General features: G+C 44.1%; 4 protein-coding genes across 4 annotated transcripts; 2 read left to right on the top strand and 2 right to left on the bottom strand.

Annotated features, from left to right (window-relative positions):
- Positions 1-12,654: 12,654 nt before the first annotated feature.
- PANX1 (pannexin 1) lies at positions 12,655-32,679 on the bottom strand (the record flags this gene model as incomplete). The annotated part of the gene is made up of 5 exons (XM_079539832.1): positions 12,655-12,740; positions 14,607-15,277; positions 16,188-16,411; positions 24,246-24,385; positions 32,499-32,679. The coding sequence occupies 5 exons, from the start codon at positions 32,677-32,679 to the stop codon at positions 12,655-12,657; spliced, it is 1,302 nt and encodes a 433-aa protein (XP_079395958.1).
- A 4,541-nt stretch (positions 32,680-37,220) lies between these two features.
- HEPHL1 (hephaestin like 1) lies at positions 37,221-66,369 on the bottom strand (the record flags this gene model as incomplete). The annotated part of the gene is made up of 20 exons (XM_079539821.1): positions 37,221-37,423; positions 37,501-37,581; positions 38,605-38,764; positions 39,347-39,486; positions 40,159-40,381; positions 40,801-40,907; positions 43,209-43,349; positions 44,184-44,323; positions 45,496-45,709; positions 46,867-47,079; positions 48,156-48,306; positions 48,754-48,965; positions 51,035-51,166; positions 51,339-51,478; positions 52,167-52,335; positions 53,144-53,398; positions 54,624-54,803; positions 56,475-56,687; positions 57,603-57,847; positions 66,200-66,369. The coding sequence occupies 20 exons, from the start codon at positions 66,367-66,369 to the stop codon at positions 37,221-37,223; spliced, it is 3,489 nt and encodes a 1,162-aa protein (XP_079395947.1).
- Positions 66,370-84,547: 18,178 nt separating this feature from the next.
- Positions 84,548-95,631, top strand: LOC306956331 (transmembrane 4 L6 family member 1-like; the record flags this gene model as incomplete). The annotated part of the gene is made up of 4 exons (XM_079547677.1): positions 84,548-84,718; positions 88,635-88,700; positions 94,513-94,658; positions 95,430-95,631. The coding sequence occupies 4 exons, from the start codon at positions 84,548-84,550 to the stop codon at positions 95,629-95,631; spliced, it is 585 nt and encodes a 194-aa protein (XP_079403803.1).
- Positions 95,632-100,320: 4,689 nt separating this feature from the next.
- On the top strand, positions 100,321-108,154 carry LOC306956261 (high affinity choline transporter 1-like; the record flags this gene model as incomplete). The annotated part of the gene is made up of 8 exons (XM_079547623.1): positions 100,321-100,498; positions 101,519-101,632; positions 103,288-103,443; positions 103,913-104,061; positions 104,526-104,669; positions 105,683-105,836; positions 106,697-106,914; positions 107,633-108,154. 8 exons carry the CDS (start codon positions 100,321-100,323, stop codon positions 108,152-108,154), a joined length of 1,635 nt encoding a protein of 544 aa, XP_079403749.1.
- Positions 108,155-108,509: the final 355 nt, after the last annotated feature.

Raw genomic sequence — 108,509 nt, 5'->3', positions numbered from 1 at the left:
TTTTAGTCTCTCAGTAGCAGCACACAGACAAGTAGATATACAGAGACAGAGGTTGCTGGTTTGAATTTTTTTCTCCCATTTGTGAAAATATCTTCAGAGAGGTGGAGAGATTATAAACAGCCATTGGAAATTAGAGCTGTCTTTTACATCACAAGCACTCTTCCTAAGGTAGTGTTGAAGAAAATGTGATGGCTATTTGTGTAAACAGATTGGCAACCAGCAACCTGTTAGCTCTGCGTCAGTTGCCAGCACTAAATCACACAGAACTGTACCTTCGTGAAACAGGCATGAATATTCATAAAGCTTTAATTCAAATAGAGACCTAAAGCCTGAAAACTTTAAACATATTGTCCATGACTGGAGCACTGATGGTTAATTTGAGTTGGGATTGGGACCTGTTAATCAGAGAATCATAGAATGGTTTGTGTTGGAAGGAACCTTGAAAGGCCATTGAGTCCAACTCCTCTGCAGTGAGGAGAAACACCTACAGCTTCATCTGGTGCTCAGAGTCCCATCCAGCCTGGATGAGGTGCTTTTGTTCAGAGCATCTCTATGTTGTTACCAGGTGGTGACTGAAGAATCCTGCAGTGTGACTTCTTACCTTATTAGTGTTGCTCTCTTCCCCTGTAAAGCACCTGGGAATTTCTCAGATCAGACATGTGGGATATTTCATCCCAGCTAAGATGTTCCCAGTGATGATCCCAACTGAGCTCACTGGAACCAGTTCATAAATAAACTTCTGTAATGATATCTGTGATAGCAAGTAACAAAAGAGGAAGATTTTTGCAAGATATCCTCTTGTGAATGAGCAATTTTAGTGCATTTAAAGATTGGTGAGATGTGTCTTTCATGAACAGCCATTAAGAAATTGATATGACTGCAGCTCTCTGGTGTAGATTGCGGAACTTAATGTTCTTAGCAAAAAAATATTAGAATCTGAACAAGACAAACAAAAGAGCATTCAAAAAAACGTTGCCTTGTATTGCACAGGGAAACAGTCACTTTTCCTGTGCTGCAGCAATTAGCCCTTGATGTCACATGGCAGTGCCTGTTCCAAGTTCAGCTTGTGATGGCCAGCAGAGAAGTGAGAAAAAGCTTTGTTATTAATGACTAAAAGTGGAAAGAAAAAAAAAAGGAGAGAGAAAAAATATTTATTCCCCAATGTTCTCTAATAAACTTACTCTGAAATCATTTTAAGTCTTGTGTGGGTTTTTCACACCCAAGTGCTTCAGGGGCTGTTGCCATTCTTTATCATAGAATCCTTAATGTTGGAAAAGACCTCTAAGATCACCATGTCCAACCACCAGCCCATCCCACTGTGGCTACACACCACATCCCTCAGTGCCACGTCTCCATGTTTCTTGAGCTCCTCCAGGGGCAGTAAATCCCCACCTCCCTGGGCAGCCTGTTCCAGTGCCTCACCACACTTTCTGAGAAGAAATTTTTCCCATTCACTTCATTAGTGCTCGTAACAAAAGGTCCCCAACGTGCAGAGCCCTTCAGCCACCCTTCACATCCTGTGGCAGCAGATTCAGATAAATAAACCTTTGGGTATCACTAAGTCTGGTGTTTGGCAGGGACAGGGGGACGTGTTAGTGGGCATGGTGGGGAAGGGTTGGCAGTTGGACTAGATGATCTTAAAGGTCTTTTCCATCATTAATGATTCTATGACCCTTCGTCCTCTGGACTTGCTGAAGGTCCAGAGCTCCATCTGAGGGAGCTTCTGCTGTGAGAGGAATTGCAGGTTTAGTCTTGATCAGAGCTGATGAGCAGTGATGAGTGGACAAGCAGTAGAGCGATGCAAGTGATGCTCTGCCACCCATGTGCTTAAATACAGCTTTGCCAAGCTGGAACTGTTTGGGCTGAGCTGTGTTTTATGTCAGAAGTCTCTTCTTCCCATTCACAAAGTATAATGGAGTTGTTTTCACTCACATCCAAATGCTACAACAGATTTTGCAGCTACATCCTTGTTCCTTAGCTTTGTTTGGGACAAGAGTCTGAACTCAGGAAGATGGTCTTTCTGAAGGTGAAGGTAACCTTTGGCCATTTTAAGACTCACCTTCCGTAGATGCAGTTTGCTTCCTTAAACAATTGCATACAGAAATTTGTCATAACACAAAACAGAAACTTGCCAGCAAACAAACGCTCAGATGCCCATGGCAGTGTTAGCTCCTTCCCTGACAGGGACTCTGGTGGGTCTGAGCAGGGCTCCCACAGCTACAGGGTTCTGTGTGGAAAACCCTTCTTCAGGCTCTGTCTATGCCCTTCTGGGTCCAGGCGCAGAGAGGCTGTAAGAAGCACCGGAGCTGATTTCATTACAAAGTCTTGGAGGGATGGACCTGGCAAAAAGAAAAGTGGGTTGGGCAGATGATGGCCAGTGAACCTAAACAGCCTGATCTGGGCCTGAGCTGGTGCACAGGTCCAGCAATTTTGGAGAGAGAGAACCTAAGCAGACAAGGAAGGAGCAAGCTCACAGGTGAAGCTCTAGAAACTATGCCCTTCTAAACTGTACATATTACACTGAGCTACAAAGTCCTTTATGTGCTACAGGGCAATTTCTGATCAGCATTGTCTTCATTTTCCTTATATCTGATTTGGGATTCTAGATGAACATCTTGCATTCATTGCTGCTGCTGAAATCAGCAGGGGTTGTGCTCTGAGCACATGAAGTACGGTAGAATGCAAAGTATTCCAGAAACATTGTGTCCTGGGCAATTTGAATCAGGCTTCTAGGCTTCATGAGGAATAATGTTGCAGATCAGAAGGTTCTTTTAAAATGTAAATGAAGTCATGAATAAAGTCGTTACACAGCATTCATGTGCTCCCTGGATGAGTGTGGAGAGACAGTCTGAGTTATGAGAAAACAAGATAAATGTGCAATGTGGAGATTATCTTTCATTTTTTCCTTTGTGCACTTTTGCCTGCTGCAGCCATGCTTTGTGCTGTATGTTGGTTTTATTAATGGGCAATGCTTTGGAATAACCATAGAATCACAGAATGGCCTGGGTTGAAAAGGACCTCAAAGTTTCAAGCCCCCTGCCCTGGGCACAGTTGCCAACCACTAGACCAGGCTGCCCAGAGCCACATCCAGCATGGAACCATCAGAGAGATGGTTTGGTAGCTGGCTTTTGATGGGCAGATTATCAAGAGGAAGCCTGACAGGGACTCTGGTGTGAGAAGAGGTGGTTGCTCTGGGCACCATGAGGATGCTCTTGGAAGGCTCTTCTTTTCCATTGGTAATGTAAAGCATCATAGTCCATTGTGGGGCATTATGGAAGGTCTTGTGGCTTTATCTGACTTTCTAAGCAAGCTGATTTTTCCCAGTTCCACATACATTCCCAAGTGCTATGTTCAGGTGACCTGGCCAGGCTCTCTCCTGTGGCACATTGCTCCAGAGATGCTGCCTACAGGCTCCTTGCTATACTTCTTGGGTGCCTTTTGGTTGACAAGAACTAGATTTCCTAACTCATGCAAAGCCACACCTGCTTTCTTCCCTTGTTTTCAGTATTTTTCTAGTTACCAAATGTCCTCCTGTTGGGGTGAAGGAGGAGAAATGCTACATGTGACATGCTATGACCCTATGGCCATTCTGCTGTGGTCCTGTGGCCATCTGAACACTGGTCTTCCCTGGCAGCTACCCTGTGCTGGAGCCATGTCTCTGCTCCAAGGTAAGAGCTCTGACTGTTGTCAGTCATGTCTTTGGTTATCCGTAGAGATCTTTCTTTAAAGTCTGGCTCTATTTCCTTTGGAGCTTTCAAACATGTTCATTCCTACATCATCCCATATCCATCTCCATATTTGCACTATAAGTCTCTACAGACTCATTTTTAAAGCTGTTTTAATCCACACTTGTGCAGTGTCAGTTTGCGGTCCACCACATCCACCAAGCCTTGGAGAAGTCTATAAGAAAACCCCTCTGCTTCTTACAAGATCAATCACAGCCAAGGGGCAAGACCAGGCTGGAAAGGGCCATGGACATAGCAGGGGGTTGGAATTGGATGACTCAAACCATTCTGTTATTGTATGATTATAGGACCTAGAGAATGCATCTGTAAAATGAATCAATTAAGGTCACACAGGTAAAGTTAGTGCTGGCATCTCTGGGTGGTAGGAAGGGCAACTGATATCATCTACCTGGACTTGTGAAATGGTCTTGTACCACATCTTATCTCTAAATTGGAGAGATATGGATTTGAAGGCTGGACAATTTGCTGGATAAATAATTGGTTGGATGGTCACAGCCAGAGGGGTGTCGTCAATGGCTATATGGCTGTATGTCCGGGTGGGGGGTGGCCATGAGTGGTGCTCGTCAGTGTAGAATCAAAGAATCATACAATCCTTAGAGTTGGATCTTTATCAATGACATACACAGTGGGAGGGAGGGAGTGCTCCCTCAGCAAGTTTGCTGATGACACCAACCTGAGTGGTGCAGTTGATACAATAGAAGGAGGGGACGACGTCCAGAGGGACCTGGGCAGACTCAAAAGGTGAGAACATGAGAACCTCATAAGATTCAGCAAGGCTTTGAGGAAGGTATTGTGGTTGTGTTGGGCAATCCCAGATATATGAGAGAAGAACTCCCTGAGAGAAGCCCTACAGAGAAAGAATTGGGGATTCTAGTGGACAAAAAACTGGACATGAACCAGCAGCGTGCGCTTGCAGCCCAGAAGGTCAACTGTGTTCTGGGCTGCGTCAACAGAGGGGTGGCAGCAGGGGGAGACAGAAGGATTGTTCCCATCTACTCAGCTCTTGAGAGGCCCCGTCTGCAGTACTGTGCCAGGCCTGGTGCCCCAGTACAGGAAATATGTGCAGCAGTTGGAGCGCATCCAGAGGAGGGCCACAAAGATGATCAAAAGCCTGGAGCACCTCTCCTATGGAGACAGGGCTTGTGCAGCTTGGAAAAGAGAAGGCTGCGAGGAGACTTCATTGCAGCCTTCCAGTACTTGAAAGGAGCTTACAAGCAGGAGGGACTGACTTTTTACACAGTGTAATGGTGATAGAGACGAGGGGAATGGCTTTTGACTAAGAGAGGAGATTTGGATTAGATGTTAGGAAGGAATTCTTTACTCAGAGGGCAGTGAGGCCCTGGCACAGCTGCCCTGAGAGCTGTGGTTCCGCATCCCTGGAGGTGCTCAAGGCCAGGCTGGGAGCCTGAGCTGGTGGGGAACACCAGCCCATGGCAGGGGTTGGGGCTGGGTGGGCTTTGTGTTCCAACCCAAACCATTCTGTGATTTTAAGATTATGTGACTCTATGATCTCCAAAACTTTGAGTGGTTGCCTCTGCAATTTTCATGATTTCTGAAGATTGCTATTTGTATTCAAAAGCAAAATCATTCCTACTGGCAATACTTTTTCTGTCTTCTTGTAACTCCTGAAAAATATTCCAGGACAGTTGGCCTATGAAAATTATCTTAAGATCTGTGAATTCATAAGTACTAATTCACTATTTCTAACAGTATTTTATTAATTTCCTTCACATAGAATTAGGCAGAGACCTTGAAAGGGACCAAAGATGATGCCAGCCTGGTGTCTGGCAGCTTGTGTTATTCTGAACAGTTCTCTGGGGAGAATAAAGCCTTTCTTGCACTTGATGTCATGTGAGGTTTTCCCGTTCCAGCTTTCATTCTTACTTCTGTCCCTCTCCTCTCTGTCCTTAAGGCAATCAAGGGAAATGTCTGCTGAATGGGGACTTCAGGGCAGCACTTTATTGTCACAATCCCAAGTGATACAAGAATTACTCAAGATTCTGTGCCACTGCTGGACCTTCTCATTTTCCTCCTGCTCCAACTGCAGCAGGACATGGTGCTGCTCAGCATTGGTGCTCTGAGGGCAGAACATTCCCCACCTTCCTAAGCATTTAAGCTGAACTGATGCAAGTGAATGTGATTATGACTTTTTCAAAGCTGACAGCACAGCATATTCACAAAGCCTCTTTCTGTGATAGGTATAAGGAAGCCAAGACTCTTAATCACAGAATCACAGAATTGTAGGAGTTGGAAGAACCTCTGGAGATCATGGAGTCCATCCTTCTCACTACATTAGGTTCCCTACAGCAGGTTGCCCTGGAAAGTTTGACCCCAGAACATGACTAGGGAAAACGTTACAGATTTCCCCTGTATGAAATGAATTTCAGCTTCTTTTGACATTCTGTCTGAGTGCAGGGCAGCCCTTCCTGGTGCAGGAAGTGCGTGTGTTCTCCTCTCTATTGGTGAAGAGCAGAAGAGGACTGCTAAAAACAGCAATTGGAGCCTGAGGAACATTAATGCTATTATCTCAGAGAGGCATCAAGTGCTATCTTCAAACTGTCTTTACTTCCACTTCTCTTACAGAAAAAATACCACAAGTTTCCAGAGACTTGAAAATCTCGTGTTTCTGTGATTAGAAACCACCTCCTAATATCTTTAATGAATGCCTCTAGCTAGCTACTACTAGCTAACACAGATGTGACTTTTATCTCAGGATCTCAAAGCACTTCCCAAAGGTTGATCCCCTTGTCCACATTTCTGTGCCACACCATCCTTCACTTACTGAGGACCTTAAGCATTTGCACTGAGCCATACCAGATAAGCTTCAATGCTGTTTTCTGCGCTCATTTGGGTACTGCAAGCACAGCCATCACTCTGGCCACACAATCCACTGGCAGGTATTCCTGCTGAAGTTAGTCTGTAATGGACTTAGAAGAAGCAGTAAGTATCTACTTTAAGCACCTGGCTAGTAGAAATATGTCATAAGAGTCTCAGGAATATCTGATCCCTCAAAACACACTGACCTGTCTCTGACACACAGATAAAGCCCCAGAAAAGCAGATACTACTGTTCTCCAGGAGACTGACTCTGTTACTCAGAGCTGCTTTTTTCGTCAACCTTTTGAGGGCAGGTGGCTAAGCACAGCAGCCCCTTCTTCTGACAGTTTGGTAGCCTGCAGCTTAGCCACTAGCTGGGATGGTTGTGCCAATGGAGGCATGAATCACTAAAACAGCTCTCAGAGGCCTGTCTGCAAGAACTTGTCCGAGCCTTGGAAGCTGTCACCTCCCCAAAGCCCCCCCGTGCATTGCGACTTACAGTCAGAACGGCTGAGGTCGGATGGACCTCTGTGTCCATCTTGTCCAACCTCAGCTCCAGCAGGGACACCCAGAGCAGGGTGCCCAGTGCCATGTCCAACAGGCTTTGGAAGATCTTCAGGAAGGGAGACTTTCAAAATCCCTCTGGGTATGGTTCTGGACAACTCATAACTTGCTCTTGTCATTTGCTCTCTTATTTACCCATCTTCTTTGTTATACTCATGGGAATGAAGCCAAGACTCTTACACGTGTTCCCCTACAGCCCTGCTGTTGAAGCCTAGCAGAAGGGCAGCTCATGCTCCTGCCAGGGGCACAACAGGGTGGGTAGATGGAGGTGAGGTGGCAGGGGGAGTTAATACTTTGTCTTTGCTGCTCCAGATGCCCAATCTTATGTCATAGAGTCATAGAATTACCAAATTGGAAAAGACCTCCAAGATTAACTAGTCCAACCATCCACCTACCACCAATATTGCCTCACCAATACTGCCACACTACCCACCTTCCTTAGTACCACATATAGATGGTCCTTTTCAACCCAGGCCATTCTGTGATTCTATGATTCTATGAAGTACTGCGTTGCTGCTATGAGAGGAGAAGGACTTTTCAGGCAGATGCAAGAAGAATGAAGCAAGTTCTGCTGATCTGAAACGAAACAGCAGTTGTGGGAAGCATTTCCTACAGCTGTTTTTGGCATTAGGCACCACACATATTTCCCTGCCCTCCACTGACAGACTTTACTAGGTTGTTTTCTGAAGACTTACTTTAGTCCTCTGCCTGTGGTTGCTGCATATTAATGAAACAGTGTTTGTCAAGGCTGACAAGTCATACAATTCTTCTGCCTCTCTCTTCTCTCAAGTGTGCAGAGGTTGTTGTTACCTACATCTGTCCCCTTCAAAAATTCAGCAGCAAATCAGGCCTGCACTAGCAAACAGTAAATTGACCACAGAATACTACTAAAGGATTAGAAAAAAGCATTTGGATTTAGCCAGGCTGTGGTTTGGGTACTGATACTGTGGGACCACCTCATGCCTCAACCTTACAAATACTCTCACTGCCATCAAACCTCATCACTCTTGGACAGAAGTTCCTATGTCCAAAGTGCCAAAATCCCATCACTAGGTAACTTGTATTTTCTGTAACAGCAAGCAATCAAACAAACAAAGCTCTACAAATACTAAGCATTCAGTGCTTTTGCATGTCTAAATTCTAAATTTCCTTTAGTTTGCATTCAGTTCTGGACGTGTTTGATTGTGCTCTTTGGCAGCTGGTGTGTCTAAGCACATTGTGCACTGAGCTGCCCTGCGGAGTTCATAAAAGAGAACAAAACAGGCACTGAAACAGAGTCTTTCTCCAGACAGCAGTGAAACCCACTTTGTCTGTTTTAAGAGAAGGCTGGAATTACAGTGAGAGCATTCACTGGACCTCGGTCTGAAAGGCTGCTGAAAGACTACAGTTCTGTGCTTCTGTGACGCTGTGGTTCTGTGCACCTCCTGCTGCTTGGCCCATGCCTACTGTTGTCCTGTTGGTAGCCACTGTTGATCACTGTGACAGAAAGAATACCAGGATAGACTGTTCATCGTGACTGTCCATACAATGCTCTCCGTAAGGCCTGGCTGCTGAGACATGGGCTGCAAGAACTGTGGTTGGTAATAGTGCTCTTGGTCTAGAACCAATTCAGTTCAGGACATTTTTCTTCCTCATACCATGCTAAATCCATAGGGAAAAAAAGGCTTATTGCTCTCTTTGTTTCACTTAGATGAATAACTCATCATCCCCTGAGCTGGCCATCGATTGAACAATAAGCTCATACATACAATAGAAAAGATTAAATAATCCAGGAGATGATTAGGTGTGAGGAAAACACTCGTGTAGTGATGACAACAATTCACTGAAGGGAATGCACTCTAAATTCATTAAAAGTGGAATTACGAACTTTCTTAAGTTGGCCCTATGGCACAGCCTTTTCAAATCAGACTCCAGGCCTGGACATATGCGTGGCATCAAAACTCCTGAAGGAAGTCCTGCTGAAAAACCACTCACCATTCTCAGTAAGAGAAACAAATCATGTACCTAAAATCCATCCTTTGTTCTGGAAGTGACTGATAAGAAGTTTTAAAACACCCCAGGAAGCTAAGAGCTACTGAGTGGTTTCAGAAGGCACAAAGAGGAGCTGGTGAGCAACTCTCCCACTTCAGGAGAATTATTTGATGTCAAAATGATGTAGAGAGAACACTCAAAGGATGGCAGAAAGCAAACTTAAATTTCAACTTCTAACTTCCTAATGTATTTTTAAAAAGACAGATGGACGTAAATGTTTCTAGAAAGAATGTAGTGATGAACACACTAAAGATGGGCCCTTTCCTTAATATCTAAATAGGAATGTTGCTCATCGTTCCAAGAAAGAAAAATACAGTGGGAGCGGTGCTACTAAATTGAAGTAGGACTGAACAGGCAGTTGCTGCAATGCATCTTACAACAACCAGATACATCTGAAGAGGGACATGTTCTGTGGACATGGCCAGTGGGCAAGGAGGTCATGGGTGGATGGTTGGACTAGATGATCTTAGAGGTCTCTTCCAACCTTGATGATCCTATGATTCTAAGAGCTCAAGCGTGCTGAGAAAGCGGCCAATTTTTAGACAGTAAATTGCTACATAGAGTAGCTATCTTGGGCCGATGCTTCATTGATAGGTTTTTACAGTTAAATAAATTTTGAACCAAAATTATCAGCAAAATTTACTACGAGAACAAAACGAAATGAACACTTTAACTGCCATGCAAAGAGTTTGCGCAGGTTGTGGCATCAGGCTGCTCATACTGCACTGAGGTTGGTCAGATGTTCTTTAAGTTCTTTACTATCAGAGTGGTGAGGTGCTGGAACAGCTGCCCAGAGAGGTTGTGGATGCCCCGTCCCTGGAGGTGTTCAAGACCAGGTTGGATGGGGCCCTGGGCAGCCTGGTCTGGTATTAAATGCGGAGGTTGGTGGCCCTGCATGTGGCCGGGGGTTGCAGCTTGATGATCCTTGAGGTCCCTTCCAACCCAAGCCGTTCTATGCTTCTGATTCTGATTCTATGAGACGCTGACGTAGAATCCTCAGCCATTTACACTGCTGTAGTTCACAAATTAATTTTATTTAAATAACCAAGAATGGATACATGCTTTGTTGAAAACCTTGGAAGACAACAAGAGACTCACTGCAGTAAGTCATATTATTAAACACAAAAAGAGTTAGTACAAGGTACCGTTCATAAACATGAAACACATTACCTTCAGGAGCTTCATGTTCTAAAGACTAAGAGCTCATTACTTATACTAAACAGTTCAAACACACCCTCATCACTAAACCTTAGTATTGCACTACTGCTTCTCTGAAAACATCCAAAGCATAAGGGGTAGACAACCAAAGGAGTTTCTCTGAATGACGGCAGCACAGGGATCTGCACTGGGATCAGCAAAGCGGTCAGTAGCTCATGGCCATCTGTGAGCTCATCTTAGTCCTTCAGCAGTATTTGCACGCTTTTCTCTCTGAAATGCAGACTTGGCAGAGGCGGTGACATCAGGGAACCTTATGGAAGGCATCCATGAGATTGCCCCTGAGAATACAATTGATGTGGATGGACCTGGTTGTGCCAATCCACGTTAGGTTGCGCATCCAACCAACACACCACACTGCTGCAGATGGTGCATCTGCAGTATCCATACACAACAGGCATCAGCACAGCCAGGGACAGTTCAGAAAAGGCCAGAGTGGTTGTGGGTTTGCTGGGAGAAGAAAGCAGCAGCTCAGGCCGTACCCAACATACACCCATTTCTTGCCAGTAATGCTGTACACATTAGGACTGCAGCTGTGCTACAATCCTATATAAAGAGTTAGCACAATATTATGACTTCAAGACTTCCTTTCAAATAAAGTTCCTCTTAGCTGGAAATCATATCATAACCAATCTGTTCTTATAAAACCAACACAATGTGTCTTATAGCAGCACTTGGGATCCACTTGTCTAGCAAGAGCAGCCAATTCAAGCAGGTGCATTATCTCTTTGAAATCTGCTGCAGCACATCAGCAGTTCAGTGCAAAGGCTGTAACACTGATTCTTCTTTTATTCCTCATTCTCAGCACAGAGAATGCTAGCAGGCAAGAACAATAGACATCGATGAACTGGAAAATGGAAGGCTTACCTAGCAATAAGAGGCGTTAAAAGGACAACCAAAGGAGGTGACAGACAAGAGACTTCAATTACAACAACACAGACAATGCACAGAACAAGTGCACTCATTGCATCTGTGAAAGATATGCACTGTTGCCATGACCATCACACCCCCACCCGCCTAACCCTGTGCCCAAAATTCAAGACAGAGTTCACATTTATGTTAACAGAAGGTAAAGGACCTGAGCAGAGCAGGATGACAACGCTAGATTCCCCAAACCATACAGTAACAAGCAGGGACACTTTTCCAATTAACAAACACTCCTCTTTCCTTTGTCCAAACCACTTCGGCTTCTTATCTTTAATTACAATTCAGTCATGGGACATGAGGAGGAAGCAACCTTTCTTTGTGTGCACATCCCTGTCAGTTGCCTATGGGGAGCTTAGTTCTGCTGAGGCACGCAGGTGCCACTCCAGTACAATAAGAATGTCTTCTCAGGTGGGTTTTGGAAAACAGCACAGACAGTTTTGCATCTGATACCACAAACACATTGAAACCCATCCCAAATATACAAACACAAAAAAGATTTTCTAGATATCATTACAAAATGGAGCCAACTTCTCTGATCTTCAGTCTAAACTCCCAGAAGGATATGTTAGTCCCAGAAGGAAACAACTGACAACAGAAATGAGCCCAACATTTAGCTTATGTATCATTACAGTTTGTATAAAAAATGTTAAGACATTATTTTATGAATGCATTGAAAAATCAAAATCCCTAAAATCTGCAGTACCCTCTTACACTATGACTGCAGATCCTTTTTCCATCAGTGCCTAGTGAATAATCCCACACTTCACTGCTGAGATGACTCAAGACATCTTGGGCTGAACACAGCAACCCCTATTTTTCCACAGCAAAGACCAGTGGCCAGCCACCACCTGGTACATGCTTAACCAGATTCAACAAACAAACAAACAAACAACCCCTTCAATAGGGGAGAAAGCCCTCACATGCCTCATTGAGATGGCCAAGCCCAGAGGAGCAGCATGTCACAACACAGCACAGCCATCTCTTTTTGAGGGCTGTTTCCCACCTCTCTACAGAATAGTGCTCTTTTCCAATGCTGGCTTCATGTGCATTCAGTGCATTTCACTTGTACTCACAATGGGGGTTTCTTTTTTTGTACTTCTTGGTTCTTGTGGCTTTTTTTTTCTTTTTTTTCGTTAAAGAAATAATGAAAGTCTACAGCATGGTTTTTCAGGTATGTGACGACGCCTGTTATTCAACAAGCAGTCTGTAAAATGGTCTGTCCTCTGAGGAGCTGCCAGGCTCCAAGGATAGTTGCACTTGAAGAGCAGAGCAGCACCTTGTGTTCAGCACAGTGAAGGCAGAGGAAAGCCCTCTTGCAGCAGCACAAAGCTCCTGCATGCGGTGGCTGGAAGGCATCAGCATGAAGAGTCAATAAGTCTTTGGCGAAGCTTTTTATCTTCTTTCTGGCCCAAGTGGTCACTTGCATCACGGTCTGGCAAAACTAAGCAGAAAGTTAACTTTTAGAAGCGACAAGCCATCAAATCACTCAACATTCTTGTTTGCAGAACTGCAGCAATGCAAAGATGGGGCAAAAAGAACAGAGGCAAGCTCTAATCAGTGTTGCCCAGTGCCAGGACAAGAGGCAATGGGCACAAACTACAACACAGGATGTTTGTTCACTCTGAACAGGAAAATTTCTCTGCTGTGCAGGTGATGGAGCAGTGGCATAGGCTGCCCAGAGGCTGTGGGATCTCCTCCTTGGAGATCTCCAAAAGCCACCTGGACACGGCTCTGGGGACCCTGCTCTGGGTGCCCCTGCTGGAGCAGGGGTTGGGCCCACGGATCCTCTTCTAACATCAGCCATTCTGTGATTCTATGATGCCCCATCCTCTTATCCCAGACCCTGGCCAGCATCTCCTCCTGTGCATTTCAAAGTCAACATCTACCACAACTTTGTTAACATTAATCAATTAAATTAAAGCTAATTAAAACAAGACATCACTAGCTAGAGATGAAAAGATGGGGAGAAATGGGAGAATCTTTGCTGGTGGACAGTGAAATCCATCAGTCAGAACAAAAGGGCCCTGCCAACCAGAGTGGGTCACCACGTGGCAGCCTCTCTCTGTAACATGTTTTAATATATCTTCAAGCATCAGTTTGTTCCGCTCTAAACACAAGGAAACTTGAAGCCTCTGAAGTGTTTTTGAGAAATGAAAAGAGTTTCAAATGTTCTGCTTTTCAATAAAAGTGAGTCAGATTTTCCTTAGCTTCTTCAGGTCATTACGCAGACACCTCAACCTTGGGCTCCTAAACCCTGGTAGCAAAACGACCCACCTGTATCTTCAAGAAGGGTCACATTTAAAAGGAAAACTACGTTCTACCAGAAGTACTCCAACTTTCTCCTCTAGAACTAAGTATTCCTTGTACAGGTTGAAATAATCTTCACTGTTCCTTCTTATTTCCCCTGTTGTATAAATCCACTTCTCCAAACCTCAGCCCAAGAAGTGCTTGACCAAAGCACAGAGGAACAGTTACCCTGTGGATGCTGCTGCTTCTTTTTCGGTATTAAATGCAGGGGCAAGGTAAACTGAAAAGAAAGTGGATTTCAGGTTTTTGTGCTGCTGAATGTTTCAAAGAATCTTCACTTCTACAAGTGAAGGACTTTGTGAGGAGGCAGACCATGGGTCTGAACTGTTTCACTAGGAGGTAGGTGCTGGTGTCCTGCTGCTTCTGCAGGGACATCTGTGACAGTGGCCATGTTTACATTAAATGGGAAGAAGGACTTGCCACCCTTTTTGCCTCTCTCTGGATATCTGGCTTCTCTTCAATAACTTGGCACTGGATTAGAATCACATTTAAAATACACTACACTAAAAAAACAAACAAACAAAAAAACCCTTTTATTTTAGCACAGAATATAACCCCACATCTTGTGTAACAATTGCTCAGAGCCAGTCATGACTAGAAGATGATGGGACTATTCAGAGCACAAGTGCACCAATCCAGATCCTGACTCACCATTTTGGCAAAAACCACTTTGCAGATGATCTGCCTTTCTCTCTGCTTAATGAACAAAACACACTCGCTGGCCTCACTTCCTTCTTTTGTCAGTTTCTATTCCTCTGCCAGCAGCTTTTCTGAATATTTTTTTACATTAATCTAAATCTTTTGCTATACTGCACTCATCACATGTAAATGAAGTCATAGCAGTTATACTGCAGACGACACAGAAAAGTGTAAGCAGGTCCATTTTCTTGCAGAACATATTAAAGTGTTTTTGATAGAATACACACCTAGATGTGACTGGCTTTGTTTGGTTTGGGCTTTTTTCCTTGTTCTCTTTTAAAGAAAGCTTAGGCCAGCTTACCTTGTAGCTCTGTTGCATCTTTTTCCAACTCCTCTACAGCTGTTTCCTCCGGCTTCCCCGGCACAGCCGTCCTTGGCTTCCCATCAACAGTATCTGTCTTAATTGTGCCAAGGTTTATCAAAAGTTGCATGACATCAAACTTCTCGGAAACCGCAATGTTCTCCAGCACTTTGAGGCATTTATATGATTTCAGTTCGCTCACGTTTTCCTCAAGAAAGAGGATGTAAAGGCTTAAGTCATCTAAGCTCTTGGACTTCAGCTTCAGAACGTCGAAAGTCGGCAGGATTTCGTACACTTTGAGAATGCCCGAATTCCAGCGGAAGGGAACAAACATTGCGTACACCACCAGCGGCATCACGAGGAGATAGACGATCAGGTTAATGTAGCTGAGCACCTTGAAGACACCAACAGCAATCAGCTTGCACTGAACCACTTCTGGAACAGTTGTGTCGTTCTTTAAGATCCCTGTTTTGATGGTGCAGAGAAACTCGTCGCTCAAAGAGGAGAGGCTGATGTAGTAGCCCAGGTAGAGGCAGGCAATGAAAATAATCACGAGAGTGAGCAAACGGCAGAAAATGTATTTGATGATTAAGCATTTGGAATTCTTCTTTGTCTTCAAGTACTGCTCCACAATCGGGTATTTAAAGTGGCTTTCGGAGATTTCCCACAAGCTGCAAGAGAGAGAAGAAAAAACCGAAGTCACACAGACTGGATGACACACCTATCTTAAATTTCTGATCAGCCTTATCCTTGAAAGCAGACACGAGGTTGGGTTTTCTCCTATTGGGGTGAGCCAGCAGTAGATCTATTACAGCCAGTGAAAAGCTACCAGCGGTTACATGAAGAATAATGACAATCTTACACAGAAAAGCCACTTAAGAGCTCAGACATTGGAAAATAGAAAAAGGGTATTTCCCTTACAGCAAAAAAAACTTTCTTGTTCCTTGCAATATGAAACAGGCATAGTGTGTACATCCACAAGGCAAAACACACTCTCAGGAACTCACTCAGTTTACAGTGCACTCCTTTGCCTTTCCCTTGCCAAGGCAGCGCACCGCTTTGCTCAGAAGGTTTGCTTTTTTGCTTATGTTGTTTGATTTTCTTTCTTTCTTTGGTGGGGGCTGTGGTGTAGGTTTTGTTTATTGGTTTTGCTATTGTGTTTGTTTTTTAATTTGCTTTACCCAGAAACTCTGCAGATCTAAAAGGGCAGGAGACAAGGAACAGGCTCTGCCTCGCATTGACAAGTGAGGACTGCAGCTCCTCCTGTTTTCTTATCTCAGTGGGTAAAACTAATTAACGCCTGTTACAATGAGAAAAAGAAAAACAGGACATCTCAGATAATTAATAATTGGAAGAGCTAATCAAACGTTTTCTTTGTTCAAAAAAAAAAAAATACAAAATTGCAAGTTCCAGCTCCAAGTTCTCACTGTAATGATTTCCAATGTCTTTTTATTTAATCAATTTAAAAAGGTGTTGAGCCACTACTGAATCTTTCACAACAAATATCTCTGTGAGGGCAGGTGCCACATCTGCTCAGAGCTTAAGGAGAACAGCAAAGAAAGCCAAGCTGCAGCGTCCTACCTCTGTGTTAAGTTTTCATTAGCAGCTGGAATGAAGTCAGCGGGGTCTCTGGGGTCTCCGCTACGGACACTATTTGCAGCTTTGATTGCTCTGTTATAGGCTTTGTCAAGTTCTTCCATGATAAATTTCAGGTCTGAAGAGAGGTGAGGTGCTGCTGTGAAGCGCCAGAACAGACATGGTAGGTACAGCAGGATGGCCACGAGCAGAAGGATGTACGGGAAGAACTGAAGGGAGAAGAAAAGTTCAGATTAGGCCCCACCTGAGTATAAAATAAGCCAGCCATCATCCCCCATAAGCATTCCACATAAGCCCATTACATTCCCAAGAACCTTCTTTAAATGTTTCTACTAAACTGACTTTTCGTTACCAGGGACACACAGGGCAGTCAATTCCCTCTTCATTCAGCTCCAGTAACCTCAGTGCTGCTTAGAGCTTTAAAACAAACAACACCACACACCACCATGAAAAAGCAAAATAAAGTTACCATAATCCTGACAATAGTCCCCATTGCTTAGGGAAAGGACTGAAGAAAGCATAAAGCACAACAGCCTCAATCTTTCCTTCTTCTATTCATCACCAAGTAGGAGCTTTTCCACCATAAAATGAAATCTCCAACTCCCTCCAGCTTCTGGAGAGAACCTATTATCTATCTGCTGTGACTTCCTATTCAAGGTTTATATTCATACGTAACAGTACACTTACAGAGCCATGATGTACTGTCTAGTTGGACAAGCCATTACTATAGGATTCTGAGCAATCTGACTGCCCTTTAATTCATTATATTAAACTGTTGATAGTTTCACTGAACTCAAATCGAGCTTTAGTTCCTATGGAATTTTAAATTAGTTGTGATGAAGAAATTTGGATTTGGCTTAAGCTATCTTCAGTGGTATAGCTGCACACATGCACGTCCAGTGGAAAAGCTGAAGGGGAATTGTAGAGACAAGTTGGGCTGGAATCATTAGTCATCAAGTGGGACAGTCCTGCTTACATCAATGGATCAACAGATACTTACAAGATGAGAATCTGGACCTAATATTAGCTTGTGTTTGCATTAAGCAGGAGAGATTAACGTTTCGTATGCACAAAATAATTAATCTGATGTTGCTGAGCATCTATCCAGGAATGCTGCTTCTAATATCATTCACCAATGAATCACCACCATTAATGCTAGGGTTGTATATGACACGTTAGCAGGGAAATGAAAACTGACTACTTAAAGGAACTTCATTCAGCATTTGGAGACCATAAAGTGAACTAGATTTTGGGATGTGCACGCTGTCTGCATAGCAGTCACACTGGAAATATGTGACACTATGAAATACGTGACTGTAAGATACAGCCATGAAAAGTATTAAATAGCCACAGAAAGCAAAGAATGAATGAAATTATGAATGAAGGTGCAGCCCCAAAGTTGCATTGTCCCAGTCCCTGGGTCTTTCTTTACCTGGACAAAGGCTCTGGTGGCACATTCTGCACTTACGCAGCACGTAACAGTTGTGATGCTCTGCCCCAGACCTCCTCCAAGCCCACCCACCTCCCTGCCCTCCTACAACCTTCTCTCCTTGCATTTTCTCCTTCCCTGACTGCTTTACCACTTTTTATTCACCTACAGCCATCATATTACTGGGATGCATACAAAGGCACGTCGCTAAATTCCCTTCACAAGGTTCTTAAAACTCCCAAAGCTGCAGCAGACGGAAGCATGAAGAAACTCCATGAAACTCTTTTCCAAATGGTCACAAAACCAGAGCAGGAGCACAGCCATTAGCCCAGCTCTTTTGGTTTGGAAAGAAAGCCTGTGTTTGTCAGTCCTTCCATAGCACTTGATGCTTCACTCCATCCTTCATTGATTCTGGCTCCTTTTAAAAAGGAAGGACATTTGTTCCATTTGTTAACAGCAGGCTTACATAACTAGCCAATTGTTCTGAATCATTACATTTTGGGGTCCTGAACCAACAGGCAGAAGCGAAAATGCAAAGTCATTCAGCACGAGTCCTAGGTTTTAGAACAACAGACTTGGATTACCCAGCTCATCTGACTGCGTTTAGAGTCACGCACAAAGACTTCTCATTTTACGAAATGGACACTGTGGCATTCGCACATGGATGTGCATGTGCAATATGCCCCTTTTTATATATTTACTTCAAAGGCAATGAAAAAAGGGGAACTGCTGCTCCAGTCCTGTAGTAATCAGACAAAACAGGAAGTAGCACTGACCTTGAGAGCTCTACAGACAGAGAAAGTTACTTCCCTAAAAGTAAAACTCAGTTTTACTTTGCTGTTTATCAAGTTCCTTTCCAAAGGCAAGTTCACAATGTTGGATTTAAAGTAGTAAATGACATGGCACAACACAGAAAGTGGAACATACACATTAGATCAGGTAAAATATCCTATGGTGTGACATGGTCTTTTCTGAACTTCATTAGTGAACTGCAGTAAGGGCTATAACACCTGGAGGCCCTTAGCTTCCATCTCCACCCAGTGCAAGAGGAAAACAAAAAGAAAGGCAAAGGCCCAACAAGTCTGGCACTCAAAACCAGAGTAAAGGAGCTTCAGCTACATTGCTCCAAGTTTGGGAGGTGCTCAGCATAGGAAATGTTTGATTATTTGCCAGGATTTGGACTTGATCATCCTTATGGGTCCTTTCCAACTCAGGATGTTCTGTGTTTCTATGATTATTATACTGTGTGATTATGATTCTGCACAAGAGTAATGCATGCACCAGAGACTCACAACTAGATCTTCCTACACGTTTCCTGCCATGCACATTTGAGCTCCAATGGATGTACCTTCCCTTGTTGGTCACCTAGTCTGATAGTAGCCTTTGTCAAACCATGTGCTCCCAAGGAAGCCCAGCACTACAAAGCCAAGCACTCAATTCCCTCATCCTGTACTGCTGCAGCTCATTTTACTCCACTAATCTTGAGTACTGCGTGCTTTACAGGCTGTACCCTAACTCCTCCTCAAAGCCAAGAGCACCTCAAACTTGAGCAGGATGTACAGAAGAGTCAGGATGTAGAGCCACGATCCCCCATTTCAGCACAGAATGTGGTTCATGTGGTTTTCAGTCTTTACTTGCAAGAGCAGCCATGAGGGTTAGCTCTAAACATATCAGCTATGCACACCAAAATGCTTACACTCATAGACGTGTGCTGTTTTCTTACATCCCCAGTGAGAACTAGCTTGAGCAGTTTTAAATCAACACTGTGAATGGAGAAGACAAATAACCCTCATGTATGGAGTAGGAACTCTGGAAATCTATTCAGAAAATGCGAAGTCATGACTATTTATTCAAGTGTCTGCAACTGATTCTCCCATGAAATTTACCTGCACAAATTGAGTGCATGTTTTCCAAAACGTCTTACTGGGAGTTGTGAGCACTTTGGTTCAGATGAATTTTCAGAATGGCATAAACCATCCTCACTACATTTCAGTTCCCAGTGCGCATACACAGTCTACAGTGACTGATCTAGTGCTGCAAATATCACAATGAATTCCAAATACTCTCTTGACATGGTTTTTGCCATCTTTTATTGAAAGGTCCTCCACAAAACATATCCACCTGAACAACTGGAAGCTACTGCTTAGCAACATGCTATGGCCACAGCTCCAAATAACAGCAATTAGCCAAGTAGCTGCCCAACATCTAGCACACACTGTCACAGCTGTCTACAGGAGTCTTCCCAGGCTTTAAAGAAGCTGGAAAGTAGAAGATCCCAGGCTATTTCTAAGGTCTCTGTTCTCTGCCCTGCTAAACACCCTTCTGAGTTTCTTGAGGTTGACTTGCCTTCTTGAAGACATATGGTTCAGTCCCTTTGAACTAATCACTGAGAACTCAGCTAATTCAGCAATCAAAATGCATACATGAGACACAAGAAGTGTCTGAGTAATGATTTTGTATATACAGATAAGATGATTGAACCAAAGGACTGTCTTTTAAAAATGCATCACCTTCACACTCTCCTGAAAATAAGGGAAAAATCAGACTAAAACCTAAAAGAGCCTGTTATATACACCCAGAGAAGTGGATGCTCCATTGTTGGAGGACATTCAGGATCACACTGGTCAGGGCTCCAAGCACCTGGTCTAGCTGTAGCTGTCTCTGTTCGTGGCAGATGAGTTGAACTAGATAGCCTTAAAAGGTCCCTTCCAAGTCAAACAATTCTATGGTTCTATGATATAGCATCCTCAGCTTCAACCATACTAAGACACTGTAAGTACAGCTGTGACAGGCAAGCTGAAAGGGCTTCTTAATGACTTCTTCATATACTCAAATACTATCTTGAGATTCAAAGAAAAAACAGCTGCCAACAGTGCAGTGATCTATTTGATAGGACTTGAGACGTGGATAAAGGCAGTGAGCGGAAGGTGAGAACCACCTCTGTGAAATTACAGGAAAAAACATTTTCTCATTTTGCAGCATCTTCAGTCCTTATTTATTTTGGGCAAACACTACTGAAATGGTTGCAAGCATTCAGACTTGTACTATGGTTAATAGTGGCAAAACACTAAGTCAATCACAGAACCATAGGATGGTTTGGGTTGGAAGGGACCTTAAAGCCCACCCAGCCCCAACCCCTGCCATGGGCTGGTTGCCCCCCACCAGCTCAGGCTGCCCAGGGCCCATCCAGCCTGGCCTTGAGCACCTCCAGGGATGGGGCACCACAGCTCTCTGGGCAGCTGCACCTCATCACCTCTGATCACCTCATCACAGTAATAACACTCTCTGAACAATAACACAAAGCTGTTAAACTGCCCGGGTCTGAAAGACAGCCTTGAGAAAATTGACAGGAATACGGTAATACTAAACAAAGAAGGAAGCACTGAAGCACTTCTACTGATTTAGGATCAAAATATTTTTCATTAAACAATAAGATAACAATGAAGTACCAGCTTCTTCAGCCCCAAATTCCTACATGCCAACAGGAAGAGTTCAAGCAAACTAAGCATGCCCCAAACTGGCTGACAGCAACAAATTCTTCCAGAACCAAAGCTATTAAGCTCCCTCTGGATACAACCCCGTTCCTATTGCATGAGATGTTTCACCAGCTTTCAGAGCAGAAGCATGAGCTGTAAATGACTCATCATTCTAAAGGTTGCCACGTGGATGAGAGACTGTCCTGCCTCCAGAACCGAAAGTGAATTTCAAACCATGCATGACCTTTTTTATTCCTCCTGTTATGTGCTCTCTGCTACAGTACAGCTTAAAAGGTGTTTTTCCAGATTCAAATAGTGAGGATAATGAGACTAAACTAGCTATAACACCACACAAAGAATGGTTCGGAAATGTATCTGTATCCTATTTTCCTTGCACTCTAATCGCTCTGGGTGGGGCTTTATAGGTGAAAGATGAGGAATCCTCAGTCAGCTGGGAAGCTGTTACCAACCTGGTAACAACTGTGATGGTAATCCTATCAACAACTCACTAAAGGACCTCAGGAGGGTTTGTATATCTACAGACAAGCAATTCAGAAGGCAACCCACGGGTCCACAGTACATCTCAGTTCTATTACTTTCCCCACACCTTGCTCAGTTGCTATGTTTGGTGCCTACCAAGAGCCACTAAGATAATGCTCATTGGTCTCCCGTTTGCACCTGCATAAACCTCTCTGTGTACGATGCATTAAAAGGCTTCACAGAACAGTCTTCTCCTTGACTCATAGAGGCCAAAAGCTTGTTTCCATTCCAGTTCAAAACAAAGTTATGTTTTATCAAAACAGACCATCATCTTTAGAGATGAGAAGCAAACTGTACAAAGGGAGCAAATATGAGGGCTGCCTCTTACTTTATTATGTTGGCCCATGACCACAGAGACAAGTCTTGGTGGGATGGCAGTAGAGGCTGAACCTTTCCATCAGTATCCCATTACATTTTGGTACTGTGTGACAGATGGCAGCAGAGGGGCAGTCTGACAAAATAGTGCCTGACATGGTAGTGTGGATGAAGCAAAGGTGCGTCACTGAATTCCTCCATGCAGAAAGAATTGTTCCCACTGACATTTATTGATGCTGAAACTTTTTGGAGACAAAACAGTGGATGCGAGCACAGTGAGGCAGTTGGTGGTGAGTTTCAGCAGTGGCAACAGCAGGTCACCTCTTGATGTGATAACGCCCTCAATAATATGCTTTAGCTTTTGCAAACTCTGAAGTTGTCAGGCAACTGGACTTAATGGTCTCTGTAGGTCCTTCCAACTAACCATTCCCTTCCATCCCATCCCATCCCACTGGCTGCCCTCCAAGCAGCATGTGCAGTTTTGACAGCTGCTCCACTGGCAGGGCTGGGGGCCAAGCATGAGCGCAGAGGTTAGGCCCAGGCACCCTGGCCCAGATACAAGCTGTGACTCAGCTGTTTGGAGGCGCTGCTCACTGCCAGCCTGCAGGGTTTCAAAAGGAAACATCACACACCACCTGCCATAGAGGAACTGTGGCAGTAAGAGCCTTGCAGAGATTCCTGAGACAGCACCAGTCAGCAGATTAACATGTGTCTGTTGGGCTGTGTCATGTCAGTATGACACAAAGGCTTATTTGCCATAGCTGGCAAACTAAAAGATTTGCAGCTGCAATTGCCAGCTATCAGCTGTAGCATAAAGTTCAATTAAGAGACAGGTAACAAGAAGTCATTTCCTTGATAGAGGGAGGGAGCAAGGCATCCAGCTCTGCAGGCCGAGGCCCCTCCTGCCCAAGCAGACTGATGTCCCATCAGCTTCAGTCTCCGCAGGCCTGGCTGAAGTGAGCTAGGGCACTCACTGAGCAACTATGAGTTCAGGTTGGAAGCCAACAACTCTGGCTTTAATATTCATGAAATGAAGGACCTCTAGGTCCAGGTTATGAGTGGAGCTCACTGAGGAAGGCAGTAGGAAACCTTTACGGCCAGGGCTCTGGGGCAAGAAATGAATCAGAGGTAGCCCTGAACTGTCTGTCCAAGGAGATCCAACCAGCTGACTGGACAATAAAAGCTGAGGCATCGGTTGTGCCAGTGGAGCCCAGAAAAACAGGCACTGCAGGTCCCAGAGCCAAGCTGCCTCTAACACCAGGTCCTCATCCCATGGCCACTGGGGTGATTTGCTGGGACACAAAACTGTGGCTTGAATGTGGTAATAAGGTAATAAAACAGCAGCACACAACAAAATCCACACATCCACAGAGCTCCTGCTGTATTTCTGACTTCACCATCAGCACTGCCCAAGCATTTAAGTCAGAATCTGCAACTCATGTCAAAACTCAGCCAACCCCTTTGATGCATCTCAGGTATCTCAGAACCCACTGCACTTTGCAGCCACAGAATAGGCCCCTCCCTGGGAACTCCTAATGATGCTGCTTTGCTTGCAGCAGTGAAAGGCTTAATGGGAACAACCTGAGAAGCTCAGAAAAGCTTCTCAGAAAAGCACACTGAAACATGTTGGTGCCTATTATATATTTCACCTCTCCCAAAATCCATATCTGCCCTGCATCCAACTTTCTCCAACTGGCCAAGTATAATACAATAAAAATATCAAATATTTTTACTATCTTGCTTTCAGAAATTAAGGTTTTGATACAGCATTAAGTCAGCTGCTGTGTCTTGTATCCTGAAGTTAAAGCAGTTCTTTAAAGACATGTTGGGCACCCAGCTCCAGGGCAACACATCAACATTACTCTTTTGTCAGCTAACTGGTGACATTTGTTATCCTATAAAAACAGATCCTTTACTTATAAGCAGAAAATGTCTCTTCCAGCTCTACCCCTTTGGAAGTAAGAAAAAGAAAACACTCTGTCTAAAAACAGAAAGTCAAGTCAAAGCCAGGGATAACACCAGAGAAGAATCATAGAATCACAGCATCCACAGAATGGTTTGGGCTGGAAGGGACATTATAGATCATCCAGCTCTGAACCCTGCCGGGACAGGGACACCTTCTAATAGATCACTTTGCCCAGAGTCCTATCCAATCTGGCCTTGAGCATCTCCAGGGATGGGGCATCCACAACTTCTTTGGGCAAAAGAGGAGGAATGAGAAAGGGAATGTAAAGGCAGGCTTCTACATGTGGCCACTGTTTCCATGAGGAGACCTGTACGTACTTTATGGAGCCAGAGGGGAATGTTCTCCAGGTTGTTGTAGGCTGGCTGCTTTTGCTGCACTGCTGCCCAGCAATAGGAGTCCACGTAGGCAGCCTGGCGCCAGGAGAAGGAGCTGGGGGCAAAGCAGCTTATCTGGGCTCCTGGAAAACAGAGCAGAAGGGATCATGCACTCAAAAGATGAAAGAAAATAAATCAAACTTAGGAAAAAAAGAAAAAAAAGAAAAAAAAAAAAGCTCATTCTTGTGATTTTGCTGCATCCAAAGCTATTACATTGAGAGTAGGAAGTATAGCAGCACTGAGAATCACTGAATTCCCACAGAACTGCATCCAGAACTCCCACTGGGACACTCTAATGTCTCCTAAACGTTGAAACAGATGCTAGAAACATCTATCTTTTAGGACTACTTCCACAGTTCTAGGGGAAGGACTGTTACCTCTCAGACCCCTCTTCCTCACATTGGCCAAAGGAGAGCCAACAGATGAAAAGTGTGACCACATGAGGCTAGTTTCCCAAGGAAGCAGCTACCACAGCACACTATCTTAATCCCAAGTGCTCACCCCTCACATGTATTGAAAGAAGACCTCAAATATCATTCCCCCAGCCCTGCAGTCCATGCAGTAATGCAAAGGCAGGTGTGTCCCACACTTATTCTGCCTCTGAGCATGAGTTTTGACTTCGGGTTCATGTTAGCCCTGCTGTAACTCCTAGCAGAGCAGGAGTGGTCCCCAGGCTCTTCCAAGGGTCTCGAGGTTCATTCTCCCCAGCACAGGGCCAGGCACACCACAGCCATCTCTGCTCACTCCCAGCACTTCTCCAGCCTCTGGCACTTAAATGTAAGATTGAGGCACTAAGTGGCAGCCAGAACAGCCTCAGCCCTGGAGTCAAATTCTGCTCTGACCAGATTACAGGCAGCAGTTAAGTCTTCCTGAAATGTGTATCAAAGAGGAAAAGTGGTTATTTGATGTGGAGCATCAGTAGCCCCCTTAGGTGAGAGACAGTAACACAGGACAAGGGGTTTTGCTTTTCCTTCAGAAGCTGTGACAGCCACAGCAAAATGTAAAGTTTTCAGTGGACTTTCCTAGATGCTGAAACACAACAGCTGTTTCACCAAATGTTTACACAAAGTGGAGGTCACCCTTCCTTGAGGACCTCTATGCCAAGAACAGCCTCCGACGCCTCCTCCAGCACAACACAAATGTCAAAAGAGCAAAAAAGAGAAACACTGCTACTTTTTTCTTTCCTTTTCTCAAAGTTATTGGTAGATGGCATCACTTTATGCTTTATGAGAGTATGTTTCTGTTTCTGAGCCTCTTTGCTAGTTTAGCCTCTAGAGAACAAGAACTGCTTCTGTAACAGAAGATGACTGCACTAGCCTTGTAACTTGTACAGCCTTTTCACAATGTAGCACAGTTAAGGGGCATTATAAATGAAAGCTTTTCCCTATGACTCACTATCACAATTATTTCTGAGGCTGTAGTATCATAACGATGGGGTCTGATCTGTCACAAGCTTCCCTTATGGAAAACAAGTTGCTGTTTATCAGCCCAGAGCTCACGTGACTTAGCTAACTTGGCACAACACGAGCTCTTGCACTCTCCCAAAGCTTCAGAAGTTTCTGCTTTGCAGAGAAATTCCCGTTACCTGTGGAATAAATAACCTGCAGAGAAGAAAAAAAAAAAAAAAGGAGAAAAGAAGGATGCAATTGGAGTGCCTCTGTCCTTGATGGGCACCATTTATGATCTGCTTTCCCTAACAAACCCCTGCTGCTGGCTGAGTGCAGCAGGAAACAAGTGGCCCTTTCACGGGTTGAGCAACAGAAGTGTTCAGCAAGATGCTTTGTCCTGTCTGTGTCTGGCATCTGCAAAAAGAACAACATGCAGGGTGTTCATTCTCATGAATGGGTGCAAAATCACTGAAAGTTAGAGAGCCCTTAAATCAGTGATGCACAAGGCAGCCTCCAAAGTAGTGCAGACACAACTTCCTACCAGAACAGGCACAGCAATCCCAGGGCAGCAAGCTCAGCTCTTCCGATCCCCACACTTCAGTCCAGACTTAGGAGACCTTCAGACCTTCAGCCAGGAGTCCAGCAGGTCAGAAACAGACAGCAGCAGGAGATGGGGACTCTCCAGTTACCACCCCGCTGTTTAATTAACTTAATGCAGTTCTGCTTGTAAATTCTTGTTAATATAAGTACATCTTTGCACTAATCATGGTGCAAACAGATTACATCTTTGCGCAGTATCTTCACCAAACACAGATTACTCAACGCATCTGAAAGTCAACATGATTTTACACCCTTTTTTCCCCTCCTTTTTCCCTCCAAAGGGGCACACAGGCACGCCTGTGTGACCTCAGCTGAAGAGCAGCAACTTGAGCTGTCACCTTGCCCAGCTCCACATAGCTTCATGTTCACCTTGCCAACAGCACCCAGCGTCTCCTCTGTGCCTGGGACTGGAAAACCCATTCTTTTTTTGCAGCTGGTGACTCTCCAACTCCTCTCCAGCACAGGACAGCCCACAGGTGGAGGTCCTGCCCTGGTGACATCGTTTCATCTCCCAAAGAAAATCCCTGATTGAAAGGACAGAGTCCCAGTTCAGCAGGTGACTGCCTTGCTGGCAAGCAAAGTGACACCCCAGGCTGTGCCTCATCCCTCACCAAGGCAGGTACCAGCAGGAAGCACTGGTTTTGTCCCCAGCAGCCCAACACCTCTCTTCCCACCAAGGCATCTAATTAAGAAACTAAAAGACATTGCTTCCAAGAATCAACATTAACCACACACTGAAGTGCTTTTCCTGAACTGAGGTCAGGTGGTTTGTAGCTAAATAGATTAAACCTTCAGCGAGTAATTACTGCTTCCTACTGCACCGCAATCATTGGGAAGAGATTTGCATAGGCTCAGATGAAAACTCAGCCATTAATTACTACCATAATGTCGAACTGGGCAAAATGAACCAGCCATGATATTCAAATACCTGATTTTATCCAGCAAGAATTAGTGACACCGGCAGCCACAAACAGGAAAATCAAGCAACATGTACACAATGTACAGACTGCCAGGCACCATCCAACACACTCTTCTCACCAATATTAAAAGACAACAAACAATCTCACACTTAAAAATATAAAAAAAAAAGATGTCCCAATGCATGCCAAAGGAGAAGAAACTGGATGTGTGGGTTTGCATGCATGCATTAAGAGCAGACCAGAAAGAATGTGTTTATTAGATTTATAGATGCCTCTTACGGACCAAAGTGACACACCAGGTGAAGGATACTCACTGTGTTCAAGAAGGAATTGTGGAGGGAGCTACAGCAGGAAAAGAACAACTGTTTGCCAAGGCTGACTTTAGCAATGGGGAAGCAGAACATAAAGCCCAGGTGATGCCATATTCAAACAGAGGAGCCACCAGGTGTCTGTCCCACTCCATGGGGCTGGGAGCTGTTCCTCAGGGAACTCTCAAAACCAGGCAGGGGGAAAAGAGCTAGGTGTTGACCAGGAAGGCCATCAGAGTGACAGGTCTGTTTAGTAACTGGGGGAAAAAAAACCCTTCTCAATGAAATTCCCACCAATGACATACAAAAAACATAAGAAGTTTCTCTTCACCCAAAGGAGAAACATCTCAGAGCTGATGCAATGAACCTTTGGCTCCACTGCTACTTCGCTGTTACTGCAATCCTCTGGCAATGTCAGAGGGCCACAGCGCTTTAAAACAAGTTTTGGTCCCCAAAACAGCTTTCCATCATTTCTGTAGGAAATGAAAGCCTGGCTCTGTAGAAGTTGAGCAGAAAAGATTCTCCTCATTGATAGATGAAGATGTTCACCCAAAGGCAATTTGGACTTGCCAGTGAAGCAACATTGCTGCAGGTTTGGGTTGGAAGCTCTTGGCACAGGCTTGTCCCTGACAGCAGGTACTTCTGATCTTCACTGAGGGCTCTTCATGTGCCAAAGAGTAGCACGGCATGTGCTGCCATGGAAAAACAATAATCAGCAAATTGCTGGAACATCCAGGGTGACATGAGCCAGCAGTGTGCACTTACGGCCTGGAAGACCCACTGTATCCTGGGCTGCATCAACAGAGGCCAGCAGGGCAATGGAGGTGATCGTCCCTCTCTACTCTGCCTTTCTGGGACCCCATCTGGAGTACTCCGTTGGTCCCCAGCACAAGAAGGATGTGGAGCTCTTGGAGCAGGTCCAGAAGAGGCCACAAAGATGCTCAGAGGGCTGGAGCACCTTCCCTATGAAGAAAGGATTGGAGAGTGGGTGCTTGTTCAGCCTGGAGAAGAGAAGGCTCCAGGGAGACCTCACTGCAGCCTTCTGGTACCTGAAGGGAGCCTACAAACAGGAGGGAGACCAACTTTTTGCGCAGTCTGATAGTGATGGAACAAGGGTGAATGACTTTAATCTAAAAGAGGCGAAACTTAGGTTAGCTGTTAAGGAGAAATTCTTCAGTCTGAAGGTGATTAAGTGGAAAGAGTTTGGGGAGGGTGAGAAGCACTGCTCCACAGTCAGTCCTCTCATGAACTCTCCCAGTTTCAACAAATAAAAGCACAAGGCACAGCCCGCATCCCAGCACGCAGCCTGCTTCAGCAGCCCTGGGGAATGTCCTCTGAGCTCCCAGCCAGCAGCTGCCACAGTCACAGTCTTTGGCCTAATGACACCCAATCTAACCTAGCTATCACAGAAGTCACAAGGTCAGATTGTTTCCCAAAACCCAACCCCATGACTTGTGAACATGAAAGCAGACACACCAGCAGGAAGGGCCAGCAAGGGCCTAGCAGCAGAGGCAAGGAGTCCAGTCCAAAAGATAAAGCTAATCCCCTTCATACCCCCTGTTCTGCTGTCCAAGGCATCCCAAAGTCTACATACAGCCTCCTGGCAGAGATGAGAACTAAAACAAACAAGGAAAAAAATATCCTTCCCAGAAACTAGGTGGGATATGAGCAGCACACAGAAGTTTGTTACCAGTGGGAAAACCCAAGGCAATCACCGGGAGCATTAATCCCACGGTATGCATGGCACAGGGTAGGGCCTCCCCACCTATGGGCACCTCCAGCACAGCAAGGTGGGGACAACCTGAGATCATTAGGGACAATAATACTCATTCAGTGCTACAAATTCTCATTTTGACAGACACATACCACTGCTGTGGGCTGGTCTATGGTCAGGCACTTCCCAACCTGTCACAACTGATAAGCTCACAGTGCTACCCAAACCTTCATGTTGGTTATACCCAAGTTTAAGTGTCTTTACTTAGCACATGGTGGTTTCCCGGTCCTGGGAAGCTTTCCCAGGGGTCTGTTATGTCATATAATAAGCATAGATGTTATAAGGAGGATAAAGTCATGCTAGCAATACATGAGCCATACACAGAATCATAAAATCATTTGAGTTGGAAAGGACCTTTATTAAAGGCCATCGAGTCCAACCCCCCTGCAGTGGACAGGGACACCTACAGTTGAATCAGGTACTCAGAGTCCTGTCCAGCTTGACCCTAAATGTCTTCAAGGATGGGGCATCCACCATCTCTCTGGGCAACTTGTGCCAGTGCCTCATCACACTTAGCATGAAAAACTTTTTTCTTATATTCAGTGTAAATCTCCCTCTTTTAGTTTGAAACCATTTCCCCTTGTCCTATCACAACAGACCCTGCTGAAGAGTCTATCCCCTCCTTTCTTACAGCCCCTCTTTAGATAATAAGAGGCTGCCCTCCAGTCTCCCCAGAGCTTGCTTTTCTCCAGGCTGAACAGCTCCAGCTCTCTCTGCCTGTTTCAATTTCCTCTCTACCCAACATGCTTGGGGATTGTCTTGTTGTCCTGGAAAGGTCTGGATGTGCCACTTTCCTCCATGCAGTTCCACAAAGCCCTCTGTGCTCCGAGATGCAGCAGCTATCACAGCACTTGCTGTGAGGCAGAGGGCTCTGGAGACTTCTCTTTGCCCTTCTCCATACAGTGAGGCTGACAAAGCCCTAAGAAGTGGCACTGAAAGAGATTTCAACTGCCCATGTCTCAGTGACAGAGTAGTACCTGACCACCCGTAGCGTATTCACCTTAAAAACTGCTGAATGCCATAGGAAACAATGTAAAGTAGTCACGTAACACATGCACACAACGCTGCTCAAATCCTCACAACCCTACGATTATTTCCCAATTCCCAGTAGAAAACAATATCAAACACATACAGAGTATAACTAAAAACAAACTCAGGCAAGTTTTCCCCTTCCCAGCAGGATGCAGACAAACAGAGCAGGGGCCACGCGCCTACCGACCCACAGGGCTCCCTGACGGAGCACAGTGGATGTAACCGTGCCTCCTGCATAGAAATCCTTTGCAATACACAAACTGAATCTCATCTGCTATCTGAAATTTCTATCAAAACAAGAAGTTACTTGATAGCATCAGAAAACCTTTGTAAAGGTATTAATCATTTCTCATAACCAACAGCAAACACAGGTGGGATTAAAATTGCAGTTATAGGCCCCTGTGCTGCAACTGGGCACCAAACAGCTGGAAGGCAACATCTGAAGCTGCCAGGGTACTTTAGGTGGGAGGAATGTAATTATCACAATAGAAATAGGATCTGAGCACTTATTTTTGCAAAGTGCATGCAACTTTTGTATGCAGAGGAAGAGATATTTCCATGTTGTGACTCACACATTGCTTTCACAACCACTCCAGATTTGGGGTTGCCCTTTCTCAGACTCAAAACAGACCTACCATTTTCTCTCAGTTTAGCAGCCCTGAGCTAAAAAGCACAACTACATCAGGAAGCATTTGAAACAAATACTTACTTTGCATTTCAACACTGGCTCCACACCAGTGCCCAGGGAAGTGCCAAGACCCAATGCATCCCTCAAAACACCTTAAAAAGAAAAGCTCCTGCCCGGCAGTCAGCGCAGCATGCGGCACAGGCAGCACGCGGAGCAACTATCACTTTCTGCATGGAAACCACGTGGGTAGTTTTGTTCACACTGGGGCCTGCCAGCACACGGTTGGTCTTTTTCTTTTTGAAACACAGGAGCTGGCTTTCAAGCTTCAGGTTTTCTTCTGACATGTTCTCAAGATCACAAGTAAAAAAAATAGAGATACATGGTGTATCCCTGGTGTGCAAAACACAGCGCATACTTTAATTTGTGCTTTGTGAATCTGCTGTAGTCACAGAATCAATTTGAATCATTTTCATATTGAAAGGTACTGTATGCTGCATATGCTATGCACCAGGGCCCAAACATTCGGTTAGTGAAAATGAGACCTTTGCTCATCCAAAAGAAAGGAAACTTTCACCAAACTTAGCAATTCAGCTGCAGGTTGGAGCTTCGCATAGAGGAGGAAAGTAACTTTAAACTAAAAGAGGGGAGATTTAGGTTAGATGTTATGTGTAAAGAATTTCTTCCTAGAATGGTGAGGCCCTGGCACAGCTGCCCAGAGAGCTGTGGTGCCCCATCCCTGGAGGTGCTCAAGGCCAGGTTGGATGAGCCCTGGGCATCCTGAGCTGATGGAGGCAACCAGCCCATGGCAGGGGTTGGGTGGGCTTTATGTTCCCTTCCAACCCAAACCATTCTGTGTTTAATGATTCTCTGAAAAATGAAAGAAATACCACTGCAGGGCTCGGCAGAGACCTTGGTGTGCAGGCGTTGCTTCCAACTGAGCTGGGCAAAGCGCTTTCAGAGAGGAAAATGGAGGAAGAACAGATCCACGCATGAGCTACTTTGTGCACCTGCACAGCCCCTAAATTGAAAGCCTTCTTTCTCGTTGCTTCAAGAAGACAAGTGCACTTGTTGTAGCTGATGTGAAATGGAAAGGTTCGCTTATAGAAATGCTTCCGCACCCTTTCAGTCTCTGACTGACCAAAGTACCACAGGACATGGTTGTCCTCAGCACTTCTGCTTGGTTGTTTCCAAGTTCTGGGTCAAAGCCACATCCACTGAAACAGCCATGGCATTAGATGGTGGGGGCACCTTACCTATTATGCAGTTTGAGATCTGATTAGTGCCATACACGATGTTTTTCATAGAATCACGGAATCATTAAGGTTGGAAAAGACCACTAAGCTCACCACGTCCAACCCCAGCCCACTGCCCACGTCCCTCAGCGCCGCATCCCCACGGCTCTCGATCACCTCCAAGCACGCTCCGCCCCGACCCCGAGCGGACCCCCGGTGCCGAGCCCCTCCCCAAACCCCGGCGCTCGCAGCGCTGCCCCCGCCCCGCCCAAGCCTTTGTGTGCCGCGGGGAGGGGGCGGCGGGGGGCGGTTACCGATGGAGACCTCCTGGGCGAAGGCAAGGGAGATGAGCAGCAGCGGCAGCCCCACGGCGATGCAGGTGACGATCTTGTCCAGCGCCAGCTCCAGCCGCAGCCCTTTGTAACGCGTCTCGGGCGGCTCCTTCAGCAAGAAGTCCGAGAAGACGTACTCGGTGGCGATGTGTGCGATAGCCATGGCGGGCTCGGCTCGGCACGGCACGGCACGGCACGGCACGGCGCGCTCGGCACTGCTCGGCACGGTGCGGCTCCGCCCGGCTCGCCGCAACTCCGCCCAGCAGCGCCCACAGCGCCCGGCCCTGCGCCGCCCCCTCGTGGCTGCTGCCCGCTGTGCGCCCGGCCGTGCTGCTGGCGTGGGCTCGTTCAGTTACGGGCCGAGCCCTGCAGAGCTTGTCGTATCGCTGGGCACCGCTGGAGCCTGACTTCTAATTCGTACAGCCCGGTCAGGCGTTTGTACGCACTGATATCGAGCACTGTATGACACAACTTAAGGAGGACGTAAAACCATGAAAGGGTGTCCAAAGGACGGCTGCAAGGATGGGGAAGGGTCTGAGGGGGAGACCCATGAGGGGCGGCTGAGCTCAGCCCAGAGCAGAGCAGGCTGAGGGGAGGCCTGATGGCAGCTGCAGCTCCTCACAGGGAGCAGAGGCAGCGCTGAGCTCTGCTCTGTGTGACAGCGACAGGGAACGGCATGGAGCTGTGACAGGGGAGGACAGCTGGGGGTGAGAGAAGGTCTGCACCACAGGGTGGTGGGCATGGAATAGCCTGCCCAGGGCTGTGGGCATGGCCCCGAGCTGCTGGAGCTCAGGAGGCGTTTGGACAGTGCTCTCAGACATTCGTTTGGGTTTTGGGTAGTGCTGTGTGGAGTCAGAAGTTGGACTAACGATCCTCGTGGGTCCCTTCCAACTTAGGCTATTCTGTGATTCCATGATAAGATCCCCCACAGTTGCTTCCCTTCTCCAGCTATCAGCTTCTCCTTGGCCAAGAGATGCTCCAAGCCATGCACAGTAGTGTTTCCTCCAGCCAAAGTGTTTCATCTCCACTGCCACATCTCAAGTTGTTTTTGCAGGACTCATTTCCAATAACCTTTAGCTGGCTTTGCCCCCTCCTTTAGATTTTTTTCCTTTTTTATTTCTGTTAGCCCGATTTCCCACAGCCCTCAGTCCAGGGGTTACAGAGGTGATCATCCACCTCCTCAGCTATGGCTTTGTGTACTGCTTCTGCCCAAAGGCACAGCCCGTTCCCTTCCCCTCTCAGCTCTCTCTTTGCAAAACCTGTGCTATCTGCTTTCAATTGTCCTTTCTATTTTTTCCAAGCCCTGATCCAACAAAATCATTCCTCACACAGAAATCTGCAGTTGCAGAAGTTCTGCAACTCCAATTCCCTTTCTTGTTCTTTCTGGGTCGTTGTTTGATGGCATCCTTCCCTGGATGGGGCCGGTGCTGTGACTCATGCTGTATTCAGGATGCAGGTGCCCCAGACGTATGTGTCACAGTGCCATGATGCTTTCTGGCTTGTTCTGTCCTTAATTCCTAACAGTCTCTGATATCCACTTGCCTTTCTGCCCAGCTAACTTTGTCTTTGAACTATCATAGCTAAGGTTCCATTTTTGAGATGTATAGACAGTGTGGTGCTTATAGAGCTGGGACTGCTTTTTTTCAGCTACCATTAGCTTATGAGAAGGTTTTTATCACTCAGAATCACTATGTACTTTTGCAGGTTTTTACACTCAGCATCATTTTTCTTGCTGCATGCACTTGTATCTGTCACTTAACTCAGGCACCCTTTTTCTTTGCCCAGAAAGCTGTGGTGCCCCATCCCTGGAGGTGCTCAAGGCCAGGTTGGATGTGTCCTGGGCAGCCTGAGCTGATGGAGGCAATCAGCCCATGGCAGGGGTTGGAACTGGCTTTACGGTCTTTTTCAACCCAAACCATTCTGTGATTCTATGATTTTTTTCACACGACTTGCAGAAAGCAGTGAAGCGCGGAGATCCTTGTATCCCATGGGTGATTTCCACCTTGCTGTCTGTCCACTTATCCCTGTCTTTTAACCAGTTAGTCGTCAAGGGCCTTTCCTCTCACCCTACAGTGACTTTGTTTCTTTGAGAAACTTTAGTTAACTTTGACTTCCCAGATGTTTTATGGAGATGTAAGCAGGCTATCGTTCAAAACCATCAATAAGGCACAATTTCCTTCGAGGGGAAAAAAAAAAGAAAATGAAGGTTTATTCTGCCATCATCTGTTTGGCTCTTTTGATCACTTTTTCCATGGCTTTGGAATAGTAACTGCCAGCTTCAGTGTGGGTCTCAGGGCTGCTCACAAAGCCTGGTCCACACTGACCTTGAATGTATGCAGGGTTGGGGCATCTACCACCTCTGCAATTTGTGCCAGTGCTACACATCGCTTAATGTAAAAAATGCTTTCCTTACAACCAGTCTGAATCTCCCCTCTTTCAGTTGGAAAACGTTTCCCCTTGTCCTGTCACAACAGACCTGCTGAAGAGCCTGTGCCCTTCTTTCTTACAGCCCCTTTAGATACTGACAGGCCACTCTCAGGTTTCCCCGCAGCCTTCTCTTCTCAAAGCTGAACAGCCACAGCTCTCTCAGCCTGTCTTTGTAGAAAAGATGTTCCATCCCTTGGACCCTCCTCTGGACACGCTCCAACAGCTCCACGTCTCTGCTATATTGAGGACTCCACATCTGGACTCAGTGCTCCAGGTGAGGCCTCACAGCACAGAGCAGAGGGGCAGGATCACCTCCCTCACCCTGCTGGCTGTGCTGTGCTGGCTGCAGCCCAGGATACGGTTGGCTCTCTGGGCTGCGAAGGCACATTGCTGAGGTTGTTGTGACCCACTTGCAGATGGTGCACTTGGCTCTGCCGAACCTCATAAGGTTCAATGCGGCCACCGTTCAAGCCTGTCTAGGTCTCTCTGGATGGCATCCTGTCCATTGGGCACGTTGACTGCACCGCATTTGCTTGATTTGCTCTGCATTCCTGCTGGTGCTTAAGCCCATCACAGATGCTCCCCTTCATTGAAGATACTTTCCACAACTCCTCAATGCAGGGTATGCCTCTTCCTGCATGAGGCAGGCAGGTAAGGCTAAATGCTGTGCTTTATGCTCTCTGTGATGCCTTCTGGTCTCTGTGACAGCCTCTGTCACCCGGGCAAACTGTGATGATGTCCGAAGGCCTTGAGAGCCTCTGGAGGCTTCATTCTTGATTCCCAGCCACCATTCAGCTGAGAAGTGTGCCAAGTGAAACAAGCTGTGCCAGAAGGTTTGTACAAATAACCAGATCTTTATTAGCCTTGTCATCATTTTGGCTGGCTACTATGGAAAAAAATATATTTATGATTCTTTTTCTAAAATGTCAGACCTGTTAGCTACTCTGAAAGGAAAAGTATCAAATAATTTCCTTTATTAACTGTGAATGTTTAAGTGGAAGGCTTTAATTTTTGTATGTAGATAGAGAGCAAATGTTCTGTGCAGTGCTTTTGGACAGAAATATCTCAATCAATGTTTACAAAATAGAAAGATAACAGGGTATGGGGGTATCTATTTTTATCAGCTCAAGGGATTTAGAAAATGAGTGTGGAAGTGTTTATTGCTATAGCATAGCTCCTGTGTGGGCTCACAGGAGCAGTTCTACTTCACGTGCATGCTCTTAAATAACTGGAGAAAACAAGGAATCAAGAATCAACTGATAAGCACCCAGGAAAAACTTCTTCATCTCAAATACCAGTGCATCGACCCAGGACATCACTAGGCTGCAGTAGGAGGGATGGGCAGCAAAATTCCCTGCATTTGAATGAACTTCAAAATACAGAACGGGGGAAAAAAAATAGAAAAGAACAGCAAAGTGGATTTACATTCAAAATCAGCTTTGGATCAACAGTTTCACAGATGTGTTTGTTCTGAAGTTCCTCTGCAAGAGCTGTAGCTGACGTGAGCAGCTGGCTGGCAAGAGTGAGTGCTATGTAATTAGACATCAGCTATAAACATTCAAGTAGTATTAAACACGGCCTGATTCTGCCTGTCTTTTCTGCAAAGCACAGATATCAACATCCCAATTAAAGTTTGGGAATGAAGCACTGCTGGATGCAGAGAAGAGTTACAGAATCAGGACCACAATGAGCAGCAATCACAAAGTATAACTTCATTGGGGCTGCTCAGGGCTAGATTTTTAAAGGGATTAACAAATCTGTTGCAGATGCTGAGCTTCATCAGGTGCTAAAGTATATTGGTAGGTACTTAAATGCCTTTAAAAATCTGTCCCAGTGCACAGCTTCCTCATTTAACAGGACAAAGGGAACAAAAAAAAAAGGGAAAATCAGTTAAATGCTGATGAATTCATTGATGCAGACTCTGGTGTAAGACTGGCTTCCCTTTGGGAAACCTCAGGGACTTGCAAACTTACACCTGTGTCTTCAGGAGCTGGATGCTAAAGCAGTGTGCGCCCCGTGGTTCTGCACAGAGCACATGGGTGCAATGCTGCCTGCTCCATCCTCCCATGGGAACGTTGGCCAAGAGGTGTGGTGCCTCGGGCACAGCTGGGTGGCGGTGGGGGTGGGGATGGCAATGGGTGATACGTGGCCCTTTCCTGCAGTTCTCAGGAGTGCTGGCAATGGGATGGGACTTCCAGAGTGTGTCTTGTTCTAGTTGTAGCAGCAGCATTTTGTGAAACCTGGCATGGCTCTGTGGATGGTGCTGAAAGTGGGGATTTACAGGGAATCTGCTAGAAGTGCACTTTTGTCATTCAGAGCCTGATATTGGATCCTGCTTCCTTGGTGGGTGATGAGGGAGAGGAAGGCCAATGTGGTCAACAGCAGAATGAGTCCAACGGAAACAAAGGCTGCCAGCATCAGGCTGGCTTCCCCAGGAGTCAGAGTTTTGCCAAACATGTTGTCCCCTTGGCTGTCAGGATCTGTGCAAAGAGAAGTGCTTTGTGAGGAATCCACATGAACATGGAAAGTTTGAAATGATGTTGGAAAAAATCCATACCCTTTGTGGTGGTCCTATTTTGTGCAGTAGTTGTACCATAAGCTGCGGTCGTCAGTCCTTCTTCTGAAGGGGCTTCCAGCTCTGTGCAGAGAGAGAAAAAATGCAGTGGAGTTGAAAGCCTTGAAAAACAGTGGAAAAGTAGCACTGGTTTTCCCAGGTTCCTTCTACCTTCGTAATCGAACAGAAATCCTGATTGCATCAGCACAATGATAAATACATTGCTCCAGGCAGCTCTGTGGACTAAGTCCACTTTGTCTGCAAGGATCTGTTGCTTCACTTCTGCATTTGCTTATTCATTTGAAATTTCAAAGCCAGAAGGGATAAAATGCATAAAATAAATTCACCTTGTCCGAGGAAGGAGGATTGGGGCTACATATGGCATTACATTTCTCATTCTGCCCTGCCAGGGTTACAGGTACAAGGTGTGCCTGCTGAGGCTGTGCAGTCCCTGCACAGGGATGTGGGAAACATCGACTGTGCTGCCTGAGGCAGGAGATGCTGGACCTGGGTGTTTTGTGAAATTTTGTGACATGGAGGTGCTCACAAAGCGCTTTTGACTTCGCTTACAAGTGGTGGAAGGGATCAGCGGCTCTTAGAAAGTTTGCCAACTTAATCAAAGGAACACCTCTTTCTTGGGCTGCATGAACAACCAAGAAAATGGAGCATCTTATAGCCCAGCTGATCTCTGCCTGTGCAAGAAGGAACGAGAGCATTCCTGTGAGCCAAAGTTGACTGCAGGAAGGAACCAGCCCCGTGCCTGTCTTACAGCAGGACTAAAAGACAGCTTTGCAGTTGCCTTCTGTACCACCTGTGGATGACTCATGGCCTGCAGGCTGTCAGTGCCTCCAGGGAGGCTCTGTTGAAGCACCAACTGCTTTCACATTGCAGAATGCAGCATAGCTATCTGTTCCTTGCCACATCATTCAGGCACCCCCATATGATGCTCATATGATGGGCAGTTGCCCAGGGCAGCATGCTGTGATTTCCAGGTGCTTCCCTGGAATGTGTGCAGTGCTGACAACTGTGTCGCCTTACTTCCCTGCCTTTCACCCACATCACTGTGATACCACTTCAGAGCCCTAGGACGTATTTCTGCCACTGCACCTGATTTATTGATGGTGTAGGTCGTTTCCATGCCAGCGTGTATGTGGTCAGCTACGTGGCAGTGCAGAAGCCACGTTCCGGGGTTTTCTGCTACAAGTTCAACGGTTTGGAAAGTCCCAGGAAAAAGGTCATATACATCTCCTCTGTGGCTTTTGTCTGTCTGTGGCAAGGCAAAAGCAGCATTGTAAGTGTCCTGCCTTACTGCATCCAAATACCCCCCAGGCACTGAAATACTCCAATTGGACTTTTCACTCTTTGAGGCAGATAAAAGGCTTCTTGTCAGCCTTATAGCTGGGAGCTGAAGCTCCCAGGAAAATACCTACACTGTATCAATTAATTAATTAGCAAAAGGGGTGTCCTCCTAGAGACTTCAGGTGGTGATTGAGCTCAGGTACTGCCCTCTGAAAAACATATTTTTCTGATAGTCCTCCCAGTGCCAAGCTGTCACAACATCAAACTGTTCTGTGAACTGCTCTCCTCCCTCCGTCTTCCCTTACAGCTGTGGGTAAGCATGCATCTCAACCCACGTGACCATTTCCTCTAATAGTGACATCTAATAGGTTCAGACATGTAGAAGCATTGCAAGGAACCCTTTGATTCTGTGTCTCCTTTACAGGCATATCTCCCACTGCTCTCAGTATCAGCAGGGCTATGTGCTCACATTGCAAAAATAGCCCAGAACTTGGACTTTATTTTTCAGGAATTTCCCATTACACTGTTAAATGTGATTTATTTTACCAACCTTGAAGATGAAGGTTTGTGCATGGAAGTGGACTGTATGTACATCTACTTCATTACCCATTCCTATCAAATACCAGTTTGTCGTATCACCTTCATTCATGGTTAGACCCAGGAGACTGTTATAAATCTTCCCATTGATTGCTGGAAGAATGACAAAATAAGAGTGATTAATAACTGGCTATGAAATGGGTGATGATAACCATCAGGCACCATCTGTACTTTCTCTCCAAGGAGAATGGGTGCCCAGCACATGTGTCAGGTCAAGGGCTCTCTGTAGTGACTGCAGGGAGACCGTCATGTTTTTGTTTCACCTAAGGGCATAGCAGCAACCATTTAGTTGTCTCGAGAAGCACCAGGTAGTGTTTTCACCTGTTGAGATCGATCTCCTGAACAAACTGGGGTTTTGCTGATAAGCCTCATGGAAGAAGAGGGAACAGTAATCGCCTAAAATGGGTAGAATCTGTAGAAGCAGAAGTTTGCTTTGCCAGGGCTGTTCCTGCACCCATGTGTTCTGTTCTGTCTGGCTCCTGGGCTGATTGCTTCTACAGACACAAATTTAAAACGTCATCCTTGCATTCCTACAAGTCAACAAGGAAGGCAGCTCCCAAATGACAAGGGAATTTTGGCAGGGCAGCCTCTCCCCACAAGGATAAGACTGAACTAGCTTGCCTTGGCTGGGCCTCATGAAATCTTTTTGTTTCCAGTGCTGCAATTTATGAAGGTGTCACATGGTTGGATAGTTGCAAACTAAGCCAACATCTTCCTAAAAGTAAACCTCTATCATCTTGGCTGCTGCCACCGAGTCCTACATACCATGCTTGTTGTTGCCTTCCACAAAGTCCTTAGTGGAATTAAAATCATCAGGACTCTTGTGAAGGTATGTTTCAATATTCTCTTTTAAATACCAGGATTTGTTTTCGTCGAACACCATAAACAGAAGAGTAAATTCACGATCAATGTCTTTTCTCAGGCCATTTTCATCTAGAATTCCTTTTCTGCAAACTACAAGAGGGCCAATCAGACCACTGTATGTGTCCTGAAATGACATAAAAATGTGTTACAGATTTTCTAGTTTATTCAGTAATGAAATAAACACAAATAGGCAACACATTAGATAAAGATAGAATATCTGAGGAAAAAAGTGAGAAAAAAATCATGACTTCATCTGCTTAAGCATGTCTTTCTTGTTACATTTGAGTCCCAAGTTTTGAAGTGCCTTCACCCCAAATGCCTTCAACTATTCTTTAAGGAGGGAATCACATTACCAGAGTGTATCCCTGAGGATTTCAGTAGATTAAAATAACCAAGACACATGCAAGTGTTAGCAAAGATGACAAAGCATCCAGCTCAGTAAACCTCTTCTCCAACTTGTGCTCCTTGTGGAAACATCTTGCAAGATGGGATACTCTATCTAAAACAACCAACTGTAATAATAATAACAACCTTCTTGGTTACCTTTACAAAATTTGCTGTTGAATAGTAAACCCAAGTGATACAGTTGGGATCTGTTTTCCCAGGGCCAGATCGCTCTGGGACATTCCATCTGTAGGTGTTTATTTCCCCTGAAACAAAGAAAAATTTTAGCAAGAAGAGCTGCATGTCAGAAGCTTTGAGTAGCGTGTAACTGATAGCTGTTGCCCCCCCATCAAAAAATGATCTGCATCAAAGCTTCCCGCGAAAGCATGCAGGAATGGCATGTGCTCATGTTTCTGCATTCTAGAAGGTTGGTTCCAGTGGTGTAAAAAAAGGCAGTATCACCTCCAAAAGGAGATCTGCAGATGGTGCTGGAGCAGTAACATCTCATAGAGGGAATCTGTTCAGAGATTCAGTTTCTCAGCCTTCACCCTGGGCAAATTGGTAGATAAATGGTACTGGAGGTCAGTGCTTTAGGTCTGTTGAAATTGCAGGGAGCCAGGCTCCAGAAAATATTTCCTGGACTTTCTCAGTTGAAAGGGGCACCACAACACAGCCCCTGCCATCAGGTCTTTGGAGATGGTGCAGCACTATATTGGCTCAGTTCTATTTCTGATTAAATATCAGAACTGCTGCTGACTGGGAATGCCAGGAAGGGCCCTTCCCTCTTCCCACTAAGCCACTGTTCCTCCGCAGTTGCTGAAGAGCCCCCGTTCCTTCCCCAGATCCATCACCTCTCTCACATCCTTCCTGAGGGTGAGCAGAGATTCACTGATCTCTGATTCTTAAAAACAATCTGATGAGGAAATGACTTGTTTGGATGAGGCTCAGTTCTCTGCATTGAACACAAACGTCTGTATTCAGATGAACTGACTATGCTATGTGCTCCCATTTGCTGGGAATTTATTTTTTTTCTGGTGCTCCAGCAAGTAAAGGTCAGGAGGACAAGAAGTGATCAACACCTTGTCCTTCTAAGTGCCAGACAAATGCCGAACAACTTATTTCCTAGAAGTTTCCAGGGCGACAAAACCTGAGAAAAAACTGGTAACACAGAATCATAGAATCACCATGTTGGCAAAGACCTCCAAGATCATCCAGTCCAACCATCCACCTATCATCAGTAGTTCTCACTAAACCACGTCCTTCAACATGCCGCAAGCCAGGGTAAAACAAAGAAATCCTGGAACTGTTGACCATTGCCTCGGTACAGCCACAGCCCAATAGCTGCCAAGGCTGTGGGCACTGGAGCAAAAGAGAGTTTTCAACCTTAAATGGTCATGAATTGACTGAACTAGCTTTGTGTCACAGAGCCACTGCACTGTTTTGGTGGGTGGTTCAGGGACATGGTTTAGCAGAGGGCTGTCAGGGTGGTACAACTGGTTGCAGTTGGACTTGTTGATCTTTAGGGTCTTTTCCAAAGTGAGCAATTCTATGATTCTGTGATTATGATTCATGCAATAGTGGCCACTACTGTATGACAATAACTAAAGACACAAATAGCACTATATATAGGATAGGCCTATATAGGATGGGTCTCCAGATGTAAATTAAGCAATATCATTTATTCTTACAGCAAAAGAACCTTTTGTGCATTACAGCACAGGCTTATTGACATAGCGGAGAACAAAAAGGCTTTCAAGGTGTACCACTACACTAACAGAACAGAAAACTAGCAAGAAACTCATCAGCCTCAGAGTCATTCAGCCATTCTTGCCATGGGGACATACACCACTTCTATTAGTCCCAGTGATGACTTGTTTGGCTTAAATAGGACTGGATGGGCTCCGGGTAGCTCAGGGTGAGCAGCCAGCCAGGACCTGTAGGTGCAGGTGGGGGTGCTGAACAACCTAGGAATTATTCGGGCTTTGAAAGATTTGTTCTCCTTGTTAACAGCTGCTTGCAAAAGCTTGAGCAAAAGCCTGCCCTGCAGTCTGGCTGACAGTACTCCTTTTACAGACACCTTCCCTAAGCCATCCCAAGCCTGCTCCCATGTGGATACGGGAGATATTACAGCAATGCGAACAGCACAACGCCTCCACTGAACAAACCCTGTGAGCAGAAGCAGGCAGAGCTAAATACTGCCAACTGTAACTCTACCCCCGACTTTCTCCATTTCTGGAACATTTTTAGAGCATCGCCCTGGCGCTAAACACTTTTAGGCTTCCCTGACCATGACTATGAGCTTTCTAATGCATTTTGGAACTTGCCCAGGGAAACTACGTTCCTGTTTCTACCCTGATAGGAACAAAGGCTCCTTTTGTGCCTGAACGTGCTCACCTGATCAAGAACCTACACACGCAACAGCACAGAGAACTGCATCTGAATAAACGCTAAGCATAGTTTGCCTGGAAGAACACATAAGTGTGAATAAGCTTGAAGAAGGGAATATCATTCATATGTCAACAAAATTTTTATATATGGCTTTGTAGCTGAAAGAAAAATAGCCTTACCTGGGAGGGTGATTGGTGCCTCAGTTTGTTCCTCACAACCCACTTCTTCTACTCCATGTGCACTTACTGAATAAGGCCTGCTGGCTTTGTTCTTAAACACAATCAGCACAGAGTCACCCACCTCGGCATGAAGCAATGGCCCTAAATGGAAACAGAAGAAGCCAGTGATTAATGTCTCTTTTCTGAACTGCAATCATCTTCCAATAGCTCGGCCTTGGAAAGGAGTCTTGGTCTTTCCTGGAGCCCTCAGGCTCTTCTGTTCTTCCAGTGAAGCCATCAAAACTGGTCTGCTATCTCTGCCACTGAAAAACTCCATATATAGACATGATTTCTTTTTTCTTTTTAGACAGTAAGAGAGATAATTCACTCTGGAAACAGGTCTCTGAGCAGTTTGTTTTTCAGGAAAACTTATATAGTGGATAGTTTTCAGCAGCTTTTGGCAGGTGTTTATCTAATATCAAACTATTTCTTCAGTTTTGATCTTCAAAAATAAAAAGGAGATGTCAAATATATTCCTATACAGAAGTAGCATTTATATGGAGTTGACTATTTTACGATTGGTTGTTGCCCACTTCTCATCTCATAGAAAACATGAGCTGATGGTTATTTTATGACATACACAAATCTTGCCCAATTCCAGATACAAATCTATCCCCTTGTTGAATTATCTATCTACAATGCTTTCCCCGTATTACATGCTCTGATGTTAAGGTGCATCCTGTAAGGTCCATTTTTGCATCTTCCCTGTTAGGATTCTTTCAGAAACTCTGTACTTCATATCTGAGAATAAATCATCCAACTTTAAGTGTAAGAAAGCATTCTTACACTCAGCACTTATACAAGCTTGATTTAAATCATCAATAGCTTGGAATCAGTGCTGTCTCTTTTCCATATTAACAAAGCTGGAAAAACTCTTTGTTTTTAAGCTACCCTCTCACTCATCATGTCAGTCTATGAGGCACGAGAGCTACTTGCCCAGGATTTCCAAGTGTTCCTCTTCTTCTGTCCTCTCTTTGCGCTGCGTAAAGTTGCCATTTGTATACTCCCTGTAAACCACTTTCTTGTATTTTGTACCAATTAGATCTTCCCCTTGGCTGAGAAAAATGTGCCCGTAGCTGCAAAATAAAAAGGGAAAAATTTAAAGCACAAAGCTCACCTGTCTAAATGCTCATTATAGTGCTCATTATAGTGTTATACATAATAGATGTGACAGGAACGTATGGCTTGGTCCAACATGACGATTTACGCAAAGCCCTGTGTGCTGTAGGAGCTTTTAAACAGCAAGTAATAACAGTGATAATCCTCCCTAAATGCACACTGTCTTCAAAGCCAAGGACATACTGCACTCACCACAAACATCTGGGAACACAAATCCTTCAGCACAGCCAACAGAACAGCTTCAAGCTATGAGTGGCTTTGGTCACTCACCCCAGTGCATCCGTACCCCAACAAAAGGCACTGTCTTTCCCTGCACACCTGAATCACGGCTTGGGTTGGAAGGGACCCCAAGGATCACTAAATTCCAGCTCCCTGCCACAGGCAGGGTTGCCAACTGCTAGATCAAGTACTAGATCAGATTGCCCTGGGCCCCATCCAGCCTGGCCATGAACACCTCCAGGGACGGGGCATCCACCACTGGGCAACCTGTTCAGCACTTCACCACTCTTAGTAAAAACTTCCCCCTGACATCTCACGTAATTCTTCCCTCCTTTAGTTTAAATCTGTGCCCCCTTGTCCTGTCACTATGTACCTAGGAAGAAGTTGACTTCCCTCATGTTTAGAAGCTCCCTTTAAATACTGGAAGGCATGTTATCACAATGCCTGCTTTCACTATTTTTGATATGGGTGAGATCAGGGAATGTTAGGAAGATAACCACAGCCTAACCTATCACCACAGGTAAGAGAAGGTTGCTTTACCCTGGAGAGATTTCCTTTCCCCTCCTGCACCTGCTGGAGGATGCTCTTTGAACCTCCCGCACCTGTTGCTGAGGCGGGTTCTAGCACTGCCTGGCCGCCAGGGGGCACTGGCGAGCTGTCCTGATCATGGCTGCTCCTCCCCGAGCTCCCCCTGCCGCCGAGCTCCCAGTGCACTGAGTACGAGCTGAAAATGCCCAGCAGCGTGCAGCACCCTTTTGGCAGTAGTGGATTTAATATGCTCTTCATCACTCATAAGATTGTGCGGTATAAGCCTTAGAAGCCTTCTGCACGAAGCAGAATGGGCAGTCCCTTACCTCGGCTGGCTAGCAGTGCTGCGCCCCACACCCACCAAACTTCTTGTTTTGTGTACCTTTCCTCGTTGCTGCTGATGTTGTAAATCTTTGGTGCTGAGCTCTTATTTGAGGCATAGTCCCACTCCACCTCCTCCGCAGCGATGTAGTAGAGCCTGACGGCACTGCGCTGCTGCTGGGCTCGGCTGGCATTGCGGCAGCTGCTGACCTCGTAGAGGTGTTTCATCCCCCCGACAAAGTGATCGAAAGTCCTGCAAACCACTTTGAATGTGCCTAGGAAGGAAAGTTCTTGAGATGGAGGTGACTGTGAAAGCAAGCAACCTGGCAAATTGACTCCCCTGCTTTGTTCATCTCTGGTCTGTCCTCCAAAAAAGTGAACCCCTAATCTGGGATGCTGTATAAAAAGCCAGGTGAGGGGTAGTTTATATCACTTTTGCAAAACTAAGATGGCTGAAGCAGAAACTAGTTGGTAATGTGGGCAAGCATCAGTCATCTCCTTTAGTCATCATATAGACTGTGGCCATGAGATATCTCAGAGTGGGCACCCAGGAGTCCTACGTGTACCTCACCAACCCCAGTTAAGGTATGGATGAGCAGAGTGTGTGTTTCAGTTATGCATGCTCAGCTCAGTGGGCCAAGATTAGAGGCATAATCCTGTCGAGTCTGGATCTCAGTCCACTCATTCTAATTCTAGGGTAGGAGTGGGGGAAAAGGTAAAGTAACATGCTGTGAAGAAAAATCACAGGTGGTGGTGACTGTAAAGATCTGATCATTCACTTCTGTCTGCTTGTGGCCAGTAGAGGGTTAGCTGTCAAAGAATAATGGGCTCCCAGACTCTGTTATTCAACATAATTCCTAGAGTGCAGTTTTCTGATGGACAGTGGAATGTATAGAATACACACAAGGAAGGAACCTGCTGCCTTATAGAGCTCTACTCTTTGGTGTACATATATATTTCATTTTCAGCACCTTGCCAAAAAAGCAGTCCTGCCTGAATTCTCAGCTGCACTAAGTCCCCAAAGTCCAGATAGAATCACAGAATGGCTGAGGTGGGAAGAGACCTCTGGTCCATCTGCCCCAACCCCTGCTTCAGCAGGGACACCCAGAGCAGGATGCCCAGGGCCGTGTCCAGGTGGCTTTGGAAGGTCTCCAAGGAGGAAACCACAGCTTCTGGGCAGCCTGTGCTGGCTGCTCTATCATCCGTGCAGCACAGAATCACTCTCTGGTGTTCAGAGAGAACCAACTGTTATCCAGTTTGTGCCCATTGCCTCTTGTCCTGGCACTGAGCACAACTGACAAGAGCCTGGCCCCATCTTCACTGTCTATCCCCACTCTTTCTCTCTCCCTCACACTTCCCATCTCTCTGGTTGTTCTTTAGGCTGCCTGATTTCTGTGAGTGCCAGAACACCAAGATAAGCACAGGGACATACCCACACGGTCTGGCTGCATCAGTGCTGTCCCTGATAAATGAGGAAACAAGGCCAGGCCATCCCTCGTTGTCCCTCTTAGGTCGATGTTGTTTCCTTGAAATTGAACTCCGTGCATGTCATAGTGACTTCCCAGTCCGATGAGGTGCCAGGAGACCTTGTCATCCTTGCACATGGCCAAGCCTGGCAGGTTACCAAACAAGTAACCATTGACAGCTAGAGGAGAAGAAAAGAGCCTGGTTAGTGGCTCAGCACAGAGCTTCCCATCACCTCTGTGGCAAGAAGTTTGCAACTGAGCAAGTCATAACATTAATTAAAGGGGCATTCTGTGAAGCAAAAGTAGCAGCAGGTGACACCACATTAATGTTTAAATGCTGTTCTTACAAGCTCTTAGCTCCTACATTTCTCTTAGCCTATAAAATCTTGTAATAATCCTTTGCAGGGATTTAGAGATTCTCCTCCAAACTTTCCAGAGTGCTTCACAGTTGCTGGTTAAGTATATAAATCAGGTGCCTCCTTTTCAGTCTGGAGAAAGTATAAGCAAATAATCAAGGACATGGAGTGGGACATAGTTCTGATGCAGCTTTCCGATGTGATACTGACTTCTGATTTCCACCTTTACTCCCAAAATCTCTCTCTTTTAAATTTCATCATCAGATGCCACCTCATCTCATAGTTGGAAACATTGTACCTGCAGTGCCTGCACACATTTCGCTCAGTAGTTCACTGTTCACTATCAGTACATATTCTTGATGCTCTCAGTACAACCAAATCACATGTTATGTGAGTTGCTCAAGTCTGTCATGTCAGGAATAATGTTGAGGATATCTGTGCTGAAGTCAGACATTTACGTACAGAAGAGATGTTTTAACCCATGACTGGACATTTCCTTAGTCTTCACCCCTCCTTTGCTGGAGTGGTTGCTGCCCAAGTGAAGCTGGCAGAGCAGAGAGGATGACTTCATTGCTGGAGTCAGTGCCAAGCCCTGTAGCTACACTGGAATCACCAGTAAACATCAGCTTCTTCTGCAGCTGATATGTGACTCTGGCATTATACCTTCTTACACACCCAAGGCTACACTCCATTCCCTTTCTCCAGCTGTAGTTGATAAGCGGTTGCAGTCCTTGTTAATGTGTCAAGGATTCAACAACCAAAGGACATCAGGAACCAGACATATACTGACTGACAACTTTCCACCTCACCCTCCAAGGCATTGCAGTCAGCTATGAATGAGGACGAATTTTGCCACTGATGACTGAAGAAAAGATATCATTAACAGATACATTTCATACCATGCATTTTGTTGGATTCCTTGAAATCTGCGTCATTTTCATCTACTTTTGAAGGGTCTCCAGTAAAAGCTTCAATATTCTTGTTCAGATACCAGCTGTCATTTTCATCGAAGATTGAAAAGAGGAGGTAGAATTCTCTGTCTATTCCCTTCTGTAGCCAAGGAGAAAGCCAACACACTAAAATGAGTCTGCAAAGAATTATCCTAGTGAAAAATTATCTTTCTTTTATAACAAAAGTATATATATATATATATATATATATATACAAAAAGCTGCAACTGCTTTCTTACTACGTCCTTTTAGAGGATTTGTATTTGTACTCTTCCATGAGCCAGAAGAAAAAAAAAATCCAGTGGGGTTGGAAAGATGCAGTCATTGCTAATGAATGCATGGAAAAGATGGAAATAAGGGATAAGGGATAAGTCTGAGTGCTGGGGAATACCAGTTTCACCTTCCTATCCACCCCATAGGTCAGCTTTTACCCTGAGGAATGACATTTCTTCAAACTCTTAAATTTGAGCTGGGAACAGTGCAAATCCATTCTCCCCACAGCCCACCACCCTGCTGTTTCGGAGAAGCCATTCTCCACTTTGGGCACCTGCATTCCTTCCTCATTCAGTGAGTTCTTCCGACAGACCAGCAAAGGCCCCACCAGGCCAGAGTTGGTGTCCTTGACAGCATCAGTGGCTGAGTAGTACAGGTAGGTGAGGCATGGTGGGTCACTCTCACTCGGACCTCCATTTTCAGGCACTCTCCATTTGTACGTGAAGGTTTCACCTGGCTTAACATGGGCTCCTGGCTTCATATATCCTGTAGAGAGAAAGTAGAGAAAAACAAACGTTATGGGAAGGTTATGTCCTCCAGAATACAACTGTTGGGTGGGAGTCAGACATAGCCTCTGGTTTCTGCAGACAGGTTCAAGCACCATCCTATAGATAGGTGATTTCTACCACAGGGACATCTCCCAGAGCCCCGTGCCACAGAAACACATGGAGCCATTCCTCGCCGAACAAGTTTGACACAGACACTGACATAAAGCTATTTGAATTATCTGGATTTGATCAGACTAAACATGCAGAGCTCATCTTTTCTTTTAATTGGCTTCCTCTAATGTCTGTAGCTTACCTGCCCTATCGTGAGATTCATCTGAGGTGCAACCGCAGACTCTGAGTTCCCATTAAGCACCAACAAAGCAATTACATCAGCAAGTGGAGCTAAAGCTGTGACTGCTTAGAAATTCAAAGCAAATCCTGTAATTGCTTCTTCTTGATTTTGCAGCAACACACAGGAAGCTCTGTTAGAGCCTCCAAAGAGAGGTTGGTGTTACTTTTTTCAGAAATTAATTTTGGCGATTGTCTGCTGTCCTATATCCTATCCACCTGCACAGGGTGGATGGAGCATCACTCATGCAGTGTAGCCACATTAAGAGAGTGCTGGTATCCACACAGAGAGCACCGTTATGAAGAAATAAATCTGGCATAAAATCTTCCTCTCCAAAGACCCAGAGGTGAACCAGTCACGCTTCTGCTTAATGGTCAGATTTGGTTTCATTCTGCTCCACACCAAAGGGTGCAATGTGAAGGGACACTGTTAACACAGGGTTTAAACAGAAGCACAACAGAACTACAAGGAGAGAGAAAAAGCTGCCTTTCCATTAGGGAACTATATCTGGTGTGGATGGCATTAGAATACAAGGCTGAAAATCAAGGCTGAAATCAACCTAGATATTTTAGCATACAGCAGAGCCTGCTAGAAAGTGGGCTGTGTTGCACAGTCAACAACTGGAGACAAAACAATTAGATTCAAGCCTTTTGTGTGATTTTATGACTTTGTGCGTTGACCTAATTCTCTTGGCACAGTTCTCCAAGGAAGGATTATATCATGGGAGTTTCTTTTGGATGTGTTGCGGTGGAAGTAAAACAATTTGGACAACAAGAAGACTAACTTTCTCTTCAATGCTGCAAATGCAGCAAACACATTTCCACGGTATTATCTCTATACGTGCTATGGTTGGGATTCAACTCATCTAACACAAGCTCTCTAAATCTTGGATATGTGTTCTGACCCTAATCTAGTCTCCTTTTGTAGTCAGCAGAGACTGAGACATCTCCAGAGGTGACCTACTGTCTCCTGAAATAAGTGTTCAAAGTAAATGAACCTTTGCACCTTCTGAAGGGGCTGTTTCTTGCCTCTGACTGCAGGAGTCTCCTACCAATTAAACATGACACAGTACATTTAATGGTTAAATTTTGATTATAAAGATCCTATCTTTGCACAAAATGAGAGGAAGCCCTTGATAAATGTTTGCTCCAGTATTTATGTATTTAAGAGGATCAGTAATGATCAGAGGATCATTACTGCTTCACATTCTGGGTCAATCAGATAAAAGATGCCTGGATGTTGACTGTCCTGGGAATGAAGGAAGTAATATACCTGACCTGGGTTAGAAGATCAGATGTGAAGCAGTTGAGACCTGTGGATAGCTATATGCAAAAACTCAGCAAGATCATCATGGCATCATCATGCCAGATCCTATGCAACAGTATTTTGGAACATGCCCAGAGTTCAGCCACTAGCTGAGGATGTATACTGTTAGATAAGAAATAATGTGAATTGGATTGGGCTTCTGGCTTGTACTCAGCATTAACGGATGGACCTCAGCTAATTTCAGCCACCTTGCTGGGCACATGTCCAAGGGAAAGAATCAGTACAGAGGCAGACTAGGGGGTTCCTCGTGGCATTTAGGGAAGACATAAAGTAACCAAATCATCCCTTCTATGCCTTACTATCCACAAAAAGGGCAAAGCTACAGAGCAACAGAAGATCTATAGATCTATGCATTTTGAATGTGACAATGCCACGCTGCAGTAAAAACTTACCATCTAAGTAGGGTGCACCTTCTGACAGTTTGCTGAAGCTTACACCATGGGCCATAATGCTATAGCTCCTTCTGGCTTTGTTGGCGAAAGTAACTAGCACTGTATCTCCCACTTCAGCTTTTATAACGGGACCTTAAAGAGAGAAGGCAAGGGAAGGTATTAGAAGACCTGCCAATAGATGTATTTCCATCTAAACAAGACGAAGCTGGCTGGCAACTGAATCCATTAATTTCCCCTCTGGAACCAAGGGGACTTCTGCTTTCAAATCCAATGGAATTGCAGAATGGGAAAATATTAACTGTACCAAGTATTCCCAGGTGTTTCATGTTCTCTGGCTGAATCTTCCTTTTACTGAACGTTGCGTCGGTATATTCCACATAGCGAACCTTCCAGTATAGCCCTCCTATTCTGTCAATCCCTTGTGTAAAATATATTGCAGATTCACTGTGGAATTAACAAATTGAACGGGTTAATTAACTGGACGTTCAGGCAGAAACCTTAATTCGGGATGAAGATATCACCCCAGCCACGGGAGAAATGATCTCCCAAGTCATTAGTTTGCATACACTTTTTCTCATACAGCTCTCTAGAGGAGATATTACTGACTTGAATTACAGCTATATATTAGTTAATAAATGGGCATTCACTGTGCATTAGACTTCAGAGTGTTCAACTTAGGACAAGTGCCATGTCAACTTACCTCTAACTACCTTGGGGCAAGACATGTGCCACTGCTTGTTCTCAGTGGGTTTCTAATCTTTAGTTTTCCTGGGCTGCAATACAATTCATCTCCATCAGCAATCCTGAGGGGGTAATCTGCCATTATGGCACTCTGCGATACACTCATTTCAAATGTGAAAGCTGCCTGAGGAATCTCAACATAAGGGCTTGCTTACATCACCAGGGCTCACTTTCTCCACAGACATAATTGTGGAGAGAGATAAGTGCTTCCAGAAGGCAACTACTAAGCATCGCAGTTACAGATCCAATTTCTCAACAAGGATGTTTAAATCCTCCCTGCCCTATCCAATTAAAATTAATAACAGTGCAGGCCCTAGCCCTGGTGAATCACAGTGGGATGTCATCCAACTCTTGAAATAAAAGCACGGCAGGAGAAGATGAGAAAGCTTACCTGCCAGTGGCATTTAAGCCCTGCCCAGTGAATTTATCGTAACCGTCAGGTCCATAATTCCAGAGCACTTCTTCAGCAGCAATATAGTATCTTCTTGTGTGACTGAGTGGTGTAGGTCGAGACAGGTTTTTTTGGCAGACCTGTACATCATACAGTGCCTCCATGCCACCTGGGAGGAAAAAGAATCTGGAGACGGTCCTTGGCCAGCTGTGTGATCAGTAATCTCATGGATACAAATGCACATTCATAACCCTCTAGGCAGGAGCTACATGGGCTGGAAAACATGACTAGGATCATTTGTGTAAATTTCTATTTCTAGACACTTCCTCCTTCTACAAGCTTCTCATGCAAGCAGTATGTCATCCCACTGCTGAAAACTGCTGAAATCCATGACACACTTTTGTGGGATTATTTACTCAATTCCCCAATCTGGGTAAGGATGCAAAGGGATTCTGGGGACTGCAGTGCCTGCTGAAATGTGCAACATGGTATCACCTCATCTGGACTCCCATTGAAAAAGCTGGTTCATTACAGCACTGAAGATGTTTGTTGTTTGCCAAAATCAAGTCTCTTTGCATAATACAAATCCCACTGAATGCAATGTGCAAGTTCTTAAAAGTAGAAATGACCACAACTCGTGACTGTCTCTGATATCATAATTACACATTGCCTCCTGCTGCCACCCTAGTTTATGCTTTCAGGCTCTTGCACCATACAAATACATCATCATCATCATCATCAAATTGCTTCATGTAGAGGTTTCTTACCAATCCATATTTACAACTTTGGCCCAACATACATAATTTACCCTGGAAACTGAACTCATGCTATATTTGTGGTGACACTTCTGAAAGTGTCAGTTAGTCAGAAATGTCAAATTTCACTTCCAATGGAAACATCTCTGCTTTCTTTTTCTAGAGCAACAGAGGCTGAAATTTCTGTACCTGAAAAGATCAGGGATATCAGCTACACCATACCTCGTAAATGCTCGTTAACTTGGCACGTTATCAGCCACCTCCCAGGGCTCCCAGGAGTCATCTCTGCTGTGATGAACGTTGCTGCAAACAGACCGATGACATCTGCCCTCTGGTCTCTGTTAGTGAACGTGTGGCCATAGAAATACGCAGCGTGGATATCTATTTCACTTCCCATGCCAAACAAGTGCCAGGACATGGGAGTGTCAGCACACATCTCCAAGCCAGGGAGATTTCCATAAATATAACCATTAATTGCTAAAAACAAAAGTAGAAGATTTTAAGAGAGGGAAAAGAGAAGTGCCAAATGCATCTGACTTCATTTCTGAAGACAATTCTTTCCTGACCCAGAAAAGAAACTACAGATGCCCACACTCATTTCTGGATGTCAGGGGAAATTCTTTACAGAGCGAGTGGTGAGGTGCTGGAACAGCTGCCCAGAGAGGTTGTGGATGCCCCATCCCTGGAGGTGTTCAAGGCCAGGTTGGATGGGGCCCTGGGCAGCCAGTATTAAATGGGGAGGTTGGTGACCCTGCATGCAGCAGGGGGGTTGGAGATCATGATCCTTGAGGTCCCTTCCAACCCTGGCCATTCTGTGATTCTGTGATTTCCTAGCTGAATAAAATATTCACAGGCTCCCAGATGAAGGATGCATTTTTGAACAGCCAGCATACAGCTCTGGATGATCAATCTGCCTATATTCTCTGGTTGGGTCTATGAAAAACTTCCTGGGCCATATCAAGATATTACAAAGGCCCAGTCAGCAGCAAGAAGGCCTGATAATGAAGTCAATTTTTTCTGCTGGCACTTCAGATGTCTGGAATATATTCTCTTTAATTCTGAGTCACAAGTACACTGTTGTACATCTGGCTCAGGCAACATAAATTAAAAAATCATCAGTCAAATCAGTTTAGTCAGCTTTGCCTTCTTGAGCTTCCACACCTGACAACGTATCAGGACATTAGAAGAATGCGATTCACATTCTGCAAAATAATTTAGCTCCTAGGTTCCATGGAATGACTGATTTAGCCTCTTAGCCCAAATTTCCAAATAGCACAAAGTAAGTACTCTTACTGAACTCTGAAGGGCAGAAATAGCAGTACCAGCTAGCCCACCAGTCTTCAGGTCTTTTGAGAGCTAGAATTGTTGGACTCTTCCAATATATGCATCTCAAAGTACTCTTCAGCCTTCTTTTCTCTTTTCACAGCTCATTAAGTGGTCACCAAAAATTTTACATCTGTTGCCCAAGGTAACACGCTAAACAAGTGGCAGAGCTGGATATGAAAGCCAAATCTCCTTACTGCAAAGCATTGTGTTGTGTTATGTTTAGGGAAAGGCTTTTATCAACACAGTAGTTCAACATCTCAATCTGTTTTGTACTGACACAGATAAGGAAGAGGCCTCATAAGAGACAGAAAGTCCTAGTGATATGAAGAGCCTGATTACTGCTGTAAGTCACCATTTGCTCAAGAGTCCTGCTCACCATGCATTCGGTTGCTGGTCTGGAAACCTTCATCCTCTTTGTTAACTGTGGCTGGTTCTAAGCAGAAGGTATTTATATTCTCATCGAGGTACCAGCTGACGTTTTCATCTATAATGCTAAACATCAGGGCAAAAGCATTAGCAGCACCAGTCCTTTCTATTGAGGTCTCATCTGCAGTTCCTAAATCGCAAACGAAAAGAAAAGTGCTAAAAAAAAGCCTTGGAGGGGATTGAATTTTAAAATGACAGTAGCTTTGGAGCATTCAAGGAAATACAGCAGTCTGCCCATGGTCAGGTTGAATCTTACCTGACTTTACCCCTTCAAGACAGCTTAGTTCCACCTCCCAAACATTTGAGTAGATGGGTGCATCCAGTAGGTAGCTTATCTCATCTAAGTCGTATTGAGCTGCTATTTAATGAGTTTGACACAAGCACAAGTAGCTGCCAAAAGCTGTGGTCCCCATTTCCTAATCTTTGTCCCACTGCTTCCAACCCTGCCCCTTAGTATTACCATCCATGTGCCAATGCAGTAAGGCAGATCAGAAGCCTAACCCAGCTGGTCAGAAATCAGAGAGGTAAGTGATGGCCTGCATTCCTGTTGCATTGAAGCAGCTTGTGAGGTATGCCCTCAGAACAGCTAAGTATATGTGGCTTACTCTCCGTGGATTAGCAAGGAAAGCTAAACAGTTAAATAGGATTAGATATTTATATTTTAATAGGTTTAAGATGGGATGAGTACAATCTATCCAGGCTAAGCTGAGAATCGCTATCTGAGGACCACAGGAGTGGCAACACTGAATAGCTTATTATTAACCGTTGACAGCTTTATATTTCATCTACTTGTCCTGTCTGTCTCTGAAAACCTGAAAACTTTCTGCTTCTCTAGTGCTGCCTGGGATGGGACCCCAGAGCCTCTCAATCCACCCATCACCACCAGAGGGAGGAGGACTGAGGCAATTGGCACTATGTAGATAACCACCTTGACAAAGTCGAGACTGAACATGCAGATAAGCCAGGTTTTCAGGCTGGGACTGTTTTGAGCATGTTATCTCCTAGCTTCATGTATTATCCTACAGTCTTTGGATCAGTTTCACCTTCTCAGGAAGTGCTGTATGTTCCCCAGGATAAAAAAAGTCTGAGACATTTTATTGTCAATTATTGGGAAATCAGGTCCTCTCCACATTGAAGCCTTTTCCTGGACATATAACCATTGTTTCAGGTATATGTTCTGTACTTTTGTAAAATTAGAGCTGGTTTTGTACTACAGGAGATACTGGAAAGGTGGAAAATTTACGTGTCCCAAATTGAGAAGGGGCGATTGCTCACCTGACAGATAGAGTTAGTACATGGCTATTGCAATAAAGTACAAGGGACAGGATGTCCCCTCAGCTGTTTAGGGCACATTCCCATGTGGCTGTGATATAAAACCAATATACAAAACTCCATAAGAAAAAAAAAGTGACAAGTATGTAAACGCCAATGTAGAAGTCACCCACCCAACTCTAATTTCACTTCCTGGGCCAGGAGTCTCTTGATTATCTTGAAATGATCCCAGTTAGGGCACATTTATTTCTGGTGTCAGTCGTGACCAGCTGGCCATAGAGCATGCTGTAGTACCTTCACCAGCTGAGGGAAATCTCTTGTGAAACTGAAGGGGAGCAGAAGGGGATTGTCCCAGAGCCATACCTACCCTGGGATGCTCCTGGAATGGCCCAGCTATTCCTTGCCCCTTTTTATGGGCTATGTAGGGATAGATTCTAGACCATCATGTTTATACCTGTAAGCAAAAATGACTGTTAAGATGCCAAGCTTGGCACAGGGGCTCGCTTTATCAGTGCTTCTAGCTCAGTACCTTTTTTACAAACCAGCAGTGGCCCAATTAAACCAGATGCAATATCTCTTGGGGTGTCAATGTGAGAATGGTAAATCCAAGTCAAGCAGTTTGAGTCTGCCAAAGTTGGGGAATAACTTTTCCTTACTGGCCATGTGTAGGTGTAATTTCCACCAGGAACAACAAAATCATCCTCTTTGCTTTTACCACCAGTTCCATCAGGGTAAAGTGCTCCTAATAAATTTAAAAAGAAAGAAAGAAAGAAAGTTCTTAGCCTCACCTTAGCTGTTCTCCTTAAATAAACGTGTGATTTCTTCTATTTTATCACAGCTTTCAAAGACAAGAACTGCACTCACAAATTAAGAATCACTAAAAAATTGTGAAAATTTTCAGATGTTCTGGTAAAAAAGCCAAAACATGTTGACAGTTAGAATCAATTACTTGTCACTAGATGAAGCTTTACAATTCATTCAAGACACTTTAGCTTTTGTCTTTACTCTTATCAAACATATACACATTCTGTTTGTTAAGACTATATATCTTCTCACAGAATACTGATGAGAACAATAAGTATGGGCAAATCATGGAATTGTTAAGGTTGGAAAGACTACTAAGATCATCCAGTCCAGCCATCAGCCCAGCCTGTGACAGCTCTAGAACTTGTCACTCAGTGACCTTCTTTCTTGGAAATCTCCAGAGATGGTGACTCCACCACCTCCACCACTCACACGTATGTAAGTTTTGGATTCTGAAAATGAAATCATGCATGTTACAAACCTACAAAGAGTAAAAACATTTACTTACAAGAGCTCTATCAATTGAAACAGGCTAGAAGTAGAAAGAAGGAGGGAAAATACTTCAGTGACTAATAGTTTGGGAAAATAATTCAGGAAAAAAGACCCACCTAACCTGTTTCAGTGCTGGATTTATCCTGGGCATCAAAGGTTTGTGGCCAAAAGTTTTAAGAAATTAGTATGTTCCTGGTTTTAGTCATCAGTTGCAACTACCAATGAGTTTATGAGAGGATGATCTAAAGTCCTCTGATGTCAATGGCCAGAACAATAAGTACTTGGACAAACTTCTAGCCCTGACATTCACTACTCCAGGAGAAATGGAGAAGAAGAGAGAAAGGGACAAACCAGCTTTTACCTTCAGATTCCTTGTCGTAGAAGACCCCATGTGGATGTACTGAGTATGGACGGGAAGCAAAGTTTTTTAAATGGATGATAAAGACATCTTCTTCTTCTGCCTTCAGGACTGGCCCAAGGAACCCCAGCCAGGCTGCCTTGGGGATTTCCTGGGAATATGTGTCATCTGTGTATTGCCTAAAAATAGCCTTTTTGTACACACGCCCTATCCGGTTGGCTCCTCTTGTTGCATACACACTTGCAAACCTAATGTTGAGAAGGGAAAACAATTCAGAGACAAAAACTCATTGGAGAGTTGATCAACTGATGCTTACAGTGCTGCTGAATGGTCCACTGAGGCATACCACACAGACTGATGTGTGAGGAGTCAATCTGGACAGCACTATTGGCACCCATTCCCCTTTCTGTTCAGTAACAGAAATCTACAGATCTGGTCTTTGGTGCAAGTGCTACAACTCCTTACTTGAGAACCAGGAACTCGGGCCTTTCTGTGGAGTTTTAGCACCTTCTCCCTCTTTTGAGAGGGTGAAAACTCACATCTAAATGCTTGACAATTCAGAAGGAGAAGAAAACCAAATTCCTTAAAGGTTTCTCTAAAGCCAGTAAGAGTGGTTGTAAATGATTAGTTTGGCAATCCAGAAGAGTAGCGTATTTTTGTATGAAATTAATAATTTCTACGTTCCAGAACCTATATCTTATAGCAACTTCAAGTAATGCACAGCACATCTTGTGGTCAGTGGTTGGCTGTTAAATTCCTACTCCCTTTAATTCCTGAAATGCATTTGCAGTCTAAAATCATCTAGCTCCACATTCCCACTGGTTCCCATCGTGCCCTTCCTCACATCAAAGAGGCCACACACCATCAGGAATTTCTTTCTTATGCAGGCACTTGCACAAGTTTTAATTAATTGATTAAATTGCCTCCTACCTTTCCTCTGGACAAAACAAATGTGCTGACATTCTTTATGCCACAAGTTTTCCCTGACCCTCTTTTCTGAAAGCTTTCCAATATTTCTCTTTCTCTCTTGAAGTCAGAAACAAGAACTTCACATAATACGCAAATAATATTCCAGCTAAAGCAGGACATACACCCAGTCAGTACTTCTTACACAACCAGAAATTGGTTTTGCTCATCTAACTTTAACTGGCAACCAATTTTAGACTATCTGTTATGATATTTAATCTTCTTTACTTCTCTCTAGAATGCATCTAACAAGTACAGTGCACACTCTCCATGTCCAAGTATCGTGCACAGTGTCTGGAGGACACCTCTTTGCCACACAAACATGGCTATTACACCTTTGTGGCCACTATCTAAACCAAATCCATGAAGCGATTCATATTTCAAGGTCTCCAAAAAGAACACTTTTACATTTGTTTATAACACAGACTCATCAAGAGCTATTTTGGTATAAATGCTACAACACTGCTGTGTCAGAAGTAGTTGCTTAGGACAAAGGAGAAGAGATAGAAGCTTCTCGGTCTGATCCATCCCTAAATAAGTTATGGTAGATATTAGTTAAGGAGTGAGTTGCTAATAAGTCTGGATTTTTAGCAAATCAGCAGCTCTGCAGTAACTGTGTGCATAGCAAGACTGGCACGTAACCTTGTGCTCACTGAGAAGATACCTTTCCTGCCTGGGGGAAGAGGTGCTACCTCAGAATAGTAGGTGGTAGTAGTAGTAGTACAATGTAAACATCCATGCTTTCTTACCTCATGGCAATGTATTCCTGCGGCTAGGCCCTAATTTGAATCATAAATAGCACTTATGGCTCTGGTTCTCTGGCCAGACAACATTGCATGCATAACTACAGACCCCTGGGATACATTGCCTGCTCTGCAGAAAAACTCTGTTCCAGAGAAGCTGTATGCTTTTGAACAGGCATGGCCACGCTTGACGTGAGTCTCACTCCTGTGAATGCATAGAACAAAGATTCCAAAACCCATTTAGAAATTTAAGTTCCAAGGAAATCACCCCAGAAAAACCTGTGGGCTCAGGCGCCAGAAACTTCCTTGTTGCCTAAAGCTGTGCTACAGGACTTCTTAGATAGCATTTCTATTGATTGGACCTGTGCCACTTAAAGACATCTAGGAGATGGGGGAAAAAAAAAGTCCTTTTAATGCCAGCTTTCTGAAAGTACATCCATTCAAATCCTCCATCCTTTCAGAGCTACCAAGCCCACTGTCCATGTAACAGGTACCAGCCAGTCACAAGGCAGGTGATGCTCTTCTGTGCTGAACATCAAGGGATAAAACAGTCATGGAGCCAGAAAGGGATCACAGCACAGATGAAGCAACGACCTGACTCTGTTTAACAGTGGGTTTTAGTTAAACATTTTCCAAGAGTAAATGTCAAATCAGTTCTGGGAGACAAATTCCCACATCCCAGTAATGCCTAAGCTATTGGTTCCAGATTCAGGCTCATCCATAACTCCCTTCCTTCCAGACCAACACTTTCCAAAGAGCAGAAGAGTTTACTGCTCAAAATGCCGTTATGATGCCCTGGACATTTCTTGGAGTGAAGACACTTCAGCCTCACTCCTTCTACACTCCAGGAAGGGGTAGAGTCCACTTCTTCTGCTTACACAGATACATGCATGTATTTTCAACATGTCCTTCTTGCCACCCTCAACAACCTGAGTGAGAGCACAATGGCTGCTGTAAGTTCCATTCTAAGTGTCTGGACTTCCCCATTTCCTCCCAGAGGATTTCCGCAGTGCCCACCTCATCTTTTCAAGCAGCTGGTAGCTCTGTGTATCTTTACATGTGTTGCTGTGCTGCACAATACAATGTTTAAAGATCCTTTTCAGAAAGACTGACTACACTGAAACTAATGCTATCAGCCATGAGAAGCTCATAGAAAAGATGCATGGGTGTGAGTGACTTCTCCTTTTCACCCCCATTTGTCTGGACCAATTGGTCACCATCATGTGAGCACACTGTGGGGCTGATAGCTCTACACAGTGCCACAGAGCAGACAGAGGATGGGTCAGAGGGTGCTGGCACTGGCTTATTCCCAACGTCTTCTGCTGCTCTTTCTGTAGGACACAGAATTTCACTCCTGTCCTTCTTTCTTTCATCTCAGTTTTTCACAATGTCTCTGCTGTTGTTGTTGGCACACCTTGATTCCTTCCCATTTGCAGAGTCTCTTAGAGAGATTTTCACTGCTATGGGACTTCATCTTGCATCTTTGACAACAGCATTCTCAAAGTTCATTCCCATCTCCTGACGGAGTATGCTTCTTGGGGAAACAGTGTCTCATTTCAGCCACCTACTTAAACAACCCCTTTAGCTGTATCTCCTGTTTCATTCTTTCCCACTCACTGTCTTTCCAACATATTATTGTGACAGCAACTTCTCCAAATGCTGTAACAGGTAAACAGATCCAAATCTCCAAAACTGCCTTCGCTTTTTACTTCAAGTGATTATGACGTGTCTGTTCTACTTGTACCACATGCCAAATGTCTCCCATTTCTCATTTGTCCTGTGCTTCAAGCAGACAAACCTCCCTGTTTCTTCATGATCTCCTGTTCACTAGAAATCATTTCATCTTCCTCATGGCTTCATGATATCAGTGCCTGAACCTCCTGAATGTCCTGTGTGGAAGTCCTTCTTTTGTTTCTGCATCTGATTTCATTTTGCCAGTTGACCATTCCCAGCCATTCTTAAGCTCCAAGAAAAGAGGGCAGTGCACGTGAGAGGGACAGGGAGTTATTAATAGCCAATGAACTCTCATTCCTTTAAATTAATATTATTGTAATTATAGTAAACCATTCCTCTGTAGTGATGAGTATTGAATCTCTTCCAAACAAGAGTGTCGTGTAGACTCAACTTCAATGAATTCAAGATGAGACATACAGATAATCTGCCATCTCAGGCGAAGACCGTGAGTTAAGTGTAGTCTCTACACCTATTTGTTTTATCACACAAAAAATGCGTTTTACCTTACTTATGATACCTTTGATCTTTAGAAGTAAGGTGCTTCTGTACAGTAAGAGAGCTGCACACTATGCACAGTAGAACAAATAGATCAGTACATGGAGTCAGATTCTTCACAGTTCTGAAGCCTGCTGAGTTGGTTTGTCACTTTAATCCCCACTGAAAACACTTCAAACAGCTGCCAGATACAGAGCCTTGAGTTTTCTCCTGCTGTTAACATGCCCAATAGCTGATGCATGCTCCTAGGTTTGATTGTAGGTAAACACGAACTTTCTTTTCCAGCTATTATTCCACTGAAGTCCCATAGATTTAGCGTTGGCACTACAAACTTTTTCCCTAAAATCCATTGTTGAAACTTTTTTTCTCTGCTGTCTTCACATACTCTACCACTGGGTTTATAAGAGATCTTTTCTCTGAAATCCCCCAGCTTTCTGAGGGATGGAGTATGCGAGGAGAGTGCCCAGGGTTCCAAACTGCCCCTGTCACGTTAACCTCTGGATCGTGCCTTCTGTTCAGCACAACCCTCTGCCAGGCAAGTTCAAGATCTGTGCCAGGGGGATGGCTGGTAGAGGGTTCAGTGGTACCTGCTCCCATTTGTTGACGGTGCCCTGATCACACAGCATCAGAAAGCAGGATGATTTTTGTGTCCTCAAACAACAGAGAAATCTTGTGATCAAGGGACATCTGAGACCTTATCTAACCCACAATTGCAGCTAGAGAGGTCAGTAAAACCCCAAAACCTTCAATGAAGCTCTGAAGCGTCACTGGTTAACTGTGGCTACAATGGTTTCTCTCTTACGATGATCTCTTTCTTCCACTGAATTCAGTGATGAAACTCCCCCTAGACTTCACTAGAGCCAGGATTTCATCTTTAATACCCTTTGAATGTTGACTCTTTGCACATAGATTTTTTCTGCTGATGCAATTGGGTCATTTGGCCACATAATGACTCAGCCATGAGTTTAGCACCTGTGACGGCAGTTTTACTGTCATCCTCTGGGTGGGATCTCCTCACAGGCAAGTTGCACAAACTGTGTTTGACGTTGTGGTAACAAAAAATACCCGTTAGTGCTGGTGGATGCATGACTTAGCCCAGATAAATGCAGGCTTGGTGGCCTAAGGAGAAGGGATGAGGGGTTACATCAGGCAAAACTTAATGACCTCTATCACCAGAACACCAGAGCAAGATTTAAGTGCCTATCGTATAAACTAGCACCAAATTAATTTAAGAGAGGTTATCAACCAAACTTTGATCCTGAGGGCTGAGCCATAGTACGAAGGGAAAGACTAATGTAAGTCAAACCACATCATCCTGTTGCATTTTTCTTTTGAAAGGCCATGGCCTTTATGGCTATTAAAGGGAGCAGGCAATATCTGAACTTGACTTCCCTCTGCAGTGATATCCATATCCTAACTCACAACATCTCACAGGGATCTGCAGCATGTCTGGCAAAACAGATAGCACCTTGCATTCTGCACGTTGTATCCACTATGGTTTAATTATGTCAGCTCCTTTCACCAGTTGTATCAGGTGGGACAGGATGCTGAACACCTCAGCTTGCCCATATTCAGTGGCTGTAATTTGGATCCAGCTGTAGTTTCCAAAGTTCTGGGTGCTTTAGCAAATGTCACTTTGATGTTTGAAGGAAGAACTGAGAGTGTAATGCTTTAGTTTCATTCATAACAGCCCAGATTATGAGAGCTGATGGAACAGCTTAAGGCTTCAAGTGGACTAGACAGATGGCAGAGGCAGCAGCCTCATTATTCTCTTTACACAAGCACTGTTGCACAGCGAGATACACGAGCTTTGCAAGCAGCAGGCTGGCCCTTGAGCACTGCAGCAACACAGATCATCATGAAAATTAACATCCAAGCAGAATAGTGATGTTAACACAGGGCTGCGTTTGGGTTAATCAGCTCTGACGAGAGGCAGCCTTTTCCGCTCACACCCAGGGAGGTGCTGATGCAGCTCCACGGCTGCTGGCTCACTCAGCACCAGCAGAAACCCAGCAGCACTGCCTTGTGCCAGATCCTACTCCCCTAATTTTTAGCCCCATGCCTCAGCCATAGGAGTCTCCTTTCTGTAAAGCAGCCTTCATTGCTGCAAAGATCTAAAGACTGAGGGAGAACTCAGCTTTGGCATGGCAGCGTTGAAAATCATCTTTATAATCTCACTATCTGATCCAGGTAATGTGACATTTTCCATTACGCGGTTGCTAACTCAGCACTTTTGTTAAGTTGCAGAGAATAAGTGGTTTTGATGATATCTCTGTGGGCTAGCTGGAATCAAAGGGAACATCCCTTTTTGTATGTGCACCAGCACTTTTAGAGATAACCAGTTTGTCTGCAAGGTCTTCATCTGCACTTCCCTATCAATAAAACTGGGATAGTGCCCCATCAGATGGGTGCTGCAAGGATGCATCACGAGCTGAGAAGTGCTGGGCTCAGCGAGCCTGAGTGCTGCTGTATGCAGAACAAGGCTGGCTCAAAACGCATCCCTGCCTCGATCCAGGAGCTGATCCTTAAACTTCATTAATCCAACTGTGCTTTTCTTACTACCCATAGGAACCACTTAATTAGCTGAAGGGTTAAGCCATTAGTATGCACCTTTAAATTTACATTAGAAGCTACCCTAAAGAGTTGAATAGTCAAAAAAGCTGTTATTTGTTCACTTCTTCCACGTGTCTATACCAACCATTAATCTAGAATACAGCAGCTTTATTCTGGCCTAATGTAATACAGTTTACAAAGTAAACTAGTTACAGGAACCATTTTCTGCAGTACAAGGCTTCATGCAGGGACTGAACCACAAGCAATCCCCAAGCTTGGGATGTAGAGTCCACCTTAAAATCCAGATTACATTTCCTCTGTGGGTAAACCCTTTGGAATTTGCATTCTCTAATTATTACATTACAACACTGACTGAAGACGCAAGCTATCATTTCTCCCTGTTGTGCCATGAAAAAGGCATTATATTAATGTCTCAGACTTTAAAGTAAATGTGCCACTTGGTGTGCAGGGATCTCAAAGCACAGACAGACTTAAAAGTATTTTACAGAATAGCCTTTCCGCAAAACGAGGGAGGATCTGTCAATAGCTGCCCTTCACTTAAAGCTCCTTCCTTTCCAGTGAGAGATCTTTCAATTTAGGGAGGGGAGAAAATTTTCCTGTGGCAAAAAGAGTGGGACGTGAGAAATTCCAGCATTTAACACAACTGAATAACAACTTTTTTCAGCAAAGAACATTTTAATAGGCTGGGAAAAAGGTATCAACCTGAATTCAGTCTAAAGGGTAACACATATTGACTTGGATACTGACTGGGACCTCCAGTTGTTAGTAGAATAAGATTTTGCTGAAAAATAAAACTCTTTCTTGCCTTCTTACAGTGGAAAAAATATTTACTTTATGAAATCTAGATAACAGTGATTCTGAATTTGCCAGCAACTAGAGAAAAGCTCTGCTTTGCCTGGGACTGTCAGAAAGGACATCCATGTCTAACTGATGGGATAAAATACGGTGCTTTCAATGTGCCTACAGACCTGGTATAGACACTGGACCTCCTCACTCACTCATAGCTCCCATCCCATCCCTAAGCTTAAACTCAGAGGAAAGATCTCAAATTGTGTTGCCAAAGATACTGATTAAATCTGAAAATATTCCTAGGCATGTGTGAAGGCCACATGGTAGAAAGGCACTGAGGGCCTGTGCCATCTCCAATTCATGCTTAGGCCACTTCTCCTGGCACAGTAAGGATATGCAGCCAACCCCAGCAGTGTGGCATGACAACTGATGCCTGCTTTGCTCTGAACTGAGGCACAGTTCATCACAGTGTTACCCATGCACTCCACTTTTAGCACAGGCAGTTGCCAGGACTGCAGTGTGTCCATTCACAGTCGTACGTAAGTACTTGCTTAAACAGATATCCTAAATGGAGATCTCCACACCTGCACACACTGCAGATAATATTCTTGTATCACACTGCAACCAGTATACACATTTGAATTTTACAGTGTTGTACCAAACCTCCAAATTTTTCATCTCACCAAGAGCAAACTCAAAAGTGTTTGCCCACCAAACTCTCCTCTACATCTTATTGCCAAGATATGTGCTTGACTGTGGAATTTCACTTTGGACAACATGTCCCAGAAATGCTTGCCTCTCCATGAAATGCACACAGATGATTTTTAACCCCTTTTGAACCTGTTCTAAAATCATCTCTTGTGTTGTCCAGAGAGACTGTGGGGTCTCTTCCTTTCTCCTCCTTGGAGATCTTCCAAAGCCACCTGGACATGGCCCTGGGCACCCTGCTGTGGCTGTCCCCAATGGAGCAGGTGTTGGGCCAGGTGGACCTGGACGTCCCTCAGTCATTTGGTGATCTTGTAACCCACTATGTGATGACCCTCTGACAAGTATCTGTTACTTAATGTCACCATCAAGTACACCAAAACTACCACTTGGCTTAATCAGCCATGATGAAAGAGAATTCTTGCCTTGAAGACAAAATCCTGCCTATGAGAACATCAGTAATAGAACACAAAATGAAAAAAAAAAATAGAAAAAGTACATCTTAAGACATTCACAGTGACGTTAACCACGTTAGTCTATTTCATTTAGAACTGTCACTACCTCTCCAAAATACGAGAGCCCCCAGTGACTTACTTGTCCTCTAAGAGGTTCTGTCCCGTGATCAGATTTTTCCCAGACGGCGCATAGTCCCAATTCTCTTCCACAATCCCAAGGTAATAGGTTCTGATTCTTGTTTCCACCACTGCAAACAGGCAGAAGAACCCAAGAGTACGAAGGCAGCCACCACCCCACAAGGGAGGCATTTGTAGTGATGGCAAGGCTGGCAGCAGGCAGGCAGCAGCAGGATGCACCACGGAGTGCTCACCCCTCCCTCCTGGCTCTTGACAAGTTATAAATAAGGAATGGACAGAGCGAAGCTCCTCCTTTCCAGCAGGTTAGGACTGGGATAGGTAGAGAGCTCAGCTATGCAGAGCAGGGTTAGGGAGGAGGTTGCTGCCATAGCAGGACTCTTGCCAACCCTTTGGTGAATACATAAATTGCTCACCTACCTGTCTAGGCTACAGCCAGTCAGTTTCTTGGAAGACACACTGTTTTTTGGGGGGACTGGGACTGTTTTTTTCCTCCCTTTTCCAGATGATTGGTATGGCATATTGGGATAAGGGTTTTTTTGGATTGTTTGTTGTTGTTTTTTGTCTCTTTGCCATCTCTTTCAACTTCTTCTTTTCTAAAAATTATTAGAATTTTATTATGTATATATAGAGAGAATATTATTATTTTTAACTCTTTTTTCATGTCTGAGATTTATAAAGCTAGCATCTTGCTGCCTTCAGTGGGTTTATTCAATGACATAACATTAGTTTATAATTCAGCTTTATCAGAGAGAGAAAAAGGGAATTTGCCAGTACCTCTCACATTTCTAGGGTTTTCTAACCAATTTCTTAAGATGTCACGAAGTTTGGATGTCAGATTTGAAGTGACCAAAATGAGGGACATTTTTGCAAAGATTTCTGGAAATCAGCGCCTCTGTAAAATCCTTTTGTTTGGACAGTAAGAATTTAGGCACAAAGATGAACCCTATCTCAAACTTGCAAGTCAACACGCCCACATAGCTCTCTAGAAATTCCCTTCTTTTGTAGTCTGACTCCTCTAGGAGGATATCATAGAATCATATTGATATTACCATCATCTTGGCAAAGACAAATGCAAGCCTATACAAGTATGAATCAATAGGATTTCCTAAACAATTTAGGTAATATTCCCAAGAAATCATTTAGGTGACAAGATCTTTGAAGTCATTAAGAGAGACACTAAATATTGCTGTTCTGGAATGCAGCATTACACTTGGAACTCATTTCCAGCTGTGACAGTTGTGAAATTCCCTTTCCACTCCAGAGCTATCAGATTTATTTCATTTGCAATTAATGGTTACCATTTGCTAAGGATGTCAGAGGCATCTCAGATGAATTTGATGACCACAAGTTTATCTAGATCGATAATAACCTATCTCTGCAATGTAAATGCATTTTTATGTGACAGTTGCATGAGGTTCACCCTCTGGCACTCAACAATAACAGCTACACATACCTTCAGCAGCACCCGGTGCTCTTCTGTCACTGGCGTGCGAGTTGCTCTGAAGCCACATGTAGAATAACTCAAAAAGCAGCTGAAGTTCACAACAGCCCAGAAGGACTCACCTCAAGTAAGACACAGTGCACAGACACAAGGAGGATCTGACCAAAGCAGATCTCCATTTCTTCAGGTTACGCTTTGCATCTCTTCAGTGGGAAGCACTGACAGACCAATGCACTTGGGTAAGGATGCAAACAACCGCAAATGATCATTTCAATTTAGGTGTAATAGCAAAAGAGCCTTAGCTGCGAGCTGCTCTTTGATACATGCTGCTGATGCTCATTATCCCAAGGGGATATGGTTTATCCTGAGGGGAAATGGTTTTAAACTGAGATGGGGGAGGTTTAGGTTAGATATTAGGAAGAAGTTTTTCACACAGAGGGTGGTGACACACTGGAACAGGTTGCCCAAGGAGGCTGTGGATGCCCCATGCCTGCAGGCATTCAAGGCCAGGCTGGATGTGGCTCTGGGCAGCCTGGTCTGGTGGTTGGTGACCCTGCACACAGCAGGGGGTTGGAACGAATTGATCATTGTGGTCCTTTTCAACCCAGGCCATACTGTGATTCTATGATTCTATGATCCCAGACAGGCCAATCGACCGATAGACAATGAGAAGGAGAAGAAGTGACATAACACTGTAGATGCTGTTCAGAGATGCAGATCCTCAGAAATGGCGCCCACTGGCTTCCTGGTAACCTTGAAGACTTTGCTCATTTCTGTGCTCTGCTGCTGAAAAGCTGTGCTTCCCATTCTCTTTGCATCCCACATCAGCCCAAGTCAACTGTTTCAAAATACCAACACTTAAAAATCCTTTTCCACTGCTTTGTTAGGTCACTCAGTTCTCAAATGATGCCAACTAATAGTATTGGGATGCTAAAAGGCATAATTGGGAAACAAAAGAAAAGAAATGACTGCAGTACAGGCAGAGGCTTTCCAACTGGTGGCACAGCTGTCAAACATGCAGCTATGGTGGGACCAGCAGCCAGCTGCTGGTGATGGAGCTGGGAAAAGGCTGAGATGATACTTGCAGGTAGATCCCACTGTGGTCTTTGCACAGAGCCTAGGACCCTGCAACTCCTGCAGTGAAAGCCTCCTTTGCTCAGTGTAGCTGTCCTGAGCCCAGGCAAACTCTGAGCATTGTGTTCTCTCTCATGCACTTGAGTTTAGAGAACTAGGTGCCTGTTATGTGAATGTTTACTGCCAAGGTTTTACATTTGAATAGGACATACCTTTCTTTAGAAGTTAACGCTCTCAGAATGAGATTGTATACAGTTCAGTTGCTTAAATCAACAACTTGCATGGCTTTGTAGATATTTAATGACCAGATACAGGGAAAATTTTATCCAGGCATATATAACTTGCTGTCTATTTGCTTTTTTGCGACTAAGGACTTCTGTTATATGTTTAACAGAAGTCTATGGATGTGGACTCAAACAATTCAAAGTACTTTGAGCTTACGGGGAAGAGGAAGTGTCTAATTGTGAGCTGGCACGTGATGACACTATAGGCATATAAACAGTGTTATGTCCTAGTTTTCCTATTGCTTCTCATGGCTGGGATTGGGTCCTGGCTGCTCAGTGCCAGAAAAATCACTCAAAATCCAAATAGAAAGTTAACTTCCTTGTCTTGTACTGTAAAATTTATTTGTGTAGCAGGAATAATGTATAGACACCAGCATCCTATATCAGAAATGTGTTGTAAGCCTGGTAAACGCCTTAGCTTGGCTTCAGTATTTACTAGATCTGGCACCCTGTATACCCTTTGCATCCACATATTAACACTTAATTACCTTGTCACATCATTAAAACCAGGCACATTTACATTCCGGAGAGGTGCTGTGGAGGTGAGTCAGAAAAAGATGAAAGAATGGTTGTTTTGTCCTTGCATCAGGAATATTTCTGGGAAGTTCCCCTCTGGCAGTGAGGTAATAGGATCAAGTCTGTCCCTTTGTTCAGGATCTTTTCAGCAGCAGGGTTGGACACTGGCTCCTCTGAGACTTTCTGTCTTTCTGAAGGCTAAAATTAGTGCATGACTGAGTTTTGAAGTTTTGTAATGAGGAGCAGTATTTACAGGTCTGAAGGGTGAATATCTTGAGGACCATTTTATGCACGAGCCATGAAACATGACCAAAGAAAGTGGAGCTTTCTTTTGAAGTACATCAGGGACAATTTGAATAATTAATCTACTAAAACCTAGACTCGTGCCACCTAATGATGATAAATTAACTGGAATACCTCAGTTAACCTCATGATGGACATAAGGTCAATCAAGAGAGATTTTGGATATGCTAATCTGCATTGGCTAGCCTTTAGTTCCTTCATGTTAGCTGTCATGAATTCAGAGATGAGCACTTGAATTAAATTACCTTCTATTAAAAGCCAGCTTGTATTCTCCACTGAGCAGAGGATGAGCTGCTGCTCAAGCAGATCAGCTCTCCAGTTCCCTCTGCATCTTTTCTGAGAGCAATACAGCTCTCATTCCTAAATGCTCATTCTTGGTCCATCTGCTATGGAAGTTTAGGGTCTGTGCTGCAACCCAGGTTGGGGGGATTGATCCACCTGCTCCTGGTGGACAGGCCCAGGTAGACTGCCCTCAGCTGGTACTGCCACCAAACCTGGAGCTATCCCAAGGGGACAAAGAGCCCCTGTAGTAAAGCTGGAAACTGAGTTACACCCTCCCAGATTTCACACCACTCTTTTAACCAAGCCATCCTTCCCCTTCCTCTGCTCTTCCCCGCTTCCCAGCCATGAACACGTGAACTGCAAAAACCTCACACTGGCAAAAAGCAGTTTCACTTGCACTTTCTACTTGTTTTCTGAATTGCAGCAGTAGTAAGTAGAAGGTAAGGCTCACTTCATAGATTTGGTCACACAAGCTGTATTTGAATTAGTTGAATCTTTTGAGTTCGTACTGATAGATTGGGGATCTGAAAAACTGTCTTATCTCTATGGCTTTCACCATTTCTGCTTGCAGTTCTGCTTGTGACTTTAGTGAGAAAGGCTTTCTTGACAGTTGTCCAGATACCATTACTGCAAAATAATATCCTGCATGCACCTCTGTGCAGACATTCTCCTTGCACAACAGCTACTTTGGTACATTAGAATTTGCAGACAAACCCTGAGCCAAGGTGTGACATGTAAAGAGAGCTCCTGCTATGTCAGAACCAGATCACAGATACTTTCTTTTCCAGCATGTTCTTGAAAAGAATCCTACATCTGCCACATTGAGGATGTAGGGAGATTCCAGAGCTGATTTTAGACTGGAAAAACTGCTACTATGCTGGACAAAAAGCGACCTGTAAACAGGTGCTATAGTAGGAAGAAAGACCTTTAGCACCGCATGAAAGGAGGTACTAGTTTGAAGAGATTATAATAAATTGCCAAATAGCCTGGGCAAGTGAAACACATTCAGCCTCAAAAACCATTAAAGAACAACTGAAAAAAAAAGAAGTTTTGATCCTAATTAAGAGAAGCTTCTTATGTATGGTAACTCATGTAACATCTGCACTGTTAAAACAAGGCTAATACCTCGACAGAACTTCAAAACCACTATTTATGAGTTTTTATAGTGATTGTAGCCCATTGTAGCACCTAACAAACATGAAAGAGCTTAACTTTACGTCATCACTGTGGGGCAGAGTGTGTTTATTAATCCTATTAAACAAATGAGGAAAGAGGAAGGTTAGGTAACTTCCTGGCACTCGTGAGGGACTGCAGCTGTGTCTTCTGGCTCCCAGTCCGGCACTGGGATCAGCAGCCCTCCTGCCTCCCCACTCTGCATGAAGACAATGGAGATGGGGTTCTTGTTGGACTTTCCCTCTTCACAGGAACAATGTTTGCATTGTGAAACCCCTTCATACTCACCTTTGCTGCCAGCTTGTAGGAACACCATCACCAAAGAGTCTTGTCTCTCCTCTGAGCAGCTCTGCTGCCTGCCCACTCTCCTCCATCTACTCCAAGGACACCATGGGCCTCACTTCCATCTCACCTCATGGCATTGACCTACTTACTCTAGAGAGAAACAGGCTCTTTTGTTTTCCTCCTATGAGATCATTGCCCCATTTTCTCTCTGGATAAATATAGGAATTGTGGTGAGAAACCTCAGCACTGGGAAATTAACCCAGACTGTTTAATGCTGATAGCACGGAGAACAGTATTGAGCACTGTGGGGGAAAAAAAGAAAGAAGTGATGCCATTGTGTCTACACAAGTAGCTTCCAAATTATACCTTGCTGTAGACTCACCTCTGTCAGAAAAGCCATCCCCAAGAGTAGTATAGATCCCCAAATTTCCAGCAGGCTTTCTCCACATTCTTTGGAGTCTGCTGATTGAATGTGGGGGTGATTTGTGTGGCTAGCAGAAGTTACCTGCTGTCCTTACATCTCCTTCCATCCAGTCCCTCCATCTGAAAATAGCAAGTGGGGAAAATGTCATGACCCTGTGAAGGCCTGGATGACTGCCCACAGTGAGATGATTTATGGGATCTGCATGTGACTGCCAGAACTTGTAAAATATTCAATTGTGTCTATGAGGCTTTGCAATAAAGACCAGCCCTGTTGCTCTTCACTGACTCTGGTTCTTTCTATTTAAAGAAGCCTACACTACAGCTGGAGTGCCATGACACAGAGTGAAAACCTTTCAGGCCTGGCATTAAAAAGGAGAAGGCACAGTATGTGGAAAGAAAAAACAATCCTTTCCCTTCCACCAACCGAATTATTCTTCTGAGTAACCCAACTGCACTGGAGCGATCACCTTGAAGATTTTGCTGTGGCCTACCAAAACATCATTTGCCTTTGTTTTGACATCAAAAGCTAATATTAAATCTTACATAGTTCCTTCTGAAGGTTTCTTCTCTGCCTAGCTCTTACTCAGTCTCTCCTTTCCACTGCCAGGGATGATGTGGTACAAGCAAGACATGCAGGAGGCAAGATGAACATGGGTTAAGACCCTGGTGTTGAGTCAGAACTCCTGTCATCCTTGCAAGTAAGGGCTTGTACACATCATGGAAAGGATGCAGCCTGGTAAGCCCTCACCATGTACACAGGACTGAGTAAATTTGCCAGTTCATTTGCAGATCCTTCTCTGGAAGGGTTGTGAAGTGAAAGACAAGTGTGCCTTTGCAACTGTGGCTGCCCCAGCCTGCTGGAGTGCTGCACTGTACTACACTTCTGTTTCTGAAAATGGGAATAACTCGGAGTCACCTCAGCTCTGCCTACTCCTGCTGATGCTGACATGGTGCAGCTGGAGCTCCCTCCTCTCCCCAGCCAGGTTAGTGGTTCACATGGGCATCTTCATGAATCACACAGTGCCGAAGAAGCCTCCTCCAGCTCCTGCAGGTCCTAGGGCAGATCACGTGTTCACAGGCTGTATGCTTTGGAAATAAAAAGTAGACATCAAAACCCAAATTTGAGCGCTTGAGAAAACAGCCTGAGCCTCAGAAGTGCTGAGCAACCTTCCCCAGTGGAGGAGACCTGGTTTTAGCTGACTAACTGTAAGCATTCAGTTACCCTTCACTTCTCTGTGTGCTCATCTGCAAAGTCGGGATCATTATATCTGACTCCCTCTCCAGGTATTTGGAAGCTAATTTAGTTAATGCTTGTTAAGCACTTTAAGGTCTTCAGATGAAAGGAGCCGCAGATAGGCAAAGCACTGCTACTACTATTAATTATTTCTATTGTGCAAGTAGACATGAAAGCAGCAAAGGTGGTGATTACTTGCTTCCTTTACAAGTGGCAAGACACAGAGCAAATACACAGACAGAGACCCTCCCTGCCCTGCAGCGCTCCTAATCTCAGCAGCCAGATAAACCAGACAAAGGGCAGGGAAAGGAGCATCAGCCCAGGGAAAGGCAGTGTGTGCAGTGACTTACTGCACACGTATTTTTGGCAACAGCTGCTTTTAAAATGTGCCCTGTTAGCCAAAAAGGACGATATTGCCTTTCTAGGGTACTAAAAGTCATAAGTCGGGCTCTCAAGAAGATTTTCTATTTCCTTCCAAGAGATAGTAAATCTACTTTATTTGACGTCTAACTTTTGAGCAAATCAGATTTTCAAGATTTTCTCTGCAGCCAGGAAAAGTGAAAACGTTTCACAGACAAAGAAATGCTGACATTTTCAATATGCAAGTTTCAGTTTGGAAGCATCAGGCACATTAACAGCACCACCAGTTCACTGCCAGCTGGCTGCTGTGCAGGAAGGACGTGTGTGTGAAGGACAAACTGGATGGCAGCTTGTCCTCCCTCCCACAAGCCCCATGAGTTCATCACCTGTCTTGGATAGGCAAGGAGGCTGTGACAATTTGCTCTCTCTAGTGATGAGACTCTGCAGTGATTTGTTCATTTATCTAATGCCTAATACAGGCAGACATATGGAGGAGAGCAGAGCAATACCAAATATCTCACAGCCAGATGTTGAAATGTGGCTGCAAAAGGACTCAGTGGGAAGCAGAGCCAGTGGTGCTGTGGGATGGGGATGCTGGGGTGGGGTCTGCTGATGGAAACCATCACAGCTTTCCTTCAGAGCAAGAGGATCATGAAGGCAAAGCTTGGGCAAGGGGGCACCAGTTGGCACCTGCCTGCTTCTCCTCCTGCAGGGATGGCTTCAACTCGTCTGTGGAAGGAGCTTGTAGCTGGATCCACAATGTCCTGGGGGAATCCAGCATCCTCTGAACTCCTGCTTAAATGGCATCAAGCCTCCTCTGGCTGCTGTATGAACCCAAGTGGTTTTCCTGTTTGCTTTATCTCAAGTAAAGGCACCCAGTTCATTTGATACCAGTTGGTGAACATGTCTGGGACAACATCAGATCCATTTTTTGGTGAGCTGTGTGAGGAAGATGCCTGAAGCTAACACCAGATATGTGCTGTTATAACAGTTCTTAAAAGAATCCCAGCCTCCTTCATAACCAGTGCTTATAAGGAAGTGGCAGCAATGTTTCTGCAAGGTCATAGGTGGATGTATCCTTACCTCATAACAGCCATACACCATAATGTAAGCATCATAAGGAGATGAAAATAGCTTTAAAAAGCTGAACCAGCTGTCCACCATGCACTACTTCAACTTTCTGCATTACATCCTTTAGCTTGCACTAGGCTGAACACTGAAGATGCATTTCTTGGCTAAATAAGATGCAGGCACAAAAACCTGGGGGAGAACAGGGTGAGATGTGACTCCTGGAGAAAGCCCTCCAGGTTTTCATTTTTCAAATGTGTGTGGATTCATCTTTCTGAGCTCTTTTACGACCCTGTCTCCACCCAATATCCTCCCACTCTGGATTCTTTCCCAGTCTTTGCAGACCTGCCATCATGGCAGAGTTAAATCACATCCTGCCCTTACGTCAACTTTGGCCCATGTCCTAAGAAAAAGAGCCAAGAAATGAAATCAGTGTATGCCAGACTCTTTGTTCATCTTTTTTAAGTCTTCTCCATGCTGGTTGTGGTACAGCAGTAGGGCTGAGCCATGGAATGGGGACCAAAACCCACGGCAGCACAGAACCACCTCTATGGACATGACATGGTGATGGGCACAAAGGGCAGTGCAGCTGCTTCTGAGCCGCACTACTGTGCTGCTGTCTTATCTTCTCTCTCTGATATATCACAGTCCTTCCCAAAACCACACAGCCACAGAATCTCTGGAGTCACCTGGTCCAAGACCCTCCTACAGCAGGGCCACCTGGAGAGGCTGCTCAGAACCATATCCAGCCGTCTTTAGGGATGGAGATGATATGCCTCTAAGGATGAGGAGATGTGTGAATACATGGAGACAGGCAGGCCACTCAATTTCAGAAGGGACCTATAATTATACCTACTTTCAGTATCAAATTTTACACAACAAAAAAGGTGCCTACAGTCTATCTTCTACCTTCACCCTCTGGAAAACTCCTGAAACTGCCTTCCAGTGGTGGTGACAGAAACAGCAAAGTCTAATTAGCTTGAAGATGGAGATTGCTTCATTTCTCTGAAAGTTCTGTGATGCAGTTGTCTGTGCAATCAGAGAATCACTTTTAGAAGCCAAGCACTTTGGAAAGTATTGCCCTAATTGCCTTGGGCCGTTCTGTTAGAGGTGGCATGTAAAGATGTAAAATATCCTTTTGACATTCTGTTGGCCCATACTAACCACTCCAGGGGCAGAGGAGATGCACTATACTCTCTTCAACCAGCTGGAAAAAAAACAGACAGATCTCTGGACTTGAAGAGCTGATGCATTTCCAAAGGCTCACCCATTTTTTCCCACATATATCTATTTCTCCAATGCAGGCTTAAATAAGCAGTAAGTAGATGCTGGCAAGCAGTAATTCTGCCTAGAAACCTGGCCTTGTTTACATGTTTGAAACATCACATCACAGTTACACCAGCACAATCAGGATTGATTTTCTTTTTTTTTTCTTTTGGCATCAAACCAGATGGGGACACTGAAAGGCAGGACAGTCCCCTCAGAATAACAAGACACCAAGTGATCACTCTCAGCCTACAGGCTGATATGCTCTCCTCTCTCTGCTTCAGCTGCTGTCACAGGTGCCTCAGCCTCAAACTAGGTTTTCAGTTTCCCCAGTCAAGTTAGAGGTTTCTCCTTCTGACCAGAAATATCAACCTGAGCTGCAGACATCTTCCTTCCTGATAGTGTCAAACAATTTTCAAGCACAATCAGCAATTGTTAACAAAACATGGATTTCATAGAATCATAGAATGAATTGGGTTGAAAGGGACCCCAAGGATCACCAAGTTCCAACACCCCTGGCACATGCAGGTACAGGATCAGATTGCTGTGAACAATCCAGGGATTGTTCCAACCTGGCTGTGAACACCTCTGGGGATGGAGCATTTACAGCCTCTCTGGGCAGCCTGTTCAGCACCTCACCACTCTCTCAGTAAAAAACTTCCCTTTGACATCAGATCTAAATCTTCCCTCCTTTAGTTTAAAACCATTCCCCCTTTTTCTATTACTATCTATCCATGTAAAAAGTTGACTTTCCTCACATTTACAAACTCCCTTTAAATACTAGAAGGCTGCAATGAGGTCTCCATCATCCTGTCTTTGTAGGGGAGGTGCTCCAGTCTTCCGATCATCTTCATGGCCCTCCTCTGGACCCTTTCCAACAGCTCCACATCTTTCCTGTGTTGGATGCCCCAGACCTGGACACAATACTCCAGCTGGGGCCTCATGAGGGCAGAGTAGAGGGACACATTCACCTCCCTCGCCCCGCTGGCCACTCATCTTCTGATGGAACCCAGGATGTTATTGGCCTTCTGGCAGTTTCTGTAACATATTCCCAATGTTCACTCCTCATTAGTGACGGCTCTGCGAGAGAAAGATCAAGTTAGGAAGAGAGAGGAGGAATCAGCATAAGAAGTACCATTTCTTCCATTTAACCAGGTAACCAGGGGTATTTCCAATGGATCCTATTTTTAGCTCCTCATTCACCTGCACTGAGCACAGACTGGGACAAACCCCAGTGAGAAAACACGGGGGTGAGAAATGCCTCTAAGCCAAAACCAGAAAGTAGTGTTGCATGAAACCAGCAAAATGAAAGCACAAACCTCTAATTATTTTAATATTGGAGAGCGACGTTGTTGCTCGGTGTGAGGTGCACAAACAACCCCTGGCCACAGGTCATGGTTCACTAGCATTTCAAAAAACAGGGGCACTGGCACCATGCTTTCCCTGGACAAAACAGCTGGGTAACAAAATAAAATGAGCTTTGGAATAAAACCAACATGCATCTATCCACACAAGAGGTGGGTAATTGCTTTGCTGAGTGGTCTTTGCCAGATGTCATTTCAGTACTGTTCCCAACACCCCAGCATACAGGAGATCCTATGCAGAGCATCAGCTGTGCAAATCTAGGGTGCTCTGGGCACAGAGACTGATAGCCACAGGGCTCATTCCCAGCAGACTGTCTCCTGGTGATGACATGAGCGTCCCTAGAGGCAATGATGTGCCAGAAGGTGAAAACCTATGCTCCTGATACTCCTGGATACAGGCAGGCCTGTTAGCTGGTGCCTGCCCCAGAACAGTAGGGCCAGCTGGGGCTCAATGCCCAGCCCACAGACCTGCTCAGGGCCAGCTCACCTCTCCTGGCAGCAGTTTGACTGGGCACAGTGGTTCTTCCTCAAGAAAACCTCCTTTTCCTTCAAAGTGTCATGGGAAGCAGCAACAACAGATTGTTTGTGCCCTGGTCCCAAAGAGGAATACACTGAACTGAGTGGAGCATCGCTGTGCACTTGGGATAACTCTCTGACTTCACTTGGAACTTATACTCAAATAAATAGCAGCAGAACTGCCTGGCTCCTTTTTACACAGAGTATCAACAACAAAAAAGCATTTTCTGATTAGCGCTGCATCTGCACTCCAAGTGGGACACATCTATTAATAGAGTAAGTGGGCAGTCAGATACGCCCTTCAGAAACGCATGCGGCCGCAGATCTTCAGTTTCTAACTCACACGTTGCACCACCCAGGGAAACTGTAATGCTGGATCTGTTTTCATGCCTAGCTTGACGAACAGGAGCATTTGCATATTTACATCTCTTCTCTACATGTGCTATAAAATGAAACTGGAAAATTAACTAAGAGTTTTTGACTACCAGGGTAGAAATAAAACGTGGACCAGAGCTCATGCACAGTGAGTCAATATAATCAGGAGGCATCGATCAGTGGAACACAGAATGCTTTCATTGCCTTCAAAGTCGATACTGCAGAGGGAAAAGTAGATGTACACAATTGTAAACACTCAGCCACAAAGCACTTCACAGACAGCATTCAGTTCTTATGAATATTTTATGGGTTTTGGTGTTTTGGTTTGTGTTTTGTTAGTTCATTTTTCCACTTCTCTAGTCTGTCACTTCAGAGAAGTTGAACACTTACAAAAAAACAGACAAGAGCAGAGCTAAGCTCTCTAATGCTAATACAGTCTTCACTTTGGTGACTGAAAACATAGGATTAAACATCCTGTGCTCTGCCTTATTCTGTGCTGCTCTTCTTTTCTCAGTGGAAAAGTCTTCAGCAGGTATAAAATGGGCCTGCTCCTATATTCTTAATGCCTTTCCCTTTGAGGTCACAGGGAAAGGACTAGATTTCTGCATTTTAAGCTAGGCAGAGACTGTTTAGTACTCATCAAAGACTGAATGCAGATCTTACTCAGTAATCTGCAATTCTGAACTGCAAATCTATGCATAATCCTGGAGCAGTAAGACAGAACTGTGTTTAATACAGCTCATCAGTATATTTATTTTTCAGTAATGGCTTGAGGCCCTTGTCATTGGCTGAGCACTAGAACACAAAGCACTGCACAAACACCAATGACAACACTGAATTTGTCCCAAACAGTTCTAAATCTCTGCAGCAGTACAAAAGACAACAGCTTTCTGTAGCTAATGGAAAAGCACAGTACAATATTTGTTCTGCTCATTACACTTGTTTGAAAAACTATTAAGTGTTCTGTGGTAAATGGCACTGAGAAATATCTGAGGTTAAGAGACAGTTGAGTCCAGGTATCAAGTCATCTAGACACTAAATGATGTTGTAGATAAAGATAGGCTGTGGAAAATGAAAGGAAGAAATTTCCAAAGGTCAGCAAAGGAACACAGAGAGGACACAGTTTTGATGAGAAAGTGCAGGGGTGAACCTTGCACACCATCCCAGAGGTCTATGAACTGGGCAAAATAAGAGAAAAACAGAATCCAAGTCACAGATTCTGACCCCAAATGAGATCTTTAGCTGGATGAGAATAGGAAAGATAGGATCTTAGAGGTATTATAAGAGTCTACCAAAACTGCAAGCAATCAGGATACGAGACTTAAGAGGAGGTTCATCTTAAGTATCATTATGAACTTTCCTTATTTGCTTCTTAACTCGTTGCAAAAGCTGACAGTCTTCCCCAGCTGGCCCACCTAGCAGAGTAAACTGCTGATGGTCTTTAAGTTGTTCTAAACTGAAGTCTTTAAATGACAGACCTTTTGTTTTTGCCCTGTCAGACTATCTGAAACTTACTTGCAAATTTTAATTTTTCCGTTCATTCACTGTTTCTTTCCTGTGAGTTTAAAGCACAACCAGGGGAAATGTGATGAAATATTGTGGCTACTGATGGTATCTGAAGTTTGAGGCACGGATTCAATAGTTCATCTCAGTTCACTACCAACTCTTATGCAATTTATACCATAAATAATTTTATTTGCCTGAGATTACTCTATGGACTTTTCAAGATTTTCAATACAGTTGAGTAAGGATGATTACAGCTTTTCTTGCACCCTTTGCTGCTGGTTGTATTAAGCATGCAGCCTGGGATCTGATGTCCCAGGCTTTGCCATGTGTTTTTGTAGCCATGCTGTCACACTGGTTGTCCTCTTGGATGAGGTCCATCTGACTGCAAGATCCAAACATCTGTATTTAATGTATTTCACAGAATTGCAGAGGTTGGAAGGGACCTCAAGAGATCATCGAGTCCAACCCCCTGCTAAAGCAGGTTCCCTACAATTGGTCACACAGGTAGGCGCCCAGATGGTTCTTGAATATGTCCACAGAAGGAGACTCCACAACCTCTCTGGGAAACCTGTCCCAGTACTCAATCATCCATACTATAAAAAAGTTCTTCTGCATGTTTGTTCAGAACTTCCTATGGTCAAGTTCTAGGCCATTACTCCTTGTCCTAACGCTACACACCGTCAACAAGAGCCTGGCCTCATTCGTTTGCCTCCCACCTCCCTTCAGATGTTTATAAGCATTTATCAGCTCCCCTCTCAGCCTTCTTTTCCCCAGACTGAACAAAGCCAGGTTACTCAGCTTTTCCTCAAATGGGAGATGCTCCAGGTCCTCATCTTTGTGGACATCTCTCTGTGGATCCCTTCCAGGAGGTCCGTGTCTTTTTTGAACTGGGAGGCCTAGAATAAGTATTTGAACAACCCTGCAGTAGTTTCTTAAATAGATTGAGTGATTTTTTTTTCCTCAAAAGAGTTTTTTCACCAGGAATAAACATAGCCTAAGATGGTGTGTACCTTGCAGACATCTAAAGTCATGTGAGTTGGATTCCACCCAAAATGACCAAACTTTCATAGTGTGAAACTTTTTCCAAAGATGAGCCCAGGCTACTAACAGAAGAAAAGTGGTGAGGCAGAGCGTGTGAACATTCACAAAAACTCAGTTTCTTCCCTGAAAAAGTATTATCTGCACAAAAGCTATCAATCCATCTTCCCTTTTGGGCTGAAAGCATAGTGTTTTGGAGTAAAGCCAAAGCCAAATTTTAACAGATGAAAGCCTATTGTGCAGAAGACAACTCTGCACCAACGTCTGGACATTACTGCGCCATTTTCTTGTGCTTTGACCACATTTTCTGCAATGCAGAGCTTGCTCTCTTTTGTGCTTTTTCACCTCTCCTCTCCTCTTCATATTCTCACAGCTGAAAGGGTTGTGGCAGCACAGAGGGCTCCACGGATCCCAAATTTGTGTCCTGGGGCACCAAGGCATTGACCACTGGAACACTGCCCTCAAATAATCAATTGGACAGGGTGGCACGCAAGCACTGCGCTGGCCAACCAGCGGCAAGTTAGGGTATTTCCTCACTCTCTGGAGAGGAACCACTGTTTGTTTAATAGCGGTCAACACCTGAAAACATTGCTGTGCTCTTTTGGGCTGCCACACTCCAGGAGAGAGGAGCTGGGAAGCTGGACGCCGGCTGTGGGAAGCTCTGGGGCCTGGAGGCCATTTTGGTTCTGGTAAGCACAGGTGTTTGCCTTCTTCCATTTGTGTTATGAAGCAAAACCTTCTAAAACCCTAGCTAACAATTAGAAGCTCACTCTTGCTGCCTTGCCTAACAAAGCTGCAGACAGAGAGTGCTTTTGTTTGCTGAATTAATAAAGCATTTTGAGTGCTTCTGGCAATCCAGAGTGTTTTCCTAAGCCATAATAACATGGCCATATCATCTGATGTGTGCAGGTAGAACAGCTGCATTGATTCTGGCAGTGAATCTCTCATTAGGTCTGGTAATTGTGGCAATTCTCCTTTCAGCAGGAAGTGGTGTTGAGATAGGTCAGGGCTGGAACCCTCCCAGAATAAATCTGCACTCTTCCAGCCTAAGCGACGTTGTGCACCTGTGCAGCGGGTGAGAACCAGGCCCTGCGGCTACGTGCGAAAGATGCTCCCCGACAAGTCTCAGCTAAATGGGAGGAGGCAAGGCTGTGCCTGTGCTGTGCCTGTGCTTGCTTGCTGCTCTCTGTGAGGGAGCAGATGAGGTTGGGCAAATGTTTGGAAAAGCAAATGTGGGAACAAAGTGAGAAAGTGGGCAGGAAAAGATCAGCATAAAAATGCATTGGGTATTTGGATAAAGACAGTTAAAATGTCCAGTATTTTTTCTATCCCCTCCCTGCTTCACCCTTCCTTTACACATTGTTTGTTTGGTTAGACTTTTATCTTTTGAAGCCGGTTGGTTTTTTTTCATCCAGATGCTTGCAAAATGCCTTGCTCAAATTTGAGCATTATATAAACAACAGGCAATGACCATAAACTAAGAAACACTTCTGTTAAATGTTCCTTTCTGAAATAGTTTAATGCTGGATAACTCATTTTAAAGCTGGATTAAAACACATAATGTGATTATGAAGTACTCAGAAGATAATGCAGATAAGCAGAGTGCTCTTATTAAATTCATAGTCACAGAGATCAATTTTTTAACTGTATTGCTGTACAAATGCAAACTCAGAAGTCTCTGGCAATCTCAAAGACCTTGCAGCAACATCCTGCATCCCTCCAAATCAGAGGTCTGTCTTCATGCCTTACCTCATTTTTTTCCGCTGTCTTCATTCTGTCAATGAAGCTGGGTTCAGTACGCCTCTGGTTTTCTCAAATAGGCTCCTGCTCTGTCCCATTTGGGCCTTTTGCTTGGGAACACAACCCAGACTGATTTATGTACTCCCAGCCTGCTTAATACCTTCCCAACATGAACTTTTGACACAGAACTTGCAGGATTAGCCAATGCACATGACTAAATTGAGGCACATTTCATTGTTTACTGCCTTGGCTATTGTAAAAACTATTTGCACATAGCAAACGAAGGCATACTTGTGTGCACAGGTGTGTGTGCATGAATAACACAGTGTAACAAAAGGATGGGTATCCAAATCACTTTCCTTCTTCTATAACTTGTTCATCATAAACATGATGAACATTGATGAGCACTGATGGCTTTGTCAAAAGCCATCAACTTTCTCTGAGGGCAGAAATTTATAGATTTAAATGTTGCGGTTTTATGCATTTGAAAGCCTTAAACTGTAACAAAGTGATGATAAGAACCATAGAATGGTTTGGTTTAGAAAGGACAAGATCATCTCCTCTAATGCCCTGTCAAGGGTAAGGACATCTCTCACTAGATCAGGCTGCCCAGGACCCCATGCAACCTGGTCTTGAACTCTTCCAGGGATGGGGTATCCACAGCTTTCTTGGGCAATCTGTTCCAGTGCCTCACCACGAAAATTTTTTTTCTAACATCCAATCTAAATCTACCCTCTTGCAATTTAAAACCATTGTCCCTTGTCTTGTCCCTACGAGTCCTGGTGAAAAGCCTTTCTCCGTCTTTCTTATAAGCCCCTTTTAAATACTGAAAGGCCACAATAAGGTCTCTCCAGAGCATTCTTATCTCCAGGCTATACTTCCTGATCATGAAGAAGTTGTGATCAGTTTGTTCCATAAAGTTAACGGCAACGTGAAAGTTCAGTAACCCAGTAACCTCCTTTCCAGGAGTCTGAATCTCCCAGTCTTACTTGGAGAAATGTATATGGATCCAGATCTGTACTGATCGGCCTTGTCTTTGGCTATAGATCGCAGCTTGGGTGTAGTAGGAACCGGAGTTGTTTGGTTTGGTGAATGGGAATCTAACAGCAACCTACACTACTACTGGAGGGAGTGACAAGGGTGATGGAGTGGCAGGAGAGGATAAAATAAGGAGCAACAGAAGTGTTTCCAGCTTGTGAAGTTCATGTAAGACATGAGGAAAGATGCATTCACTCAGATGATGTGGCAGTCCTACAACGAGTCACCAAAAGTAATGATCTTAACTCCATGCTTGGGGCTTTTCAAGGCTCAGCTACGCAAAGTTAGGACCAATGCAGATACCTAGTGTTGGTGGCAGCCCTGGTTTCAGCAGGAGGTTGGGCTGGAGACCCGCAGAGAGATCTCTTCCAACCAGAGCCTTATCTGTGATTATTCTTTGATTGCAAAAAGTGATTCTTCGGGTATAAAAGAAAAAATGTTGACCACTGTAAAATGTTAAGCTGCAGTTTTACACATTAAGGCAGATCTCTGAAAATGAGGTGAGATGACTCTCTGACCTACCCTTAGCATGCAATTAGATGTGCTTACAATTTTTCCAGATACATTATTATGGGTGCCAAACAGATTCATAACCCATAGTCTTATCTACCCTTATCTGTAGATTTATCATGTCACAGGAAACAGCCATGAAAGTTTATCCACCTTACTGTCTCTATAGTTTTGACTGAAGTCAAAATCTGCCAGGTAGGGTATTCATTTGTATGGCCACAGTGGTGTTCTCAATGTTCCCAATGGTCAGGCAATCACCCATCAACAACTGAAATATAACTCTCCATCCATTTCATACCAACATCTGTTTATTCCTGGTAATTTTAAATAAATCTTATTTAAACAATCCAGTTTGGAATAATTCCATTTTAAATAAAGGCTATGAAGAGAACAGGCTTTGTATGACAATATTGCGCATGTCAGTCTTAACTAGAACATTTCTTGATTCACAACTGATTCCTCTTTCCCTGAGAAGGAAAACTGCTGAAATTCTGTGCCTCCAGTGCAGCAGTAATCCAAACCTTACTGCATCTTTCCCCAGCAGTGAGCCACCATGTGCACAGGGAAGTGTTCGAGGTGCATTGGGATCACCCTGTTCCCGCTGGCTGTGTGTGCTATAGTCTCCAACATCCTCCTGTTCTTCCCCAATGGACAAGTTCTGCAGCTCAGTGAGATAACTGATCTGGTCTGGTTTTTCCAAGGCATTCTGGGAGCTGGAATACTGGTAAGAGAGAAGAGTTTCCTCTGTTTATGTTTTGTAGAACTTCTGTTAATGTAACACAAATCATGTTATTCCTTTTCAGAAACATCCAAGTAGGTTAACTGGGAAGGTAGAGTGCAGAGATGAGAAAGTGCATTCAAGACTAAAAAAGTCCCAGTTCCTGAAATAAACATCAGCTTCTTCAGATCATGAGTAAGACTGCCTTTCCACTGTGAAGAACAGTGATGTGGGTGATCATGTCTTTGCAGTCGAAGCACAGATGAGGTCCTAAGCTAGTCACAGGTGGTGAGCTTTCACCTTGGATACAATCCTTCCTTATTCCTCTCACTGATTTTATTCTCACAGAACCTATCTAAAAATATTAAGGTCAAAACTGAAATGTGTTTTGGTAGGTGTTCATTAGTGACCCAGCCACCATTGTGTGAATGTGGAGCTGAAAAGGGCTTGTACGCCAAATGCCTCCCACACTCCTCCATACTCAGCTCCTCTTGGATTTGATCTGGTTTGTGCGCGCTGTTCTGTGACCAGTTCTCCATTCCAAGACTCAGAAAAAAATTGAATATCCATAACCAGAAGGGAACATATTTGGGAACAGCGATAGTTCCAGTTCATTAGAAGCCTACTCTGTGCATATTCTTTCAGTTATCCACTCAGGTGCAGACAAAAAGCTGAGCAAGTGACATGCGTATGACAAGCAGTGGATGACATGTAGCCCAGGCAGATGGTAAATTGGTGCAGAGACGGCTACCTGCACATCAGAAAACCAAATTTTAGAAATAATTAACTTAGAAAGATGTAAACCTTATTCAGTTGGGCCAGCTAGCACTTAAGTCTATAGAAAACTACAATGGATGTGGTTCAGACTTACATTTCCCCCTGCAGAAATGTGGTATAAGATCATTCAATAAATTGTTCCCCACCAGCAGCTTACCTGCTTCTTCTTCTAGCTGCCACTTGGGCATATTACTCACACTGAGCTTGAACGTAAGCAATGAGTGTGTGGAAGGAAGCTTAAAGGAGGAACTATATGAGAGACCGGTGGAAAATTGGTATCACTGCAAGCCCAGGAGTCATTGGCGTTCAATGAAAGGAAAGGCAAATGTCAAGCATGAAAGCATCACAAGCTCATTCAAAACGTGCCTTCTTTTAAGGCTGCCGCAGAGGCTTTCCTGTGGTCAGCACTGCATACTTTAAAAATGAGAACAGCAAAGGGAGAGGGAAGGAAGCATTTGCATTGGCCTTCAAAACACAGACACCAGCAGTAGGAGTAATTATCAATCCACAAATACTGCCATTGAGTGTACATGTTTTCCAGAAGACACTATGAGAAATGCCCACAGGTGGAGTAGGGAAAGATCATCAGCTCCATCTTCCAGGTGCTGGAAGCATGGAAAAATGGCATCTGGCTCCTGGGCCATAGGAGAGGTAATGCAGAGGGCAAGAATACACCATGACTGGAGCCTGGGCAGTATCCTGATTCCACAATAAGAAAGACTGGGCTGCATAGATCTCTGCCATGAAAACATACTTGCCTCCAACTGGAAATTCAACCCACTGATGGATACCCAGCTCTTCAGCACACTCCTCAGCTGAGCAGCCAGTCTCGCTCTTTCTTTCTCCTCCTGTTGCTTCTCTAATGGGAACTTACATGACATGAAAACCTTTCCATTTACTTATTTCCAAAGTTTAGGTTATAAAGAAATGAAGATTCTCTCCATGTGCCATAGTAACATCCTTCCTAATGGGAAGCCTGTGTGAAGCACTGGGAAATGCCTGTTTGAGTCATGGCTCACTTGCAGTCCTCATTTTACAGACAGCAGCCAAATCTAGCAAATTCTCATTTCTGGATCAAAAAGCAGGTGTTTATAATCAGACAGTGAAAAAAAGAAAAAGAAAAAAAAAAGCTGCCAGGCAGACCCTTCATGATGAGCCAGGCTAATAAACTAAAGTGCTTACAGCTTAGATGAGAAACCTCTGATGAAGAGAGATTTCTGAAGGAAAGGGTACACACTCACTCAATGGGATGAAGTGCTAGCTCTCCCTGAAAGCCAGGTGGCAATGTACTGCCTTGGGGACCACTTGTGTTTAAGAGTTGGCTATAAGGTCTTTTAATCTCACTTTTCTACCCTTGCAAGACTCCATCTGTGGTTGAACAACCACTGTAGGTGCTGGAGGCTGTCCCTGAGGGGAGCATAAATTGTAACTGGGAGTAAATTCACCAGGAAATGTTTCGGGGCTACAAGTCTAAGGAGGTTTTGTAAGCACAGTCTTAAATGGATATTCACACTATACACATAAATTCCCTGGACTTCATTCACTGTGGACATTCTGCTTTTCATCTCCTACATGAGACAACATCTCATCATGCTGATTTTACATCTTTTCCATTTTTCTTTTTTCTTTTTCTTTTTTTTTCCTCCTCCTTTCATTAACTTTACAGGGACCATTTCCTACTTTGTAAGATACTGTTTTCTTACACAGCTCTGTGAAATGCATGCAGTAACAGTGGTGGGCAGATGGAAGGCAGCAGGCGCACTTTGGCTGTAAACCTAGACTGATAAAAAGCTTTCTTGCCCTCTAGCTACCAAACTAAATGCAGCCTTCCCTATCTCCAGAGCACCTGCGTAAGTGCCATGATGTCCTGAGACACAGATGGTTGTTGACTGCCCTGTATCTGTCCAGATCCACCTGTTACTACCATGGAGAAAGCTGATGTGAACTGGGAGTTCCCTGCCGAGTGAAATCCATTGTGAAGGTTTTCTGGATGCTTAGCACGAAGAACAAAAGCTAGATGTGTTTCAGGAAGCTTAAAACTGATTTCCCAATTATAATTTAGACCAGGATGCATGAAGAATTTAAACTACCGTAACTAAAGTTGTGCTGGAGGAGGGTCAGTTTGGATATTAGCAAATCTTCTCAAAAATAGTGGCGACACACTGGCACAGGCTGCCCAGGGAGGTGGTGGAGTCATCGTCTCTGGAGATGTTAAAAAATTGTGTGCATGTGACACTGAGGGACGTGGTGTGTGGGCATGGTGAGGATGGGTTGATGGTTGAACAAGGTGATCTTGGAGGTCTTTTCCAATCTTAATGATTCCGTGAGTCTATGATCCCTATTCTGCAGGGATACAGAAATCTCTTCAGATTCTACTAAAGTGAAAGTCAAGAGGGAAAGGTTTTGTTTTGGCTCATGGAAATTTTTACTCTATCAAGACAACATGTTTATCTTTATTATATTTTTTTTCATGAAAATGCAAAATTCCCATTCCAGCTCAGGCAGTATTCCACAGGATAAAACATTCAACTGAGGGAGAGGAAGGAGGGCATGGCACAAATCATCGCTATGGCTTATGCAAACAAGATGTGGATGGCTTTATCTAAACCCCAATGACCTGACCACAGCCTGCTTCCTACAGATACTCCTCCAGGCCCATCCATTGGAGCAGTCCCAGCTTGGGTCAGGGAGAGAGACTGACTGACCAGTGCAGCTTTCCTAGCACTTAAATGGGAGGTGGAGGATGGAGATTCAAGTTTGAGACCAGCAAAAGGCAAAATAGTTGGTCTCCTACCTCCATTGCTCAGTAGCAAACTCTAATAGTGAAGCAGGAGGAAATATTTCAAGAGCAGAAATCATATTTTGTCAGAACAAACCCAAACAATCTCCTGCTAAAAATAAGCAGTATAGCTTCAGATAGCTTTAGCAGGCAGAATTACTGAGTTAGAAGCTTGCCAGACAACTGTAATGCCACTCTTCTTCCTTAGTTACTTTCAGCAAGCAAGGGCACCTCAACTGGTGTAATTCACAGAGATGAGCCAGAAGGTAGTTTGCATTTGAGGAAAGTGAAGCTTCAGCTCCTAGACTTTAACAGCCACCCAAGCAGAAGGACTGTGCGCCAATCCAACTTATGCTTTTCTCGCAGGTTATTTTGCCAGCATTCATGATGCTGGGAGCAGGCGGAGCAGGATGTTGTGCTAACAGATGTGGGGTAAGTAGATGTGTTGAAATGGTGCTGTGGGGTTTGCACAATATCTCTGAAATGGCTGCTCAGCAGGTGGAAATGTAAAATAACAAACCGTCACACCACCATCAGCAGCCAAGTCATGGAAATGCAGAAGAAGAGCTTGATTTGCAGCGTCCCTGGGTTGGGGCCGAGAGCTCATTTAGCTAACAAGAATGTAATGATATTGCAGACACTGATATGAAGGGAATTGTACTCAGCCAGGGCAGGTACTGGGGCATTTAGCCACAGCACTGAGGGTAGGGGAAACAAAGAGACTTCACCTCACCTTGCAAAAAGTAAGGTATGTCTCCTGCTTCCTCCTGCTTGAAGTGATGGTACTCTTTCCTCCAAACTCCTCCATGGCAATTTTCCATAGATTTGTTCCTACTTACCTCTATATAGGCAGATAGGGCACCTGCTAAAAGCCTGAGCTTCCACAGCTGGCACTTAGGAACCAGCACTGCTTTCCAAGGGCCGGTCCCCATGGGAGGCTCTCACCCATGGCATGCATTTGCTCAAGAGCTGTGTATATGAGAGGTGCAAATGCAATTTGAGCTCTCTGTCATCCAGACAAAGGCTAGAGAGACTTTTCCTCTTGATAATTAAGATTATAAAGCAGCATATTATACAGACATGTCCATTAATTTTCATGCCCAGGGCACAGACATCTCTGAGGCCATCATCATTAGCAGGAATAAACTGGCTTATGGTTTTTTTTTTTCAGTCTGTATCCTCCCCAAGAGCAACCTATAGTAAGAGATTCCATCCAATAAAGCACTTCTGTACTCTCCAATTAATGTTTAGTTTGATCCATGAAATGATCTTTACCTCTTCAAGATTTTCATTTTACTTAGTAACACAAAAATAACATTCTTCATTAGGATGTCAGTGAGTATGTCCCAAAGGACAAGCCATTACACTGATTTTACTGAATGTCATGTTCACATCAAGGAGAATTTGCTAATGATGGCCAAGCAGGCCAACTGCAGAGCTGGGATGTGAACTCTCCAGCCTCCCTTCCTCCCAACAATAAACAGTGCACAGCGAAAGTCAACTGTCCCAGGACAGGCTGTGTTTCTCCCTCAGCCCATGGACTCTGGTGGTATCACAGTGTTGCCAGTAGCCCTCATCTGCACACTTCCATATGCTCCTCTGCTCATCACCACCCTCCTTTTGATGTCTGAGATGTCCTAGCTATGCCCGTTGGTGGCCAGATGTCCTGTCTATACATTCCCAGCACTGAAAGGTAATGGACAAACTGTTCTTCCTCTGCCTTTTTTGAACTGGATAATCCTTATGGGTCCCTTCCCACTCAGGATATTCTACAATTCTATGATTCTAATTTGCTGCTATAAAAGGCATACAGCAAACATCATTGAGAAAATGGTTTATGTTCTGCTCTATCTGTAGAAAGAAAGCCAATGGCCAGATGATGAAGCTTCTCAGACTACACTAGGGAAAAATCTTGATGAGGACAATGCCCATTTGAAATGTCTGACTTGCAGGACCATGGAAATTGCCCATTTCTTGACAGTGGAAACAAAAGTAGCTCTACAAGCCATCCAATTGCATAAACAGCATGTAGCCCAACATAGATATGAGATGGATGCACAGGCAAAAAACAAGCTGCTGTGAATGGCATTAAAGAGCATATTCCCTGCAAAGCCCTTGGGAAGAACTGATTTCTAAGTAGTGTGAAACCATAGGAGTTGGACTCAGTGATCATCGTAGGTGTCTTCCAACTTGAGACATTGTACAATTCTATAAAAGAGGCAACGTTTGTAGGGAGATCTGAAGACCAATGATGTATTTCTTCAGGATAAAAAATCTTAGCACAAATTTGCTTTGGGGATAGTGGGAAGAAATGCACAGAGACCCACAAAGTTGCTCAGACACCCTGATCATATGGGCTGTGTACCAAACTGGGAATGGCGTGAGTCACCAGGCTTTGGAGAGCAGAGGAGCTCTGGGACTGGCTCAGACATGCACAGTGGTAGTTCTGAGAGGATCTGAAATGAGGTCCACAGGTCTTGGTGGCTTGTCCACCATCTTCCACCCACTGGCAGAGAAATAATGCTCACTGGAGCTACTCACGCATCACTGAGGTCCAAGCATAGCTTCTGCTTAGGTACCTTAGATGTAAAATGGTCACTTAGACAATGCTCAGCATTGCTTTTCCAAGAAAAAGTAAAAGGGCTGGAGAACCCATAGTACTCCGAATTATTACTCAATCAGAACATTACCATTTTCCTCAGGGTTGAGGCTCTGTCCTATGATCATTTGTGCAATTCCTAGTTTAATAGCTCCAGACTTCATCACAGTCTTTCCATGCTAAGTATCAACAACAACAGTAATAATAATTACTATACTTCTCATTGTTTTATTAATCTTTTGTGTTCTCCAGTTCATAGTGATTATGTGCTGCGTTGAGTAATTTTTTTATTAATCCATTTAAAATTTTTGCTGGCCAATGCATCTAGATGGCTTCTTGTTCTTGCATTATGAAGAAAAGATTTTGGAAAGTAAGAGATAGTAGAAAGTGCTTCAGTGTCCTGCAGCTTAGCATGTACACCACTGAAAGCATTAGCAGCACTGGCACAACAAGGAAAAAAGCCCCTTGAAAAACAGCTTATGTCATTGCCTCAGCAAACATACTGCAGCACGTCCCACTACACCTTCCTTAGCAGTTGTATTCTTGTAATAGAACAAGAATAACTACAACAGCTTTCCAGACCAACCAACTTAGATAAGCAAGATATCGAGACAGCCAGATAGGTGATTAATTCCTGAAAAACAACAACAAAAAAACCAACAAAAGCAAACTCGGAAACAGAAAAACAGGGCAAAAAAGGAGCAGTGCAGAGCAGTACCAGCTGGGACACAAGAAACTTCACCAAAGCAGCTGGTGCAAATGCTCGAGGAATGAATGCTAAGTCTTCATTAGCTAGCCCAGGCAAACTAACTATGTGAAGAATAAAGCATTGAAACTGCAGAAGAAAGCAAAAACAGTCAGCAAAATCAGCAAAAATGATAGCAAAATATTTTCAGGAAACAGTCGGGCCAACACCATGAGAAAATAAGAATTTATGCAAACTCAAGCATCCCAGCTTAGATTTAATACTGCAATTGAAAAACAAATGAGGAAATTATATATATATATATATAAAATTAAAGTGATAAGTGAAAATGGTATAACAAGGGTAAATGATGAACAGCTGAGATGATGAGACAGTTAATAAAACTGGATTTCTATTGAAGGTGCAACAATCTCCAAAATCTCCAGAACCATAGAATTAGTGGGGAGCTGTGTCTAGCAAACACCAAGAAGAGCCAGTTCAACAGCTACACTGCAGCAACAACTGCAGCTGAGTCCCCTTCAGTGACAAGTAAACCTTTGGCATAGGCACAGTAAAGGAAGTATGTGAGATGAAGCCAAGCATGAAGCCAAGAGATTTCAAAGGAGAAAATCCTGTGTTAAAGAACAATCATGAAAGCTAGCACCAACAGGTACTACTAGTACTACTAGTACTAGTATTAACCACTATAAAACAATAATAGAAAGAAAGCATTTGTCTTTTTTTATCATAATTGTCAATGGGTCTGTTGTGCTGAGATAAAAGTAATCATAATCATAGATGAAGCCCTTTAACCAAGATGCAGAACTCACAGATGAAGTAAATGAGAAAACAGACAGGCAGTAATGGATCAGCTCAGGTAGGAGTTTCAGATGCAGTATCAGTCACTCACCGTCACTGTGAAGCACAGCCGGTGATCTTATTATGAGAGACAAGGCATCAGCTACAACCCAGGCACTGCTTTGATCCAGGACAATACCAGACTGCCTGCATTTTGCTGACCACAACCCTCCACTAAGACACAACTCAGCCAACGTGCAGAAAAAGACCAGAGCATCCAGCTTGGCAAAAATCAGACAGAATTGTGAATCAGTATGATGAAATAAGTTTCCCAAGATACCCCAGCAACCTGCAATCCAGGGATTGCTATAGAGGCAAAGAACACACAAAATGAGTCAATTCACAGGCTGACAACAGGCAAGAACGTAATTCTGTAATTCTGTAAAAGAATGTACAAAAAGCAGTAATGTCATCCTCTGGCAAGTTGGAAACTGCATCCACCTGCTTGAACATGCCTGTATAGGGAACTATTTTCAAGATTGTGTCATAAATCTCCAGGGTGGACAGTGGATATTTCCATCTTTCTCTGTAATACAGAGCTCTGCAGAGCAGCTGACATTAGGGCCTTCCTTTTGGGCTGATAGTTGCCACTGTGATTTGCTGGCTATGGGGAAATGGAGGCTGAGGTGCCTGGCTTCAAACCCAAGTCATGGATGGGAGTATTCTCCATGTGCTTCCTCAGGCTTGCTTGTGTCCTGACCCTTAGGCCACAGGGTTTCTTCTCTCTTCTTCTTGGCAGAGCTGTGAACAACCACAAGCTTTGTTAAGGACTCTTCACTGAACTGGTGGGTTGCCTGTCCCAGATGCAACGCTAGTAGCACCTGTCTGAATGTCTTATTACAGACAGCAATACATCCCATACATTAGTGGAAATCTGCTCCAGAACAAAGGGAACAGTTCTGTGGAGGTAAAGAAACACAGAATGTCCCATGCTGGAAGGGACCCACAAGAATCACTGAGTCCAACTCCTGGCTCCACACAGAACCGCCCCAAACCCCCATGGCTGAGCATGCTGTCTAAAAGATGTGTTCTGCCTCCAAAGGAAGATGTTCCTGACAGCTTATAGAGAAAATAAAGAGTATATTATAAGCAAAATGTGCTTTTAAAACATGATTAGTATTTGTTAAAACTCTAAGATACAAATCTAAATGTCAAAGTACATAATGTCTTACTGTTTGAAAATCTTGGCACCTGATGTACTACTGGTTGACATAAGATCTGAAATACACTTGAAATTAAATAGCTTTCTATGCATTTAATTATTAAAAACAACATTACATTGAGAAGTGTCAATTCTCAATTTATGCCAGTTTTTTGCTTAAGTCAAACAGAGCATGGAGATAAATGGAGAAAATACCTTACAAAGGGTACCCAAAATACTATCATAGAAACACAGAATGGTTTGGGTTAAAAGAGGCCTTAAAGCTCCTTCAGGGAACCTGCTGTGGGCTGGTTGACTCCCACCAGCTCAGGCTGCCCAGGCCCCATCCAACCTGGCCTTGAGCACCTCCAGGGTTGGGGCACCGCAGCTCTCTGGGCAGCCTGTTCATTTGAAGCCACCATTTATTCACTGCCACATGGACCAGAATTTTCAACATGAGTGGTGGTTACCACATTTCAAGCTATTGCAAAATGAAAGAAAGCAGCAATAAGAAAGACTCTGTTACATTTCTCATCAATTGGCAAAAATTACTAATGCATACTTCTCTGCTTTCATACCTGGTTCAGAAATTGCTTGCTTCAGTTGGTTCAAGGGCTGAGAGAGGTGCTCTGGGAGAATAATTTGGAATGACAAGGCATATGAAATAGACCACATCATATCAGTTTCATTCATGGCTCATCAGATTTACAACAATAAAACTAAGAACGATTAAATCTCTGGTCTTACCTACTTTTAAAAGTAAAATACATACAATCTGAAACCCTTTAATATCTAGGATAGCTGAACTAGTTAGAACTCAACTATCTTTTATTCCACAGATATCATCCTATGACTTTTATCATGTAGTAGGAAACAGAAAGCTTCCTTCTCATTCAATGTAAGTTTTCCATGATATTCGGTGCCTGTGTGTGTGTGCTACTGAAAGTCTTTTCCCTTTCAGATGCTGCTGTCAGTGCTTCTGGCTCTGCTGGGGTTTGCAGGAGGAGTGTACTGCGCAGTCTTCTCCTCAATGGGGTTGATTGGGGGCCCTCTGTGTGACACGGGTGACGGAGAATATCTCTATCCTTTCAGAAACAACACTCTGGAGTGAGTATGACTTACAGGCTCCTCTCAGTTTCTGTTCCCTGATTTCACTGTTCTTCTTTTCATAGAAAACTTATTTTTTTTATGTGAACAGATGGTCAACACTGTCTACACCCAAACTCATGCTCCTCTGAGCTGGCGTGTTCCAGCTGGTCATCCCTTTGGCCAAGAGCTTACCTACAGGCAAAGTGCCTACGTTTCTCCCACTGTGCTTGTCAGCAACCCCTTGTGCATGTCGCACCATGCCTTCAAAAGGCAGCTGAGCGATGAGCTGTGACTATCATCAGAGTCAAGAGGAAGTATTTGATAATTATGCCATATTAACCTGCTAAATCAACATGACTTGAGTCTACTCTGCCTACTTCTGAAAAGTAAAACAAAAATCTCTTTTGATCCTATAAAGGCAAACTTGACAACCACACTCTTCAAGCCAGACCTAGAGATGATGGATAGGCTGAGATACCTCAGCAGAAAAGGATAATATGGAGAAATATTTTAAAACCATTAGATACCTTTCCCCTTAGGTTTTAGCACTGCTGTGAGCATGCAGAAAAGCATGGGTAAAGTCATTAATTGCACCTCTGCAAAGGGAATGCTAAAGAGAATCATCAGATTTACCAACTGCAGTATAATTTGAGACTCCCTTTTCACACTGTGCAAACAAATTCAAAGAATGTAAAGAAAATGCGAAGCTATTCTATAATGGCATACAGGTGAAAGCATTCTCAAATTCATATTTTCTAATACATTGCCGATTATTCTTCTTTGTAACAGATACAATTATTTGTTCAATCAGACAACATGGAGCATTTGCAAAGAACCTGAAAACATCATCCTTTGGAATATTGTCCTTTTCTCTATTCTCCTGGCCCTTGGTGTGATTGAAGCAATTCTTTGCTCAATTCAAGTCATCAATGGACTCACTGGCTTTGTGTGTGGCACATGTATGAGGAGAAGAAAGGTTGGTATGCAATAAAAGATACCAGAGAGCTTTAAATTCTTACCACTTCTTTAATGGTAATGGTACGTAATCAGAGAGAGATGCACAAACCTTGACAATACTTCTGGAAAGCAGAGGCAGTTCAGATGCATTTGCACATTATCAGTCTCCATCTCAGTGTAAACGGGGATAACTCAGCTCTCAGATATTTCAGAATAGCTTAGAAGTGTGATACTTCCCATATTCAGTTGCACATTTGTGTTCCCGCTCAAGAAGACTTTTGGTTAAAGTGTAATGGCCCTCCAAAAATGGGTAATATAAGAAATAGAGGAATTTCAATTGGTAGTAAAAGTGTCATTTTATAAAACAGTAGAAAACTTATTTCCTATTTCATTTATCACCACTGCTTCCTTTCCAATCCTGGCTTTCATTGTACAAGATGCTTGCATGAAGTCTGATATCCCTCTGGATTATTAATTAACCATTTTTTATTCACTGCCTTTCAGACAAACATTTCGGGAATGTGAACCACCCGCAGGGGACAAGACATGCCTTGAGCTGCAAAGTCTATATTACAAAAATAATGCATTGTGCTGTATTCATGAGGGGGAACAAAGAAACCCGCAAATGTCCAGCAGCTTCGAGGGGGGTAAAATGGATTTTTTAAATGAAGAAATCGAGGTTGAAAATGGCTATGTCATTTACATCTGAGACTCCAGATTTTCATCTCTCTAGATACTCCTGCTGAAATTCAGGTAGTGTCAAAAACACAGATCTGTCTAGTCCGGTCTGCCATGTTTATGTATAAAGTAAAGTCCCCACATAGAAGCTCACCATTTGCCCTCTTGTGTTCACGGGAAACCAAATTACTGACAGTGTGTGCATTTATCAGCTGCACAAAGCAAGATGTAAATAGCTCTGCCTGGATGAAAACAGTTTCCTGTCTTCTCCAGACTCACCTTGAGCTCACATGTGTTCCTCTTACCTTGCTACCCAGGAACCCAGTTTTACTTTAGGATCCACAGAAAATATATTGAGCTGCACCCACAGCACTGCAGAGTCAAATGAAGCACACAGACTTCAGCCTCCCTCAGCCACCCTGGATCCAAATCCCTTTCTTTGCTATCTTGCTGTCACCAAAGTCGGATTCTTCAGGTGCATCTGCTACATGCAGTAGCCCTGGAAGAGCATTTTGGTCAATGTAGACCACATATTTTGGAGCAAGAGTTTAACTAAGTGCGAAAGAGAACCTCAGCATCAATTTTGCCCTCACAAGGCTGTGTAGAAGTCTCACTAAATTCCACACAGCTTTGTAGGGCTGTTCTAGAATAGATCACATGCACGAGCAATTACCTGGAAAAGAAAAACATTAAATCAATAAGGCGAGCAATTACACACAGCTCAGTAACAAATCAGAGATACAATCTGAAAGGCAGCAAATTGCATAAGTCTTACTGTTACAGCAACAGTAATCCCAAGGAGGAGCTGCGTAATTCTCCACCATCATTCACAGTCAAGCCTTTCATGCCAAAGCCCATGACTGGCAAGTTTCAGAATCCCCATCGCGTCACTGTCTTCCTCAAAGGCTACTCTTGGGCATGCCCCTGACTTCCCTGAGTCAGGCAAACTGTAAGAAAATTGTTAACCATCCTGAATGCCTGTAGAGAGTTATGAAAACCTGAATATATCTAAAACTGTTGGAATCCATTTTCCAAAAAGAGGCACTTACGTTTTCAAGTGTTCATATTTCTGTATTGTAGCATGAGAGAAAGCCTTCTGTGCACACCCAGAACTTCCACACACATACATGGCCATACGTGTCATCCTCTAATGCAGCACACGAACTCTCTGCAAAAACTGGTGAAGGAAATGTCAGTAGTGCTAAGAGGAGCACACAGACACTTCCTTGAAGCATAACTTCACCCCTGGAAGCAAGCAGCCTGACCTATGAAGTTTAAAATACCTATTGTAAAGAGAGTGTAATATTCATCGAGGCTTGCCAGTGTGATTTAGGTGCATCCAAACTTGCCAGGTGGCCTCAAATCTGATGTGCATTGTAAGCAGCAAAGCCTGGGCAATACCGCCATAAAAAAAACAGACACCAGTTGATTCAACTGCGAAGGAAGTCAAGGAGGCAGCCAGGAGGATGCTTAGTATGTAGTCAGATTGAGAGACAGGACTGATGAGATCTTCACAGCCCTTAAACATCAGCCCTGCTCTCATCCTTGAAGTTTTTTCTTGTTTCTTATCTCAACAAGAGATTCAGTTTGTGCTGCGCCAGAACCAGTACAAGGAAAGATACCCACCTGTATCTAGCATCCCACAGAAAGGTAAATGTACTGCTGTCACCTGTTTGTTCCCAGCTGTCCTGCCCCAGGGATGCTTAGTGTTGTGTCTGTATACTAATGGGGACACCTCTGTAATCACTGGTTTCACTGATATATGTAAATATTAAATACTGCTATTCTGAAATTGTGTTCTGCTTTGATTTGTGTGACCTAAATGGCTCATGGCTTCAAATTAGAATTTCAGAATTGGTGTTGCTACTGATTTCAATTGTGGTCCTTTTTTTTTCCAAAATGGAAAGAATTATTTCTTTTTTTGTACTGGACACATGCAGAATTTAGTAAAACTAAGGAACTTATAATATTCTTCTGTATCTTCTTTTATATCTTCTTGTCCCTTATCTGTCTTCAATCTAACTACCTATCTATACATCTATTGTTTCCATATCTATATTTTCACCCTAAAAAATCACAGTCAAAACTCAGACAGATATAATGACCAACTATTTGCAAGGATTTAAAAAAAAAAAAAAAAAAATTGAGTCCTTCTCTTCCTCCTACAACTGAAACTGATGCAGAAGATCAGCCAGATACAAAGCTGTGCTGGTCAGAAGAGATAATACTCCTCGTTAGGATAATGCTCCTAATAAATGAGAGAAAGTGTTCCTGAGGTTACCTTGGCACAGTTATAAAATTGTAGACCAAGCACTGCTTCAGAGTCCAATGGCCTGGTGCCTTAGCTGCCAGGGCTAAGGATGTGATTCTATATCTGGGCTGGAAATCAGAGGCTGGGTCAGTTGAGTACCCCAAGTGTTTATCCTTTGTGTCACTGGAGATATCCTAGAATATCCTGACTGCAGGTCCAGAAGGGCATGTGCCTTCACAGGTGTCTATAATATCTGCTTGCCCATAGGGACATCTCCTCTCCTCCCCTCCCCTTCCCCCCCCTCCCCTCCCCTCCCTCCCCTCCCCTTCCATCCTCTCCCCTCCCTCCCCTCCCCTCCTCCACCCCTCCTCCGCCCCCCCCCCTCCCCTTCCCTTCCCTCCCCTCCCCTCCCCTCCCCTCCCCTCCCCTCCCCTCCCCTCCCCTCCCCTCCCCTCCCCTCCCCTCCCCTCCCCTCCCCTCCCCTCCCCTCCCCTCCCCCTTCCCTTCCCTTCCCTTCCCTTCCCTTCCCTTCCCTTCCCTTCCTTCCCTTCCCTTCCCTTCCCTTCCCTTCCCTTCCCTTCCCTTCCCTTCCCTTCCCTTCCCTTCCCTTCCCTTCCCTTCCCTTCCCTTCCCTTCCCTTCCCTTCCCTTCCCTTCCCTTCCCTTCCCTTCCCTTCCCTTCCCTTCCCTTCCCTTCCCTTCCCTTCCCTTCCCTTCCCTTCCCTTCCCTTCCCTTCCCTTCCCTTCCCTTCCCCCCTTGCCCTCTCCTTTCTCCTTTCTCCTTCTTTTTATAAAATAGATGCAATAACTGAGTCACCTAGTGGCAAAAGAGCACGACAACAGACTCAGTGGGGAATTGGTCTTGATGCAATTTCATGCTTGTACAATGCTTTTTGTAGACACTACACATCAGCAAAACCACCCCAGCTTCAATTACATTACATATATTTTTTCTCTAGTCTTTTCCATCTCAGCGTGTAAAGTTCTCACTTACATTTTGTCCTATAACAACTGCTCTACATCCTTCTCAAAAGAGTGGTGAGGCAGTGGCACAGGCTGCCCAGGGAGGTGGTGGAGTCACGGTCCCTGGAGATGTTCAAGAAATGTGGAGATGTGGCACTGAGGGATGTGGTGGATGGGCATGGTGGAGTTGGGTTGATGGTTGGACTGGATGATCTTGGAGGTTTTTTCCAACCTTAATCATTCTATGATTCTATGAAATGAAGATGTGCTGCCTTTGTATCTCAGAAAGCAGTGCCTTCGGTGGGTCAGCCATAAATCTCCTTTCCCCGCTCCCTGGGCTTATTTTGATTATTATTGTAGGTTTAGTTCGGACAGCTTTGAACAGACGCAGTCTCAGCCCTATCTGCTGCGTTAGCCTTGGACCTTGGACCTAGAACCTAGAGAAATATGGACTATTTTCATAACATAGCATATCAGACAAAATATAACATTTCCCCTCTTTTAAGCCAAGCTCATTACCCCTCGCATCAGTGCTCACTGGCTATTACCAGCAGTAATTCCTGCTCTCTTATTCCCCACTCCTCACAAAAGAAAGATTTAAATATTTTCTGAAGAAAGAGGAAGACAGAAAAACTGCCACTTCTCAGCGTTTTGGGTTTTATATCTCTGTTTCTTCTCTTGCAAAGGACAAGAAACAAATACTCAGCAGTTTACAAGGCAACACTAATCTTTTTTTTCTGTTTTATTTTGTTTTTTTTTTTTTCTGTGACTATCAAAGGATATAGCCATCAATCCACTATCCATATCTAGGACCTAAATTAAACAACAGAAAATGGCTCTAAATATACCAGGATTGGTATCTTTGAGTGTATTTTTTACATTCACTTTGGCTGCTGGAATTTGGGCTTCGTGGAAAAGCAGAAAGGAGCAGCAGAACCAAAACCCAACTGAAATGGCCATCGTCGGAGGCAGGAATATAAAAGTTTGTGTTGGATTGTTTACTGCAACTGGTAAGCTTTCTTAAAGGACCTTTAACATTCTTCTTAAAACACACGCACTACCCAAATCTGGGGGCCGTTTTCTTTTCAAAGCAAGTTGCTTTAATGTCAGGGCAGATTTTACCTGAGTGTGGCTTTAAAGGAGTATGGTTTCATGAATCATTTTGGGATGGATTCTTCCAAACCTCTTCACACTGAGCAGAACCTCATGTTTATGTAGATTAAATTAAAGAGCTTAATTTAGGAGTTTAGTTAAGAGCTGGAGAGTTTAATTTAAGAGTGCCTGAAGAATGTGACACTTTTCATTAAGGAAGAGTGTGGTCTTAATCTTGAACTAGTTTCTGTTATCCAGCATTTTTCTCCTGGAACAAACCAGTTGAAACAAACTGTTCCTGGCATTGAGCACTGGCTGGGAGCTACAAGGTGAAGTTCCCCCCCCTTCCCTCCCCACTGCCCTCCTCTTCCATTTTCTCTTCTTGCTGCCTGACATCACCCGAAATTTGCTTTTCTGCCTTTTTTTTTTTTTTTCTCTTTCAAAGGCAGCTCAGGTGACATTTGTCTGAGTAAGACACCTAAGTCCAGGCTGCAAGTTTGCTCTGCTAACTGCACTGCCTGCTTGCATTTCCTTTCCTAGTGTCTAATTCATTACCAGTGTAAGCAGCACTCATGAAGGACGGCCTATCAGCCACAGCAGAATACCAAACGCGGTTCTCTTTGTTCTAGCAAAAGTCTTCCAGTGAGAAAAAAATGAAATGCAGGATGAGCATATTCGGATTCCCTTTAAATACCTGAACACTGAGCTTTTCTGTGAATGAATTCTTTCTGAACTCAGGAATTATTTAGAGTGAGACTCCAACAGTTACCTTCCCTCAGCAGGTGTGGTGAGCACTCACTCTGGGATGAGATTTGTGTCAGAAACTAGGAGTGTGATTATCTGCTTGTATAAGAAAACAGTTTATAAGCTCTCTGTCCTACAGGACAAGATGAAGATATGCACCACAAGATTTACCTTTGTGTCTTTCATGTTTGCAGCCACCTGGGTTGGAGGAGCGTACATCAATGGCACAGCTGAAATCGTCTATCTGCCTTCCAAAGGACTGCTGTGGGTCCAAGCGCCTGTGGGGTTTGCCTTGTCCCTTCTTATTGGTAAAGAATTCACAGAGTAATCAGGAAATAAAACCAAATGAGCACATTAAGTTGTGCAACAGAGTGTAGAGTACATTTTAAATGTGATTTTGTTCCTCCAGTTTCCAAAAAACCCAGAATAAGCACTGATGATGCTGCTTTCCAAACAGAAACATAAGGAATCAAGGTAGCTCGCAGCTGGTGTAGAGCTTTGTCTGCTTGGAGCAATTTACGCTACAGAAATCTCATCTGATAATTTTGGGAACCTGTGGATATGTGAATGCCCCTTTTTACCATAGTCTGTTAGTCACAAACTACTGAGAGTATCAGTATCATCTGATTTTTTCCTTTGGAATTTCTGTGTGATGAACCTTTGTCATTTTGCCACTGAAGCCTTATCTCAGGGTGAATTGGCGATGTGTCCAGCTGTGCCCCACTCAACAGCTGTTCACAGTTTTGTTGTAACTGAGACCCACTGGTTTCTGGTCCAGTCAAGTCTGCCGTTTTCTACATCTGTTCCAATACCCAGAAATTACTGTGTTTGCACTGAGGTTCTTGCTGAGATTGAGGTTTCTTCCAGTCCACAGTGAGTTATACCATAACTCTATGGACACTGGAAGATTAAAGGAGACCTGTGCAGACCTTTGCACAGGAATTTCTAAAGGAACAATAACCTTTATTCTCAAGTCAGAGAAAAGAGTCCAACTGACGTGAATATGAATCAGGCTTGGAAATATACTGCCAGCATTTCTTATGTGAGCAATTCTTACTAATGAAACTGGGGAGTGCAGGTCTAATCCTGCAATCTTTACTCAGGTCAGTAGTGCCCAGACAAGCAGTTCTGTTGGCTTCAGGGTTAGGCACAATACGTACTTTTTGGTTTTAATGAGATGGCTGTATGACTGAAGACTAATATTTAGATGAGGGTGGGTGAAACTCAGCTCAGTGCACAGATTAAAACAATATAATTCTGGGAAGAGACAATGAAGACACCTAAATGAAAATGTAACCAGAAAAGTAAGTTATATCAACATGTTGCATCACATGGACAAGGACAGAAGTTCATCTATTTTTAGCCAAATATTCAACACCTCTGACATTTTCCATGGGAAGCATTTCAGGAGACTGTTTCTTGGGTTGGTTGGTCATTGGAGATGAAAACAGACCAAGTCTGGATAGGTGTGCTCTGAGCTAATTTCTGAATTTCTGTTACAGTCAATGGAAATGTCCTTCATATGCTCAATGAATCAAGATTTCAATTCAGTCTTAAATCTATAGAATCATAGGATTGTTTGAGTTGAAAGGGTCATCTAGTCCAACTCCCCTTGTGGTGAACAGGGACACCTACAGCTAGATCCGGTTGCTCAGAGCCCCGGCCAGGGATGCCCTAGGGGTTCGTGCCTGGATTCCAGCAGCCACTCCTGAGACATGTACGAGTACCAAAAGTGGAGGATCATACCTATCAGCTGTGGATGTCCCTGATGACCTAGAATCTCTCAAATAGATGAAATCCCCCATTTAAGCAAGTGGATCATTTCCTTTGCTGTATCATTCCATAGGCTTCGTTAAGGATGAATTTCACACTCACTATACAAATTTGAAATATATTCAACTACTATAGCATTCTTATGCTATATATGTGCAACATTCTATTAAAATGTAAACTCTTCTGATAGGTGGTTTCTTCTTTGTAAATCCAATGAGATCCAAGAATTACATGACAGTGATGGATCCCTTTCAGGAAGTATACGGGAACATGATGGGAAGCTTACTTTTTATTCCTCCACTGCTCGGAGAGGTGTTCTGGTTTGCAGCTATCCTGGCATCTCTGGGTAAGTAACAATTTTGCTGTTACATTTATTGAAAATCATATGACACAAATCACAGAGTGAAGTACACATGTGGTAATTGAGTTGGACTAAACTGTGGAAAGTTGTGCTTCATGTCTCTTTTTCTAAGAGGAACAAAAGTATTTTCAATTTCTGGAAAATATTCTCTTTGATGGCAGTATCCACGATACTGTAACAGAAGGTTCTGGCAATATGATTTAGTACCTTCATCTTGTCTGTGGGAGAAAAGGTGCAAGGAGTCAAACTGACTGGGCTAAGGCCATGCATCAAGGCAGCAACAGGAAGGGTACATGGGCTCCCCTGGGTCCTCACTGCATGCTTTCTGCTAGATCATGCACTCCTCCACCAACATGGCGTGCTGACTTCAGCGGCGTAATGTATCCTTATTTATTCTGTATTCTACATGTAAGAAATATCCATTAAAATACTTGACTGCTGTTCTTGTCTGCAGGAGCAACAATGAGGGTCATCTTGGATATCGAAGGCTCTTTAGCTATCGCTCTCTCAGCATGCACAGTCATACTCTACACTCTACTGGGAGGCCTCTACTCTGTGGCATACACAGATGTCATCCAGTTGGTTTTCATCACCCTCAGCCTGGCAAGTCCTATGCATTTCTTTGTTACCAGGTTCCTAACCAAGGGACAAAATCTTTCTCTTTTCAGCATGTCTTCGTGAAAATAATTTGATCAATATTATTTCTTTATCCTCTTCAGAACAAGTCTCCTGAAAGGTCTTAAAATCCTTATGCATTTTAGACATTGCTGACACAAGCTATTGGCCTTGCTGGATGACAAGCTGCTCACAAGTAAGGTCAGCAGAGCTCATCCAGGACAATCTTGGCTGGAAATGAGAGAGATTTGTCTACTGAAGTGATTATATACTTATGATGCCGTGAACCAGAAACATGTAGATCTAGAGTAAGGAAGGTGGGGAAAAGAAGACACCAAATCTGGGCTTAAGGTTATGTAGCTTTATACTCTACATGGATTTCAATGTCTGCATAAATTTTCCTAGAACAAGGATCCTGAAGAAATGTTAAACTATTTCAATTTCTATCCTAGTTGGTCTGTATTCCCTTTGCCCTGATAAACTCTGCAACAGAAAGTATTTACTACACTGCAACTCATAAACATTACCAAGACCCCTGGATTGGAAAAATAGAAAAACAGTATCTTGGAAGGTGGCTGGATGACTTCTTCTACCTGGTATGGAATATTTGCTTGGACAAGTGATTCGGAGAAGTAATTATGTGGGATTTTTTGTATGGAAAACTTATGGACTCTTCCAGTAGTACTAAAATGCACTGGGCAGGGGCAGAATGAGGTATAAAACTTTCTCTCAGACATTCTGCTGAATGGACTTCAGCACATTGAATGGACCTGGAAAAGCCAGGGCTTAGCTCTGAACAGGAAAGGAGGGATAGGGAAGCATCCTGCACCCATGTAAAGGAATATACCTCTTGAGTAAGACCATGCAGACAACTAATTCTATTCCTGACACAAAATGAGGCACTTCCTACCACCTGATATCTTGGTTTTTCAGCCTCAATAATGTGCTTTTAACATATTTATGTAAAATTTCCTCTATCTGAGAAAGTCTATTAAAACAGTTCTATTGCAGCTCATCACCATGGTGCCAAGAATTATGCCATTGGCTCCACTGCACAACTCAGCTTTTGAGCTACCAATATAGCCAGGACTGCAGTGGGTTGTTACAATCTCACTAGATTGGTAATGTGAACACACAGAAGCTTGGCTTTGCTTGGTGAGGACAGAATTCTCAGATTTCCTCTGATGCAATTTGTGTGTTAAGCAAGTGAAAATAATTATTCACATTTTATTATGATTTTTTTATAAGTTACACTCTAGTTAATTTTAGGCAGATTTTGACAAAAGTTGCATTCTTGAAAAACTTATCTTCAGCAAACTTTAACTTCCTCTGATTCTCCTTTACCATGGCAGAGAACCTATTTCCCAACTTTCTCCACCTGCAAAAGCTTTAACCTGTTTTGATCAAAATTTCACAACCATTGCAATTAAAACAAAGGATGCCCTCGATGAGAATTATTCAGCCTCAGTGACTAAAGCTGGGCAAAGTTTATGCATCTGAAGAGAGGGTTTAATAACAGGAAAGATTATCAACCATCTGAATGAATAGATGATGCCATATAGCAAGCAGGAATCCAGTAATTACTACTCTTAACATCTGAATATTTCAGGTGCTTGGGAGCATCCCATGGCAAACTTTCTTCCAAAGAGTGCTCTCTGCTGCCTCACCCAGCCAAGCAAGGTTCATCTCCTACCTCTCTGGACTAGGATGCTTTTTAATGGCCATCCCCCCCGTGCTCATTGGTGCAGTTGCAGCATCAACAGGTAAAGCTGAACTATTTGTATCTGAATAATGAACTTGTTTTTTGCCAAAGCTGTTTAAAACAAGGGATAAAAAAGCCCTGATCAAATTTCCTACTAATGCATGTCAACTGCCTAAAAACCCATTATGGGAGATGTGGCCACCAAGCTAGAAATCTGTACTAGAAATGTAGAGCCCTAGAGACATTTAAAGCACCCCCAAATCTGCCTAGAGCTATTTCATTGTGGTGAAATAATTTTTCATGCACGTTGCAGTGAGGAAAGAGGAAGGCAGAACCATAAAACATTATATAATCTGGTTTTCCTAGAAATGTTATGCTTGCTTCTCTTAATGCCTTCTGCAAGTGAGACCCAGTAGTACCACTATAGATTGCTTTTGATGTTCAGGAGAAAATCAGCTTGAATGAATCAAGTTCAGTTCCATAAACCCTCAGCCCCCACCCAGAAGAGTTCAGTCCTATGTTGACTGTGAGCAGAGTTAAATAGCAGCCAGATCACTGAATATTTATAGAAATCAATTGAAATTAATCAGTCATTAAGGACATTAGAGCAAAACTTCCTTCTCCTCTGAGAGACTTTTGATAAGTGAAGTCCAGAAGACTGATCTTCAAACATCCCATTCTTAGAAACATATGAAGCACAGCTATTTCTACTGATGCTGCTGGTAAAAAGGAAAAACTTTGATCTAGTAAGAACTGCAGCATGCTTAGAGAATCACAAGAGATCATAAGAGAATACAGCAAATGAATACAAGTCCAAAAATGCTTAGCAGGCTTCAGTCCTTAGCCCTGCTGTGGCTGGTTTCTATCAAAAGAAATGTCAATGAAGGATCTGTTGTGAGCTTTTCTTCTTCTGTCTTAAAGATTGGAACCAGACAAGCTATGGTCTTCCAAGTCCACTCGAGAGAGGAGAATCCGCTATGATATTGCCATTTGTTTTACACTACCTCTGCCCAGCATACATCTCCATTGCTGGCTTGGGAGCCATTGCTGCTGCTGCAATGTCTTCTGCAGACTCAGCTCTTCTCTCTGCTGGCTCCATGTTTGCTCACAACATCTACAGAAAAATCTTGAGGAAAAAGGTACTTTGTTACAGCATTCAGCAGCTTTGGTGTCAGGATAGATGTTTTTGTTTCAGGGTAGATGCAAACTTAGTCTCCACTGCCCACGGTTAGAAGTGACTGTCCTTCAGCTGCTGAGTTGAGCTCTGGAGGCAGATTTTGAAACAGAGGTCAGGGCTATTCATAGAATCACGTCTACAGAATGGTTTGAGTTGAAAGGGACTTTAAAGCCCATCCAGTTCTACTACCCTGGCACAGGTGGGGTCACTAGACCAGGCTGCTCAAACCCACATCCGATCTGGGCTTGAACACTTCCAGAGATGGGACATCTACAGCTTCACAGTAACCTGTGCCTTTTTTTTTAATTCAAAACCGCTACCCCACTACCACTCTGCCACCTCTCCAACCTGTCCAGGTCCCTCTGGATGGAATCTCTTCCCTACACTATGTCAACCACACTATGCAGCTTGGAGTCATATCCTCAGCAGGGATACAAATACCCACAGCAGTGAGCTTTGCTCTTCATAAGACAACTGAGAAAAAAAAAATTGACCAAGATATGAACGGAAATAGCATAAAATCAACCCTCTAGATTAGAGGGTGCAGCTCCACTGTGCGCTGTGGGAGCCATGATCTGAGGGGAAAGCCGAGGTGACGGCTGGAAGCAGTGAGGCCTGGGGTGGGACCCAGTCGAGGGCAAGGCAGTGCTGTGGTAATGTTACAGTCTTCTCTTTTACAGGCTGCAGACAGGGAGGTCTTATGGGCCATGAGGACCTCCATGCTGGTGTTTGGGGCTGGGGCTGCCAGTCTGGCTTTTTACTCCAACTCTGTCTACGACCTGTGGTTCCTCAGCGGGGAGCTGGTGTATGCCCTGCTTTTCCCACAGCTGTGTTGTGCCCTCTTTGCTCCCAGTAGCAACACGTATGGTTCGGCTGCTGGTTTCTTGGTTGGACTCCTCCTGAGGCTGCTGGCAGGGGAACCTGCCCTGAAAATCCCCCCCATCATCTGCTATCCAGTCTGCTCCTTCCTGGATGGGTCCTACATGCAGCTCTTCCCCTATAAGACATTCACTATGCTTTTCACTTTGGGGACGATCATTGCTGTTTCATATTTGGCTACACTTTTGTTTCAGAGAAACCTTCTTCCCCGCAGATGGGATGTTTGCAATGTCCTGGGGGAAACCAGCACTCACACCCCTCTGCGTCAGATGGACAAACAGACGGGTTTGCAAACAGTGCCATTGGAAGAGAATTGTGATTAAATGCGGGACCTTGAAAGGACATGGTGCATTCAGCAATTAGAGTTCGGCACTGCTCTTCCCTTTGCTTTCTCTAGTAACAAATTATTTAAAGTTCTCACGAAGTAATAAAGACACACTCCATTCATGCAAGGAGAATGAGTGAGCTCAGAGTCTGCCATGATTAAAGGCACACAGTGATGGGGCATGATCTTGTGGTAGTGAGCAAGGGGCACCCTGGGCCCAAGTGTTTGCTTTAGGGTGTCCCTTGTTTCCCACCTGAAGGCAAGGCTACCAGTCATGCTCCAACATTTATGATGTTCTCAAGTCACGTAGATTTCTCACCTCAAAAGAGACAAATTAATGCTTAAATAGATTG

Source organism: Tetrao urogallus (assembly GCF_951394365.1).
Source record: "Tetrao urogallus genome assembly, chromosome: 1".
Lineage (NCBI taxonomy): Eukaryota > Metazoa > Chordata > Aves > Galliformes > Phasianidae > Tetrao > Tetrao urogallus.
The sequence above is the reverse complement of the archived record's forward strand: the minus strand, read 5'-3'. Positions and strand labels throughout refer to the sequence as shown.